Source organism: Vidua chalybeata (assembly GCF_026979565.1).
Source record: "Vidua chalybeata isolate OUT-0048 chromosome W unlocalized genomic scaffold, bVidCha1 merged haplotype SUPER_W_unloc_1, whole genome shotgun sequence".
In the NCBI taxonomy this organism is placed as follows: Eukaryota; Metazoa; Chordata; class Aves; order Passeriformes; family Viduidae; genus Vidua; species Vidua chalybeata.
In genome coordinates, this window is record NW_026530320.1 from 607835 (window position 1) to 752013 (window position 144179).

Genomic DNA, 144179 nt, shown 5'->3' on the forward strand with positions numbered 1-144179 from the left:
CTTAAGGAGTGTCGAAAACGATTTGCCTGGAAATTAGCTAACAGAAAGTGACAAGGAAATAGAGGGCAAGACCAGATTGGCCTCCGCGTTCGCCACCAAGAAGATCAAATACACCTGCTGTGGGTTGCAACCCCATAGGCATGGGAGGTGGGAGTATAAGCCATACTGGACCTCTTTCATTCCTGTTTCTGTCATTCATTTTTTGTCTTTTCCCTTTTGGGATATCAATAAAGCCATGCTACAGGTGTTACCGAAAGCTGTATATGGAAAGACACCGAGGTTCCTTTTTTATTTCTCACACTCATGTCACCAGTCACTGTTATAACACATCCAAATTAGGCAAGTGCATGCACAATGGGCAAAGGTACTGGATTGCGGAGAATTTAGGAATAAGTGGTAACAGGATGGGAAGTGAATGCCCAAAAGGGGAGAGATGGATTTGTTTCACATACATTATTGGGAATAAAGCACCAGATTTGGTAAAAGAGCAATTGATAAACAAAAAGGCTAAGCCAGCACCACCACCTAAACCTGTGCCAATCTCACTTGATGATCTATATAAAAAACTTGAACAGCAATTAGAGAAAGAAATAGATATTTCAAGAATGGGTAAAAATCAGTTTGTGGAGTTGGGGGAAAGAATAATTAGGGAACTTAACATAGCCAATTGTTGGGTTTGTGGAGGGGCTTTGATGTCAGAAGAATGGCCATGAAAAGGCAGCAGCTTAGGCCCAATTGAGCTCCTGAAGTAGAACTAGACAAGTATAAGTGGAGAAAACCGACCAGAGGGGTGGATTTTGAGTTCAGTAGTCATAGGGGAAGAATGCATCTGGCACAATGGGAGGAAGTTCCTTCACGAAGAAGGAAAAACTCCATGTAAAAGATATAAGGTGAGTAATGGAACTTCTGTATGGTGGATTCCAGAAGAACCTACCATGTACTGGACCCAGGAAAAAGTAAAGAAAGGAAATTGTAAGTATAATAATAAAATCAGACTTTTTCAATGTAATGATACAGGGAAGAATCCTTACGTTGGCATCCCAGAAATTTCCAAGTTTTGGGAGAATATAGATCAGCAAAAACCTGACTACTGGAAAGCTCCAGATGGCTTATTCTGGATATGTGGAAAAAGAGCATACCCAAAACTTCCCTCTCAGTGGAAAGGGAGTTGTACTCTGGGAATCATACAGCCAGGAGTTTTTATTTTACCAGGACCTGAGGGGGATCACTTAGGAATACCAGTTTATGAGGATCTAAAGAGAAACAAAAGATATTTGATTGGAGGATTTCAAAAATGGGGAGATGAGGAATGGCCCCCTGAACGTATACTGGAAACGTATGGGCCAGCCACATGGGCACAAGATGGGAGTTGGGGATATCAAACCCCAATTTATATGCTAAATCAAATTATAAGACTCCAAGCCGCTGTAGAGATAATAACGAACAAAACTGGTCGGGCAATGGAATTAATATCAAGGCAACAGACCCAAACAAGAGCATCTGTGTATCAGAATAGGTTAGCTTTGGACTATCTATTAGCTGAAGAAGGGGGTGTTTGTGGAAAATTCAATACATCAGATTGCTGTTTAAAAATAGATGACAGTGGGGATGCTGTCTTGGATATAGTCAATGATATTAGAAAAATAGCCCATGTACCAGTTCAAAAGTGGGAATCAATGTTAAATACTAGTTGGTGGGATAACTTGTTGGGAATAGAATGGTGGAAAAAGTTAGGCTTCTTCCTTTTATGTGCTACTGCCGGTCTAATATTTCTTCCTTGTTTGATCCCCTGTTTCATTCGACTCATCACCAGTGTAGTCCAAGTCATGTAATTAGTGACCATGGATCAAAAGTTAGATACAACAAAAAGGGTGCAAAGGATTATGGTATTAAAGAAACAAAATAATATAGAAGACCCCTTTCAAGAAACAAGATAGATTTGTGAAGAAAACAAGCGAAGAATAAAGGCTAGAAAACAATGAAAATTGCTGGAGCCAAATTAATTATAAAAAGAAAGAGGGAGAATTGTGAAACATGCATATTATATGGCTCTACGCAGATAGTTAATATATGTATTATGTTATATTGATTACTTGTGCTGTATTAACATTTTAATAGTATGGTAAATGTAGTTTTGTAGTTAAAATTAAGCTCTAGTAGTTGAAATAGAAACCATGTATGTGGGGTTTTTTTAAGGAATGAGATACTTGCTTCGAGGTAGCCATCACAGAATACATAAATCTTTCAGAGAAGAGGAATTTATGGTGTTCTTATCAGAAGAAGCTAATTTCTTCAGGCCTTGCTCAGACTCAAAGACTCTGTGGGGGTTAAAGGAAACAGTTGACATACAACAGACAGAGTTTCTTGTTTTAAATAGAATGTATGCATAACCATGAAGTATATATGAATATGCAACAGTGTATTGTTTTAAGAGTGATTCCGTTGTTCACAAGGCATGCTTATTGGGCTTAAGGGCCCGAGAGCATCCGGACGTCCGTATGTCTTTGTTTTTTATTGTCTTGTAATTGTCCTAACTCTAAATTTTTATTACTCTAATTGTATTACTATTTTTATAACCATTTTATTATTATTAAAATTTTAAAATTTTAAAAACCAAGTGATTGGCGTTTTTCACATATGGATGCATTGAGATTTTTTTAGAGTAGCAAGGCAAGTGACTGAAAGATGTATAACTTACCAAAAAGATAAATAAAAAAGTAATGAGAAAAACAACATTAGGAGGTTGCGAGTGTGAAAAAATTAATACCAACATTACACATATAATATTCATTGTAACATTTGCGAAAAGCCAATCATAAAATATGCATTTTTCATAGCGAGTTAGCTCTTTAACTATTTCAAAGTATCCAAGTAGAAGTTTAGATTTGTTAGGCTCTAAAATTTATTTATAAATTCAAAAGAACCGTTCAATCCAGAAGAAAGAATATACCGTATGCTAGACAAGAGATTTTGGGAGAATAAAAATCTTTAAAGTATCAGAAACTGAAATGAACAGGGCTAATGCCTTTATTAATGTTCAGCTCTTTATTAAAAAGATCAGCTGGGCAGGGGGCTCGACGCAGAGCTCGCCCCCGCGGTTGTAGCTTTCCCAGGCAGCCGGAAGGAAGGAGGCGCGCAGAGCCGGTCACTGGAGTCCCGAGCAGCAGCTGTCCTTTCTCCTTCCTTGTGGCACACCGGTGGCCCGAGGATGAGGAGGCGTGGCGTGCAGAGTCTGTTGCTGAAGTCCAGAACAACAGCTGTCCCCGCTCCTTCCGTGGTGGCAGCACCAGGGCTCTCTGTCTGTCTATCGCCCTGCTTCTCAGAGCCTAATATAGTATGTTCCTTCTTAGGTGATGGCGACGGTTAAAAGCCAGTCAGGGGATGTGTTTCCCTCTTCCTCAGCTAGGGCATTTATCTAGACTCCTCTATTGTGTTCAGTTTTTGATTTATATTCATTTTTATCTCCTAAAAATACTCCCATGATCCTAAGGGGTTTTTATTTGCATGTTAGTCCCAGAATGGCAGCGTGGAGGGGTGGGAGGCCAGGTAGTTTAGAGAAAACAAACAGAGCAATTGGCTAATTAGCATTTCAATATCGGTACTTGGCTAGAGTTAGTAGTTTTCTTTTAGTGTTGCCATGGGAACTAGGAAAGCCCTGCCCGCGTCTCTGGGGAACACCTGGAAACTGTTCATAACAAATCCCTCCTCTACTTCTTTGATCGGGCTTAAGCCCGCATCAACTTACAGTCTTTTGAGGGCTAACTTCTTTTGGCATTTGTATGCTTTTACTCAGGCCTGAGGGTAATTCTAGTGTTCTTTAGAAACCAAGTTGTAACTCCTTTGGCTAAAGGACACTTAGTCTTATTAAACAATTACCAAGTACTTAAACCTTTTCTATGGTACTTTAACTCAGAAACAGTTATTAACACCTTACTGTATATCAGTCTCTAGCAAGTCTTCCTTAAAGTTAATTTTAGGTCCTCTGGTTTCTTAATTACTGTCCATGCACAAGAGGAGGCGGGTGACGCTGTTGGGTCTGGTCCGGCATCCGAGGGTGGCACTGGTCCTTTGACTCTGGTGACGTGGGTCCAGCCTTTTTCTTGGGTCCGTACCGCAGTGTGTGTGGTGAGTAGTACCTGGAAAGGTCCTTCGAATTTGGGGGTTAATAGAGTGGTAGTGTACCAGGACTTTATCAACACCCAATCCCCAGGACTGATGTGCGCATTGGTGTCTAGAGGGGAAGTTTGGGAGAGATACCCCTTCTTTCGGAGGCCTTCTAGGGATTTTCCTATGACCTCTAAATATTTCTGAGTTGCTGCCTCCCCTTCTAGATAATCTGCTGTACTGAAAGGGGTGATTAAAAACAAAAAAAAAGGGAGTCCAAACATTATTTCATAGGGAGAGACCCCTGTGTCAGACCAAGGTCTGGTTCTGATGCACAAGAGAGCGAGAGGTAAAACACCTGAGCCAATTCATCTTTGTTTCTTCAATTAATTTAGTTAACACATTTTTAAGAGTTCTATTCATCCTTTCCACCCTTCTAGAGCTTTGAGGATGCCATGGGGTGTGCAACCTCCACCTTATCCCCAGGGCTTTTGTTACTTGATGTAAAGTTTGAGCAACAAAATGTGGACCTTAGTCCAAGTCAATGTTATTGACTAGCCCATATCGTGGTATGATGTTTTCTAAGATTATTCTTGCAACTTCCTGCAGTTTCCTTTTTGGTTGGGAAAGCCTCCACCCAGTGAGTGATGTGATCTATGATCACTAGTATATGTTTGTACTTTAATTTTCCCTTGCAGGATCAATTTTTGGGCTTCTTTTATCAGGATAGCTGCTGCTGCTGCGATTACTTTCCCACTTAAATACATTCTTAGGGCTTCTTTGAGCAACTCATTGATGTTCTTTGCTTGCCAGTCCTCTATCTTTTCTGGGTTTTGTCTAATATCGGGTCAGGATTTGGTGGCAAACTAGACCTTTAAGAGGACTTGACCCTCTGGGCTATCTGGGTCTATATGTGAATATAACTGGAAATTTCGTTTTAGTTGGTTAAGCAAAATTGCCGGGGTCTCATCCTTCTCCTGAGTACCATCAAAGGCCAATTTCGTGTTGCTTCCCCTATGGATACTCTTTGGTCCCTCTTATCATGAGGGACCTATAGTCTCTCATGTTTTGCCTACCTTCTTGTTGGCTGGGACTCCAGTTGGGGTCCACCAAGGGCATCCCCTGGTTCCCTGGGGGCCCCAATCCACCCTCTCTTTCCCATATCTTCACCCCTGCCGCTCAGATCATCTGGACCTTTCTCAGAAAGAACAGAATGCTTAGAATAGCTCAGGTCTCCCCAGGTACAAATACTCAGCCCTAGAAATTGGTCCAACTGGCTAGATATTCCAACGGGGTCTTCAGTGGAGACAGACACTGGAGGCCAGGGGGCATGCCAGGTGATGAACCAACCCTGGGCAAAGGTGGCCTCAGCTCCCAGGTGGGAGGAGGCAAGGAAACTCCAGCTGGAGAAGGGGAAGAGGGAGTTGGGGAGATGGTTGAGGAAACTAAGGGAAGGGGCGATGAAACAGAGGTGGGAAAACGGGGGAAAGGAATCAGGGACTCAATAGGAGGGGCTGAAGGACCAACTGGGGAAACTGTTGGGGAAGTAACAGGAGCAGAAGGGGACAGGCAATCGAGGGGGTCCATTCCTTTATTTTTCTAGTCTCCCCCTCTCTATTCCCTTTGTTTTCCTCTCTATTTCTTTGTAACTTGCATATTCTCACAGTCTCATTATTTATAAAATTCTTCAGCCAGCAAGCTGCATGAGGTAGTTGTTCTATATCAAGGGGCTGTTAGGGGGAATTCTCTTTGCTTTGGAAGGATTTGCTCCTTTGCTATAACCTCTTCCCAATTTCAGGCCTCAGAAATAAAAAAAAATAGGGTGCTTCTATCTAAAATGGAATATAGTGACAGGCAGCTAAAGCTCATCTGACCCTTCCCAACTTCGTATTTTGAATCACTTGACTAAACTTAATCTCTTTTAACTAAATTCCCCTCTTGGCACTTTACATTATCTCTTGGCCAGGACAATCACGAGTCACACTCTCATCTATTGTCTTCTGTACTTTTTCTCTTTGGATTAAGTTTTGAACTCCTTGATGGACTTTCTAGCCTTGTACCCCTGCTAAGTCCTGCCCAAACTCCTACTTGGCCATTTGCCTAACCTACTTACTAGGCTTGGGAAGCTTGGTCTCCCTGCCGAGGTAAGGTCGAACGTCCTGCCGAGCCTTACACTCGAACTCCAGCCAAGCCCCCTTGCCTGACTCTCCTACTAGGCTTGGGAAGCTTGGTCTCCCTGCCGAGGTAAGGTCGAACGTCCTGCCGAGCCTTACACTCAAACTCCGGCCAAGCCCCCTTGCCTGACTATCCTACTAGGCTTGGGAAGCTTGGTCTCCCTGCCGAGGTAAGGTCGAACGTCCTGCCGAGCCTTACACTCGAACTCCGGCCAAGCCCCCTTGCCTGACTATCCTACTAGGCTTGGGAAGCTTGGTCTCGCTGCCGAGGTAAGGTCGAACGTCCTGCCGAGCCTTACACTCGAACTCCGGCCAAGCCCCCTTGCCTGACTATCCTACTAGGCTTGGGAAGCTTGGTCTCCCTGCCGAGGTAAGGTCGAACGTCCTGCCGAGCCTTACACTCGAACTCCGGCCAAGCCCCCTTGCCTGACTATCCTACTAGGCTTGGGAAGCTTGGTCTCCCTGCCGAGGTAAGGTCGAACGTCCTGCCGAGCCTTACACTCGAACTCCGGCCAAGTCCCCTTGCCTGACTCTCCTACTAGGCTTGGGAAGCTTGGTCTCCCTGCCGAGGTAAGGTCGAACGTCCTGCCGAGCCTTACACTCGAACTCCGGCCAAGCCCCCTTGCCTGACTCTCCTACTAGGCTTGGGAAGCTTGGTCTCCCTGCCGAGGTAAGGTCGAACGTCCTGCCGAGCCTTACACTCGAACTCCGGCCAAGCCCCCTTGCCTGACTATCCTACTAGGCTTGGGAAGCTTGGTCTCCCTGCCGAGGTAAGGTCGAACGTCCTGCCGAGCCTTACACTCGAACTCCGGCCAAGCCCCCTTGCCTGACTATCCTACTAGGCTTGGGAAGCTTGGTCTCCCTGCTGAGGTAAGGTCGAACGTCCTGCCGAGCCTTACACTCGAACTCCGGCCAAGCCCCCTTGCCTGACTATCCTACTAGGCTTGGGAAGCTTGGTCTCCCTGCCGAGGTAAGGTCGAACGTCCTGCCGAGCCTTAAACTCGAACTCCGGCCAAGGCCCTTGCCTGATCCTACTAGGCTTGGGAAGCTTGGTCTCCCTGCCGAGGTCAGATCGAGTGTCCGGCCGAGCCTTACACTCGAACTCAGGCCAAGCCCCCTTGCCTGACTATCCTACTAGGCTTGGGAAGCTTGGTCTCCCTGCCGAGGTAAGGTCGAACGTCCTGCCGAGCCTTACACTCGAACTCCGGCCAAGCCCCCTTGCCTGACTCTCCTACTAGGCTTGGGAAGCTTGGTCTCCCTGCCGAGGTAAGGTCGAACGTCCTGCCGAGCCTTACACTCGAACTCCGGCCAAGCCCCCTTGCCTGACTCTCCTACTAGGCTTGGGAAGCTTGGTCTCCCTGCCGAGGTAAGGTCGAACGTCCTGCCGAGCCTTACACTCGAACTCCGGCCAAGCCCCCTTGCCTGACTCTCCTACTAGGCTTGGGAAGCTTGGTCTCCCTGCCGAGGTAAGGTCGAACGTCCTGCCGAGCCTTACACTCGAACTCCGGCCAAGCCCCCTTGCCTGACTCTCCTACTAGCCTTGGGAAGCTTGGTCTCCCTGCCGAGGTAAGGTCGAACGTCCTGCCGAGCCTTACACTCGAACTCCGGCCAAGCCCCCTTGCCTGACAATCCTACTAGCCTCTTGAAGCTTGGTCTCCCTGCCGAGGTAAGGTCGAACGTCCTGCCGAGCCTTACACTCGAACTCCGGCCAAGCCCCCTTGCCTGACTCGCCTACTAGGCTTGGGAAGCTTGGTCTCCCTGCCGAGGTAAGGTCGAACGTCCTGCCGAGCCTTACACTCGAACTCCGGCCAAGCCCCCTTGCCTGACTCTCCTACTAGGCTTGGGAAGCTTGGTCTCCCTGCCGAGGTAAGGTCGAACGTCCTGCCGAGCCTTACACTCGAACTCCGGCCAAGCCCCCTTGCCTGACTCTCCTACTAGGCTTGGGAAGCTTGGTCTCCCTGCCGAGGTAAGGTCGAACGTCCTGCCGAGCCTTACACTCGAACTCCGGCCAAGCCCCCTTGCCTGACTCTCCTACTAGGCTTGCTTGCCTTCTTGCCTTTCTGCTTACTCGGGTTAATGCCTGCTCTGACGGGGACATCCTGCCCTGCCTTCCAGGGACATTCCCCTATCTGTTCTGATGGGGACCTCCATCTATGCCTGCCATGGACATCCTACCTGCCCTGTTATCCTGTCCTGCCTGCTGTGGACATGCCCTCTGCCTGGCGGGACTTGCTGCTCCTGCTTGCTAGGACATCCCGCCCTACATGCCTGTTATTCTGTCCTGCCTGGCGGGGACATGCCCTCTGCCCGGGGGACATGACGCTCCTGCCTGCTTGGACATTCCACCTGCCCTGTTGTCCTGTCCTGCCTGGCAGGGACATGCCTTTTGCCTGTCAGGGACATGCTCTCTGTCTGCCAGGTACATGCCCTCTGCCTGCCAGGTACATGTCACTCCTGCCTGCTAGGACAGCCCGCCCTACCGGCCAGTGATATCCCACCTGCTGTCCTATCCCATCCTGCCAGTGCCAGGGACATGTCCTCCAGGACCTCCACATCCCACCTGCCCTGCTGGGGATATTCCCCTTGCCCTGATTGCCAGGGACTTACTTTGCCCATAGGGCACCTCCGCACGCTCGGAGGAGGGCCTGCTTTACTTCTAAGGAGACGCCTCAGTCGCTCCTCTGTTCCACTCGCTTCCCCCCGTTCCCGGCCGGCCCCTTCGCAGGAGTCCGGAAACGCGGTACTAGCGGGCCCCTCTCACTTCGGGGGTCCGAGCTGCCGGCCCCCGTCTCACTCACTCACTCATTCGCTCGTCTCCCGGTTTTTCTTACCCATCCGATGCTCCTCTGCGTTGCTCGTCTCACGCTGATCCTAGGGTCCGAAGGTAGCCAGCAACTCCCGAGGGTCCCTCGAAGCAGGTGGTCGAGCTGTCCAGCTGTCCGGGGGTCCTCTTTGGGCGTGGCGATCCCGGACGAGCCCCCAAATTGAAATGAACAGGGCTAATGCCTTTATTAATGTTCAGCTCTTTATTAAAAAGATCAGCTGGGCAGGGGGCTCGACGCAGAGCTCGCCCCCGCGGTTGTAGCTTTCCCAGGCAGCCGGAAGGAAGGAGGCGCGCAGAGCCGGTCACTGGAGTCCCGAGCAGCAGCTGTCCTTTCTCCTTCCTTGTGGCACACCGGTGGCCCGAGGATGAGGAGGCGTGGCGTGCAGAGTCTGTTGCTGAAGTCCAGAACAACAGCTGTCCCCGCTCCTTCCGTGGTGGCAGCACCAGGGCTCTCTGTCTGTCTATCGCCCTGCTTCTCAGAGCCTAATATAGTATGTTCCTTCTTAGGTGATGGCGACGGTTAAAAGCCAGTCAGGGGATGTGTTTCCCTCTTCCTCAGCTAGGGCATTTATCTAGACTCCTCTATTGTGTTCAGTTTTTGATTTATATTCATTTTTATCTCCTAAAAATACTCCCATGATCCTAAGGGGTTTTTATTTGCATGTTAGTCCCAGAATGGCAGCGTGGAGGGGTGGGAGGCCAGGTAGTTTAGAGAAAACAAACAGAGCAATTGGCTAATTAGCATTTCAATATCGGTACTTGGCTAGAGTTAGTAGTTTTCTTTTAGTGTTGCCATGGGAACTAGGAAAGCCCTGCCCGCGTCTCTGGGGAACACCTGGAAACTGTTCATAACAGAAACCACCGAGACAACGCAAAAAAATAAAAAAGGGGAGGAAGAAAAGGGCTGAGAACAAGGAGAAGAGAGGAAAGAAAAATATTAGGATCCCTTACAAGTGTTGCCTCCTCCGTCCCGTCTGTCCCATCCCCGGCTGCCCTGCCCGAGCCGGCTGCGCTGCCCGTGCCGGCTGCGCTGGGCGCCGCCACTGCTGCCGGGGCCGCCCCGCCTGCTTTGTCTCGGCCGGGAGCTGTCAAATCAGCCGCCATCAGCCATGGGCGGCTCAGTCTCCACCAAAAGATCCCCCTTTGGCGGATCCGGCAGCAAACCCCGCCTGCGCCTTGGAAGACTAAGCCTCGGCGCGAATCCCTCCCCTAAACCCCCCTCCTGCTCTGCGTTCCGTTCCCTCAGTAACCACAACTCCGGCTGTTCAAGGAAACTCTCTCTAGAAGAAGCACCTCCTGAGTGAAGGTCAAAATGCTGAGGAGGGGAGGAAGCATAAGAATTATTATCGTAATTTGATAATCAAGAGAATAAAAGAGACGGCATCCCAAAAGCAAAATGCAAAATGCAAAAAAAAAAAAAAAGTTTTTTGTGAAAAATGCATATTTTATGATTGGCTCTACGCAATAGTTACAATGAATATTATATGTGTAATGTTGGAAAGTTATGCTGTATTAATACTCTCAAGTAGTGTGTTGAATGTATTTTTAGGTTATAACATAATGTTAAAATAGAAACTATACTGCGTAAGATACTTTTTAACTAGCTCAAGAAAGAGATGAGATGAGATAATCAAGGAATTCTTCACACAAAGATAACAATTACAGAAACCCCTAAATTTTCCAGAGGAGAGGAATTTATGGCTTTCCTTCTCAACAGAAACGAACTTCTTCAAGCCTGACTTAGACTCGAAGGCGCCTGGGAATTAACAGAAACTTTTTGACAAGTACCAGAAGAATTTCTTGGTTTAAATAAAATATATGCATAATCATGAAGTGTTTTGTATATGCAACAGGCTATTGCTTTTAAGGTTATTCCTTTGTTCACAAGGCATGCTTGTCATGGCTTAAGTGCCCGAGAGCATCCGGACGTCCGTATGTCTTTGCTTTTTATTGTCTTGTAATTGTCCTAACTCTAAATTTTTATTAGTCTAATTGTATTACTATTTTTATAACCATTTTATTATTATTGAACTTTTAAATTTTTAAAAACCAAGTGATTGGCATTTTCACACTTTTTAAAGACAGCTTTTAAGAGAGAAAGAAGAATCTCCAACTGAATAGTTAAACAGACTTAAGACATTACAAGAGAAATTGTACTAATCAAGTAAAAGATCCAAAAATCTTCTGAGAGAGAGATACAAAAAAAGAATAGAGAAGTCATAAGCTCTATATTTTAGGAGATGAATACCACCTAGAGCCAGTGATAACTTTAAAAGTAGGTCCCCAAGAAGAAGAATTAAAATTCGTAGTAGACATAGTGTGATAAGTTAGAGAAGACTCTTTGTTCATCAAGACAGAAAGGAGAAGCCTTGTGTAGATAACAGAAAACCGCCAGACAGAAACTAGTTAGTATGTTGATTACTTAAGCTGGGTGTGTAATTAGAACTTAGGTGCATATGGAAAAGACCATTACAGGGCCGTGGACTTTCTCCAAGGAAGAAGAGAGGAGCCTTCGTCAAACGACCACCAGAGAGTGGAAGACGACCCCCTAGCAACAGAGGGCACAAGCGCAGAGTACACCCAGAGACACCGCGGCCCCGGAGAAAGAGAGTATAAAAAGACTGCGGGAAGGAGGAAACGGGGTGAGCCGTAGGCGGAGCGGGGACTCCCCGGCTGCACCCAGCACTGTTTGCTTGCCATCGCTTGCTGTAATCAATAAATTTCTGATTGACTCTTGAAAGGCTGAACAAATTATTCGCCTCAATTTATAACAATCTGGTGCCGTGACTCGGATAAGGGTTATCCGTTGGACGCTCCTCACGGGGAGGCGCCCTCGCTGCCTTGGCAGTGAGCCCCGCTCAGGAATCTTCCCTCTGAGACCCTTACCGACGAACCCAAATTCGGTGGCAAGCAAAGAATAGCCGGCAACCCCTTAATCTTTGTGCACGAAGTCCCGGGCGAAGACACAGGACTGTGTAAGTACCTTTCAGTAGTCCTTCGGGGCTACTGAGGTTGCTCCGTTCAAAGGGGACGGGGCCCGCTCGGTCGGGGTTGGGATCCCGGAGTGTGGTGAGTGAGACGTCTCTGTGACACTGTTATGAACAGTTTCCAGGTGTTCCCCAGAGACGCGGGCAGGGCTTTCCTAGCTCCCATGGCAACACTAAAAGAAAACTACTAACTCTAGCTAAGTACCGATATTGAAATGCTAATTAGCTAAGTGCTCTGTTTGTTTTCTCTAAACTACCTGGCCTCCCACCCCTCCATGCTGCCATTCTGGGACTAACATGCAAATAAAAACCCCTTAGGATCATGGGAGTATTTTTAGGAGATAAAAATGAATATAAATCAAAAACTGAACACAATAGAGGAGTCTAGACAAATGCCCTAGCTGAGGAAGAGGGAAACACATCCCCTGACTGGCTTTTAACCGTCGCCATCACCTAAGAAAGAACAGACTATATTAGGCTCCGAGAAGCCGGGAGATAGAGACAGAGAGCCCTGGTGCTGCCACCATGGAAGGAGCGGGGACAGCTGTTGTTCTGGACTTCAGCAACAGACTCTGCACACCACGCCTCCTCATCCTCGGGCCACCGGTGTGCCACAAGGAAAGGAGAAAGGACAGCTGCTGCTCGGGACTCCAGTGACCGACTCTGCCTTCCTTTCGGCTGCCTGGGAAAGCTACGACCGCAGGGGTGAGCTCTGCGTCGAGCCCCCTGCCCAGCTGATCTTTTTAATAAAGAGCTGAACATTAATAAAGGCATTAGCCCTGTTCATTTCAATTTGGGGGCTCGTCTGGGATAGCCACGCCCGAAGAGGACCCCCGGACAGCTGGACATCTCGACCACCTGCTTCGAGGGACCCTCGGGAGTTGCTGGCTACCTTCGGACCCTAGGATCCGCGTGAGACGAGCAACGCATCGGATGGGTAAGAAAAACCGGGAGACGAGCGAATGAGTGAGTGAGTGAGACGGGGGCCGGCAGCTCGGACCCCCGAAGTGAGAGGGACCCGCTAGTACCGCGTTTCCGGACTCCTGCGAAGGGGCCGGCCAGGAACGGGGGAAGCGAGTGGAATAGAGGAGCGACTGAGGAGTCTCCTTAGAAGTAAAGCAGGCCCTCCTCCGAGCGTGTGGAGGTGCCCTATGGGCAAAGTAAGTCCCTGGCAATCAGGGCAAGGGGAATATCCCCAGCAGGGCAGGTGGGATGTGGAGGTCCTAGAGGACATGTCCCCGGCGCTGGCAGGATGGGATAGGATGGCAGGTGGGATATCCCTGGCAAGTAGGGCGGGGTGTCCTAGCAGGCAGGAGTGACATGTACCTGGCAGGCAGAGGGCATGTACCTGGCAGACAGAGAGCATGTCCCCGACAGGCAAAAGGCATGTCCCTGCCAGGCAGGACAGGACAACAGGGCAGGTGGGATGTCCAAGCAGGCAGGAGCGTCATGTCCCCACCGGGCAGAGGGCATGTCCCCGCCAGGCAGGACAGGATAACAGGGCAGGTAGGATGTCCATGGCAGGCATGGATGGAGGTCCCCGTCAGAGCAGATAGGGGAATGTCCATGGAAGGCAGGGCAGGATGTCCCTGTCAGAGCAGGCATTAACCCGAGTAAGCAGAAAGGCAGGAAGGCAAGCAAGCTAAACCTAGTAGGAGAGTCAGGCAAGGGGGCTTGGCCGGAGTTCGAGTGTAAGGCTCGGCAGGACGTTCGACCTTACCTCGGCAGGGAGACCAAGCTTCCCAAGCCTAGTAGGGTCAGGCAAGGGGGCTTGGCCAGAGTTCGAGTGTAAGGCTCGGCAGGACGTTCGACCTTACCTCGGCAGGGAGACCAAGCTTCCCAAGCCTAGTAGGGTCAGGCAAGGGGGCTTGGCCGGAGTTCGAGTGTAAGGCTTGGCAGGACGTTCGACGTTACCTCAGCAGGGAGACCAAGCTTCCCAAGCCTAGTAGGGTCAGGCAAGGGGACTTGGCCGGAGTTCGAGTGTAAGGCTCGGCAGGACATTCGACCTTACCTCGGCAGGGAGACCAAGCTTCCCAAGCCTAGTAGGAGAGTCAGGCAAGGGGACTTGGCCGGAGTTCGAGTGTAAGGCTCGGCAGGACGTTCGACCTTACCTCGGCAGGGAGACCAAGCTTCCCAAGCCTAGTAGGAGAGTCAGGAAAAAGGCCAAGTAAGAGTTTGGGCAGAACTTAGCAGGGGTACAAGCCTAGAAAGTCCATCAAGAAATTCAAAACTTAGAACAGAAGGCAATAGATGAGAGTGTGACTAGTGATTGTCCTGGCCAAGAGACAATGTAAAGTGCCAAGAGGGTAGGACCAAGAGTGGGAATTTAGTTAAAAGAGATTAAGTTTAGTCAAGTGATTCAAAATACGAAGTTGGGAGGGGCCAGATGCGCTTTAGCTGCCTGTCAGTATATTCCATTTTAGATAGAAGCACCATTTAAGGTATATATTTTTTTGTTTTTGAGGCCTGAAAATGGGAAGAGGTTATAGTAAAGGAGCAAATCCTTCCAAAGCAAAGAGAATTCCCCCTAACAGCCCCTTGGGGCAACTATTAGACTAATGGGATTCTCGGGAGACTATGAAGGGTCTAGACAAGAGTAAGATGATACATTACGGTATAGGAAGTATGGCCAAAGTTAGAATTACAGGGAGAGTGGCCGTGGTATGGAACCCAAGATCAGTGGATGTGTAATCAGTTAAACCAACACCAAAAAAAAAAAAAAAAAAAAAAAACAAACAAACCACAAAACCACAACTGAGAGGGCCTTGATATAGAACAACTATCTCATGCAGCTTGCTGGCTGGAGAATTCTATAAATAATGAGACTGTGAGAATATGCAAGTTAGAAAGAAATAGAGAGGAAGACAAAGGGAATAGAGAGGGGGAGACTAGAAAAATAAAGGAATGAGACCCCCTCGATTGCCTGTCCCCTTCTGCTCCTGTTACTTCCCCAACAGTTTCCCCAGTTGGTCCTTCAGCCCCTCCTATTGAGTCCCTGATTCCTTTCCCCTGTTTTCCCACCTCTGTTTCATCGTCCCTTCCCTTAGTTTCCTCAACCATCTCCCCAACTCCCTCTTCCCCTTCTCCAGCTGGAGTTTCCTTGCCTCCTCCCACTTGGGAGCTGAGGCCACCTTTGCCCAGGGTTGGTTCATCACCTGGCATGCCCCCTGGCCTCCAGTGTCTGTCTCCACTACTATTTCCCTGCCTGGTGTCTTAGAAAAAGGGCCCTATTGTGGCACCCAATCCAAAGCACCAAGGGTGGAGGGGCTCTTTCCCGTTAGAGGGGTTCCTGTGGGTAGAGCAGCTGGGGGAGTTAGGTTTGTGGATGCACCTTTGGCAGTTTCCAAAGTCCGGGGATTTGGGAAAGAGCTAAGAAATTTAGTGGAAGACCCCATTGGAATATCTAGCCAGTTGGACCAATTTCTAGGGCTGAGTATTTGTACCTGGGGAGACCTGAGCTATTCTAAGCATTCTGTTCTTTCTGAGAAAGGTCCAGATGATCTGAGCGGCAGGGGTGAAGATATGGGAAAGAGAGGGTGGATTGGGGCCCCCAGGGAACCAGGGGATGTCCTTGGTGGACTCCAACTGGAGTCCCAGCCAACAAGAAGGTAGGCAAAACATGAGAGACTATAGGTCCCTCATGATAAGAGGGATCAAAGAGTATCCCTAGGGGAAGCAACACGAAATTGGCCTTTGATGGTACTCAGGAGAAGGATGAGACCCCGGCAATTTGGCTTAACCAACTAAAACGAAAATTCCAGTTATATTCAAATATAGACCCAGATAGCCCAGAGGGTCAAGTCCTCTTAAAGGTCTAGTTTGTCACCAAATCCTGACCCGATATTAGACAAAAACTAGAAAAGATAGAGGACTGGCAAGAAAAGAACATGAATGAGTTGCTCAAAGAAGCCCTAAGAATGTATTTAAGTGGGAAAGATAAAAAAAGCCAATAGCCTACCTCTCAAAACTACTAGACCCAGTATCCAGAGGATGGCCAACTTGCCTGCAAGTAATCGCAGCAGCAGCAGCTATCCTGATAAAGGAAGCCCAAAAGTTGATCCTGCATGGGAAAATTAAAGTACAAACATTTACTAGTGATCGTGGATCACCTCACTCACTGGGTGGAGGCTTTCCCAACCAAAAGGGAAAGTGCACAGGAAGTTGCATGAATAATCTTAGAAAACATCATACCACGATATGGGCTAGTCAATAACATTGACTTAGCCCAAGGTCCACATTTTGTCACTCAAACTTTACATCAAGTAACAAAAGTCCTGGGGATAAGGTGGAGATTGCACACCCCATGGCATCCTCAAAGCTCTAGAAGAGTGAAAAGGATGAATAGAACTCTTAAAAATGTGTTAACTAAATTAATTGAAGAAACAAAGATGAATTGGCTCAGGTGTTCACTTCTCGCTCTCTTGTGCAGCAGAACCAGACCTCGGTCTGACATAGGGGTCTCTCCCTATGAAATAATGTTTGGACTCCCTTTTTTTTTTTTTTTTTTTAAATCACCCCTTTCAGTACAGCAGATTATCTGGAAGGGGAGGCAGCAACTCAGAAATATTTAGAGGTCATAGGAAAATCCCTAGAAGGCCTCCGAAAGAAGGGGTATCTCTCCCAAACTTCCCCTCTAGACACCAATGCGCACATCAGTCCTGGGGATTGGGTGTTGATAAAGTCCTGGTACACTACCACTCCATTAACCCCCAAATTCGAAGGACCTTTCCAGGTACTACTCACCACACACACTGTGGAGCGGACCCAAGAAAAAGGCTGGACCCACGTCACCAGAGTTAAAGGACCAGTGCCACCCCCAGACACCAGACCAGACCCAACAGTGTCACCCGCCTCCTCTTGTGCATGGACAGTAATTAAGAAACCAGAGGACTTAAAATTAACTTTAAAGAAGACTTGCTAGAGGCTGATATACAGTAAGGTGTTAATAACTGTTTCTGAGTTAAAGTACCATAGAAAAGGTTTAAGTACTTGGTAATTGTTTAATAAGACTAAGTGTCCTTTAGCCAAAGGAGTTACCTAAAAACTTGGTTTCTAAAGAACACTAGAATTACCCTCAGGCCTGAGTAAAAGCCTACAAATGCCAAAAGAAGGTAGCCCTCAAAAGCCAAGGACTGTAAGTTGATGTGGGCTTAAGCCCGATCAAAGAAATAGAGGAGGGATTTGTTATGAACAGTTTCCAGGTGTTCCCCAGAGACGCGGGCAGGGCTTTCCTAGCTCCCATGGCAACACTAAAAGAAAACTACTAACTCTAGCTAAGTACCGATATTGAAATGCTAATTAGCTAAGTGCTCTGTTTGTTTTCTCTAAACTATCTGGCCTCCCACCCCTCCATGCTGCCATTCTGGGACTAACATGCAAATAAAAACCCCTTAGGATCATGGGAGTATTTTTAGGAGATAAAAATGAATATAAATCAAAAACTGAACACAATAGAGGAGTCTAGACAAATGCCCTAGCTGAGGAAGAGGGAAACACATCCCCTGACTGGCTTTTAACCGTCGCCATCACCTAAGAAAGAACAGACTATATTAGGCTCCGAGAAGCCGGGAGATAGAGACAGAGAGCCCTGGTGCTGCCACCATGGAAGGAGCGGGGACAGCTGTTGTTCTGGACTTCAGCAACAGACTCTGCACACCACGCCTCCTCATCCTCGGGCCACCGGTGTGCCACAAGGAAAGGAGAAAGGACAGCTGCTGCTCGGGACTCCAGTGACCGACTCTGCACGCCGCCTTCCTTTCGGCTGCCTGGGAAAGCTACAACCGCGGGGGCGAGCTCCGCGTCGAGCCCCCTGCCCAGCTGATCTTTTTAATAAAGAGCTGAACATTAATAAAGGCATTAGCCCTGTTCATTTCAAGACGACGTGAGTGTGGACCTCATAGTAGTGCGTTTCCCATACCCGGCGACGGGCTGGGCCACGAATTGAGGGAAGCGTAGAGGTGTGTGTGTAAGAAGGCACTCCGGAAGATGGGACAGAGGAAAAGCAAGCCCTCTGGTCCCATGGGTAGGGGAAACCCTGTAAAGCTTCCCCAAATTCCTCCAGATAGTCCATAAGGACTAATGATTAAAAATTAAGATGCCTTCCCCTCCAGGAAAGGACGAGGTAGGATACAGACCTACCCAATTCCACCCCTCCACCCTACATACCTCCTCCCCCTCCACCCCTACCTCCACATTCACCACAACATCCCTCTGCCCCGGTTCGGAGGGGGCTGAGGTGAGAATGAGGTGAATGTTGAGCTCCAGGGCAATAACCAGCGGGTAACTAGAAGCCAGACTAGGAAAAGGCGGGAGGACCTCCCCAGCTGATAGCGCGGCTCGGGGAGGGAGAAATCGCGATTTCAGTGTGTTGTGTGTTGTGTCTCAATTGCAGTGTGGTGTGCCCCAGTTTCGATGTGGTGTGTCTGTTACATCCAGACGTGTGTGCTTGTTTGTGTGTTTGTGTTTGTGTGTGTGTGTGTGTGTGTGTGAAGCGCGGTGCGGCTTTACTAAGATACAGAGACGCGGCGCGGCGGTGCCAGAGAGTGCATGCGCAGGGCAATCAGCGACACTACCTGATGGAGCGGGTGGTGCGCATGCGTAGTACAGGCTGTCCCTGGCGAGCGGGGGCAGCGCGGCGCGGGGCTTAAGTCGGGGCTTGCAAAGGTCCTTTAGGCGCAGCCTAGCTGATAGCGCAGCGGGCGCGCGGGCACAAACCGCGGTTTGAGGAGCTGCTTTGAATGCCACTAGCTGATAGTGCAGCTAGTGGGAGCGTATTACAAGTTGGGAGTTACAAGCACCGCTTAAAAGCATCGCTGGTTAGTAAAGGGCTTGCAAAAGTAGCCAGTGAACCCGGCTGGGCTAAGAGTTAAGTGTTTGTTTTGCAATAGCACTGCCCTTTAGTGTTAAAAGCTGTCACTGGGAGATCCTTTGCATTACAGGGCGAATAAAAGGGGGATGAATGTGTGTGAATGAGAGGCGGGCTGGTTACCCCAGACCTGCTAAGCGAGAGCGGTAATCTCCCATGCTGCGTTTCCGTCTTTTTCGCGAGAAAAGCGGCCAGTAAAGAGACGAAGCGAGTTATAAAAAGAGTGAGAGAACCCCCCCGGGTCTGGGTCTCAGAGAAAGAGTGGGACCCCTTGGTGAGGGGGGGGGGGAATAAAAGGTAATTAATTAGAAAAAAAAATAATTAAACAGTAAAAAAGAGGGTTTTCTTGGCATAATATATTGGGGAAAAATAAAAGGAAATATGTGTAGGAGGGGCCCCTAAAAATTCTGCTGGATTGAGGGATAAGAATGCCCAAGAACATCCAGGGTTGATTAAACCTGCTGGATTGAGGGATTAATATTCCAAGAGCATCCAGGGTTGATTCAAACCTGCTGGGTTGAGGAATCAATGTTCCAAGAGCATCCAGAATTAAGTTTTGCTGGGTTGAGATATTAATATTCGAGAGCACCCAGAACTGAATAAAAATTTTGCCGGTTTGAAGATAAATCTGAGAAGATCTGGAGTTGGGAACAACACAGCTGGATTGAGGGGTATCCAAGAACACTGGGGCTGGCCAGGGAAACCTAAAAGTGTAATAAGTGTGTTGAAAAATAAAAGGTACCTTGTTGTTGTAATTGTTTTGTTGTGCGTGAGAGTAAGTGAAAAATAAAGTTAAGTGAATGTGGACGAATGAAAGTATATGTATGCATCCTGCCCTGTTAGGCAGCCTCACTGTACTCCCCTAGTGTGACCCACAGACGCAGGTTATGATCCAATAGACAAAAGGACTACAGCTGACCATTAGAGAGTAACAAGCCAACCCAGAAACCTGAAGGTCACCTTGAAGAAAAACTGTCGGACTCAGTGTGGGTAATCCAGATAGACCAAGAAGGGGAACAGAAAAGATACACTTACCCCTTGGCTGATGACTTATAGAGTAGTGTGTAAAGAAATACATTGTGATTGTTATCCTTTTGTGTGCTTTGTTTGTAAAACTTGCCAAGAACGGTGGTGGGTCCATTGCCGCAAAGGAAAGCCACCTACTGGGATTTGCTCCAGCTGCTACAAGCTAGAGCGAGGATTAACAAGAAACATATTAGAGTTATGGGAATTAGAGAATAAGTGGGTAAGGTTCAAATCAGAAGAGTAGTGGGAGGTTTACAGAAAAGGGGTTAACCCTGAGAATTTTTGTTTCCACCTGAATGAACCTGCCCCCCTTGTTGCCCATATTGTAAACCGGTGTTGTCGGAAAGAGCTGAAAGAAATCCCGTGTGACTCATCCCCAGTCAAGGATAAGAACTGGGAGCAGTATAAGGCTAGAAGGGGAAAAGGGAATGGATGCGCTGGAGAGTACCGCTGCTGCCGAGAAGATGGTAATCCCCGCGGCTCGAAGCACCCGAGTCGGTGGGCGAGGCAGAGGGGAAAGAACCAGGCTCTTCCCAATCCCAAGTGGAATAATGCAGAGATACTCCAAATATTACCGACTGGGTATTGATAATCTCCCCAAAGGTACCGACTCAACCACTCCGGGTAGACAAAAAGGGCAACAAGCTAAAAGGGAAATGGTAGGAAATTATGAGTTAAGTACAAAACCAGGACTCCATCCTCCTTGGCAAGTTATCGTTATTGTAATTCTGATTATGTTATTACCAGGAAGATATTCTCAATTTTCACATCAACCCTTTAAATAGATATTAACCCGAGTAGATAGGAAGGAAATTCAAACTCAGATATTGTCCAGATCTCCTAGTTTTACATCGTCATTATGCACATTGGCCCCCATCGATGTGTCCAGCATCAAATCCAGGAAAGGGATATTGCAATTACCCCGGGGAATACTTCTGTGGATATTGGGGCTGTGAAACAATAGCATCAGATTGGTCAGTAGAAGGAGATCAATGGCTTACTGTTTCTTGGGGACCCCACGGCTGTAAAGCTCCACAGAAGGACTGGTCGGGTGGCATAGTCAATCAGGGGAATAATCAATTTGTGTATCTGAATGTAACTAAACCATCAGATCCAAGATAGACAGTAAGACGAACATGGGGTTTTCAGTACATAGAACCCAGTAAGAAGGAGCCTATCCCACCAGATACCCGGCCAGTAGGCCCTAACCTGGTAATAGCCAAAGATAGAGAGCCAGGTTATGTTGAAATAATCAGTAATCAAAGTAACTCAGGAATAGAAAATTCAACTAGTGATAACCAGACAATAATACCCACTAGCAAAGATTCTCGATTTAACACCCTTTAGAAACTAGTAGAGAGAGCGTACCTAACCCCCAGATTACAGAACATTGTTAGCTTTGTTTTCATGTTAAACCCCCATTTTATAACACTGTTAAAATAACTAAAAAAAAGTTTGATGAACAAAATAAAGAAAAAGAAAAGGGGGGATTGTGATGAGTTAGAGAAGACTCTTTGTTCATCAAGACAGAAAGGAGAAGCCTTGTGTAGATAACAGAAAATCAAAGGAGAAGCCTTGTGTAAGATAACAGAGAGCCAAAGGAGAAGCCTTGTGTAGATAACAGAAAACCGCCAGACAGAAACTAGTTAGTATGTTGATTACTTAAGCTGGGTGTGTAATTAGAACTTAGGTGCATATGGAAAAGACCATTACAGGGCCGTGGACTTTCACCAAGGAAGAAGAGAGAAGCCTTCGTCAAACGACCACCAGAGAGTGGAAGATGACCCCCTAGCAACAGAGGGCGCAAGCGCAGAGTACACCCAGAGATACCGCGGCCCCGGAGAAAGAGAGTATAAAAAGACTGCGGGAAGGGGGAAATGGGGTGAGCCGTAGGTGGAGCGGGGACTCCCCGGCTGCACCCAGCGCTGTTTGCTTGCCATCGCTTGCTGTAGTCAATAAATTTCTGATTGACTCTTGAAAGGCTGAACAAATTATTCGCCTCAATTTATAACAATCGGGGCAGAAAGAACCTGCCTGTTAAATATTTCAAAAGGTTATAGTGTGAGCAAAAATACTGTAAAAGCAATAAAAGCAAAAGGAGAGAGTTTCACAGTTCCTGTCATTAAAGATGAAGTAATTAAAGGAGAAAACTAAAATTTAGACAGAAGATGTCTTATTGGTTCCTGGGGCACCTAGCAACTTATTAAGAAGAAACTTACAAGTAAAACTAGGAATAGGGGTTATACCAGAAAAAGAGAAAATGACAGCTAAAGTTTTAAAACTTAGCCAAGAAGATGAAAAAAAAAACAAAAAAAAACCCAACAAAAAAACAAAAAAATCTGGGCTGGGGAAAGAAATAGGGGAGGATTAGATATAGACCCTATAAGGGTCACAGTTGAGAGAGAAGATTATCCCATATGTGTCCTATATCCTTTAAAAGGATGGGAAGGTTTGAAGCCAATAATAGAAAAACTAATAAAAGATGAGACATTAGAACCTTGTATGTCTCCTCATAATACCCCTACTCTCCCAGTAAAGAAGCCCAAGGGGAACTATCTATTATCCAAGGAAGCTGAAGTTAAGGTTAGAGATACTATTATAAAACTTTTAAATTTTCTGCAGGAAAAAAGATTAAAGGTATCAAAAGGAAAACCGCAACTTTTAGAACCAGAGGTAAAATATCTTAGACGCTTAATAAGTAAAGATAACTGGAAACTCAACTATTAGAGAATTTCAAGAATTTTATCTCTTCAAAGAGGGAAATCAGAAGACTACTCCGATTATTAAGATTATACAGATTATAGATTAATAAGTACACACAAGCAATAATATTTTTATATAGAAAATTAACAAAAGAAAATAATACTAAAACTAGCCTAAGTACCAGCTTTAAGCTTACCCTCATTAGAAAAACCCTTTGCATTTGCACATAAATGTAGAAAATAGAGTAACTCAGAATTTTAATTTGAGTAAAGAAGAGTAAAGAAACCAGTAACTTGTTTTTCAAAGGTGTTAGACCCAATAAGCCACAGCTAGCTAGTATGTATTCAAGTTATAGCAATGTGAAAAACACCAATCACTTGTTTTTTAAAATTTTACAAGTTTAATAACAATAAAATGGTTATAAAAATAGTAATACAATTAGAGTAATAAAAATTTAGAGTTAGGACAATTACAAGACAATAAAAAGCAAATAATTACAGACGTCCAGATGTTTTTGGGCACTAAGCTGCCAAAAACATGCCTTGTGAACAAAGGAATAACCCTTAAAAGCAATAGCCTGTTGCATATTCATATATCTCATACATGTTGCATAAATTCCTTGCAAATTAAGAATTTTTCTGGTTTTTGTCAACTTCTTCCCCTTAATCCTGGTGGTTCCATAAAGATGGAGAGAAGGTGGAAGAATGTCTTTTCCGATAAGGAGGCAGTAACTCTTCATGTGCCCTTTTGCTGTTATCTCTGTGCGAAGAATTTCTTGATTATCTCATCTCTTTCTTGAGCTAGTTAAAAAGTATCTTACATCACAGAGTTTCTATTTTAACATTATGTTATAACCTAAAACTATATTTAACACACCACTCAAGAGAATTAATACAGCATAACTTTCTAACATTACACATATAATATTGATTTTAATATTTGCAAAAAGCCAATCATAAAATATGCATTTTTCACAAGCAGCTACTGTGATCCTAGTAAAAAAAGGTCGCAAGCTTACTTTTAGAAGTAAACTAGTTGTGTGTACACCTCATGCGGTCCGAAGTGTGTTGAATCAGAAAAGGGAAAGAAGAAGGAAGTTAAAAAAGGGGGGAGGGGTGATTGGCAAACTCCAAAATGTTAGAATGTGGAGTAATGATGTCTTAACACTAGAAGAGGACAAGGGTTTAAATGCAGTCTCTTCATAAAGGGCAAAGAAGTGTCTTAACACATGGTTGTTAGAAAGTTGTTCACTGCCGAACTGGGGTCTGGAAAAAGTTTAGCAGAATGGGCCCTCCTTAAAGGGAAAAGAGGCTATGTAGACTAAAGAAAGAGAATGTCAAGAGCACCTGGGGATGACCAAGTTAAAGATTGTCAAAGTTAAGAAGTGTTTAGCTGCTCTTGTGTGAGCAGCAAGGTCTCAGGGGCTGCGGCAAAGACCAATTCATGGGGGCGACCCAGAGAAGCCACTGCCAGTGTTTTCCCACACAGTAGAAGCAGAACAAGGCATAAGTTGCATGAGGTGCCGCTGGGGGTTGGGAGCTGGCTTCGTTGTGCCAGGGTCCCGGAAAGTGCGGTGTGGCGTGGGTTTTCACTCTCCCCGGCTGCACGCGGCTCTTGGGAGCCCGGCTGTGGCGTAGCTTCCACGTGCTGCCGGGGTTTGCTGCCACGGGTTCCTGGACACGGCTCCGTGTCTCGGGCGCATGGGCTGGCCAGCCTCTGTTACCGTGCGCTAGGGATCCGGCAAAGAGGTAAGGAATTTGTCCATTTACTCCGTGCTTGGCAGGAACGGTTTATTGGTCACACATGGCGCGGTTCGATGGAAAGATGCGACCGCTCCCGGCACTCGCATGGGAGAAAATGGCGCTTGGGTGCCGGCGGGATAGGGTTTTATGGAGGGGCGGGGCGAGAGGATCCACGGCCTGCCGGCCAATAGGGGTGGTTGCCGTGGCGGTGATGCCAGCAACAGCGACCAACCAGAGAACCCCGCAGGGGCGGGCACCGAGCCGCGGGCTGAGCGGGATCATGTGGCTTGGGGTGGCCAGCACGGGGTTTCCCGGGGCCGGACGGCAGGGTGGTTACAGGAGCGGCAGAGGGGTAAGAATCCGGCAGCGGGCAGCATGGGGCCAGAAACCGCGGCGGGGACAACACGGGGGAAACGCGGGATTACAGAACTTGACTTATTTTAACATAAATTAAAACCCTAATCTAAACCCAAACTCCGGGATGCAATAGTGCGGCGTTGCCAAATGCACTAGCCACCCCGGCGGCAGTGCTCGGTGCAGATCGTGTAAGTTTGCCGCTAAGGAGGGGGCTGACTCCGTAGCAGAACTACCAGGGGTGGTTCCCAGCCTACCAAGGTCCCAAGTCCAGGGGGGTAGCCCCAGCAAGTGAGTAAAAAAAGAGGGAGAGAGAGAGAAGGTGAAAAAGAGGCAAAGTATACCCCCGGGCCCCCATGACCGTCTGTAAGTTCTGTCCCCGCCTTCCCGGCCCCGCTCCTGCTAAGCAAAGTGGCAGCAGCGAGGTAAGGGCAAAAGACAGAGTTAAACGCAAAGCTGTAAAAAAGAGGGAGAGAGGGACGACCGCTAGACATAAGATCAAGGCAGAGATAGCTGACTCTCACAAAATAGTTTATTTTTTTAAGCAAAATTTCTTTTTTCTTTCTGTTTTTATGTTGTTAGGAAGAAAAAGCTTTTGTTCTGAAGAATGGGTCTGTCAAGCTAAAACAGTTAAATGTTGTCCAAAAAGTAAAAAGCAAGAGATGTAATACATCTCATGTTAAAATTAGCCCAGTCTTTCTTATTTAACTAATTATAGCTCACAAGAAAAAGAATTTGCCCCTGCAGTATTGTAAAATGCAGGCAAACCCAGTGGGAAGAAATGATGATGTTTGACTCCGGTTCAGAAGGCTGAATGATTTCTTTATTATAACTATGCTATAATACATTAATATATTATATAAAGGAAGATACTAAAACTACAAACCTACTTTCTCTAACTACCATATCTAACTACTAACAACTTGTGACCTTCTCTTGATAGTCCAGACACAGGTGGATTTGATTTGCCATCAGGCTCAAACAATTCTCACCAGAATCCAATCAAGCAATCACACCAGGTAAACAATTCTCCAAACACATTCCACATAGGAAAAACAAGGAGCAGAAATAGAAATTGTTTTCTCTTTCTTTCTCTCTGTGCACCTCTATGAAAAATCCTGAGAGAGAAATGTGCTTGCCACATCTGCAGCTATTAACACAGCTAGATCCAAGAAGAAGAAGAAGCTGGCGAACGGGGAGTCTACAACAACAAGTTTCTTCATGTTGTCTTTCAGTTGCATTAGCTGTTTATAAATTGATTGAGAGTGGTCAGATAAATTCATGCAACACATGCCTTCAAATTCTTCACACCCATGTCCTTGCACTAAAAGAAGGAAGTCAATGGTGGCTCTGTTTTGCAGAACCGCATGATGAATGCTATCTACATCTGTGGCAAGCTCACTTAACATTTTAGATGTAATATTAATTTGTTTTCCTGTCCAGCAGGCTAGGGTTTTCAATTGTGTGAGAGCTTGCGCTGAAGCAACTCCTGGGGAGAAGATGGAGGCTAGTATTACAGATGTGCACCCCCATAATGATACTTGGTCTTGACAATTGGGGTCCAGTTGGAGAACACTCCGTTTGGCTCATTGAGGCTTCTGAGGCAATCCTAGAACTTGATGAATGGTGGGAGCAAACAGGGTTAATCTACTAATGTAACATGGGCCTCCCATAGCTTTTTGAGGCACTGCAGACCAGGCTCGATCCCCACAAATGAGGAAAATTCCTGGTGGCAGTTTTCTTGTGACACTTTTTGATGGTATCACGGATTGTGTCCAATTGTTACAATATTCTGAGTAGTTATAATACAATGAAGATCTGGGAGACAACCAAGTGTTGTCATCGGTTGGCTGTTTTTCTTTTTGTGTTGGTTTAGTAGCATGAGGTCCAAATATCAAACAGCAATTTCCTGGGACAGAACCCAAAAGATCGAATTCTTGAGGTTTAACACTAATAACTTTAAGATTTTGCACAACAGCAACAGCTTGCGCGCCTAGAATACTTTTTGGATTTATTTTGGCCTGAGTCCAGGCTTTAAACTCTGCCATGGAACTCAGTGGAACTCCAATTAAACAAGTACGAAAAGGATTGGACAGTGTGGTTAAAGACAGGCAGAACGAATCTTGCTTAGTTTGTTTGGCCCAAGTGATCCAAATATTTTGTCTCCTGTCAATGTCAAGAATTCCAAATACTTTAGTTACTAAAACACTACTTAATAAAACCACTTTGACCCACCACATCTTCCTCATGTTCTTGATTGCCCCAAAAAACAAACTTAATTCTAAATACAAACTATAACTTATGATAAGGTTATGCTTATGATTATTTAACTTATTTTCTTACACTCTACTAAATTCATTTTCATCAGAATTAGATTTGTCACGGGATGTTCCAGGTAAATTGTTGTCGTCAACGTTGTTATCACTGTTGGCGGGTATCTCTGCCTGTGGACACGCACAAGTAAATCTGTTCGGCACCCAAACTGGACCAGTACCTGTTGAAACACACATATAACCTCTACCAGTAAACAAAACAGGACTTGGCCCTTGCCATTCACCGGTTCGCATGTCCTTGTGATAAACATAGAGTCCTGGAATTGCTTGTGGTCTTCCTTCTTTCACTGCTTGGTGATGTATTACCACTGCAGGTTCTTCTCTACCTTCTGCCAAACACAAATAATTCAGGGTAAACAGTACTTTTGACAATCGATTAAAAACATCAGTCTCATCATTTTGCTTTTGTTTTGCTAGATATTCTTTCAAGGTACGATTGGCTCTTTCTACAATAGCTTGACCTGTAGATGAGTGAGGCATCCCTGTGGTATGTTTCACCCCCCACTTCTGCATAAATGTAGCAATTTGTTGACCAACATAAGAAGGAGCATTGTCAGTCTTCATTTCTACAGGTACACCCATTACTGCAAAGCAGGCAAATAAATGCCTTTTTACATGCAGAGCCCTTTCTCCTGTCTGTGCTGTTGCCCAAATGAACTTTGAGTAGGTATCTACAGTGACATGGACATATTTCAGCCTACCAAACTCTGGAACATGAGTTACATCCATCTGCCACAACTCTAAAGCCTTCAGTCCCCTTGGATTTGTGCCAAGTTGTTGCTGGACAAAGCAGCTGCAATGATGTGTCCTTGTTGTTGCATTGCGTCTTGGATGGCTGATGTGAATGCTGCAATTTGATTGCTTTGTTCTGCTCCTGTGGCTCTGACAAGCATCTTGTCGACTGGACAGCCTTGAGGAAGGGTGGCTAGAATAGTTCTTGTATGTGAGTTAGCATTTTCAAAGGCAAGTGAGTGAAACAAGTGGTCTTGCACATCTGCTGGCACATCAGGAGCATCTTTCAAAGTGGCTGACAACCTGTGAATAAATTGTCCATATTGTTCTGTGGTTCCTTGTTTTATGGTTGTATAAGGCGCTGGTTTCTTCTTATCTGGTACTGAAATCAAAGCTTGATGAGCTAACTGTTGCAACAATTGATGTATTTTGATTGGGTGAGTTGTACCCTGGTTGTTGCATAAGGTCCATGCCCAGTCAGCATATCTGGCTGGACTCCATAAAAAGGATCTCCTACCACTGCATGTTTGTTGGCTGCTTCAACTGCAAGACGTCTCCACTCCCTATCAAATATGAGGAACTGTGAAGGTGTCAGCAACAAGGATGCAGTGCTAGATGAATCAGACGGACAAAGCACATCTGCTGTAAATATATACTGAATGATGTTCCTGGCTGCCTCTGATCTGATCCCATAATCTGTGACTGTCCGTTTGGCTGATTGGAGAATTTTCCATTCATGAGGTTCCCAGGCTGCATTATTATTTCTTACGATGACAGGGCAGGCAAAAGATTTGGCAGTTTTCCAGTCCCCATCTAAAATAGCATTCTTCACCACTGAAGCCCACCGGGACTGAATTGGATTTTTTAAAACAACTGGCATTGTCAATTGCTGCTCAGAGGAAGGTTCCTCTAATTGAACCTGTTGATTTGAAAGGTTGGCGAGCTGGGCTATCTGTTGCTGTAAGGTATTTTTTCTTGGTATCTTATTCTGTGATCGCTTCTTTTTGCGATAATTAAAATTGGGAAGATCTGATTCTGATTCATCCGAATCAGAGTTTGATGGAAGGGGACATTGCAGCACTGCAGCGGTGTGACATGAATTGACTGCTGCAGGCTGTATCGCTATTGTCTGTGTTGTCGCTTCTGCCATTCCGCCACCGCGGCCGTGTTCGACTCAGCCCCCCCATGCATGGGCTTCTGCTGTTGTCTCCGAGCAACGCAGGGTGGCCCCCCCTCGCTCACGCGCAGCCGCCCCTCCACCCCCGGGGAGAGCGGGAGCGGCGGCTGCGCCTCGCTCCCGTCTCCACCTTGGTCCCTGCCCCTGTGTTCAGTCCCCTGAGCCAGCCCTGTTTCATCATCATCCCCGCCTGTCTCCTCGGGTTTCACCCCACCCCAAGAGTCGGGCGGCTGGCCCACTTCCTGATGCCCTTCATTCTGCTTGGCAACCGGCCGAGTCACTTCCGCTGCCTGCACGCGACTTTCAGTGCGGGCTACTACCTCTTGCACTGACGAGCTAACTGAAGTTTTTTGTCCCCGCATCGGATGCGTATTACTAACACCAAAAAACTTTTCAAACCGAGATGGCTCCTGCCCTTCTGTTTTCTCCACCACGGACTTTTCAAACGCCTGAATCGCAGCTTCTGCTGCCTTTTTCTCCGCGGACATACCTTGCAAGGTACGTATAATTTTCTTCCAAACGGCTCCGAATTCTAATATTGTTTTCTTATCTTTCCCGCCTTCAACAGCTGAATCCCAAAGTAACTGCCCTAGTTCTTGCCACTCGGTCTCGCTAAAAATGAGTGAGGGCTTCTGTAATTTGCCCTTATTTTTGGCCCATAGGACCAATTGCTCTAAATCAGATTCTTTTACTTTTTCTCCTCTCTTAGAGAGAATATGCAAAAGGAGCCGCACTGCTGCCTGTAGATCGCTATCCGTTTTTCTTTCACTCGCTTTGCATGCGGCTTACCTTCCAACCACTGCGAGGCGCCCCGTATCCTCCCACGACACAGCGGCGACACTCGCTCCAGCTCCCTGCTCTGTCTCGTTCACCTCCGCCGCGCTCCCGCCCATGCAGGCAATCCGTGAACCACGGAGTCTTCCTTGTTTCCCATCTAAGGAGGCTTTAACAGTGCTCTGGCATCCCAATCCCCGTCGCCATAAAGCGCCGTGGGATACCAATTCCTGTCGCTATAAAAGCACGGTGGAATCGAGATCCCTGCCGCGATAAGAATGATTCGGGATCTGAGCCTCTCTTCGCGCCCTCCTTCACGCGCACCAGAGGCCGTCTTCCGCCATCACAGAGGCGGTCTAGAGACTCATCGGAGACTTCTTTGTCTCTTTTCACGGGCGCCACATGAACTAGGGATTCATAAATTCCGGGAAGGCTGGACAGGACAAACGCAGATCCAAACCAATGTGGTTAATCATATGTTCTCCGTTTATTGTTTATAAGATGGCAGTTTATATACACTTCAATATAGTTTACAATTGTGAGCACACTCTCATTGGCAAGCAAACATTGTTTGTCTTTGTCTTAAGGTGGTTCACACTGGAAACCTATACTAATTCACACCCAAGAAAGCCCATTACACTGTGGTTATCTTAACATAATTTCTAACTGCGCCACAGACTAATTTCTCACTGTGTCATAGGCTTCAAGGCCTCACCAAGGCCTGTAGCTGAGGCCTAGGCTGGCGTTGCTCAACCTTCTAAACATGAATCGTGCCCTCTTTCTCTCAGAAATTCTGCTACAAGAAGCAGCTGTAGAAAAAGATTTTTCTTAAACTCAGAAAGTTTTATAGAAAAGTAATGGTAAAAGTTAATGCAGTATTGTCTTAACACTGTGTTATTAAGAAGTCCTTTCCAAGTACTACTAAAGCAGCAATGCGAACCACGGAAAGAGGGTGAATTCATGCCAGCAAAATCAAAGGACTTGTAAAGAAACTTAAAGAATAGACTATCATATTAAAACCGGGTGATACCAAATTAACTTTCAACTGTGACTGGGTGGTAAGGGTTTAGGAAAACCCAAATGATCCAAGGAATGTACAAAGAATAACACCTAACTGAGAAATAAGGCAAAGCTTACATCACTAGTTTTAAGCACTGCCTGAATAAGCCCTGAAATGCCTCTGACACCTCCTTGGGAGAGGAATACTGCCACTTCAAACAAAAAAATCAGGACTGTTTTAGTCAAAGAGTTCTTTTATTCTGGCCTTAGCCTGGGACTTGTACAGGGAAGAAGGGAAATTGCGATTAGTACTATACTGTATACTTTACTTGATTCATCCCAATACTAGACACGCTAGCTAGGTTATAAGTAAATGTTTAAATTACGGGAATAATTACTATTGTAGTTCACAAAATCTATGTTTTCGATGCAAAAAAATATCAAGTACTGAATCTATCCTCTATACAAATAGAACTCAAAACAACTAAAGTAAAAACTGTTTTGTGGATGGGAAATATTAGTGCCTGTTGACTGAGAAATACCTGAGGAACGGTGGGAAACCACAGTCAAGGAGTGCCAAAACCAATTTGCCTAGAAAAACAGAAAGTGACAAGGAAATAGAGGGCAAGACCAGACTGGCCTCTGTATTCGCCACCGAGAAGATCAAATACACCTACTGTGAGTCACAACCCCATAGGCATGGGAAGTGAGAGTATAAGCCATACTAGACCTCTGTCATTCCTTCTTCTATCACTCATTTTTTTGTCTGTTCCCTATTGGGATCTCAACAAAGCCATACAACAAGTGTTACCATGTGGTAGATGTCGGCAAACCCAATGGGAAGAATGATGATGTCTAACTCCATTTTAGAAGGCTGAATGATTTCTTTATTATAATTATGTTATAATACATTAATATGCTATATAAAAGAGGATACTAAATACTACATGCTACTTTCTCTATCATATCTCCCAACTCACAACTCGTGACCCTGTACGCCAGAGTCCAGACACAGGTGGATCCGATTGGCCATCAGGCCCAAACAATCCACCATGATCCAACCAAGCTCTCACTCTGGGTAAACAATTCTCCAAACACATTCCACAAGAGAAAAACAAGGAGCAGAAATAGAAATTGTTTTCTCTTTCATTTCTCTCTGTGCACCTCAATAAAAAATCCTGAGAGAGAGAGAAATGTGCTTGCCACATATCATCATTTTAGTATAAATTAAAAAAAAATAAAACAAAAAAACTGCATCTGCAATTCTTCTGCAGGGTCCTGCAAAAGAGAGCAAACACATCTCAAGAGGTCCCCTTATCAATTTGCTAGTTATCAGTCAAAAGCCAAATGAAATGCTGATGTGGAATGTTCAACGAGATCCTTTACCTGCAAACCATCTATCAAATCTCTAAAACAAAACTTACAACATAAAAACCCAAACAACAATTAAAAGAATGCTCAAATTTCAAGTCCAAACAACTCATTCTCGGGAGAAGGTGTCCATTGATTGGAAACGTTGATCTTGACATCCTCAAAAGTCCTTCTCAATGCTGAAACAGAGAACTGCTGAATCCTGAACAAAACAACTGAAGAAAGTCCAAACAGCAATTAAAAACCCATAAACAAAAACCAAATGTGACATCATATAATTATTTAATACCAAAACACTGAATGTCATCCCAGAGACTGCAACAACTGATAAAACCAACTCTGGGCTGATTGTCAACCATGCAAACATACCTTTCTTGTGCAAAAAACCATCACCAAATTAAAAAAAACTGAAAAAAATCTCTGAAATGCCATGGCCAAAACAATTAAATCAACCACTTTTTTTCTTGTTTTTTGTCTTTTCAATCACCTCTATTTAATTAATCTTAAATCTAATTTATTGGGGTTTTTTTTGTTGTTGTTTTGTTTTTTTTTAATCTCGGAATCAGAATGCCCAGCAAGTAGCAGGCTTTAAGACCCTGCGCAGCTGGCGGCCCCGGTCCATGCGGGCGGAGCCAAGATCCCAAACCCGGCCGTGGAGGGCACACACGGAGCCCTCCGGCCGGGGGCTGGACCAATCGGTCCCAGCCCGACCGGCGGGGCGGGATCTTCATCTTCACAGCCCGCCCCCACCACGCGGCCAGTGTCACGGCAAGTCTTCTAGCATTGTGTTCATTCCGCACCGCGCCTGGCCGTGGCTGCAGCCACAGCCTCTCAGGACGCGGTTGGCCCCGCCCCTCAAACGAGGGCATGACACAAGAACTGCCCCAGGGCTCAGCAGAGAAGGTGTTTTTCCCAGAGAAATGTTGATTCTCAGGACCTGCGGCACGGTTGGGCCGGCACGCAGCTCTCTGAACCCTGGCGGCAGCACCCCCACGCTCTCCGGGCACAAGACCAGCGGCAGCATTCCCAGAACTCATCCCCCCCGCCCCCCAAACGTGAGCGGGAGGGGCGAGGGGCCTCGAGCTCCGGCGAGAATCCCCCACCCAAGCAAGAATTGGACCAAGAAAAACACTGTTCCCCAGAAAGGCACTAAACTTCATAACTTTCACTTTCGCGGCAGCTGCAAGGAGCTGCCGAGGAGCGCCAGCAGCAGAGAACAGGCTGGGAGGGGACCCCGGGCTGATTGGAGACGGCGGGGTCCGCTCCAACGCGGCCCCAGGCTGCTGCTGCTCGCTGCTGTTGCTGTTGGCAGCGCCTGGCGACCCGGCGAAAGCCGCGGGAGGCGGCGGGGCAGCCGGGACCGGCGGGGCCGGCGCGGGGGCCGGTGCGGGCGGCGAGGCGCGCATCACAGCCGATGTCGGCGGCGGAGACGGCGCGGGGAGGTCCTCGGCCGGCGCCGCAGGCTGGGGGTCTGCTATATCATCACAGCTCGCATCGGGAACAGGCTCCGAGCCGGCGGGCGGGACCACCGGCGCGGCGGAACCGACTGCTGTGGAGGGATCGGCCGCTGGTGCAGGGGGCGCAGCCGCCGCCGCGGGAGCGATGACGGGCGGTGCCGGAGGCGTGGCTGACAATTCCGAGGCAGGGGCCGGCGCGGGAGCCGGCGCAGGCGGCGTCTCCGCCCCTGCCGAGGTGGCTTCAGGCTGGCTCTCAGCGGCGGGTGTGTCTCCCAGCTCCGAATGGGCAGGAGGAGGAGGAGGCACGGCTGCAGGCGGGGAAACCGGCGGGCGGAGCGGCGTCTCCGCCTCCGCCGGGAGCGGCCCCGCACCCTCCGAAGGGACGTGGAGGCGGGGCTCACACGCTGCAGGAGAAGGAGGAGGTGGTGGTGGAGGATGCTCTCTCTGCGCAGAAGCAGAAGAAAACTTCTGAGCCACGGACAAAGGCTCTGCCCCCCCGCCTTTTCGCGGGGGGGCACCTGCAGCAAAGACTGGATTATCGGAAAAGGGGTCCATTTCTGGACTATCGGAAGAAGCTCTAAATAAACTTGCATATATCGAAATGCCCAGAGATCTCGCACGATGCTTTGCCTGATGAGGAAATACAGGGATCTCCAAGCCTCTGTATTCAGGGAAAAAGCCAGATCCCCGAAGAAAACACGACTGTCTGCATATTCAAGAAACTCCAAAAAATCATCATCAGGGATAGAAATTCCATTGACCCGAGCCAAATCTCTCCAGAGGGCAAGTATAGGGCCATGTACACAAGAAAAACCAATGTCGAAATCTGCAGACATCTCTTCCCAAGGTTAAAGTCCACCCCAGATCAGGGTAGTACTATTATCAGAAAATCAGTACCTTTCAAAGGAAGGCAGAGGCGTCCAGTTACGGCAAACTGCTCGGGGCTGCACCTGGTCCTATAGAGAGGGTTCCCACGGCATCTTACCTCCCCTATCCCTCGGAGGGACGTCGGACATGCCTTTTCAAGAGGGTTCACCTCCTTTCCCGTGTTAAATCACGGCTGTGGACCGATCCAGGTCCTGGTTCTTCATCCAACGTTCGGGGTCACCACTTGTTGTAGATGTCAGCGAACCCAATGGGAAGAATGATGATGTCTAACTCCATTTTAGAAGGCTGAATGATTTCTTTATTATAATTATGTTATAATACATTAATATGCTATATAAAAGAGGATACTAAATACTACATGCTACTTTCTCTAACTCTAATATCTAACTAATTCACAACTCGTGACCCTGTTCTCCAGAGTCCAGACAGAGATGGATCCGATTGGCCATCAGGCCCAAACAATCCACCATGATCCAACCAAGCTCTCACTCTGGGTAAACAATTCTCCAAACACATTCCACAAGAGAAAAACAAGGAGCAGAAATAGAAATTGTTTTCTCTTTCATTTCTCTCTGTGCACCTCAATAAAAAATCCTGAAAGAGAAAGTTCCTTTTTTTGTTACACACACCCATGTCAACAGCCACTGTTGTGACCCATCCAAATTAAGTACCTGCAGGCAAAATAGAGAAAAATATTAGATTACAAAGAACTTAAGAAAAAGAAGCAATAAATAAAGCATTGAATGTCCAAAAGGAGAGACATGGATTTTACATTTAATCTTAGAAATATAGTCCAAAATTCAGTAAAAAGGCAATTAGTAAACAAAAAGGTAAAGCCAGCACAACAATCTAACTCTGTATTGACCCCAAATTATATACTGTATCATATTATAAGACTCCAAGCAGTTTTAGAGAAAATAACAAAAAAAACCTCCTCAGGCATTAAAATTAATGTTGTATCAGCAAAGCCAAACAAAAACTGTAGTGTATGAAAATAAGTTAGCTTTAAACTATTTATTAGCTAAAGAAGGGGGTGTTTGTAAAAACTTTAATATATCAGATTGTTAAAAATAAATAACAAAAAAGAAGTCATCCTAGAAAAAACAAAATATATATTAAAAAAAACCCCAGGTACCAGTCAAAAAAAAATTAAAAAACAATGTTAAAAACTAACTAGCAATGTATTGAAGCTAAGATAATGTTTAATTTAATTACCAACAGAGTCCAAAGAATGCAAGTGGATTAAAAAATATTGCTCAAGACAAATGATTTATAAAGAATAAGAGGGGGGATTGTGAAAAATGCATATTTTATGATTGGCTCTTCGCAAATATTAAATTGAATACTATATGTATTATGGAGGGTTATTTTGTAATACTGTATTAATTCTTTTGAAGTAGTGTGTTAAATATTGTTTTAGGTTATAACATAATGTTAAAATAGAAACTCTGCGATGTAAGCTATGTTTTTACTAGCTCAAGAAAAGGGATAAGATAAACAAGAAACTCTTTGCACAGAGATAACAGCGACGAAACCTGAAGAGTTACAGCCTCCTTATCAGAAAAGACATTCTTCCACCTTCTCTCCATCTTTATGGAACCACCAGGATTAAGGGGAAGAAGTAGACAAAAACAGAAAAATTCTTAATTTGCAAGGAATTTATGCATCATGTATGAGATATATAAATATGCAACAGGCTATTGCTTTTAAGGGTTATTCCTTTGTTCACAAGGCATGTTTTTGGCAGCTTAGTGCCCAAAAACATCCGGACGTCTGTAATTCTTTGCTTTTTATTGTCTCGTAGTGTCCTAATCCTTATTGTCCAAATTTTTATTACTCTAATTTTATTACTATTTTTATAACTATTTTATTACTAATAAACTTTTAAGATTTTAAAAAACAAGTAATTAGTGTTTTTCACATTCCAGTTTTAAAATAATAAGCCTTTTGCTTTGCTAAAGGACACGGAAAGCAGTTAACAAGGTAGTCAGGCCTTGTTCGTGCAAGAATTAGTCACGCGCTCGCAGCTGCGCCTTCCCCACGCATGATGGAACTATTTAACCATTCTGCGTGCAGCGTCTGGGCCGTCGTGCTTGCTTCCTCCGTTATGCGATCTCCCCATCGCAGGATCTATGATCCAGTCCCCTGGCAGCCTGGGGCGGGTAGTGCGTGTGAAGGAAGGCCGGGGGAGGAGGTGGACGCGGTCCCGTCCTGGTAGTGGCGGCCTGTGTAGCTCCTTGGGAAACCGGAGGGAAGAGAGGTTTTTTTTCCCCTCCCTTCTTTTGCAGGGGAACTCGGAGTCCCGTCGGCGCGGAGCGAGGGCGCCCGCTCCACCGCGAGCCGCAGCTAGCACGGGAAGAAAGGCTGCCCGCCCAGAAACACCTCCAGGGAGCAGTCGAGTCCGCCGCTAGAGCGCCCGCACGCTAGGACGCTCTGGCAGGCGCCAAGCGCTTCTCTCTGTCGTCCGGCCCGCCTCTCCGACTGTGTGGCACTGTCGCAAGCGGAGCAGTCGTGCAGGCTCCGCCATGATGAGCAGTGGAGGGATCGGAGTGCCGCTAGGCTTCCCCTTGGCCCCCACGTCTGTCATCCAGATCACGAACCTCTCCTCGGCTGTGACCAGTGAGCAGATGTGGACTCTCTTCAGCTTCCTGGGAGATATCGAGGAGCTGCGCCTCTATCCCCCGGAGTAAGCAGGGTCTGCGTCGGCCCTCAGAGCAACAGAGATTTAGGATGAGGAAGAGGCTTAGAGGGGTCTAGGGGATGGAGGGAAAGGAAGAGGCAGAAGGTCCTATGTGCTATCTTGAGTGTGGGCATCAGTCTCCCGCACGTGGGTGTGTGTCTGTCACGTGGTCCCACCCCTTTGTATGGGGCAGGAACGTTAGGAGAAAGGGGCTATGCCTGGACCTAAGATGGTTGCCTCGGTCCGGAGGAGGGGAGCAGTCGCGGTATCTCTGGAGCGGCCTGTAGAAACACGGCGAGTTTTGTGTTCTCGTGGTGGCGGTCAGAGCCGCGGTCACCCGGTGGCGGCTGTCGGCACTGAGTCACGGCCTGACAAGACGCGTGCTCCAAGGTTGCCACGAAGCGCTTCCTAGGTGCAGGTCTCGTTTCCCCTGTTTTCCTGAAAGCCTGTTTTCTGTGCCCCACCTTTCTCTTCGCTCGGATTCATCCCAGGGGGAGGGGGCGAGGGCGGGCGGGAGCGCCCCAGGCCTGACCTCCGCCCGGCTATCTGGTCTCGCCGGCCGCGCCACTCGGGCGATGAGTGCCGGCGAGACCAGCTCTTTTTGTTCGAACGGCTGTTTTATCCCGCGAGAAAGGGTCACTCGAACAGAAGTCAGCGTAGCTGTTAACAGAGGAACGGTGCCTGGCCTGTGCTTAGAAATGTTTCCAATAGGACGTTTGCAGTACGTGAAAGTTAATAACGGACATTACACGTTTCTCTAAATTGTAGCTGTCTTCATTATGTCAACTGCATGCAAGGGATCTGCTCTAATGAGAGATAATATTATTTTGCAAACCTCAATGTTTCTTCCAAGCAGATGGAACAGAAGAGGAAAATAAATATTTTTTCTTAACACATCTGTTGTATTAGGAAGTGAATGGCAGACTGGCCCTTTCAAACCAATTTTATATACATATATATATAAATGAAATAGGAATATCAGGGGCAGGGGGAGTCATTCACATTCAGACTTCAATTTTAATACAAAGAAGACAGGAATAAAATTTCATTATAAAAAAACTAGCAAAAGAAGATGGTATTGGTCCATTTTAATGTGTTACTAGATTATACATAGCTAGGTTTGGATGAGGAATGTTCAGAAAAATGTGAAAAACGCCAATCACTTGGTTTTTAAAATTTTTAAAGTTTAATAATAATAAAATGGTTATAAAAATAGTAATACAATTAGAGTAATAAAAATTTAGAGTTAGGACAATTACAAGACAATAAAAAGCAAAGAGTTACGGACGTCCGGATGCTCTCGGGCACTTAAGCCACGACAAGCATGCCTTGTGAACAAAGGAATAACCTTAAAAGTAATAGCCTGTTGCATATACAAAACACTTCATGATTATGCATATATTTTATTTAAAACAAGAAATTCGTCTGGTACTTGTCAAAAAGTTTCTGTTAATTCCCAGGCGCCTTTGAGTCTAAGTCAGGCTTGAAGAAGTTCGTTTCTGTTGATAAGGAAAGCCGTAATTCCTCTCCTCTGGAAAATTTAGGGGTTTCTGTAATTGTTATTCTTGTGCGAAGAATTCCTTGATTATCTCATCTCTTTCTTGAGCTAGTTAAAAAGTATCTTACATAGTATAGTTTCTATTTTAACATTGTGTTATAACCTAAAAATACATTCAACACACTACTTGAGAGAATTAATACAGCATAACTTTCCAACATTACACATATAATATTCATTGTAACTATTGTGTAGAGCCAATCATAAAATATGCATTTTTCACAATCCCTCCTCTTATTCTTTATAAATCATTTGGCTTGAGCAATATTTCTTACCCACTTGCATTTTTTTTGGACTCTGTTGGTAATTAAATAAAACATGGGATTAAACAAGTAAGAAACATCAACACAGTTGTAACATATAAAAGGAAGAATCTTAATCTACCATCTCATTTTCAATACATTACCCCACTAGTTGGTTTTTGACTTTGTTTTCCCATTTTTGGACTGATACCTGGGTTATAATTTTTTTTATGATATCCTTTGTTTTTCTCAGAATGACCTCCCTATTGTCATTTATTTTCAATGATCTGATATATTAAACTTTCTACAAACACCCTCTTCGACAGCTAATAAATAGTCTAAAGCTAACTTATTCTGATACACTACAGTTTTTGTTTGGCTTTGCTGACTCGATATTAATTCTAATGCCTGAGCGGCTTTGTTTGTTATCATCTTTATAACTACAGTTATATAATACGATTCAGTATATAATTTGGGGTCAATATATAGCTAGATTGCTGTGCTGGTATCACCTTTTTGTTTACTAATTGCCTTTTTACTGAATCTTGGATTATATCTCTGAGATCAAATGTAAAACAAATCCATCTCTCTCCTTTTGGACATTCAATGCTCCATCTATTACCGCTTTTTCCTAAGTTCCTTGTAATCTTGTATTTTTCCCCATTTTGCTTGCAGGTACTTAATTTGGATGGGTTATAACAGTGGCTGTTGACATGGGTGTGTGTAACAAAAAGGAACTTTGGTTTTTTCTATGTAAAAGACAACACATGAGAGACAGAAACAGGAATAACAGAGGTCTGGTATGGCTTATACCCCCACCTCCCCTGCCTATGGAGTTGCTTCCCATAGCAGGTATGTGTGATCTTCTCAGTGGCGAGTACAGTGGTCAATCCAGGCTTGCCCTCTGTTTCCCTTGTCACTCCTTTTTACTAGTATATATATTATTTTTTTTTTTGGCAAGTCCTTTTTGACACTCCTTAACTGTGGTTTCCCACCGTTCCTCAGGTTTCTCTCAGTCAACAGACACAGATAATTCCCATCCACAAAACAAAGTTTTTTACTTCAGTTGTTTTGAGTTCTATCTGTATAGGGGACAGATTCAGTACTCAATACCTCTTGCAACGAGAACATAGATTTTGTGAGCTCTAATACCAATTATTCCCATAATTTGAACATTTACTTATAACCCAGTTAATGTGTCCAGTATTGGGATGAATCAAATAAAGTATACAATATAGTACTAATCGCAATTTCCCTTCTTCCTTGTACAAGTCCCAGGCTAAGGCCAGAATATAAGAACTCTTTGACTAAAACAGTCCTGATTTTTTTGTTTGAAGTGGCAGTATTCCTCTCCCAAGGAGGTGTCGGAGACGTCTCAGGGCTTATTCAGGCAGTGCTTAAAACTGGTGATGTAAGCTTTGCCTTATTTCTCAGTTAGGTGTTATTCTTTGTACCTTCCTTGGATCATTTGGGTTTTCCTAAACCGTTACCACCCAGTCCCAGTTGAAAGTCAATTTGGTATCACCCGGTTTATATGTGATAGTCCATTCTTCAAGTTTCTTCACAAGTTCTTTGATTTTGCTGGCATGAATTCACCCTCTTTCTGTGATTTGGATTCCTGCTTTAGTAGTACCTGGAAAGGACTTCTTAATAACATAGTGTTAAAAGAAAGACAGTACTGCATTAACTTTTACCATTAGTTTTCTTCAAAACTTCTTGGGTTTAACTCAAACTGTTTTTCTACAGCTGCTTCTTGTATCCAGCTGTGTTAATAGCTGCAGAGGCCAATTAAACACTAGGCCAATTCTAACACGAGATGTATCACATCTCTTGCTTTTTGCTTTTTGGGTGACATTTAACTGTTTTAGCCTTACAGACCCATTCTTTAGAACAAAAGCCTCCTCTTCTTAACAACAACAAAAAAACCAGAAAAAAATCTTGTCAAAAAAAAACCCCTACTTTGTGAGGTTTTGGAGTGCCAACTATTTTTGCTTTAATCCTTATCTCTTCTTTTTCACAGCTTTGCGTTTAACTCTGTTCTTGGCCTCTCCCCCTACCTTGTTGTCACTCTATCTAGCGGGGGAGAACTTAAAGACAGCCACGGGCATGGTGACTTTGGGGGCTTATTTCACTATCTCTTTGGCTCTCTCTCTCTCTTTCTCTCCCTTTCTCTCTCTTTCTTGACTTACGTGCCGGGGCAGAGGCTGCTATCCTGGACTCGAGACCCTGGCAGGCTGGGAGCTGCCCCTGGCAGCTCCGCCACTGAGCCGGCCCACTCCTGGGCGGCAAACCCGCACAACCCACGCCCAGCCCCACTACTGGGCCGGCGAGCGCCTCTGGCAGCTCCTCGCTCTCTGGGATCCTGGCACAACCCAGCCAGCCCCAAACCCCAGTGGCACCTCGTGCTGTGCCACTTCTACCGGGTGGGCCAAACACTGGGAATTGCTGCGCTGGGTAACCCCCATGAATCAGCTCCGGCCGCAGCCCCTGAGAGCAGCCAAACACTTCTTCTTCTAGCACTAAGACATCATCACTCCACATTCCAACATCCACATTCTAACATCACTCCACATTCTAACATCCCGGAGAGGTGAGTCTGCCAATCACCCCTCCCCCCCCCTTTTTCAACTTCTTTACAAATTAAATTACCTTTGTTATGTGTGTTCTGCAAGCATGCAATTCACAGCACCCTCCACCAAGGCTACCAGCCACTCACAGCTGACACAGTGCTAAAACTAACGACTTGCTTTGCTATCACAATTTTTTCATTCACAAGCTTGAAAGGGTAGCAGGAACAAAGTAAACTACAACTTAGTTTCAAAATGACCCTGCCTGCACAAAAAATTTGAGGCAATGCTAGTTAGTGCAATGCAATTTGCAACCAGAGTTTTTCCATTCACACATTTCCAGCCATAGCTCTCAAGAAATACTTCACTACCTCCGTTTTACTGAAACAGAGGAATTCAAGGAACTCTATCACTGAAAGGCAAAAGAAATGGTCAAACATCAGAACAAGCATTTCTTCTATCACCAATTGCTCAGGACACTATGAACTCACCCCTGGGCAGAAACACTAGTTCTGATGACACCCTTGTATCAACATCCTACGTCCTCTGAGGTAAAAACGTACTGTGGCACCAGATTCAATGGACTGAGAACATCCCTCCATAAGGCACAGAGTGGAGTAATAAAGCTAAGGTTTGATTTGGGAAGGGCATCTGAGGACACAGAGCATGAGTTTTACAAATCTATATTTTGAAGAGGGAATGGACAAAATATGAGTACAGTGGGGGGACATCAAGTAAGGAATTTGTCTCTGCAGTACCCTCCCTTTGACTGCTAGGAAACACTGTCCAAAGAGGCTCCTGTGGTACAAACAATAACTGGATGGGAAGAGGCACTCTTGACTTTAAACCTTAATGTCATAATAGGAAATAGCACCTGAGTACTGCAGTGGTGAAACACCTTGCCTGCAAACTCACCAGAGGCAAGCGACTGCTGCCACGCTGCAGGGCTACCTGCAGCACAGAGGGAATCATGACCAAGCCCTCCGTGCAGGCCTGGATAAACCACACAAGGAACCCACAACTTCCTCACAGCTCTCCAACTCACTCAAGAAATAAAACTACAGCAAGCAGAGATCTCCCCCCACTATTTTTTTTTTTATGTGTGTGTCACACACCCACAGTAATGCTGAAAGTAACAAATTAACAGCTTACATGAGAAGATACTGAAACCTTTTCTTCATCTAGCTTTGTAGGTTCCCTTTTATATATGTAGTCACCTCCAGTTTTGGGTAAAAAAATGAGCCTTATTTTTCAGAAGGGCTATGCATGCACAACTCTAGCCGCTGTTCCAGGTGCACTGCAAGTAATCAGTACTTCCAGAAAAACTAACAAACAAACAAACAAACCAAAAACTAAAAAAGAAAAAAACACTTCTGGGTACCTGAAAAAGGATGGCTGGAAGGAAAAATGTTTTTCATTGACCTACTAATCAGCTGGTGTTACTTTTAGTTTAACTTTACACACTGAGAACTATTTGATTGAATAACCTGGCCTCAAAATAAATTAAGACTAGGTTTTGCTATGTCATAGCTGTAAACTAGTTTTTCAGTCTTAGAGTACAGCAAGTTACGTATTTGAAGATGAAAAATCACGATGCAAATTGGAATAAATAGTTTAAACTACTTGTACACAGCAAAGGGAAAAGAATTAGCTGAATCAACAGCTCAATGAAGACATCTGCTCCGTATGAAGCATCCTCCCCTATTTCCTTCCCCAGCCCAAACTTCCTTGTTAATTTTTCTTTATCTTCTTGGCTTAATTTTAAAACTCTGGCTGTCATCTTCCTATCTTTTGGGATAACCCCTATTCTTAATTTCACTTGTAAATCTCATCCTAATAAGTTGCTATCTTCCCCTAGGACTAATAAGACATCCCTTAATTCTTAAGAAAGCTTTTCCCACATCAGTTTCAGGATCTATTCTGGAATATTGTTTTATATTTCTCCTAAGTCTGTCTAACCATTCGGTTGGGGTCTCTTCTTTCCCCTGCTGTGCCTCAAAAGCCTTTTTCTTCGAGGTGCTGCCCCTTTGGGCCGGTCGGGCAGCCACGAGCAGCGAGGCGGGGGCCGGCACCGAAGCGGCGGGCGGTGAAAGAGAGCGGGGGGGGCTGCTGCGGGCAGCGGGGCGGGAACCTGCAGAGCCGCCGCCGCGGGCAGCGAACTCACGCCTGGGACAGAAACTGGGGCATTAACACGCGGCAAGCCAGGACCTGGGGTAGGCGCTGGGACCGGGACAGGCACCGACACCGGGGCCGGCGGAGCTGAAGGGAGCAGCTCGCTGGGACTTGAAACCGGCGCTGGGGACGCAGGTGGTGCAGGCGCGAATGGGAAGGGCGGGGGTAGAACTTGTAAAGGATCCCATCCTCTTTTTTCCTCTTGCTCCCCTCCCTTCTCCTTCCCTTTTTTCTTTTCTTGTTTTGTTTCGGGGATTTCTGCTACTTTAAAGATTTTTGTTTTCCTAAAATCCCCTGTCCAACATACGGCATATTCTCTTTCTTCTGGATTAAACGGTTCTTTTGAGTTTACAAATACATTTAGAGCTTGACAAATCCATCTTTCAAAAGACCCATATCTAGGCCAATAAACGTGGTCCGATCTTACTTCCTTTGTTGGCCATTCAAGCGTACAAAATTGTATCATCTTTACTTTGTCCTTTTTTCTTGTACAAGGGTTGTTTTCCCAGTTGGCTAACATAACTCCTAGGGGACTATCCTGGGGTATCTCTGTTGATAATTTCTTACTCCTGGATTTCTTTCCTGTATTCTCTTTACTGGATTTCTGTCCCATTTTTCAAGATTTTATCTATTCACCCCCTGCCTCTGTTTTTCACTTTTCTCTCACTACCTAAATACCACTTTTCTTTCGACTATATTCTCAAAAAAACCCTCCTTTTTCTCACACTACTTTTCAATACAATACACTTTCCTCCGAGGAACTATAATAAAGCTTAAAATAAACAATCTACATTACATATACTTTCATTCGTCCACATTTGCTCAACATTATTTTTTTTCGCTTACTCTCATACACAACAAAACAACCACAACAACAAGGTCACTGGCCAGTCCCGGTGTTCTTGGATACCCCTCAATCCAGCTGTGTTGTAAAACAACCACAACAACAAGGTACCTTTACACCTTTCTCTGGCCATTCCCGGTGTTCTTGGATACCCCTCAATCTATCTGTGTTGTTCCCAACCCCAGATCCTCTCAGGCTTATACTCAATCCTGGGTGCTTTTGAATATTAATATCTCGACCCAGCAAACTTAATTCTGGGTGCTCTCGAATATTAATATCTCAACCCAGTAAGCTTGAGTCTGGGTGCTAACAAAACAACCATGACAACAAGGTACCTTTACACCTTTAGGTGTCCCTGGCCAGTCCTGGTGTTCTTGGATAGCCCTCAATCCAGCTGTGTTGTTCCCAACCCCAGATCCTCTCAGGCTTATCCTCAAACCGGCAAAATTTTTGTCTTCCACTCATTTCCATTTACTCACCTTTATTTTCTACTTACTCTCGCACACACATTAACACCCTCAGACCTGTTCATTCACACTTCTACATTTCCCTTTATTTTATTGCACAGAGGAAGGAAACGTTAGCAAACCTCTTAGACTTACACGAAGGGATTTCTGTTACCAGAGAATCGTGGATCGTGTAAGCCCCACCCCGACCCCTTCCACCTCCCTGAGGTTTGGCTATCCCTCTTCCCTAGAGATAGCCTCAGAGTCAGGGGTTCGGACCTCCGCACCTTGCCCGATCTGGACTCCCCACCCCCCCTCCCCGGGGGAATGGGTTAAACGACTACTTTACGCAGCCGCGGTGCTAAAAGATCCTACGATACTAAGCCATCCTTGCTTTGGGGGCAGCCTCTCTGAGCTTCAGTACCGCCAGGCCTCTGGGAAGTGCCCTGAATTTAGTTGCCTCTGGTGCCAATTCACCTTTGAGGCTGGCTGCATGCGACTCACACCTGGTGCGAGTCACAGCTTCCCCCTCACGCCCGGGAGAACAAGGCTAGGTTTGCGGTGTTTTGCCTAAGCTCCCACCCGCGGGGACTTGTTGGTGCGGGACCCACCCTCGCGTACACAACAAGACAACAAGGTACCTTTCTCTGGCCAATCCCAGAGCTCTTGGATATCCCTCAATCCAGCTGTTTTCCAACGCCAGATCCTCTTGGGCTTATCCTCAAACCGGCAAAATTTTTATTCCATCCTGAGTACTCTCGAATTTTCCCCAATACCTTTTATTTTTCCCCAATAGATTATGCCAAGAAAACCCTCTTTTTACCTTTTATTAATTTAAATTTTTTTCCAGTTAATTACCTTTTTATTTTCCTCCCCCACTAAGGGGTCCCACTCTTTCCCTGAGACCCAGTCCCAATTTCCCGTGGGAGTTTCTCTCACTCTTTACCACTCGCTTCGTCTCTTTACTGGCCGCTTTTCTCGCGAAAAACACGGAAACGCAGCATGGGAGACTACCGCTCTCACTTAGCAGGTCTGGGGTAACCAGCCTGCCTCTCATTCACACACATTCATCCCCCCTTTATCCACCCCCGTCCCAACAAATACTTACCTATCCTTTGTCCCTGGTCTTTGTTCTTCGTGTACACTTTAGTCTTAGGGGCTAATTACCGCGGTTTTTAGGGAATCTCTTCCCTTTTCTTTGTTTTATTGCTCCCTTTTGTCCATCGGATCAGAACCTGCATCTGTCGGTCACACCAGGGGAGCACAGTGAGGCTGCCTAACAGGGCAGGACGCGTCTCCCTCACTCTGACTCTCCTAAGGCACCGGCAGAGAGGTGTTAAGAACCATCCTCTGCTGCCACAATTGTGAAAAACGCCAATCACTTGGTTTTTAAAATTTTTAAAGTTTAATAATAATAAAATGGTTATAAAAATAGTAATACAATTAGAGTAATAAAAATTTAGAGTTAGGACAATTACAAGACAATAAAAAGCAAAGAGTTACGGACGTCCGGATGCTCTCAGGCACTTAAGCCACGACAAGCATGCCTTGTGAACAAAGGAATAACCTTAAAAGCAATAGCCTGTTGCATATACAAAACACTTCATGATTATGCATATATTTTATTTAAAACAAGAAATTCTTCTGGTACTTGTCAAAAAGTTTCTGTTAATTCCCAGGCGCCTTTGAGTCTAAGTCAGGCTTGAAGAAGTTCGTTTCTGTTGATAAGGAAAGCCGTAATTCCTCTCCTCTGGAAAATTTAGGGGTTTCTGTAATTGTTATCCTTGTGCGAAGAATTCCTTGATTATCTCATCTCTTTCTTGAGCTAGTTAAAAAGTATCTTACATAGTATAGTTTCTATTTTAACATTGTGTTATAACCTAAAAATACATTCAACACACTACTTGAGAGAATTAATACAGCATAACTTTCCAACATTACACATATAATATTCATTGTAACTATTGCATAAAGCCAATCATAAAATATGCATTTTTCACAAAAATTAAATGTGATTTAACATATATAAAGTATGTATAGTAGGCATCCATTCATGTCAAGATAAAACAGCTTTACCTAAGTTTTAAACACTCTAATAGATTTATTGTGATTTTTGCACAGTTTTCTAGGTTATTATTTTTTTATTGTTCCACCATTCACTTAATACACTTATCAGAGAATAGAATCATAGAATGGCTTGGGTTGGAAGGAACCTTAAAGATCATGCAGTTCCAACCCCCCTGCCATGGGCAGGGACACCTTCTGCTAGACCAGGTTGCTCAGGGCCACATCCGGTTTGCCTTGAACACTTCCAGGGATGGGGCATCTACAACTTCTCTGGGCAACCTGTTTCAGTGCCTCACCATCCTCACAGTAAAGAATGTCTTCCTAATATCTAATCTAAACCTATACTTTTTCAGTTTGAACCTATTCCCCCTTGTCCTGTCACTATATGCTCTTATAAAAAGTCCAGCCTTCTTGTAGACCCCCTTTAGGTACTGAAAGGTTGCTATAAGGTCTCCACAATGTCTTCTTTTCTCCAGGCTGAACAGCCCCAGCTCTCTCAGCCTGTCTTCATAAGAGAGGTGTTCCAGCCCTCTGATCACCTTCATGGTCCTCCTCTGGACTCTCTCCAACAGGCCTATGTCCTTCCTGTGCTGGGGACCCCAGAGCTGGATGCAGTGCTCCAAGTGGGGTCTCACAAGAGCAGAGTAGAGGGGGAGAATCACCTCCCTCACCCTGCTGGCCACACTCCTTTTGATGCAGCCCAGGATATAGTTGGCTTTCTGGGCTGTGAGCACTCATTGCCAGGTAAAACAATGTGATGAAACAAAGTTGTATGTTGCATTGTGTAGAATTGTAGCCTGTTTTATCTCTTATTCTGTATTGCAAATATTCAGCATACACACAAAATATTTTTACTTAGTCAAGCATGAGTTTGCAGAGTACAATGAAGTTGTGCTCTCTTCTATATGCATAATTTTGTTTATTAAAAAAAAGGGCATTCAAGTTTAAAGATTTACTGCAATATTTGTAATCCCATTGCCTTTGCTGGGCATGTTTCTTTCTGATAGATATGAACTTGTAGCTCTGTTGATGTTCAATATTAAACAGAATATATAGACATTATATGTATATGTGTATATACACTTGATAAATCATATAAACTCTCCTTTTTCTAATTCAGCATTATGATCTTTCAAAAAAAAAAAAAAAATTCCTTCACCTCTTCAAAATCAGTCATGTTTGTCAGCCTTCTACTTTTTCCCTTAATCTGCTGAAGTCTAATACATAAAATCTTATATTAAATACTCAGTAGTGTTGTTATTAATATTTTTTTTTTTTGCTTGAAAGGAAATAGATCTCATTCTGGTATTTGTGAATTAACTTGGTCAAGGACATGGACCATTTTGAAGTATTGATCTTGGTAATTTAATTTATTTTTGGAATATTTTTCCCCATTCTTGAAAGATGCAGCATTACATGTTTAACTTTGGATTATCTTTTTCTTCCTAATTCTCTGATATTTTACTCTGTCAGAGCAATCCAAGAGATTTATAGAAGTGGTGAATTTGATCAGGTGATCATTCCAACTTTATAGGAAATTCCTTTCATAATACTGTTCCACTATAGTTAATTGTGCAGCACCCTACTGCTGACTTGAATGGAAAAAAAAGAGAGAAGATTTATGACTTACTGGGGAGTGAGGATGATGTATCTTGTACCTATAGGCTCTTCAGTGATTCTAGAACAAAGTATAGGGCTGTGCTGTGAACTAGCATCATGAGAGAGAAGTTGCTTTTCAGCAATTTTCTACATTTTCCCAGTCTCCTTTTATTGTCTCTAAAAGTGGGATTCGTCATTTGGTGTGCATTAAGACAATCTCACATACAGAGACAAGGTATTTGGTTAGTTCATATTTGCACAAAGGTGGGTGCTGGGTGGTAAATCCACAAAGCTAGCACACAGAGCAGAGAACTTGATAATTATTTATACAATGTTAATCTAATATATTCCACCTATCTACTACATATTCAATGTTTGCTACTCTACTATTGGTTACTCATAAAAGGGCTGATTGCATAAGGTATTTTGTAATTCATTATTCGCTACTGCACATTCTCAGGGCTCTTTCATTTGAATTGAGGGTCGTTTTGTGGTCGTGATCTCCCCCTGAAGAAATTACCTTTTACCCAGTTGGACCTGCTTTCAGTACAGTTGATTAGTTGTCTTTGTTAGTTTCTTCTTATCTTGGGCAAATGTCCTTTTGGTCTGTAAATTCTGCATTCTTTTTGTCCATTATCAGTAACCTCTCCCTAGGTCTGTGGCCCCCAAACCATGTCAAGCCCCAAACCCCAACAAGGCAATTCTATTGACAAGCAACCCATCAAAGACATCACTGACATTAACATATCCCTTGATTTTATAGGGTGCAACGGAGAATTTATTTTAAAAACTATCAGCTAGTCTAAATTGTTGAATATAATTACTTTAAAGAGAAAATATGAATGTTGGATTAGTTCACTTAAAGTTCTTGTAAGGATGCACAGTGTGGAGAAGAGAGAGAAACCACCTCAGTTTTTTAATGCATTAAATAAAAGGCAGGTTCTTTAAGATGACTCTTCAGTATTTCTAGTGAGCTTCCTGCACCCAGTGACTTTTCCTGGCAATTAATATCTTAAGACTGGGGTTTTAAAGTAGCAGTTTCTGAAAAAGTCCTATATTTTGTATACTGAAATGATTGGGATGACTTTTATGAATGTTGAGCTAAATCACACTATGCTCTTTGGTAGTTTGTCACTTCATGTTTTATCTTCATTCATCAAAGCCCTTCAGTTTCTTCAGTCACTGTTAATCAGACATCCCATTAAGAAGGATGGATTTCATATCTGTCATTTTCCTGAAAGCCTAGTTCTTTGTGAGGAAGTGTCTCTCTCGTGTATGAGAGGTTTTTGCACTTTAAGCAGTTGCCAGTAAATGCTATTTTATTATTATTGTTATTTTCTGAAGAGGTCTGTGTGAACTGTGAATAAGCTGCTTTCAGATTCAGCATTGAGGGCATAGGAAACTCTTGGTACTGAAGAAGTTTCCATATGGTCATCATTCTGATTTTAGCTACTTGTCAGTGAGACTTCATTGACACTGAAAACAATATTTCTTTTTATTGAAAAGCTATGAATATGTATCATATTTCAGTAGGTCATAATGCTTGGTACTGGTGGCTGTTTGTATTTACCTGTTTTCTTACAAGAAAAATTTAAATTTGACTTGACTACAACTATATACTGTTCTGCTCTCTGGAAGGCTTTCCATTGAAATTTTAATCTAAAAATTGAAAGCACCTATTTGAGGAACATCAGTAAACAAGTTATGTGGAGGTGGGAAGAGGGTTGTTTTTTTTTTTTTTGAAATCTACTCATTTTACTCTTAAGTAATTTGTATTTGATTATCAAATCTCAAAGAGACCAGCTGAGTTTATATTTTATCTTGTTGCAATTGTCTGCTGTATTGCTTTAAAATTGGTGTCATAAACTTGCCCAAGAAACTTTGACTTCATGAGATTTTTAACCATTTCCTCATAAGACCTGTCTCTTATAGACTGCTGTAAGTAGCTTTCAGTGCTCAAAGACCTCTTTTATTCAATTTCATTACTATTGCAAATCATTTTGGTCACCTCTTCTTCCCTGTCCCACAAACAGAGCTTTAGCCTCGAGAAGTATGTTCAGAGAATTTCTGTTTTTTTTTTTTTCTTTTCCTAACTGCTCAGAAATGAAAGTAAGGGATGCTTGTAAAATCCTTTCAGAAAATAGGATTTCTATGTTGTTGGCTTTTTTATTTACTTGTACACATTTTTCCCTTTTTCTTGCATCTTGAGGAAAATAGGACTTGTATTGCAGGTTTCTAATTTTACCAAATGAGATCTGGTTTTTTTTTCTGAAGATAAAGATTTAAATATCATAAAGAAAAGTTAAAGATGTACATGAAAATCACTTGGAAAATTGTTGTTAGATAGGGTGAAGCAGTTAACAAGAACATAAGATAATATTACAGTCACAGCCTTGGTAAGAGAATTTATGTCCTACGAGTTGTTACTACATCAGGGCCTTGGTGTGGATTTGCCACTTGTGTGTAGAAGAGGGTGGCTTTAGTGGGGCTTCTGTCATCTTCAGTGATGTTTTATCATCAAAGTCTGAGGAAAAACTCCTGACATTTTGAATATCTGTGTATGGTCCTGATTTAGGTAGAGATCTAAATTCTCATGTTGAGAATGGAGAATTGCTGTCACTGTTTAACAAGTGCTCCTCAGTTTGCCATTTGCAAAACCATGCTTTTGCATTAGGTTTGTCACCCAGTTGAAATCCATGTTTCAGAGAAGCCTTTAAAATTACATTTGTAGTGATAAACCTTCAAATGTGGCTGCAAGAGGATTTTTGATTAGTTAAGTATTGAAAAGCTTTATGGAAATTGAACTTTTGCAGAATGAATTGTTCGAAAGCAGGGAGGCACAAAATGTCTGCATTAGGTATTGAAAGCCTTGCTATAATACTATTTGCTTATGGGTGTTCTGGAGTTGTCTTGGAAGCTAATAGACATGAGTGTTTCTTAGATATTGTTATATCCTGCAGTGGCTGCAGTATAGGTAAGGCCTTTGAGATAAAATACACAGAGCTTTATTTAAATGTGATCTGCACAATTATTCCAGAACATCTTATTTTGACAAGTTATTAATTTCTGTTGTCTTCTCCACCATCAGCACCCTGAGAAAATTTGGACCCATAGAGAGATATTTTGTAGCCTTTTATTTGATTTTTTACTATAGGTTTCGGAATAGGTCATTCTTAAGTTTTTGGTTGGTTTTTGTTCTGTTGGGGGATGGATGTTTTACTGTCTCCCTACAAAGGAAAAGAAAAATGGTAGAAACATCTGAATACTATTTATATCTTTATTTCCTTTTCGAGTTTTCTTGCATTTCTAAAGAAACTGGATTATAGTAACCTTAAATCAGAGATGTAGGACTTGCTTTTTTGCAACGATGCTTTGTAACTGTAGGAAGAAGGCTATGAGACTACCTCAATTCAGCCTTGAAAAGGTTTGGCAAAAAAAAAAAATCAAAAAAAGGGATTAAGACAGAATAGGATTTTTCTGCTTTAAGAAAGACTTCTTATGATGCCGCGTCTCGTCCCCACTTTGCAAGAGCAGATCTCTTGCCAGCCCCGGCTAGCTCTCCACGGGGCGATAGGGCAGTGAGAGGCACTCTTTGCTGAACCCGGCAGGGCTTCAGAGAGTGCCTCTGTGGGTCCAAGGACACTGCTGATCCCACCGGCAAGGAAGGAGGCGACACTCTTCTGGGGATAGGTCCAAGATTTATTGTGACTCTGAGGAGAGCCCCAGAGCCCAACAGCACTCGAAGAGGTCCCAGAAGAGAGTGAGCTCTGAGCCTCAAACAGGCCCTGATATAGGGAGGGCGGGGAAACCCGATCAGCCAATGGGAGAAGACATGGGAGTGGCCCTCCGAGGGAAGGACAACCGGGGTATCCACTTAGGAGGGAGGAGGGGAGGGACCCCAGGCCATTGTCCAGTCACCCAGAGACCCCGGCAGAAGCCTCCAGAGAAAGGGGAAGGATGGACAAGTCACCTGGGAGGGGTCAGGGGCATGAGTCAGGGTTTTTGGGATTGATGGACACACAGGTGCTGATGGGAAAACCTGGGATGAACCAAAAGGGCACAAGGGGGGGTACAGAGGGATAAAACATTTTGAACATACATATAGTGGAACCTAAAAACACAACTCCACATTACGAAGACTACCGGGGAAGTTTAGGAGGTCCGCTTTGCAAAAAAAGAGGACTCAATCACTGTGAAACTTTTTAGAATTTCAGAACTTTTGGATCTTAATCGTCTCCCTCAATGTAGATGCAGCATTGATGTGTTTTCAGCAGAGGTGGTCTCCTTATTAGAGAATTTTTCCTTTTCATCACTTCTCCAGTGAATCTCATGATTAGCTTAACTTTCAGAAAACACTTTGTAGCAAGGCTTTCTTTTAGAGCCTTGTTGCAGTAGTATTCTTATGTTAATATTTTTAACCTACTTCTCAGATAGCTTTTGTGATTGAAATCCAGGAAATACAGAGAGGGAAATATAGAAATGACACTTGTCATAACTGGCTCTGTAGTTGTTGGAATTTATAAGGTTTATTTATGGAGCCTGTAACTGCCTGGAACAGAATTATGTTTTTGAGTTACCAGTGAAAACAATAAAGAAAAAAAGCTAAGAGATGTTAGAAGTTTGAACCAGAGAATCTTCAATGGAGGCTTCAACCATTTGGGTTGTAACACTGGCATATGTATTTAATAACAAACAAACCCCAAACAACAAGAAAAAAACCAAAAAGACCCTCCCCCTCAAACTTACCCACACAGGCCTCTGTCCCCCCAACCCAAAACAAACAAAAAATCCTGTGGCCATTAAAAAAAAAAAATCTTTGCGATGAGCAAAGTCTGTCTTTTCAGAATATGTAATATTCTAAGTTGCATGCAAACATTTCTGCTGAGTACTGAGATAGTCATAGCTCTTTGTCAGCTCTGATGTAAAGTGTCCTGAATCAAGACTTTACAGATGGCTCAAAAGCCATTTTTATACATTTATTTCCTTCCTGAATATGAAAGCTTGAAACTGGGAAAGCATTGTCCACTACAGACAGACTAATGGACAGAAGAAATGTAGTAATCTTGCAATGTTTTTATAAATTGCATAAGGTTGACTTTCATATTTATGTTTCTCCCCTTCTCTGCTTATTTTTCTCCCTCAATGTTTCTGTTTATACAGAATTTTCCATCATAAATGTTTCTGATTGCCATTCTGAAGTTGACCAGCTCTCTAGATATTTTATCTAGATGTTACCTTTCTGGTAATCAGAAACATATCAATCTGCCTGCCTCAGACTAAGTTCTGGGTTCATTTATGCAATTAATATGATGAAATAATGTGCCTAAAACTTGTGAGATTTTATTTAAATACTAAAGCTTAATTAATTCCATCCAACAACTTTGGGAGTACCTGATTGGAATTTGAGGGACTACAAGATGGATTGGACTAAACTTGAACTCCTGGTACTTCTGAAAGCTGACAGGTGTTATAGTTGAGAGGGTCAAGATTAAACAGTTCAGGCAGTGTATTTTCTATGATTTACTACTTTTCTATAAGGTAGATTTTTTTTTTAATGGAACGTGCTGATGATTCAGCAATATCCTTTTGTATTCTGTCTTTGAAGGTTTTACCTGTACTTACTTCATATGAAGAAATAAACTAATTGTGTAGAGTATAAATCTTGACTAGGGAATACATATTTTAAAGCAAACTTTGTTTTTGATCAAGATTACAAAGTTTGCATATTGTGCTTTCTGATCAATCTGTTGGTGTACTTTCTAATGGAAAAGCAAGTTACCCAACATACGTATTTTTCATTTCCTTTCTTTATTCTAGTCTAATAGTAAATTCTTCCTACCTCCTCCAGTGTTATCCTGTACCACACTAGGCCAAACTAAGATAAGATGATAAAAAGGATTTTTGTTACATTAGTGAACTAAGATGTAACAATTGTAAGAATTCTCAAGAATGTGTTTTTATCTTAATATGATTTAACAACATTTCTTTTGTCAAGGCCTAAGAAAGAATATCAGTTAATATGGGATAATATCCAAACGATACACTAAAAATGACTGGGCTTATTATCTTAGAATTATAGAATACCCTGAGTTGGAAGGGACCCACAAGGTTCATCAAAGTCCAACTCCCAGCTCTGCACAGCACCATCCCAAGAATCACACCATGTACCTGGGAGTATTGTTCAAATGCTTCTTGAACTCAGTCAGGCTTGGGGCTGTGACCAATTCCCTGGGGACCCTGTTCCAGTGCCCAACCACCCTTTGGGTGAAGAACCTTCTCTTAATATACAACTGTCCTGGTTTTGGACAAATTAGGGGAAAACACCTCCAAAGGAGCCCCCTATAGGAAACCAAACCCTCCGCAACCTCCCCCCCACCACCGGGTTCGGGAGGAATTCCTTCAGAGGGGAAAGTGGAAAAAACTTGTTTATTAAGGCACAACAAAAAAACACTCCCCAGCACAAGAGAAATAGCCCAAGATGACCACAGATGTTTTCACCAGTCCAAGAGGGTTGAGCTGTATCTCTCTTCGCCGCAGAGGGTACGCAGCTTCTTTCGCAGACCCCGGGGGAGCTCCTGCCCGGAGTAGGTCCGATGTCTTCGGCGGTGGGGGGGAAAGGGAACAACGGAAACCGGGAAAAGGGAAAAAAAAAAAAATGGCCAAAAAGCAAGCCAGCGAAAAGCAGAGAAAAAAGAGAGGAAAGCAGAGCCAGCAAAGCATGCAGCCAGCAGCAAGCAAAGCAGCAAGCAAGCTAAGCGGCAAGCCAGCAGCCAGCCGGGGGGGGGGGGGGGGGGAAGGAAGACAAAACAAACTGAGGACAGGGAACAAAAACCACGATTGGGATAATGAGCATGAAAATGTCCTGTCCCCACGACAACAACCTAAACCTCCCTTGGCACAACTTTAAGCCATTCCCTCAGGTCCTGTCACTGGTCACCACAGAGGAGAGAGCAGTGTCTGCTCCTCCTCCTCACAAGGAAGTTGTAGACTGTGATGAGATCCCCCTCAGTCTTCTTTAGGCTGAACAGACCAAGTGACTTCAGCTGTTCCTTATACGGCTTCCCTTCAAGGCCCTTCACCATCCTCTTGGCTCTCCGTTGGACACTTTGATGTTTTTAAACAAGGTTTATTTGGAGGATAAAAGATAAACTATACATTATTTACTCGACAAAAGTGTCCTGTAAATATGCTATTTACAATAGCAGTGTAATTTTGTTTAGCAAGATTTGTAAAGAAAATCAGCCTTGTTAATTTGGGCTTTTGGCTTCTGTAAGTTTCCATTAAAAAGAAGGAGGGGCTATACTATGAGTTTTTAAGTGACAAGGCAAATTAGTAAATTTGTAAATGCTGTAAAAATTAGTAAATTTTTAAGTAGGCAAATTAGTAAATTTCTATACTTGTCTTTTGGGTAACTTTTCCAGGAAATCTAACTTTTGTTTTTTAAATTAAGAAATAATAGTTGAAAATATATGCATACATTTATTTAATATTTCTAATTGTTGTTTTTTTTCCTTTTATCTTGCAGCAACACACCTCTTACTTTTTCCTCCAAAGTATGTTATATTAAGTTTCGTGAAGCATCAAGTGTTGGTGTGGCCCAGCATCTAACTAACACGGTTTTTATTGACAGAGCTTTGATAGTTGTGCCCTGTGCAGAAGGTTGGTATTTTAGACATTCTTCTGTAATGTTGGTCTTTGTCCTGTCTGCTAATTGTTTTAAGCTTTCTATCTAAAGAGGCGGTGCTCTGTTATTTTATTTTATTTCTGTAAAAAAAAGCCTTGAAACAAAATTGAAAATCAAATGAAGAAACCAAATTATCATTATCTAGATTAAATTGAAATCCAGCATTAGAAAAAAAATAGTTGATTTAAATTAGAATAGTTCAATTTTCCACAGTTATTACATATTTTGTGTGAAAATAATGTAAACTAATACTCTTCATTATGGTTTGTATTGGCAAGCTTATTCCCACACAAAGTTCCCTCTGAAGTCAATGGAGCACTGCAAAGATAAAACAATTTCCTGGCACTGTGATAACACTGCAGTTTGGATCTTAATGTGTTGCCCTTGGTGTGGTGTTTTGGTTTGGGTTTTTTTTTTTAAGATAGTAATTATTTTTCAATTTTTTAGACCAAATTCCAATTTTGTCTTGTAGATGTTATATATGCATTTAACTATTTTAGATTAATCTAACCTTATGTATTTTGCATTTGTGATGATAATTGCTATTTGAATATAAATATTTACTTTCCAATTTAATAAAAAATGTTTCAATTTTTCTTTCTTGTTCCTGTGGAAAATATTACTTTGTGTGCAATAAAAAGGCTTTCTTATGCATACTGGTACTCTTCTTTGATTTTAGATATCTTTAAAAATGCAATCAACTGTACAGAATGCTTCTAGTGTAAAATATTTTTATAACTCTTAGTGCTTGGTGAATGCTAAATTTACAAGTGTTTCTTTAACTAGCTTCGAGATCCTGCTTTTACATGTGTTGAATACAAGGTAGTTCTTATTGTTAGTATACTATCCCAGATTTAAATGCAGTTCTATGAAGCATGACTCTACCTACTGTAGGCAGATCACTGGAGTTAGGCAGAGCCCCATTGACTTCATTGTGATAATTGTGGGAATTGAGCATTTGCCCATTTGAATCTGGATTGCCTCTTTGGAGTGGAGTATTCCAGTTGATGGAGTAAAGATAACTTCACATGATAGCTGTTTTTCCATGAACAAAAATATTTAGAAAGATTGATCCATAAACTGCAGCAAGTTCAGAAATATCTGATATTAACAGGACTTTTCTAACTTCAGTAGTCAGGTTTTGGTTCAAAAAATACTGTTGACTTTTTGGAGTTTGTTAACAGTGGTCCCAGAGTGCCATTTTTTGGCATGTTTGCCAAAGGAGAATAAAATCAAAGTTCTGAGAAATCTTGTTCCAACCCTGTTTGTAGCTGACTTATTAGGCATTTTTCAGAAAATGTGTTACAGAAAAACTGTCACTGTTCCAGACCATTCTGGACCCCACAGAGATTTATATATAATTAGGTGAACAAGTGATTGGGTTGTAAGGTCAATTTCTATTTTCAAGTCAGAATACTGTTTCCATGTAACTTTCTAGCAGAATAACTAATTTTAATTTGCAAAGATGTGAATTCATATAGGTTTAACTTTCTGAGACCATAGTGCAACATTTTTTATTCACTATGCATTATTGTTAATGGAATCAGTGGAGTGTACAATGGGCTTTAAAAATAACAATGGCTATATTCTACTAAAAGGTTAAATTATATCGGTAGCCAACAGTGCCAGCAATAAAATGTTTCATGTGCTGAATCAAACATATAGAAGGGGTAAAATGAAACTCTGAAAACTTGGTTTTAGAAAACAGAATAAAATCTGAAATTTGTAGTGTATTTAAACAGTGGTAAATGAAGAGTATGAGGAAGGAATCACTACACAATGAAAACTGTTCATTTTGTGACATTTAATAAGCAATTTAACAAAAATATAATTTTAAATTAATTAACATTATCAAGTTGTCAAAATATAACTTTCTTTTGTGTGTATCATTAGGTCTTTCTTTAAACATTATAGTTTGAGAACACAAAAGTTGAAAGATAAACAAAGATACCACCCTAATAATTCTAAATTTTATGTCCACATTGTCTAGTAGATGGATTTTGACTATTAATTTGGTTTTGTATGTTTTCTCTGTGTGATATTTGTGCATTATTAGATGACTAGACTGGCCAAGGCAGACCTGTTACACTTGCCTGAGTTAGGCATTGTTTGCCATGCCACTAAACCTGCCGCCAAGTGAAATCTTCATGGGGGAAATGAGATTGAAGTCTGGCCTGCTGAAGATGGACGCCCTGTCTCTGTTTTCATTTTATTTTGCTTTCCTTCCTTTGTTTCTTTTATTTTCACTTTTTAATTTTTTTCCTTTTTGTTTTGTTCTGTTAAATCCCTTACCCTTGTACTTGTGAACTGGTAATTCAGCTCTGAAAAAAATTATGCTTTGTAAAGGATTCATATTGTTTTATTTTGAAGTTGACCTGAAGCTACTTGTGGATGGTATACAGAGAATTTAGGATATGTTTATGCTATGAATTATGGATAAATTTTGTTTGGAATACATTTAAGCATCTAAATTCAACAGATGAACACATTGTGTCAGACTGGAATGGTGAAAACGATAAATTTTAGGATGCATTCTTTCATATGTTATGCTTTGTGAGCTTATCTTGAAAGAAAAGTTAAAACTTTCTGGAGAAATTAACTTTACAAAGTAAAATCATTATTTTTCTCTGCTATTTTTCCTTTTCTGAGCAGAGTACTTTTAGGCTGCATGATCTGTTTAAAAGAAGGCTTTCTATTTATATCTAATAAGAAGACTTTAAAATAATTATTTCTGATATTGAACTTTCATGAGTATTGAATGTCATGAAATATTTGTTTGCTTCTGATGAAACCTTGCTCCGGTGAGGTCAGTAGCAGTAAGATTTCATCCTTTTGTTTTTGTAATTTTTAGAAAAAACTGTTTACCACTCATAAGTACAAATGCAGCCTGAGATTTTTGTTGGAATGTGTTGTGAGGCACATTGTCTTTCAACACTGGTATTCATGGGAAGATTGAAAAATTTTGTGTGCATGTATGTGTGTATGTGTGTATTGCACTTTTACATGCTGCAGTGGTCATTATTTCAAGAAGAGGTTAAAAACAAAGTATCATCTCACAATCTCAGAAGCCCTGGCAGTTCATGCTGGAGTGATTGAGAAAGTTCTTATCCCTAAATGATGTTTGTTCTTGTGAAACAGAAGCCCTAAAACAGAAGTGCTGGACCAGGTAATGTGTCTAGTCCTCAAGCATTACTCTTCCCAGCCAGCTGCATTGGGACCAATTGGCTTGATTCTCATAATGCACCAAGCTGAGAACTGTAGCTGGGAAGAGCTTTGTGATCTCTGTTGGATTTAGCTGTGCCAGTTGAGGTAATTACAAGTAGTTGTGATCTCTTTAATCTCTGCTGCTAAATCCAATAAGAATCATGAACTGAATCACACAGAAATTATTTTATTTGTAAGTGTGCATTTCCCATTGATTTAAAATAGAAAAATAACAATTCCTTTAAAAGTCTTTCAAGTAAATGTAAAAAGAAAGTATTTAAAAAAGAAATGTACTTAGTTATTTTTGAAGCTGTTTTGGGGTGATGGGAGGATTAACCATGTAGTTTCAGTATAAAGAGTAAGAAATTAATTTCTGAGCACATGGACAGTGATAAAAATACTGTGATTAGTACCTGCTTAACACAGATTTTTCTGTTCAGCATTTAACAAAATGGATTCTGGTACAGACTAGGTTGACTAGGGCTCTTAAGCGACTAGGGCTCTTAAGCACTTAGGAAAACTGTACATTTCTGAAGAAGCATAAGGTATCTCTAGTTAATACAGAGCTAATCTACATTTGCTTCCAGATTCCTTTGAAAAGTGAAGAATAAATAAATAAATGATCATAGAATCTAATTTACTAAACACTCATGCATTCAAATAAATATTTCTAAGGATGCGGTATAGATGTGGCAAATTTATTTTGCTTGTTTCCCTTATTAGAAAATAAATATATTTGCCTAATTTCCATTCAGCTTTTAAATACCATGAGTTTAAAAACCAAAACAGTTATTCTTAAAGTGTCCTAATTTGTTATGTCATTACTGATATATTTTGTTGTATTTTTGTGAGCTTGTATCCCTTTTTAAAATAAATTAATGGAGGCTGTAACTTCTGAGGTTATTTGGCCTTACATATTAATTTGTTTTTCAAAACTGTCTAAAAACCAGGGAAATAAATTTGCAATATATTTCAGGCTTTTGGTTTTTTTTTTTTACCCTCAACAGTGTATTTTCTATAGGATTGTTTAAAAGTTTAACCTGATTTTAAAAACTTAAAACCTAGAAAGGGATGTATTTTCAAAAGACAGTATCTGAAAATACAAACAAATTTTCAGGGTTCTGTCTGTAGAGGTAGACCTTTCTTCATTCTTGAATAAAATAAATGAACAGATCTTTGTGGCATGGACCTGATCAACTAAATTTTGTATTTAACATTAAACGTTATGTTGTTGAGGGACCAAAGTATTCTGGAAATAATGCTGCTAACTTTATATATGTATGTAATTCATTTTTTTGAACTGTAATAGTTTATTTAACTGAAATTGTTCAATTGATTCCTTAAGCAATGTTTGAGCAAATGAATAATTACAATTATTTCAGTAAGGTGAACCATATGCTTAAAGTTTAGAATTGTATTTAAGTACATTTCTGAACTTGACTCCCTGCCAGTTTAGTTATATGCATATGCATAACTCATTCCCTATCTAAAAGGGCTAAATGTCTTAAGCATCTCTTAAGTTTATCTGGTTAAGTGTGTATTGAATTGGCTGTATGTAAGTGCATACTTAAATTAGGCATATGCTTATGTATATTATTGACCAAGGATCTAAATTGCAATGCAGATGTACCACTTTAGGAGCCATTAAATTTACTTGAGCCATGTCTGTTGATCCTGTAGAAACCTCTATGAGTATCCAGTTAATTGCAAGATGCTGGCTCAGCAATCATTTGAAAACGCTTAAGTATTTTGTTTTTCAGAAGAACTGGTATATAATTGTACGCCTAATTTGCACACACAGTTGTTGGAACTGTATATTTGGAAGCCTGTTAGCTACATAGTAGGCAGGATGTGAGGCAAGGTACCTGATTCTCATGAGCAGTCTGGCAAATCAAGTACACCTCTCATTGCATGCCTGACTTCAAAATGAGACCTGTTAAGAGTGCTCAGCATTGTGATGATGACTCAGATTTATGCATGTTTTTCTAAAAGCCCTGGAAGACATAATAGCACAGTTAATTCTTAATTGTTAATAATTTTCCTATTTTTCTTCTTTAGATAGCAAAATAAAGTGGTTTGTTACATGTTAAGGAGCAAGGTGCCTCAAAACTTAAATAAAATAACTCTAAATAGAAGCTGTGAGAAAAAAGAAGAGTACTGTTATTTTATCTTTTCCAATCCACTCATGCTATATATAAATTAATTTTCATTTATATTTGTTTTGTCCTTTGTATCTCTAACTCTAACCAAGTCCTTGCTGCAGATCTGTAGAACAGGTTTGCAACTTTTGTCTTTTTATTTTTTTTAAGTAGTATGATTCCTGTGCAGTTTATTTTCACAAATATAGCTAAAATTGCACAGTGTTTTGAAAATAATATAATAATTTGGGTTTTGAAAACAATATTTATAATAATTTTAAAATTCTGAAGTTAATGGCTTTATAGTTAAAACACATAAAGTTTGAACCAAAGCAGTAAAAGCCACTGGCACAGTATTTGTATATACCTTAACTTTTAAAACAATGTTTAAATAAAAGCATTTACATTATTAAAGTGCATGGGATAATGTCAAAGGGCTCAGATGGGTAGCATATATACAGTTACTCCAGTAATTTTGAATAAATCATAGATAACTAATGTAATTAGCATTTCTTTTCTTTATTTTTTCAGTTCAGTGTTTAATATTTGTACCAGTTTAAATGCCTTTGCATTTCAAATTTAAAACATATGTTTAATTACATTTGAAATTAACTATTGCATCTTTTGTTTTTTGAAGATTTTTATGATTTATTTAGCAGTCTAATTTTAACTAACTTTGAATGAAACCTATGTTTAGTTCAGATTAGATATTGCTTAAACTTTTTTCATGACAGGGAAAATATAATATGGTTGAAATAGTAGGAAATACAGGAAAATATAGCTTGCTTAGCTGATCAGTTATGATTCTCTTCTATTTCAGTAAATTTAAAGCTAATTTATCAAAATTTTAGATAAACTGAGGTGACCTAGAATATAAGACAGTACAAATATGAATTTTTCAGCCCTCCCTCCACTCCCAACTTCATTTGTAGTATGTCTTGTGTGGAGTCACAGTAGGTTTTTTTTTTATTTTATTTATTTTTACATCAAAAATAGATAACACCAGAGGGTGAAAAAGCTCATGAATTTCAGTTAACACATACTTTGTTTCTTTCTTTTTTTTAACTGATTTGGTTACTTGCCATTTCTGGGGATTAAACTTTAAAAAAATGTTCTTCTTTTCTGTATCTGATGTTCTGTGTGCTATTAGTGATGCAGCCAACACGAACGGTTGTCATGTGTAAAACAGCTTTCGATCACCGTGAAAACACCGCCCCGGGAAAGCGTCCATGCTTGATATCGTTTGGTTCATGAACATTAAGTTTCCAGTACAGGTGACCCATAGCTCCAAGTGTTAAATAATTGTGTACATTATTCAGTTTATAAATAATAATCCATTAATGACATTGCTAGTCTTTGAAGTTCTGCTCACTTTTGTTTTTCCTAGTAGACACAGGGTAAAAGGAAATACTTAAGTTCATATCTCTTTCTTTGTAAGGATCTGGTAAATAGATTCATTCTTATTTATTACTTTTTTAAATGCAAGGGTAATTGTAAAATCATAGAAAGTGTAACATCTGTGTAGTGTTCTAACTCTGTGTAACGCTTTCCTTTGCTTCTTCAGGTAAAATCCCAGATGAAGCCAAAGCCCTTTCTCTACTGGCACCTGCTCCTACTATGACAAGTCTGATGCCCGGTACAGGGTTACTTCCTATACCTACACCAACCCCTTTAACTACAGTAAGTAAAATTCAATCTCTATTTGATTTCTGGTATTCCTTTATACTCAGTAGCCTTTCTCTGTTCAGAGAACAAGAACTATCTGATCTGTGGATGTTGTCTTCTTATATGCTAAATCAGTGAGGATTTAGCTGTGGTGCCAAGAGGGTAGATCACAAGATGTCCATGCACTACCTTTCCTGGGTGTTTCTTTCAGATTCTCGGTTTGCAAAATAGTGAGTAAATACTGGGTTTGGTTGTGTTCATTTTAGTTGTTGTCCCTTCACTATACCCATTAATTTGATCCACTAGCAATGCCATCCACGTCCTAATAAATTATTAAAAGATCATAGTTAAATTGAAAGAGTTCTTCATAATATTAAAATGCTGCAATAGGATGTTTTTGCAATAGGATACTTTGACCCTGGTGGAAGCTGAGGTGAGCCTGACTGGAAATGAGTGGAAGAAACATTCCATTGTGACTGGCCCAGAGGCCCCGTGCATTTTGGGCATAGACTTAATCCAAAGTGGGTATTTCAAAGACCCAGAGGGACTCAGGTGGGCATTTGAGATAGCTGCTGTGGAGACAGAGGGCATTAAGCCATTGAACACCTTGCCTGGACTATCAAAGAACCCATCTACAGTAAGCCTTCTGAAGGGGGAAGAGCGACGAGTACCAATTGCCACCATGACAGTGCACCACCAGCAGTACCGGACAACTCAAGATGCTGTGATTCCCATCCACAAGATGATCCGTGAGCTGGAGAGCCAAGGGGTAGTCAGCAAGGCCCACTCACCCTTCAACAGCCCCATTTGGCCTGTACACAAATCTGAAGGAGAATGGAAATTGACTGTGGACTATCGTGCCTTGAATGAAGTGACTCCACCATTGAGCGCTGCTGTGCCAGACGTGTTAGAGCTCCAGTACAAGCTGGAGTCCAAGGCAGTGAAGTGGTATGCCACTATTGACACTGACAATGTGCTTTTCTCCATTCCTCTGGCAGCAGAGTGCAGGCCTCAGTTTGCCTTCACCTGGAGGGCCATGCAATACACCTGGAACCAACTGTCCTAGGAGTGGAAGCACAGTCCAACCATCTGCCATGGACTGATCCAGACTGCACTAGAAAAGGGTGAGGCTCCAGAACATCTGCAGTACATTGATGACATCATTGTGTGGGGGAACATGGCAGCAGAAGTGTTTGAGAAAGGAGAGAAAATCATCCAGATTCTCCTGAAAGCCAGTTCTGCCATCAAGAAGAGTAAAGTTAAGGGACCAGTTCGTGAGATCCAGTTCCTGGGAGTGAAGTGGCAAGATGGATGGCATCAGATTCCCACCAATGTCATCAATAAGATCACAGCAATGTTTCCACTGCCCAACAAGAAGGAAACACAAGCTTTTTAGGTGCCATAGGCTTTTGGAGAATGCATATTCCTGAGTACAGCCAGACTGTGAGCCCTCTCTACCTAGTCACCTGCAAAAAGAACAATTTCCACTGGGGCCCTGAATGGCAACAAGCATTCGCCCAGATCAAGCAGGAAATCGCTCATGCAGTAGCCCTTGGCCCAGTCAGGACAGGACCAGAGGTGAAGAATGTGCTCTACTCCACAGTCGGGAGCCATGGTTTGTCCTGGAGCCTTTGGCAGAAGGTGCCTGGGGAGACTTGGAGTTGACCACTGGGATTCTGGAGCCGAAGTTACAGAGGGTCTGAAGCCAACTACATTCCCACAGAGAAGGAAATCTTGGCCACCTATGAAGGCGTCCAAGCTGCCTCAGAGGTAATAGGCACTGAAGTACAACTCCTCCTAGCACCCCAACTACTGGTGCTGGGGTGGATGTTCAAAGCAAAGGTTCCCTCTACTCACCACGCCACCAATGCCACATGGAGCAAGTGGATTGCTCTCATCACACAGTGCACCCGTATCGGAAAACTGAAGCGCCCTGGGATCTTGAAAATAATTACAAATTGGCCTGAAGGTGAAAACTTTGGTCTCACTGATGAAGAGGAGCAAGAACAAGTGACACGTGCTGTGGAAGCTTCACCATACAACCAACTGCCAGCACAAGAAACATGCTACGCTCTTTTCACTGACATTCCTGTCACGTTGTAGGGATGAAACAAAGGTGGAAAGCAGCCGTATGGAGCCCCACACAACAGGTTGAAGAAGTTACTGAAGGAGAAGGTGGATTGAGCCAACTTGCTGGACTCAAAGACGTTCAGCTGGCCCTCAGGTGGGCTTTTGGGATTGCTGTAGAGACAGAATACATTAGACAATTGAACACCTTGCCTGGTCTCTCAGAGGACCCTTCTGTGGTAAGACTCCTGAGCATTGGGGCAACGCAGCAGAGGAATTTTTTGAGAAAGGGGAGAAAATAATCCAAATCCTCCTGAAGTCCAGTGTTGCCATAAAGCACAGTAAGGTCAAGGGACCTGCCCAGGAAATTAAGTTCCTGGGGGTAAAATGGGAAGACAGGTGCAGACAGATTCCAGCTGAGGTGATCAATAAGATAGCTGCTATGTCTCCACCGACCAGAAAGAAGCAAACATAGGCTTTCCTAGGCATCGTGGGTTCTTGGAGGATGCATGTCCCAGAGTTCAACAAGATTTTAAGCCCTCTCTATCTTGTGACATGAAAGAAAAATTATTTCAGGTGGGACCCTGAACAACAGTAAGCCTTTGAACAAATTGAATAGTAGATTCCTCATGCAGTGGTCTTTGGGCCAATCAGGACAGGACAGGATGTGAAAAATGAGCTCTACACCACAGTCAGGGAGAATGGTCCTTCCTGAAGCCTCTGGCAGAATGTACCTGGAGAGACTTGAGGACGATCTCTCAGGTTCTGGAGTCAGGGATTCAAAGGATCTGAGCCCAGCTACACCCCAATTGAAAAAGAGGTTCTTGTAGCCTATGAAGGGGTTCGAGCTGCCTCAGAAGTGATTGGCACCAAAGCACAGCTTCTGGCACCCCAGCTACCAGTGCTAGGCTGTTTAAAGTGAAATTCCCTGCAAAACATCATGCCACTTATATGACGTGGAGTAAGTGGATTGCTCTCATCCCACAGCAAGCTTGTATAGGAAATCTGAATCGCCCTGGGATCTTGGAAGACATCATGAACTGTCCTACATGTGAGAATTTTGGGTTATCATCTGAAGAGGAAGAAGAGCAGATGACATATGCAGAGGAGGCACCACCATATAACCAACTACTGGAGAGTGAGAGATGATACTCTCTCTTCACTGATGGATCTTGCCATATCATAGGGACCAGTAGGAAATGGAAAGCAGCTGTATGGAGCCCTACGCAGTGAGTCACGGAAGCTACTGAGGTGGATGGCGTCACATTGCAGAGCTGAAAGCTGTCCAGTTGGCTTTGGACATTGCTAAATTAGAGAAGTGTCCAACATTCTACCTCTGTACTGACTTGTGGATGGTAGCAAATACTTTATGGGGGTGGCTGGAAAGATGGAAAAAGGCCAACTGGCAGCACAGAGGGAAAGCCCTTTGTCTGCCAGAGTGTCGCAAGACATTGCTACCCAGGTGACCATGAAAGTCTGTCATGTGGATGCACATGCACCTAAGAGTCAGGCTCATGAGGAGCACCACAACGATGAACAGGTGGATCAGGCTGCCAAAATCAAGGTGTCACAGGTAGATCTGGACTGGCAACATATGGGTGAGTTATTTCTAGCTCAGTGGGTCCATGATGCCTCATGTCATCAGAGAAGAGATGCAACGTACAGGTGGGCTCATGACTGAGGGGTGGATTTAAACACAGACACTATATTCCAGGTTATCCATGATTGTGAAACATGTGCTGTGATCAAGCAGGCCAAGCCGGTAAAGCCCCTGTGGTATTTAGGGCAGTGGTCTAAATAGAAGTATAGGGAGGCCTGGCAGATCAATTACATCACACTGCTGCAAACCCGCCAAGGCAAGAGTTACATGCTTACAGTGGTAGAAGCAACCACTGGATGGCTGGAGACAACCCCATGTCTCACGCCACTGCCCAGAACATTTTTTTGGGCTTTGAAAAGCAAGTCCTGTGGTGACATGGCACCCCTGAAAGAATTGAGGAAGACAGTGTGACTCATTTCACAAATAGCCATATAAACATCTGGGCTAGACAGCACAATATTGAGTGGGTGCATTATATACCCTGTCATGCACCAGCCACTGGGAATGTCAAATGGTATAATGGACTGATAAAAACAACATTGAAGGCACTGGGTTGTTGAACTTTCAAGCAGTGAGATCTGCACTTAGCAAAGGCTACGTGGCTAGTCAACACCAGATGTTCCACTAACTGAGCTGGCCCTGCACAATCAGGATCCCTGCATACAGCAGATGGAGATAAAGTCCCCGTGGTGCATATGAGAGGCATGTGAGGAAAGACAGTTTGGATTAATCCTGCCTTGAGGAAAGGCAAACCCATCCATGGGATTAATTTTGCTCAAGGACCTGGTTACACTTGGTGGGCAATGCAGAGGGACGGGGAAACACATTGTATACCTCAGGGGGATTTGACTTTGGGTGGGAACAGCCTGTAATGTTGAATTGCATATGTAACACTGGTTGCTGAATGTCATTGTCACTGCATGTCGTAACTACCATGGACAATGAGAATGGACTGCTCCAGTTATATCAGTCATGGATCAAATGAATTCAATCCATATCCTGGAGGATAGTCAGTGGCTACTGAAATAATAATTGTATTTGTAAATATTTATATGTATACATGTGTACAGGTGAGAGGTATTCATTTGGGCAGGAGTAGATGATATGGAATAAGAACTGGATGATGTCCTGGGTAACCAAAAATGTTATTATATTACACATCCATCTGTGCCCAAAATTGTTACTGTCTCTTTAAGACCTGGCAGCTGAAAAATTGAATGGTAGGGCAGGGGCTGGGGGGTGCCCCAGGATTTTTAGAAGTCAGCGGTCTCTCTTGTCTCTTGCCTCTCTTGCCTCTTGGCTTTTGCCATAGAGCTGAGGCAGCATGGGTGGAGGCTCCCCTTTGGGTTTCTTTTGGTCTTTTTTCTTTGAGGGGGTGCTACGGGTGTTTTTTTTTTTTTTTCAAAAGGCTTTGTTTTGCAGTCCTGGACTGCCTCAAGGTAAATTCTGCGAGTGCCTGACTACAGCTGCAGCATCACACCGAGAAGAACATAACAGCCCTGCTCCATATGGTTGCCCCAGCACACCAGCAGCGCCCGGTCAAAATGGGAAGGCATGGAGTCTGAGTTACCCCAGCCAACTGCTTGCCATCTTCTGCCAAGAAGGCAGCAAAGTCCCTTCACAAGTTTTAGACATTGACCAAACTCCAGCCACTGGAGTGTGCCAGCTGCTTTTTACCAATAGAGCTGCCACTACTGGTAGAGACATAAGAGGGGATGGGCTACTGCCATCTTTGTCTCTCCACATGTGGTCATCTGCAGAGGGCATCATCTTGGGAGGGGGGTGGGGGTGGTGTTACGCCTCCATTTTGAGTTTCTCTTTGTTCCTGGGCAGTCTGTGAGATTTCAGCAAGTTTGTAAGTAGTGACTATTACTGTTATTTTCTGCCTGTTGCTATTTTGGGTTTTTTTAATAAACTGTTATTTTTTCACTTGTATCTACTCATAATCTTTTCTTATTGGTGGAAAGGGATTGGCTAAAACACTTAAGAGGAGGTAACTCATTTTGAAGTGTCCACCTCTTAAATTGTCTTAAATCAAGACATCATACTTAAATGATTCCTCATCTGTCTCCATGACCAGAAACATTATTCCCACTCTCATATTCTTAGCTGATACTGATCATCATCCTAAAAGAAATTCCTTCCTTCCTTCCTTCCTTCCTTCCTGCCTTCCTGCCTTCCTGCCTTCCTGCCTTCCGAACTGCCTCCCTTCCTTCCTCCCTTCCTTCCTCCCTCCCTCCCACAGAGATCACTATCCATTGTAAAGGTTGTGGTCCAAGAGCTGTTTTAAAGTGTGCAACTTTTATAATGAAACAGTGTATCCAATGTTGCCAGTCAGAGGTTTAGGCTACTTCTGTTTATGGTTCATAACTGTCATTGTATGAGAGACATTGGATGACTTTGAAAATAATTTTTAGTTCACAAGAATGTTGGCATTTTTTTGTCTTAAAATATGTGAAGTAATAGTTTAGGTATTTCATTAAAAAACTGTGCTTACTCAAGCTTCCACTGCATAATTGTTGGTAATGAACCCTAAATAATAATGGAATAATTTAGGTTAGAAAAGACCTCTAAGATCATCAAGTTCAACTGTAATACTAACACTGCCGAGTCTACCACTAAACCATGTTCCCAAGTGCCATGTTTACACATCTTTTAAATAGCTCCACAGATGGTGACTCAACTGCTTCCCTGGGCAGCCTGTTCCATTGTTTGACAAGCATTTGCTGAAGAAATGTTTTGTAATATCCAATCTAAACCTCCCCTGGTACAACTTGAGGCCATTTCCTCTCATCACTTGTTACTTGAGAGAAATGACTGACACCCACTTCACTACAACCTCCCTTCAGGTAGTTGTAGAGAGTGATAAGGGCTCCCCTGAGCCTCCTTTTCTCCTGGCTAAATAAACCCAGTTCCCTCAGCTGCTCCTCATAAAGACTTGTGCTCCAGCCCCTTCACCAGCTCTGTTGCTCTTCTTTGGATGTACTCCAGCATCTTGTCATGAGGGTCATGAACCTGAACACAGTATTAGAGGTGTGGCCTCACCAGTGCCGAGTACAGGGGAAGAATCACTTCCTAGTCCTGCTGGTCACACTATTGCTGATACAAGCCAAGATGCCATTGGCTTTCTTGACCACCTGGGCATAGGCTGGCTCATGTTCAGCCAGCTGTTGACCAACATCCCCAGGTCCTTTTTTGCCAGGCAGCTTTCCAGCCACCCTTCCTCAAGGCAGTAGTGTTTCATGTGGTTGTTGTGACCCAAGTGCAGTACTCAGCACTTCACCTTGATGAATCTCATACAGTTGGCCTTGGCCCATCAATCCAGCCTATCCATATCCCTCTGTAGTACATTCCTACCCTCCAGCAGATCAACACTCCCACCCATCTTGGTGTTGTCAAATTTGCTAAGGATGCACTTGATCCCCTCATCCAGAGCATTGATGAAGATTGATATATTAAACAGGACTGGTGTAATTGTGGTGTTTAGAGACATTTGTTTCTAAACTAACCATCTGTAGTGGTTTTGGAAAACCATGACACTATCTAAGGTAAATTCACTTTGTTTTTAATATGCATATTTAATGAATTATCTGTGAATTTTAGAATATCAAAGAGGAAGTCAAGCTGTATAACTTTAATGGGTTGACCTTGGCCGGGCACCAGGTGCCCACCAAGCTACTCTACCACTCCCCTTCCCAGCTGGACAGGGGAGAGAAAATACAAACTTGTAGGTTTAGATAAGGCAGTTTACTAAAGCAAAAGTGAAAGTTTGCATGTAAACAAGCAAAGAGAAAAAAAAGTTTATTCTCTACTTCCCATCAGTGAGCGATGTTCAGCTGCTTCCCAGAAAGCAGGGCTCCAGCATGTGTAGTGGTTGCTCTGGAAGGCAAACATTGTAAATAATGAATACACCCCCTTCCTCCTCCTTTTCTTAGCTTTATATCTGAGCTGACATCATATGGTATGGAATATCCCTTTGGTTAATTTGGGTCAGCTAGCCTGGTTGTGTCCTCTCACAAGATCTTGCCCACTCCCAGCCCCTTAATGGGGGGAATGTTGAGAGACAGCGTTGATGCTGTGCCAGTGCTGCTCAGCAGTAGCCAAAACACTGGTGTGTTATCAACACATTTCTAGCTACCAATGCGAAGCACAACACTCTGAGAGCTGCTATGGGAACATGAACTCCAGCTCAGCCACACCCAGTTTAATAATAAAAGGATGATTTCAAATAAAGAGAGCAATTTTGTTACATAACAAACTACTGGTGGCTAGAAACTTCATTTGCTGGAAAGGAAGTTGATTTTTGGATGGAGAAAAAGTTCAAACCAGGAACTCAGCAGACCAATTTAGTAATCATTTTGAAGTGATTTTTTTTTATAACATTCCCCAGGAGAAATTTCAGTTCCCAATTCTGGGACCTTACAGTTTAAAGTCTTACCTATATTAATTAGGTTTATTTTTACAGAAATGCACAAAGAAGGCAAGTATTAAAAGGTGAAGTGTCTCCTGTGCTTGGTTGCGAAGCATATACTATTTTTCTATTTTCCAGCTTGGTGTTTCACTTGGCACTTTGGGGGCTATACCAGCATCAGCATTGGACCCTAACATTACAACACTGGGAGAAATACCACAGCCACCAATTATGGGGAATGTGGACCCATCCAAGATTGATGAAATTAGAAGAACAGTCTATGTTGGAAACTTGAATTCACAGGTAGCTTTTTTTGTTTTTGTCGGTAATAATAATGGAAGATACAGAATTGTTAATTTGTGAATTACAATCTTACATTTTAAGAGTTTTCATTAGGTGATGCCAATAGAAGTTTACTAGAGATATTTCAAATTCTTGAATGCTCTTTTGCCAATCAGATTAGACCAGACTGTTGGAATTCATTCTAGCAGGAAAACAGAGAAATCACACTAACTGCATTCAAGAAACATTTATGATTGTGGGTGTTGATCAGATGTCCAGCTGGATTATATTAGCTGAACAATGCCTCAGAATTTGTGAGAGCATGGTAGCTGTCCCCCACAACACTGTGCAGTTGCATAAGTACAGTAAGAAGAAATTATTGGTCCCAGTAGAAGTTGAAAAATTAGCATAAATATATTTGAGTTGCTCTGACAGGAAAGTTGGGTCTGTCAGAAATTTCTTTTTCAGCAATTGATTGAATTGATTGAATTGATTGAAAAACAATTTGATTTTGACTGATGGAAATATAAGTATTTGATTTTTGTGTTTTTTGACTGCCAAAGTAGCTACTAGAGTATAAAACTATTATTGATCACAATAAAATAAAACAAGCTTGAAACTAGTAGAAAAACAGATAAAAGTGAAGTCTTGTAATACTGCTTGGATTTTTTTTTAGTTGATCAGAACTCACAATCAGTATCTTGGACATAGATGTATCATCAGCTATTTCAAATAAGTTGTCTGAAAACTACAAAATCCTGTACAAGTGCTTTTTTTAACCTAGATGTAGGACTTCAGGGCTCGTGGTTGCACTATTTTAACTTGTAATATATTTTTTAGATTAATGGAAGAAAAAAATACCTTTCTCTCTTAAAGTGTAACATCACCAAATTCATGTCACCTGTGTAATGATGATGAGATGTCTTTCTAAAATCTGTAGCTGTTAGATTATCTGATATGTTGAATAAGTGGTTTTCATTATATATTTTACTTCAGCTGATCTCTTTGACTCTTTCTAGACTACAACAGCAGATCAGCTGCTTGAATTTTTTAAGCAAGTTGGGGAAGTCAAATTTGTACGAATGGCAGGTGATGAGACGCAACCAACACGATTTGCTTTTGTGGAATTTGCAGACCAAAATTCTGTACCTCGAGCTATTGCCTTTAATGGAGTTATGTTTGGAGACAGGCCACTGAAGTAAGAAATTAATTATCCATATGAATATTGAATGAGAGATGTCTTAGTATCCTTATACATTTATGACTCATGTGCAGGAAACTGCTGTGATTAATATTTTATATTTTTATTATATTATTTAAAATATTAATATAGTATCAGTGTAAAGACCTATTGTTAGTAAACTGGAATGCTTTTATGAACTCAAATTTCAAGGTTGGACATAACTTTTTTTCCAAGAAGAATATGGTTGGCATTGAATAAGATATTTCTACATCCAATCTTGAATTGGTGAAAGCCATAACAGTGAGAGAATCTGCAAAGTCCTTTGTACTAATTAAACTTTATGTATGATGTGTATGTAATTAGTAGGTACTAATGTAGAAATTTGATCTGAAATAGATTTATAGACTTGTACTAGAAAAAAATTTAACACAGAAATATTGTGCCACAATTATTTAAAAGCCATAAGATTTGAAAGCAATAAAAACCAGACATTTCATATACTTAGAAAAGATGAGTGTTAGAGGAAAAATTTGTAGTTTTGCTGAACTTTGACCTTTTTAGTCATACATGGAAGTTTAGGTGCTTTCATTTTTTTTTTCATTTTTCCTTTTCAAGAGTTTGGAAGTTAAAGTTTTTATTTTTGTCTTAATTTAGAATAAATCACTCCAATAATGCAATAGTGAAGCCTCCTGAAATGACACCACAAGCTGCTGCCAAGGAACTGGAAGAAGTGATGAAGAGAGTAAGGGAAGCCCAATCTTTCATATCTGCTGCTATTGAGCCAGGTAGGTATATTATGTTCATTACCTAACAGACGTGTTCTGTGTGTACATTGACGCATGCTTTTAAGAACACTTTCAAACACAGGAAAAGGGTATTCAGAGGTGAGCAACATGTATGTGGAAAAACAAAAGAAAAGAATCAAAATTGTTTTCATGCAACAAAGCAGTGGAATGAAGTGGACTTTATTTCATCATGCCTGATTTTCATATAGATGCTCACTGAATGTTTTCAAAAATGCTAAGTCAGTACTAAATATTTAATGTTGGTGCTTTTAAAGTTCAAAGTACTTACAAACTTAAAAAATGCTTTATATTTTGTTTTCTCTTCTAGCACCCATTAATACCATAGTTTCATGATCAGAGTGAGCTAGTGTGCTGCTGAAAGCAGCAATATTATGCTTTTCTTTGGCAGGTTAATTTTATCACTGTGCTGTGCTCTTTTTCATACTGCCTCAAGACTATATGCATCCTCATAGCAAATGGAATCAGAGAATGAATCTGGGATAAAACTTAACATATTGTAACAGACTTTCATTCAAATTGGTTCCCTGATCCCTGTTAACACTGAAATGCCAGGTCAAGGAGGAAGGTGTCAGTGGCTCAAGTGGTTAAGCAGACACTTCAGTGCTGATTTATGCTGACTTAAAGTGATTACAACACCTCAATGTAAAGCTTGTTACACTTGCACTTGAAATCCTCCCTCTTTTTTTATCAGCAAGATTTTGTCTTTCTTCTTACAAAAAGACACAGACATTAGCTTATGTGGGTTAGATAGCTGTTCTTGTTTGAAAGCAAAACCAGTGAGAGACTCCAAGTCAAACATACAATATTTTAGGAAAAGAAAAAAAAAAAAAAAACAACAAAATACATGCAATAGCACAAAAGAAAAACCACTGACAGAGTCAGAATACAACCTGACCCCCTTTTGGTCAGGGTGGTGGTAGCAGTCCAAATTGGAATGGCTGCAGTCCTCCTGGAGTGGCAGATGTGGTTCTGTCAGAGCAGTGATCCTGTAGAAGGGTGTAGTCTTCCTCTGAAGGTCCATTCGAAAGACCTAGCTGTTCCTCTGGGAATCCAGTGGAAAGGCTGAGTCTGGTGCCCCAGAAACTCAGATTATATCCAGTTAGGAATGCTTGGGTCCTCCCTCTGGGCGGAGCATCTCACAATGGGATGCTGTAACTTTTATCAGTCATGCAGTGACATTCAATAGGCCATTAACAGCAGATGTCTCCCCGGGGGGGAGGATTGGTTTGTGGAAGAGATAAAGAAAACTGTCCAATTAAGAGAAGATAACTGCCACACCTCTAACAGATGGCAAGTAGAATACATCTTGCCTTGCAATCTAGGACAATAGTGGAGGGTCTTGAGGATTTTTTTGGGGGGGGGGTTGTGGAGTACTTTCTTTTTTGAGAGTTGTGAGAAAAATAGTTCTAACATTTCCTCAGTGTTAAGCAGCAGAATGATAATCTTTTAGAGTCTGAACCAAAGTCTGCAGAGGTCACTGATAAGTTTTCTGTTGACTTCCTGGCTTTCGGAACAAACTTTTTACTCCCTTCTCTCCATCCCTTCCTCCCTCAAAACAGTGTTTGAGGAATAGAACTTCAGTATTTGTACAGTGGTTGGAATATTTAAAAGTATAAAAAGTACTAATTATTATTTTCATTTTATGCTTGTTTTCAAAACTCTGCCCTCTAAATTTATTCTTCTGAGGTTATTTTAAAAACTTTATTAAATTAAATTATATACCAGAGGAGAACCTGTTGTAATCTTGTGCATTGTGGCAGCAACATAAATCCCATTCCTAACAGAGCTGGCTGTTTATAATTGTTTGGTTTATGTGTACTGTTGCAGGGTGACTGCACTCAATGAGTATATACAATGACTTTATTGGATGTTTCTCAAGGATATTAACAAAGAAGGAAGATGTGCAAAGCATGGGCCCCTTGCAGTATATGTGTGATACATTACACTTGTTCCAGATTAACTGGGATCTTTCAATATCCTGAGCTTACATTGCAGTGTTTTCTTCCTCTCAGAGTCTGGAAAGAGCAGTGAAAGAAAAGGTGGTCGATCTCGTTCCCATTCTCGTTCAGAATCCAGGTCTAGCTCAAAATCCCAATCTAGAAGGAAAAGGTCTCACTCAAAACACAGGTAAATATATTTATTATTTTGGACTAAGAATTCATACTGGGGGTTTTTTGAGTGGTGGTGGTTGCTGAAATTTCTTACTGAGTTGTGAGACAAGTTTCCCTGTAGAGAAAATTAGTAACTTAAACTGACCTAGATAGAGTAACTAGGAAGTTTGTCTCTGAACAAATACTCTTTCCCTCTAAATGCTGCCTGTTTTCTTTATTATTTCCAGGTAAAACACACTAGAAGGTACTTTTTGTGCCATGTAGCATAACCATTTTTATGGTTTCATGGTACATTTTGTGCCATGTAGCATAATTTCATTTTGTAACCTTTGTCTTTTAAAAAGAAATAGTTATCTCTGTTTTGTGGATGGAACATTTAGTTTACTGTTAATGCCTTAAACAGACAGGCTGGATGGTTTTGCTAGTAGAAAGTTGCTGTTGTCCTGAACTTCTAAACATCTAGTTAAAAAATGCTGTATTTTTATTAACTGTACTGTAAATGTAAAGTTGTATTTTTTAAGAGCCAGAAGAAAAAAGGCTTTAAGGGTAGTTTTTCATTCTTCAGATTTTTTTTGCTTTGCTAATTTCTTAAGTTGTAAAACAGGCTTTGAAATATAGGACAAATAAAATTACTAGATTGTCCATAAAGTTTACCCATTAAGATTTTTTTTCCATGAATGAGACAGTCTTTCTATGTAAGACTTATGAACACTTCCTGAAATGGTACAATGTCAGGAATGTCTTTTGATCATTGACATAATCAATCTAAAGATATTTGACTCCATTAAGTATAAAAAACCCCAATAAAACCTCAGTGTATTTGATAGCTTGCACTTTAAAAAGGTGAATGTTTTCAGTGTTGCAGCGACATTCTTTCATCCACTGTTTTTTCAACAGGGCAGCTAGAGTTCTTTCACATACAGAAAAGCTGGCCAGAGGGAATATACCACATCAGTTATACTACCAAACAAGCTATAAGTGTGCAGACTTCAGATTTCATAAAATCATAGAATAGTTTGGGTTGGAAGGGACCTTAGAGATCATCCAGTTCTGACTCTCCTGCCATTGGCTGGGACACCTTACATTAGACCAGGTTCCTCAAAGACCCATCCAACCTGGCCTTGAACACTTCCAGGGATGGGGCATCCACAACTTCTCTGGGCATCCTGTTTCACCCTCACCACCCACACAGTAAAGAATTTCTTCCTAATATCTAATCTAAACCTACCTTCTTTCATTTTAAAGCCATTCCTCCTTGTTCTATCACCACATGCCCTTGTAAAAAATTCCTCCCCAGCTTTCTTGTAGGCCCCCTTTAGGTACCAGAAGGCTGCTATAAGGTCACCCTGTGTATCTGCGCGCTGCGGTCACAGGGAAGATGTTCTCCAGCCAGCTCACTCCCCGAGACCGATGGGCAGTCACGAGAGAGGCCGCCCCCGGATCTCTACTGAGTTCCCCCGGGTGGCGGCGCTTACAGGGGCTCACAGCTCCCTGCAGCAGGCGGCTGTGGCGGGGGTAACACAGCAGCAACCCAGTACGAGAAACCAAGGCAAAGGAATAGAGAGGGATCACTTGTTTGAGTTCCAAGGAAGTTTTATTCCCCAGAGGATTCAGGGACAAATGACAATAACTGAGGGCAAAAAACCTGCTTTTAAGGAGAGGCGGGAATAAGGGGAGGACACAACCTTTTACCAATAGGAAGGCATTAGGGGAGGAGTGCAGGGTAAGGGCTATCCAATAGAAGCCAGCAAGGGGAAGGAGCAAACCCTGAACACCAATCTTGCTTTGAGGAGGGGATGAAGGACAGGGAACATTCCAGAAGGGAACAAAGGAGGTACAAGGAGACTGACAGGGGGATTGACATACACTTGGTGGGAAAATCCTGGGGTAAACAACTCAGGACTGAACCATTAGGGAAGCCAAATGGGGTACATGGAATGAACCATTACAAACTTATAACAAGGAATATTTAAAACCTACTACAGAAGAGCAAACTGTAAAATAACAGACTACCACAACCCTGGAGACTTCTCTTTTCCAGGCTGAACAGCCCAGCCTCAACTCTTTCAGTCTGTCTTCATAGGAGAGGTGTTCCAGCCCTCTAATCACCTTCATGGTCCTCCTCTGGACTCTCTCCAACAGGCCTATATCCTTCCTGTGCTGGGGACCCCAGAGCTGGATGCAGTGCTCTAGGTGGGGTCTCACAAGAGCAGAGTAGAGGGGAAGAATTACCTCCCTCGACCTGTTGGCTATGCTCCTTTTGATGCAGCCTTTGATGCAGATTATTTTTGATATGGTTTGCTGTCTGTGCTGCAAGCACACATTGCTGAGACATTGTCGTGGTTTGACGCTGGCCCAATGCCAGGCATCCATGTGAGTTGCTCACTCACTCTCCCCTGCCACAGCTGGGTAGAGGGAAAAAAAATTATCTAACACTTCATGAGGGAGATAGGGACTGGGAGAAATATTTCAAGGGCAAAACAGGATCAACTTAAGGTTGCAAAGTGAATTTTATTACTAACAGAATCAGAGGAAGATAATGAGAAGTAAAATAAGCCTTTAAAACACCTCTTTGCCCCCCTGCTCCTCCCTCCTTCACACCAACAGCGCAGGGAGACAGGGCATGGGAGTTTTGGTTAGTTCATCACTGAGATTTTCTTCTTCTGCTCTAGGAGAGGAGTCCTTCCCCTGTGAGACCATGGGGTCCCTCCCACGGGAGACAGTTCTTCGTGAACTTCTCCGGCGTGGGTCCACTCTCACAAGCAGCAGCCATACCACACCTGCTGCAATGTGAACTCCCCCCACGGGAACACAGTCCTCCTAAAACTGCTGTGACATGGCTCTCTTTCCATGGGGTGCAGTCCTCAAAGGACAGGCTGCTCCAGCCTGGAAGCAGGGGCCCCCTCTCTCCACCGGGTCTCCCACTGGATCACAGCCTCCAGGCATCTACCTGCTCTGGCACGGGCACCTCCCCCACGGGCTGCGGGTGGATCTCTCTGCATCCCCTGTGGACCCATGGACTGCAGGGGGACAACCTGCTTCACCATGGTCTTCACCACAGCCTGCAGAGGAATCTCAGCTCCAGCGCCTGGAGCACCTCCTCCCCCTCCTTCTCCACTGACCTTGGTGTCGCCATGTTGTTTTCCCTCACATTTTCTCACCTCCTCCTCTTCTCTAACTGCAAGCAAAAACTTGTGACTTTTGTTTTGATTTTCTTCCTAAATATGTAATCACAGAGGCTTTACCAACCTCTCTCATTGGCCCAGTTTTGGCCAGCAGCATGTCCATCTTCAGAGTCATCAGCCATTGCCTCTGTTGGACGTGGTGGGAAGCTTCTAGCAGCTTCTCACAGGAGCCATCTTTGTGGCCCCCCTGCTGCTAAAAACCACGCCATGCTAAACCAATACATACATATCAAGCTTCTTGTCCACCAATACCCCCAAGTCCTTCTCCCCATAGCTGCTCACAATCCGTTCTTCACTCAGCCTTTACTTGTGCTTGGGATTGCCCCGACCCAGGTGCAGGACCTTGCACTTGGCCTTGTTGAACTTCATGAAGTTTTTACAGGCCCACCTCTCAAGCCTGTCAGGGCCCCTTTGGTTGGCATCCCTTCCATCCAATGTGTTGACTGCACCATATAGTTTGATGTTGTCAGCAAACTTGCTAAGAGTGCACTCAATCTCACTGTCCATGTCACCAACAAAGATGTTAAACAGTGCCAGTCCCAATACTGACTCCTGAGGATCACCACTGGTCACTGCTCTCCACTTGGACATTGAGCTGTTGACTGCAACTCTTTGAGTGTGATCATCCAGCCAATTCCTTATCCATCAAATGGTCCATTGTCACATCATAGAATCAGAGAATCAAAGAACCACAGAATCACAGAATCACAGAATATGCTGAGTTGGAAATGACCCACAAGGATCACTGAGTCCAACTCCAGGCCCTGCTCAGCACCATCCCCAAGAACCACACCATGTGCCTGAGAGTATTGTCCAAAAGCTTCTTCTCCAAACTCTGTCAGGCTTGGGGCTGTGACCACTTCCCTGGGGAGCCTGTTCCAGGGTCCAACCACCCTCTAGGTAAAGAACCTTTCTCTAATATCCAACCTAAACCTGCCCTGACAAAACTTCAGGCTATTTCCTCGGGTCCTGTCACTGGTCACCACAGAGAAGTGATCAGTGTCTGTCCCTCCTCTTCCCCTCACAAGGAAGTTGTAGACTGTGATGAGATCTCCCCTCAGTCTCCTCCAGGCTGAACAGACCAAGTGACCTCAGCCACTCCTCACAGAGCTTCCCCTCAAGGCCCTTCACCATTTTTTTTGCCCTCCTTTGGATGCTCTCTAATAGCTTCATATCTTTCTTGTATTGTGGTGCCCAAAGCTGCATACAATATTCAAGATGAGGTCACACCAGTACTAAGCAGAGCGGGACAATCACCTCCCTTGACTGGCTGGTGATGCTTTGCCTGATGCACCCCAGGACACGATTGGCTCTCCTGGCTGGCAGGGCACACTGCTGACTCATATTCAACTTTCTGTTGACCAGAACCCCCAGGTCCCTATCCTTTGCACTGCTTTCCAGCATCTCATTCCCCAGTCTGTACATAAATCCAGGGTTGCCCCATCCCAGGTGCAGAATCTGTCACTTTCCCTTGTTAAACTTCATGCATTTGGTGATTGCCCAGTCCTCTAATTTGTCAAGGTCTCTCTGCAGGGCCTCCCCACCTTTGAGGGAGTCAACGGCTCCTCCCAGTTTTGTATTATCTGCAAACTTGCTTAGTATCCTTTTGAGTCCTGCTTTCAAGTAATTTATGGAGATATTGAAGAGCATAGGGCTAAGATGGAGCCCTGAGGAATCCCACTAGTGACAGGTTGCCAGTCTGATGTCACCCTATTCATTATAACTCTCTGTATTCGACCTGTGAGCCAGTTGCTCACCCATCACACAACGTGTTTATCCAGCTGTGTGCTGGACATTTTGTCCAGAAGGATTCTGTGAGAGACAGTATTAAAAGCTCTACTGAAATCCAAAAAGATGACATCAACTGTCTTCTCTTGATCAATGAGGTGGGTTACCTTGTCAAAAAAGGAAATCAAGTTTGATAAGCAGGACTTTCCTGTCATGAAGCCATGCTGGCTGTGACCGATGACTGCATTGTCTTTTGGGTGTTTTTCAATACCTCCCAGAATAATCTTCATAACTTTACCAGGCACTGAAGTGAGACTAACAGGCCTGTAGTTTTTGTGGTCCTTCTTCCTGCCCTTGAAAATCAGGACAATGTTCGGCAGCTTTCAGTCAGCTGAGACCTTTCCAGATTCCCAAGACCACTCAAAAATCATCGAGAGAGTTTTTGTGATGACATCAGCCAGTTCCTTGAGGATTCTTGGATGAATCCCATCAGGCCCCATAGATTTGTAGGGATCTAGCTGGAGCAGCAGATCCCACACAATTTCAGGGTTGACTAGGAGTAGATCATTCTCACAGTCATGGTCCTCCAGCTCAGGACATGGAGACCCCCTTGGTCCATCATCTGTGTTGATGACATAGGCAGAGAATGTGTTAAACACCTCTGCCTTGTCCATGTCCCTGTTTGTGAGGTGACCATCCTCATCCTGTAACAGGCCGATGTTATTTTTACACTGCCTATTGCTATTATTATATTTGAGAAAACTCCTTTTATCATCCCCCACAGTTCTGGCAGCTTCAACTCCAGTTGAGCTTTACCATACAGATTTTCTCCTTACAGTGTCGAGCAGCATCTCTGTATTCTTCCCATGTCACCTGACCTTGCTTCCACCCAGCATACACCTTCCTGTTTTGCCTTATTTTTAAGAGAAGATTCCTGTTCACCCAAGTTGGCCTTCTGCCTGGCCTGATTGACTTCTTACATTTAGGAATTGCCTGCTCCTGGTGACCTTAGGAGGTGATGCTTAAAAAGTGACCAGCACTGATGGACCCCAGCACCTACAAAAACATTTTTTCCAAGGGACCTTTGTACAAGTCCAGGTAGATGACATCAGTCACTCTTCCTTCATCCACCACTGCTGTATCCCCATTGTAGAAGGCCACTAAATTTGTCAGGCACAATCTGCTCTGGCTGTCAGCAATCATCTCCTTATTTTCCAGTGCCTGTGTTTTGTAATAATGTTACACAGTAAGTGTTATATAATGGCATCAAAACACTGGGTACCTTTTTAATGCAAGAACAATAATTTGTTCAATTATTTATTGCTTATCTTCTCTAACTCAGGAGATAACAAAAACAGTCTTTGTTTTGTGTAACTGCAGTAATCAGTGCCATTTTGTACTGACGCAAATCTAACTGATTTTTAGGAGATAAATTTGGATTTATTTGTCTTGCAGAAAATCTGTGGTTTAAACAATTGCTGATAGCTATATATATATATATATTTAAGTGATTTTACCACTGTTACTGTCAGTTTTGAGAATGTGCTGTGTTGTGGTTTAACCCCAGGCAGGAACTAAGTACCATGCAACCACTTATTCACTTCCACCCCTCCTTCCCTGGTGGGATGGGGAGGAGAATCAGAAAAATATAAAATCCATGGCTGAGATAAAAAAAGTAAAATGCAAAAATAATGCTAACAAAACCAACAATAATTTTAAAATGTAATTACAATAAGAGGGAGACAGAGGAATAAAACCCAAGTGAAACAAGTGATGCACAATACAATTGCTCACCATCTGCTGACCCATGCCCAGCCTGTCCCCAAGCACTGACTGGTGGCTTATGGCCAACTCCCCCCAGTTTGTATACTGAACATGATGTTCCATGGTATGGAAAATCCCTTTGGCCAGTTCAGGTCAGCTGTCCTGGCTATGCTCCCTCATGGTTTATTGTGCACCTCTTCACTGGCAGAGCATGAGACACTGAAGAAGCCCTTGTCTTAGAGTAAGCATTACTTAGCAACAACTAAACATCAGTGTGTTATCAACATTATTCTCATACTGAATACAAACCACAGCACTGTACCAGCTACTGAGAAGAAAATGAACTCTGTCTCACCTGAAACCAGAACTGTATACACCCCTTATTCCACACTATGTCATGCCAGGTCCCTGTTACAAATGGAGATGAGAGTTTAGACAAGTCCTGTCTTTGACTCAGATTTCTGGTAGTAGCTCTTTTTGAGGTGGCCTGCACCCCAAATGGTTCTCGCTCCCAAGTTCTTAAGAATGGCCAATTAAGTATATTTTTAAATGAATTATTTATTGAAAAGACACAATATTAACAGACATAAGTCTTTAAACAGACTACTTACTACACAGGATAAAACAAAAAGAACTACTAGTAGATAAAATACAGTGCATGATAAAAGGTACCTATATTAAAGCTAGTGAAGAAATAGTATAGGTTAGGAGTCAATGTAGCTTACCACCAAATTGATGATGGAGTACACATAGAATGCTTTCACTCAATTCCTGGGAAAGTAACCACAAAGTTTGCATCCAAACTTCGAAGAGAAGTCCTACATGTTTCCAGGGTGTGTGTAGGAGACTTATGACTTCATGAAAGTTTGTGTAGCTTTTATAGTTTGTAAAGTGAATTTTCTGTCAGTCAGAAATTCCAGCTTATCTCCCTACATCCTGCTCTCAAGGCAAGATGTTTATTGTATCCCATCTGGTGTCAGAGGTAACTCCTTACTGGACAAGCCTTTGTGATCTCACCAATTCATGTGAGGGGGAGAATGCCTGGAGCTATTGCACCAGCTGATGGATAGAACAGATAAGCTCTTCTGTGGTAGGGGGGAAGACTTATGTACATTCAGGTTCCTCAGGTGGTCATGGACCTGATCTTCTCTTACAGTGGGAAGGACTTTGCTCCCCCAGTCCCCATTCTGCTGTCCATCCACTCAAGAGGTGTGGGAAGAGAGGTTGCCATTGAAGACTGAGGCAAAGGAGTTGTCAAGCACCTCAGCCTTCTCTTCATCCATTGTTACTAGTTTACCAGTGTTGTTTATTGGGGGGTTACACATTCTTTGACCTTCCCTTTCTGGTTGACATAACTGTAGAAGCCCTCTCTGTTGTTCTTTGTGTCCTTTGCCAGGTTCAGTTCCAGCTTCACCTTGGTCTTCCTCACCCTATCCCTACACAACTGTACTTTGTCTCTATATTCTTCCCAGGTCACCTGTCCTAACTTCAACTGTCTATGCATTTGCTTATTTCCCTTTAGTTTGACCAACCATGCTGGTCTCTTGCCTTCCTTGCCTGATTTCTTTTTCCCGGGGATCACTAGCTCTTGCACTCTATGGATGGTTTCTTTAAATGTCTGCCAGGTCTGTTCCACTCCCTTGTGCCTGAGGACAGTCTCCCAGGAGATCCCACTGACTCTCTCCCTGAAGAGCTGTAAGTTTGCTTTCCTAAAGTTCAGGGGCCTAACTGCTCCTTACCTGACCCATATCCCTCAGGACTATGAACTCCACCAGAGCATGATCACTGCAGCCCTGGCTACCTCTAATGTTGATGTCCCCAATTAGCTCAGTTACGCTAGTGACCAACAGATCCAGTATTGCATCCCCTCTGGTAGGGCTATTACCTGGCTCAAAAAGTTATCCTCCATGCATTCCAGGAGTCTCTTGGATTGCCTACAGCTTGCTGTGCTACTTTCCCATCAGATATTAGTGTCACAGGTGGAGTGGGAGCTTCAGACAAAGTTTATTAGAGAAGTCTTCCCACTGAGTCACAAGGTGCAGAAACGACTGCCTTGCTTTCTAAACTCCTTCTCAGAGAGGAGCCTGAGTGTGGCTGGATCCAATCTTAGCCCCAGACTTTGTCAACGGTTTAAGTCTAAAAAGTTATAAAGATGTAATTGAACCTATGTGCAACTTTGTCCTGTGGGATTAAGGATGGCAAACCAGATATATAGATATAGATATATATAAATGAATGATTTATTATGATAAATTATTAGACAAAAAGATCTAAACCAGAATTATTTACTACAGAGTATAGAAGCTAAAACTACTAGTATAATATAGTGTACTATATTGAAGCAATTATATTAAAGCTACCAAACCCACCCAATTTTTAAGTAGAGACTGATGTTACTGACCCATACCAACAACTCTGGGCTCTTTCTTTCAGCCTCAAGGAGTAACCTTGAGGGGCGCCCTCACCCAAGGGAGGAATCTTCATACACTCTCCAAGAAAGGGTGTGTTAGAAGAACCTGCCATTTGAAAGTGGGACTGAACTTTTATAGTATAAAGTGATTGACTGTCAGTTATATGTCTCCAGGTCAACTGTGCCAGCTTAGCATTTTTAGCTAAGGATACTTTACCATATCTGCTACATCTTCACCTCCATATCAGGATGCTTAACTTTGGGATTGATGAGTCAGACTGACTGTAGCATAATTCAACACCAAAAGCAGCATGATATCCCCCTCTTAGTTCACCACCGATAGCTTTGAAAAATAGGGCATTGTTCGAGATGTTTTACCTGCTCATGGCTGTTCTTCAGAGACAGCTCTTCACACTCAATCTGCTTCTTGATGTAGAAGGCAACCCATCTGCCTCTCCTTCCTCCCCCGTTTCTTATGAACAGCTTTTAGCCATAGATAGCCACACTCCAGTCATGGGATTCATCCTACCAAGTTTCAGTAATGGCAACAAGGTCGTAGCTTTCTAGCAGCATGGTGGCTTCTAATGCCTCCTGTTTGTTGCCCATGCTGTGTACATTGGTGTAGAGGCACCTCAGCTGGGGTTTTAGGTGTGTTGCCTTCCTAGAAGAAGACCCCTTAATTCAAGATAATTTTCTGGTGTTTCCCTGTTGGCTTTTATTAGCTTAGGAGTCCATGGCTTGTCCCTGTAAGACTGCAAGTGTGTTCCAGTGTGGCCAGCACACTTCAGAGCCAGCGAGATCTAGATGCACTACAGCTGGGCTATTGATTTCACCCCCAGCACTGTCATGCTGCCCCTTAACTCATCTCTGCTGAGCCTGGTCTTTTCCCCTCTCTCCTTCAAACCTAGTTTAAAGCCCTCTCAATCAGCCCTGCCAACTCACAGACTAGATTCCTTTTGCCCTTGCTAGACAGGTGAACCCCATCTGTTTCCAGCAGGCCTGGTGTTGTATAAACCACCTCATGATCAAAAAAGACGAAATTCCACTGATGGCACTGATCTTTGAGACATGTGTTGACTAGGTGGGTTCTCCTGTTCTTTTTGGCATTCTTCCCTGCTACTGAAGGAATTGAGGAAAACACCACCTCTGCTCCTGTCCCTTCAACCAGTTGCCCCAATGCTTTGAAGTCCGTTTTGATTGCCCTAGGACTTTTCTCAGCAACCTCGTCATTGCCAACCTGGGCACCCAGCAATGGGGAATAATCAGAGGGCTGAATCAGTCCAAGGAGTCTTCTGGTAATATTCGTTACCCAGGCCCCAGGGAGGCAGCAGACTTCCCTGTGGGATGGGTCCAGTTGGCATACCAGGTCCTCGGTTCCCACTACAATTACCCTTCTTTCTTTCTTAACACCCGTAGTTGGGATCTGTCTGGTTGACTGACTTGTTCTGGTCAGCCCCCTAGATAGATCTTCATCTCCACTATTATCTGCCTGATCCTCGAGTTCTAGAGCTTCATACATATTCTGTAAGGGCACCTGGGAATGCAAGGGAGGCTGGAAGGGGATTCTCCTACCTCCCAAGCAGGGACCTGTTTCCATTCCCCTCCCCCCCATTTTTTAGGTCTCCTTCTGTCTGATGGTGAGAGGGTCAGGGCTTCTCCAACTCTTGCTGAGCTTCCATCCACTGCATTTTTTTCAGGGATGGAAGGGTGTGACTCCACCAATCTATTTCTCTCTCACACTCCCTGATACTCTTCAGCCTCTCCACTTCCTCTTTAAGCTCTGCCACCAGGCAGAGCAGATCATCCACCTGGTCACACAGCACGTAGGTGTTGTCTCTGCTGTCATCCGATGTTACCAGGAGTACATGAGTATTACTTAAATGGTGCATTGTTTCAAAGGAGAGCATATGCACCTGGTGAAGCTTAAAGTATCCATTTTTACAAAAATGTTGATAGGCAGTATATTACTGAGGTGTAACTATATAATTTTATGTAGTGAGGCAAGATTTATGTGCATTTTTTTTTTTCCTTCTTGGTTGACCTAATTTTTATGAAGTTTCAATATTAAAGTATTTTTATTCTGGTATTATTCATATAGAAGTAGGTCTGGCAACAGATCACTCTCAAGACAAAAGGACAGACGAAGATCCAGAAGTCCCCTGAAAAAACGGTCTAGATCTAGGGAAAGGTGGAGATCAAGAAGTCGCTCTCATTCTCGGTGAGTTCCATTCCTTAGAAATTATACTGTTCATCTTAGCACATAGTACAAAGTTTTTGAAAACAATCTAACAAACCTTTTAGGTGATGGCAAATGAAGGAATCGCTAAATGCTTTAGCCTGTCCTAAGGCTTTGTTTGTGGAACAAAAGAATAGAAAGAAAGGGTTTTTTGTGCTCAGTGTACAGGTTTTGTCTGTGATATAGTTAATTTTTTTCATAGTAGTTCATGTGGTGCCTTCAGGGGTTAAACCACAACCCTGAGGTACCTAAACTTTGATACCAGTCTAGTCTGCATTTATACCAACATCAAGCTGATTGAAAGTAGGTAATTTAATTGTCAGACTTTAACCAATGAATTAGGTATGTTCTGTGTAGCCTGTGATACAAAAATGTGGATGATGCTTCTTCAGCCTTGTCAGCAGTTATACTTTGGATTCAAGCTGAACTTGATCCTGCATTCTGAGAACATGTATAAAGCTTTTGTGCACGAGATTGTCATGCTGGCACATGTGACCCCGGGACCGGGTCAGCCGGGAGCGTGGCAATAAATAAAAGGACGGGTGCAATGGATTTGCCTGGAAAATAAGAACCTTTAATAATGCACGTAAATAACAAACATGGAGAAGCCATGCACAGTACAAGAGGCAGGATCCAAAGACCTAACAATGGGGTGCACAGAACCTTATATAACTTTATCTGAGGGGCAGGGCTGAGGGGACAGGATCCAACCAGGGTAGACAACAAAACATGACTAAATAAGGAAACTGTAGTAAACCAATCAGAGGGTAGGGTTCAAGACATGGCCTTATATGGAATGGCTTACTTTGCATAAGTATTCCCATCATTCCATGCTCATTCCATGCTACTCACCCTAACTTAACAAGATGTTTTCCATGGCCTAAGGTTAATGCTTTCTGAGTAAGCCAGTGGGGCCATTCTGCTGTTCATCCCAACCAGACCCACTCCAACACGAGATTATTTTTTTGGTCTTTGGCTATTTCATATTGGCCATACACTACTGTAAGCACAAATGTATATGTCTATTATGTAACATATTTACATTTCAGCATCTAATACACCTATATTTTGCCTAGTCCATTAATTTTTAAGTCTGATTATCTAATTATTGAACTGTGAAATTCCAACAAAATAATTCCTTTATCTCCTTGGATGATAATGTAACTTTCTGAGGGGTAAAATAGTGAATATTCACAAAAGTGACTGTAAAAGTAGCTTAATGAATAGAACCCTTGGTACTTTTCTTTCTGTTTCATCTCTTTAATCCCCCTGACTCATTTAAAGGGAGCTTCATACTTAGGTTGTCCAGTTGTTTTCTGAGGAAAAAAGTTTTGTGGGAAATAGAACTGCAGATCTGTGGACCTCAGTGGGAACAGTTAGGAGGTAGGCTACATAGCTAGGCTTCATTGATGGATCCTTTTGACTCTGTTGCTGTCTGGAGCTTCTTGAGATATCTGCTCACTGGAAGGGCCAAATCCAATCTCTGTGATAAATTACTAGAAGGTGCTTCTTGGGTCATTGTGAGACCCCTTGCTATTGCTGGGACTGTGTGCTGTTTCATCTTAATGATCTTACAATTCGTATGTGAGACATCCAAAGAGGTATTTGCCAAAACATGATGGGAACCAAAGTCTTCAGGTCACAGACTGTGAAACAAGCCTACTATTTATTAGTAGCCAAACACTTGTTCCAATGAAAAAAGGTGGGGGTTGTGTTTATAAATATCCTAGAGGCAGGTCTAGGAGTCATGTGTCTCCTTTGTTAGAAAGATGGTTTGGAGTCTCATGCTTCCAAATAATCCTTTACCAAAATGTAATCTTTCAGTGTCTTGGTTTGAAAGACAGGTGTCTGCCAAGGAGGGTGGGAAGCTCCCTTGGAATGGAAAAGTTGACCCCCTTCCCTCCAAATTATTATAACTTTGAAATTAAGGGGCTTTCAGGCAAAGATATGGGAAAAGGAATAACAGTTCTTTACTAGTATGTATATGTATAACAAGGCAAACAAACAACAATAACTATGGCAGCAACAACAAACAAAACCAGAAACCCAGTAACAGCCTTCTCTCAGCTGTCAAGCACTTTCCCCTTTGGTGTAGTTATGGTCACAGCCAGCAGGGATGCTGTTGGCTCCCGGCTGGGCAGGGCAGGTGCGAGGATTCCCTCACAGTTGCAGGGGGGCGCTGTGGCATGAGTTCAGCTGCATCTCTCATGTGGTGATGGCAGGCATGCAGATGGTGAAATGGACTGTAGTAGGAACCTCAGAGCAGTGGCTGGGACGGCAGGGCCTGCCTCACTTGGGGGTAGCAAGCAAAATGTAGCAGAGACTCCGGGGCCGTGCCCAAAACTGTGGGGTGTTCAGGTGTCGGGTTACAGTGTAGCAAGAAGTCCTGAAGCAGCAGCAGAGAGCAGCAGGGCTGGGCGAGGGATTGCTCCCTGTGGTAGCTCACTGGCCATGGCTGGTCCCTGGGTCAGGCTGCGTGGGGCAGGGGGCAGCCCCCGGAGGGGAATGGGGTGGTCCCGGGTCCCAGCATGGCACACACTGGCTCTGGGCTCCCAAACAGCAGAGAAGCAGAGAAGCAAGCCAGTAAGCTCCAGTCACAGTGCCAAAGGGAAAGGGAAAAAAAAAAAAAAAGGTCAAAAGCCAAACGGCAACTGTATCTCTCAGAGAGATCCCACCACGTGGCAGTGGAGACCAAATTGCCCCACCAGAAGAGGAAGCAACCACTCCTCACCCCCCAACTCTCACAGGAAATCTTGGGCTGGCTCCCACCCATCGTGATACTCCCAGAGCTGAGGGGAGGGGGTGGGGGAGTCAGTGACCACCCCGGGATGCAAAACAAAAAAAACAAAACCAAAAGAACCATCCCCGAGACATCCAGCCAAAGCTGTGATCTAACTGTGTGCACTTTTGGGGTCCATAATGTAAAAAAGATATAAACCTATTGGAGAAAATCCAAAGGAGGGCTATGAAGATGATGAAGGCTCTAGAGGGGAAGCCATACAAGGAGCAGCTGAGGTCACTTGGCTTGTTCAGCCAGGAGAAGAGGAGACTGAGGGAAGACTTCATCATCATCTACGGTTTGCTCACAAAGCAGAGGGGCAGGCACGGATCTTTTCTGTCTGGTGGCCAGTGACAGGACCCAAGGGAACATCATGAAGCGGTGTCAGGGGAGGTTTAGGTTAGATATTAGAAAAAGGTTCTTCACCCAGAGGGTGGTTGGGCACTGGAACAGGGTTCCCAGGGAAGTGGTCACAGCACTAAGCCTGTCAGAGTTCAAGCATTTGGACAATGCTCTCAGGCACATGGTGTGATTCTTGGGGATGGTGCTGTGCAGGGCCAGGAGCTGGATTTTGATAATCCTTGAGGATCTCTTCCAACTCAGCATATTCTATAATTTTATGATTAATTAATTTTTATTTGACTTGTCTACTAGAACATCCAGTGGATTTTTTTTCTCACTGTTTTTATGAACATGTATCATTCTCCCTATCACAAAGAAGCTGACTTGTTCTGTTACCTTGCTTCTGTTTTTATGGTCTTACTGATTTTTCAATAATTTTCTAATTCATAATGGCATTACAGATAGTTGAATTGTCTTGGTTGAGTTTTTGCCTTACATTTACCTTTTGAGGGAATGTGGTGAAATTTTATCCCAGTTTTTTTGTTTCTGTGTATTAAATGATGTTGGATTTCCAAGCAGTTAAAAGATATTTATGTGAGACAACACCGTAGATAAAGACTTCAGTCCAGTCAGCGGTCATTATTCACATGGAGGTGGTTAATCTGCAGTCCATTTTACATGTACACCTATTTAGTAAAGAATGGATTTACAAATTGTAGAGTTTGTCTCACTCCTGATAAAATGTAGAAAATTTATGTATGTATGGTAACGTAGCTGTGAGGTGAAAAGACATTCTTTCAAAGTGTAATGATGTCACTTTGACAATCACAGTTTAATTTGATTTTTGCCCCCTCTTCCCCAATTTGGTTTCCAATTTTTTCCTATCTATATAGCTTCTCCCACATGGTGAACAGGGGTGACAAATGAAAATTTTGAATAATTCCTATTTTTCAACAGAAACATATATTTTATCTTGAACAATTAATGTATGCTAAAGAGTTAGTTGTAATTTTTATTGGAAAGATCAAATATTAATTAATGGATTTGTGTTTGGCTTTTCACAGGGACAAAAAAAGAGACAAAGAAAAGGTCAAGGAAAAAGAAAAGGCCAAAGAAAAGGAGAGAGACCAAGACAAAGAGAAGGAGAGAAACTGGGACAAAGAAAAGGAAAGAGAGCAAGATAAAGAGAGACACAGGGATAAGGACAAGGAGAAGGACCAGGAGAAAGAACAGCATAAAGATCGAGAAAGAGTTAGAGACAAGGATAGGGATAGAGACAGGGACAAGGACAGGGAAAAGAACAAGGAGAAGGAAAAAGACAGAGAAGAGGTAGACCAGAACAAGGAAAAATATGATGTTACGAAAGAGGGGGAAAAGGATAGAGAGAAGATTAAGGACAAGGAGGGAGATAAGGACAGAAGGGAAAAAGGAGACAAAGAAAAGGAGAAAGATGAGAAGAAAGAGAAGGAGCAAGAAAGAGAAAAAGAGAGACATGATAAAAAAAAGAAAGAGAAGAGATCCAGAACACCCCCAAGAATCTATAGCTCTTCAAGATCTCATAGCTCCAGCAGGTTTGTTTAGAATTTTTTTATGCTTTTTTGAACTTGTCAGTACAGTGATGCACCATGTAAAATGCACATCCTAATTTTTATGTATTGGTATCACCATTCCACTTACTAATTCAATTTGTATTCTTGTGTTTTTTAGATTTCCCCATTAAATAAAATCCATTCCAAAGAGCTCTATATGATGCTTGATAGAAAAGAGTTTATTGTTGGGCAACTGATACTTGCCTTTCACATTACTGCATAGTATAGTCCTTGAGGACAGTAAGTAGATGGTTCCTATGCCATTTCACTGTGTTGGAGCCATCCAAAACTTATGGTAGAGGGACATTAAACACCATCTTTGTCCTAATGAAAGTTTGAGTCACTGGTACATAGTTTCTTCATTACTTACATACTGTACAATGTTGGTCTGTAACAGAATTTGTTGGGCTTATGAACAGTTGGGTGGTAGTATTTGCCACTTGGCAACCTTAAGGATGGCGAGCAATACATTTTCTTGGCTGGATGGCTGAAGAGCAGGAAGCAAGCATGTTATTTGGCTGACTAACCATTCAGAAAGGGAATGTATGTATCTCAGTTGAAAAATAAGGATGTGTTCTGGTTTGAAAGCAAAACCAGTGAGTGACTCCAAGTAAGAAATACAATTTATTAGGAAAAGGGAAAAAAAAAACAACAACAAAATGCATGCAATAATACAAAAGAAAAACCACTGACAGAGTCAGAATACAACCTGGCACCCTGCTAGTTAGGGTGGTGGTAGCAGTCCAGATGAAATGGTCTTGTTGAAGTGGTGGTCCTGTGGAAACAATCTGGTAGCTCTTGTCCTCTGGAAACCAGTGGGTAAGGGTCGCCATTCCTACGGGAATCCAGTGGAAAGAACTGACTGCTCTGTCCCAAAACCCAGATTATATCTAGGTGGGGATGCTTAGCTCCTTCCCCCTGGGTGGAGCATCTCACAATGGACTGATGTCATTCTGAGTCATGCGCTGGGTCCTTGATTACCCGTGAAACAGAAATGGCTCCCGGAGAGAGTTATCACTGAGTCATGTGGCAAGACATTGATGGGCCCATTAACAGGAGATAAAGGAAAAAAACAATGCCCCTCCTGGTTTCAACAGCTCTTAAGGATGGGAATAGAATGCATTTTTATATTGTAACCTAGGACAGGATGCCTTGATTAGTTGATTAAATGTCCAAATACAAGTAAAAATTAACACTTCTTAACCATGTTGATAGTAAACAGGAAAGCAAGCAAGGTTAATTAGCTGTTGTTTTTGCCTGTGAGGGAGGGTAAACTGGGTGGAAGTCTGGGTAAATTCAATCTAGCAAAAGGAGACTGTGAGATTGATTTTAAGCTCTGTAACTGGACTAACTCAAGCATATTCAAAAGCATAGCAGCTAACTTAAGTTCAGAAGCTTTCAAAATACTTCAGCAATTATGGAGTTCAATAACATCATGTGACAAATTTAGATAGAAAATTTTATGTTACCTTGAGAGAATGAAATGCTGCATGAATTGGAAGAAGTTCTACATATAATAATCACTTCCCTGGACAAAAGCAAAATTTTCGTAGCCCTCAAAATTCAGGAGTTTATGGTTCATATAATGCAGAAAAAGCTGTAATGGCTTCTGAACATTCTGTTTGGGTTATATGAAATGTCCATGCCTTTCTGGAGGTTTATGGGCAAAATATTGTGGTTTCTTTAAACATATACAGCTTCCTATTTTAATGCATTTTTAACATTATTTCATGGGTTGACTACTTGCACAGAGTAGAGGTAGTTCTGTTAGCTTCAAAAACAACGATTTCTGCATGTATGTATCAGGAGTCTTGAATTAGATAATTAATTGTGCTGGACTGACCTAGGTTGAATGCCAGGTGCTCACTAAGCAACTCTATTGCTCCTTCTCCTCAACCGGATCAGGAATGGCATGGCCAGCAGGAGCAGGGAGGTCATTCTCCCCCTGTACTCGGCACTGGTGAAGCCGCACCTTGAGTACTGTGTCCAGTTCTGGGCCCCTCAGTTTAGGAAGGATGTTGAGATGCTTGAGCGTGTCCAGAGGAGGGCAACAAGGTTGGTGAGGGGCTTGGAACACAAGCCCTATGAGGAACGGCTGAGAGAGCTGGGGTTGTTTAGCCTGGAGAAAAGGAGACTCAGAAGCGACCTTATCACTCTCTACAACCTCCTGAAGGGTGGTTGTAGTCAGGTGGGGATTGGTCTCTTTCACCAGGCAGCAACTGACAGAACAAGAGGTCACAGTCTCAAGCTGCGCCAATGAAAATATAGGTTAGATATTAGGAAAAAGTTTTTCACGTAAAGGGTGATAAAGTACTGGAATGGTCTGCCCAGGGAGGTGGTGGAGTCACCATCCCTGGATGTGTTTAAAAAAAGACTGGATGTGGCATTCGGTGCCATGGTTTAGTTGAGGTGTCAGGAAATGGGTTGGACTTGATGATCTTGAAGGTCTCTTCCAACCTTGTGATTCTGTGATTCTGTGATTCTGGATGGGGGAGAAAAATACCATGAGTTGAGATAAGAAAGGGGAGAGATCACTCACCAATTACCATTATGGGTGTGGTGGGCTGACCTTGGCTGGATGCCATGTGCCCACCAAGGTACTCTGTCACTCCTCTTTCTCAGCTGGATAGGGAGAGAGAATAAGATGGAAAACAGCTGATAGGTTGAGACAAGGCAGTTTACTAAAGCAAAAGTGAAAGTTGGTGTGTGCACAAGCAAAGAGAAAAAAAAAATCTCTATTTCCCATCCAGCCACTTCCTGGGAAGCAGGGTGTCCTGGTTTAGGGCAAATTTGGGAGAAAACCTCCAGAAGGAGCACCCCCCAGAAAGCAAACCCCCCCACAGCCCCTCCCCCCACCTGGTTCGGGAAGAATTTCCTTGGAGAGAAGTGGAAAAAAAACCTGTTTATTTAACAGGCAAAGCACTCCCCAGCACAAAAAAAAATGGACAACACCAGATGACAAAACTCTTTCACTGCTCTGAAGAGATGACAAATTCAGAAAGTCTCTCCTGGGAGTGATCGCTCTGTTATCGGTCTTTCCGGTGCTGGGAATGTCTGCTGCAGGCCACAAAGTGCAAACTCTTGGTGTTTTCCCAGGTCCCAGTCCGGAGCAGGTTCGAATGGTTCCAAGAAAAGGGAAAGAAAAACAGTCCAGGGAAAATTCGGACTGCTAACTAACAAGCAAAAGCAAGAGCAAAAGCAGTAGCAAGAGCACAAGCAAAAGCAAAAGCAAAAGCAAAAGCAGCACTATGTACTGCACCGTCTGTGTCCAGCAGACCGTGGGGGAGTGAGCAGGCTGATAACAAAACAAAACTTCACTTTTCAGAGCCAGTCTTGAAGGCACAGAACATAATATCCAACATAAACAGAACAGACGACTGGGGATACAGGCATCATAATGTCACCCTAGGACATTCCACCCTTTATCCCCATATCATCAACATACTACCAAACATCATGCATTTTATTCATGTAAAAACTTCCATCCGCTCTCCCCAAAAAATAACAATCAGTGCCCATTATGCCCCTGTCGCATCCACACACCAAACCACTGAATCCAGGCCCCAGACTCCAGAGCTGCAGGATTCCCCACTTTCATTTTACTCATTCAAAAATCCATCTTTCACTTACTCAAACTTTCTACACACATTTTTTTCTATCTCATGTCTGTGTGGTTTAATGTACAGACAATGGCAGTAACATCCAGCAAACAGTGATATCTACATATGAATCTCACCCCACAATCAGATCTCCCTGAGGTACACATCGTGTTGTTCCATCTCTTTGCATTACCCACCATGTGCAACCTGGTCCTTCAGCAAAGACAACCCCACGAATGGGTTTGTCTGTACTCGAGGCAGAATTGATCCACACTATCTTCCCTAACAAACCTCTGACATGTACCATTGGGACTTTGTCTACTATATTCAGGGGCTCAGATTGGGCAGGACCTGCTCGATTGGTGGAACCTCAGGTGTTAACTAACCAGGTGGCCTTTGCTAAGTACTGCTCCCAATTTTTGAAAGATCCCCCACCCAATGCTTTCAAGGTGGTTTTTAATAGTCCATTGTACCTCTCCACTTTGCCTGCAGCTGGTGCATGGTAGGGGATATGGTACACCCACTCAATGCCATGTTCCCTAGTCCAGGTGTTGATAAGGCTGTTCTTGAAATGAGTCCCATTGTCTGACTCAATCCTGTCAGGCATGCCATGTCTCCACAGGACTTGCTTTGTCAGGCCCAAGATGGTGTTCCAGGCAGTAGCATGAGGCACAGGGTAGGTCTCCAACCATCCAGTGGTGGCTTCTACCATGGTCAGCACATAGTGCTTGCCTTGGCATGTCTGGGGCAGTGTGATGTAGTCAATCTGCCAGGCCTCCCCATTCTTATATTTGGACCACTGCCCACCAGACCATAGGGGCTTCACTCGCTTGGCCTGTTTGATGGCAGCACACATCTCACAGTCATGGATAACCTGAGAAATACTGTCCATGGTTAAATCCACCCCTCGGTCTCATGCCCGCTTATAGGTGGCATCTCTGCACTGATGGCCTGAGGCATCATGGGCCCATCAAGCTAAGAAAAACTCCCCCTTGTGTTCCAAATCTAGGTCTATCTTTGACACCCCTATCTATGCAGCCTGGTCTACCTGCTTATTGTTTTGGTGCTCCTCATTAGTTCGACTCTTGGGGACATAGGCATCTACGTGGTGGATTTTCACAAGTAGCCTCCCTACCCTGGTAGCGATGTCTTTTCACTCTTCAGCAGCCCAAATTGGTTTTCCACTACACTGCCAGTTAGCCTCTTTCCACCTCTCCAGCCATCCCCACAGAGCATTGGCTACCATCCATGAATCAGTGTAGAGGTAGAGCTTTGGCCACTTCTCTCTTTCTGCAATGTCCAGGGCCAGTTGAACAGCTTTGAGTTCCGCAAGTTGGCTTGATCCACCTTCTCCTTCAGTGGCCTCTGACCTGTCATGTGGGGCTCCATACGGCTGCTTTCCACTTCCGATTCATCCCTACGATGCGACAGGAGCCATCAGTGAAAAGAGAGTAGTGTGTTTCCTCTGCTGGCAGCTGGTTGTATGGTGGAGCTTCTTCAGCCTGTGTCACTGGTTCTTGTTCTTCATCTGTGACATCAAAACTTTCACCTTCAGGCCAATTTGTAATTACTTCCAAAATCCCAGGGCAATTCAGTTTACCAATACAGGCGTGCTGCGTGACGAGAGCAATCCACTTGCTCCATGTAGCATTGGTGGCATGGTGGGTGGTGGGAACCTTGCCTTCGAACATGCACCCCAGCACTGGTAGTTGGGGTGCTAGGAGGAGTTGTGCTTCTGTACCAATCTGAGGTGGCTTGGACTCCTTCATAGGCAGCTAAGATTTCCTTCTCTGTTGGGGTGTAGTTGGCTTCAGACCCTTTGTAGCTTCGACTCCAAAATCCTAATGGTCAACCCTGAGTCTCCCCAGGCACCTTCTGCCAAAGGATCCAGGACAAACCATGTCTCCCAGCTGCAGAGTAGAGCATGTTCACATCTGGTCCTGCCTTGACTGGGCCAAGGGCAACTGCATGAGTGATTTCCTGCTTAATCTGGGCGAATGCTTGTTGCTGCTCAGGGCCCCAATGGAAATAGTTCTTCTTGCAGGTGACCAGGTAGAGGGCTCACAATCGGGCTGTACTCAGGAATATGCATTTTCCAAAAGCCTATGGCACCTAAGAAAGCTTGTCTTTCCTTCTTATTGCTTGGTGGAGACATAGCTGTGATCTTGTCGATGACATCCGTAGGAATCTGACACCGTCCATCTTGCCACTTCACTCCCAGGAACTGGATCTCACAAACTGGTCCCTTAACTTTACTCTTCTTGATGGCAAAACCAGCTTCCAGGAGGATTCGGATGATTTTCTCTCCTTTCTCAAACACTTCTGCTGCTGTATTGCACCACACAATGATGTCATCAATATACTGTAGATGTTCTGGAGCCTCACCCTTTTTCTAGCGCAGTCTGGATCAGTCCATGGCAGATGGTGGGACTGTGCTTCCACCCCTGGGGCAGTCAGTTCCAGGTATAATGCACTCCCCTCCACGTAAAGGCAAACTGAGGCCTGCATTCTGCTGCCAGAGGAATGGAGAAAAATGCATTGGCAATATTGATAGTGGCATACCACTTTGCTGCATTGGACTCAAGTTAGTACTGGAGTTCTAACATGTCTGGCACAGCAGCGCTCAATGGTGGAGTCACTTCGTTCAATGCACGGTAGTCCACTATCAATTTCCATTCTCCTTCAGATTTACGCACAGGCCAAATGGGGCTGTTGAAGGGTGAGTGGGTTTTGCTGACCACCCCTTGGCTTTCCAGCTCTCGCATCATCTTATGGATGGGAACCAGAGCATGTCGAGTTGTTCTATACTGTCGGCGATGCACTGTTGAATTGGCAATTGGTACCTGTTGCTCTTCTCCCTTCAGGACTCCTACTGTAGTTGGATTGTCAGAGAGTCCAGGCAAGGTGTTCAATTGCTGGATGCCCTCTGTCACTACAGCTGCTATCCCAAATGCCTACCTGAGTCCGTTTGGGTCTTTGAAATACCCACTTTGGAGGTAATCTATGCCCAAAATGCATGGGGCCTCTGGGCCAGTCGCAATAGAGTGTTTCTTCCACTCATTTCCAGTCAGACTTACATCAGCTTCAACTAAGGTAAAGTCCTGTGATCCCCCTGTCACACCAGCAATAGAAACAGATTCTGTCCCCACATGTCTTAATGGGATTAATGTGCACTGCTCACCAGTATCGACTAAAGCTTTATATTCTTGTGGTTCTGATGTGCCAGGCCAACGAATCCACACAGCCCAGAAAACACGGTTTTCCCTAGCCTCTACCTGGCTAGAGGCAGGGCCCCTCTAAGCCTGGTTATCCTTCTTTCCTTGGGCATATGTCTTGGAGGTTCCTTCAAGGGGATCGGACATGTCATCATCATCATCATACCCGGCAGTTCGGCTGTGGGCAACTGGAACTGCTTTCCTTTTGGTGGAACTTCCTCTCTGAGTCTTGCCTTCCTTCAAGTCACGCACCCGTTGTGCCAGAGCAGCAGTAGATTTTCCATCCCATCTCGTCATGTTTTCTCCACAATCGCACAGGAAGAACCACAGCTCATGGGGTGTACCTTCTCTCCCCATCTGGGGAACATCTGCGTTGGATATCAGAACTTCTGATCTGTACTGCTGAGATTTGGAGAAGGTCCTCTTTAATCTCCTCCCTGATTTTTTTATGATTCTCCTCTATCTTGTCTTCTAATGTCTGCAGATGTGTTTCCACCGTTGCGATTTTGGCATGTGTTGGGCCATGTACAGCATCTGCATATGATTGGAGCTTCTTTGCCATTTCAAGCACGGCCTCATCCCTGTCATCCCGCTTCATTATTGCTAAAGCTGAAGCGTATTCCTGTGGCCCAAGTCATACAAGTTTTCGCCACATCACAGATGTACATGGTACCATGTCTGGATTCCTAGTTGTTATGTCATCTGAGAAGATAATCTCTGCCACTGCCATTTCTCTCTGGCATTGAATGCCTTGTTCTGTAGTCTTCCACTGAGTTTGCTGCATATAGAGATTATCTGCACACAGGTATCTTTGTGCTACACTTTCCAGGACCCGTGCCCAGAGGCTGTGAGGGTTAGCCCCCCCTCATCATTCCTTGGTCGATGACGGGATCATGTGACAGGGATCCCAAGTGCCTCGCTTCAGTGCCATCCAGAATTGTAGCCTCGCCTGCAGCATCCCAAAGACGGACAAACCAACTAATTATAGATTCATCAGATCATTGAGTGTAATCCTTCCTTCGGCCACGAAGGTCCTTCAGGGAAAATGACTCAATATTAGCTTCTGATCTTTTGCCTGTTGCTTTGACTCCTGATTTTATGCCAGGAGGTGTTGAGGGTCCTTCTCCTGCATCATAATCATCATCGTCATCCCCTGATCGATCAGTCTTGTCTGTGTACTTTCCACTTCTCGTGCTAGAAGCAACAGCCATTGGTTGAGGCTTACTGTCTGGTTTTGAGCCTGGGGTGTTGGCTGCAGCCTGAGTGACTGGGATAGCTGTTGATTTATCTCCCTGCCCCTCTTCCTCTGTCTGCTGCCCTACAGTATCTAGCAGTGTGCAATAAGCATATGCCAGGGCCCAGATCACTGCAATGATCTTTTTCTCCTTAGGGTCATCATGGCACTTCTCTTTCAGGTATTTCCCCACCTCAGCTGGGTTCTGAATTTGTTCACGTGGAAAGTCCCAGACTATAGGGTCAGAAAATTCCTTTAAGATTTGACCCATACCCTCCCATTTCCCACACCACTCAGGATTTTCCACACCTGGATCTACTCCTGGGTCAGGGGTCTCATCAGCCCCTCTAGAAATCTCAGCCCTCATTCTAGAGAAACTGCAGACTGTATAGAGGAAGCTTACCACATTAAATACCAGAAAGATGGTCTCTTTAACATTCAGGGGGAACTGAACATTCTCCAATAGGGATGTAACAGATTCAGAGGAGAAGAAGGAAAGCAAAGGCTGAAAAGCCTCATCCCCTTCTTCTCCTCTAACAAATAGGGTGCATAACCATACCCATGAACCATACATTCCTGGAACAGACTCCAGTACCTTTATAAACTTCCTACAAGCCATTACAACCAAGCCCTTCCTGATGGATATTCTGGTCAGTGCCCCTCTACTGCAAAAACTACATATTAGGGACAATACCAGAGCCATTCCTGGATAAGAAAATAAACCTAGGGACCATAGAGGTATTAAGACCTCAAAAAACCCTAGGGACCAGAAAAACATGCAAGCCTCCATCCCAAGAGACATTATGAATTCAAACAACATGGCTACTAACTGCTCTATACCAACACAGAGTAATTGCAACCAAAATACGATTAGAACAGGGTTTTTTCCACTCTCTCGAGCCACACGTTGAGTGCCAAAATACTTGCCCTCATTTAGGGCAGATTTGGGAGAAAACCTCCAGAAAGAGCACCCCCCAGAAAGCAAACCCCGCCACGGCCTCTCCCACCACCTGGTTCGGGAAGAATTTCCTTGTTTTTTTCCTTTGCTTTAGTAAACTGCCTTATCTTAACCTACTAGTTGTTTTCCATCTTATTCTCTGCCCTGTCACACTGGGGAGTGATAGAACAGCTTACTGGACACCTGGCACCCAGCCAAGGTCAAACCACTACAGTCCTTTTGGCGCCCAAATGTGGGATAAGATAAAGGCAGTTATACATATATATATTGCATGCTATAGTAAATGGTAAATAGTAGTTATCAAGTAGTAAGCTCCTATGCGGGACACAGTGTTTGTCAGCTGCGCTGCTTATCACTCTGTTTTGATGAGTTTGGGAACATGTTAAGACAATGATGAATGAATACAGCTCCTTCTCCCTGCCCAGGGTGGATGTGAATGATTTTGTACTGCAGACTTCCATGGTCTTTGCTCATACTTATGTAAGCTGTTTAATACTGTTAATAATATTAGCTAATACTGTTGGTACGCTATGGAATTCATGCAATCTGTCATCATCCTGGTGTAAGAGAAAACAACCTTTATGTTAAGAGCTATTGAAAATCTGCCCTGTGGAAGAATTTGGTCAGGTTCCTAGGGTAGTTATCACCTCCCATTGTCTGGGACTTTACACCCAAACAGGTAAACAACCCTAATAAACTGACCTGTCAACTGATAGAAGGGTGCCTTATTTACCCCCATGAAAATCAGCAGCTTCTTGCCCTGTACTAGAGCCTGGCCTGTGCCTACCGAGCCATTGTTCAATACTCTCACAAGACTATAGTTGAGGCAGGAATCCAAACTGCATTTGAGGACACTATGGCTGAGACAGGGACTCAAACTACAGCAACTACAGTAATTGCCCCTGTAGTGAAAACAAAAAAATGGACAAGGCAAGTTGCAAGCCCATACTGCCAATTAGTAAGGGAGGAAGAAGAGGAGGAAGTAACAGTAGGAAAGGAGGGATTAGATCAAGAAGCAGTACCTTCAACAAAGAAATTGAAAGAAGTGAGGCAAATCAAATGGGAAACTGAAGTTACTTGGTCCCTGACCTCATGAGAACTTTGAGACTTGCAAAAAGATTACAGCCACCAGCAAGGTGATCAGATTTCTGCCTGGCTGCTTTGGTGCTGGGATAATGGGGCCAACAGTCAGTAGTTAAAAGGTCATGAAGCCCAACAGCTGGGATCCGTTCCTAAGGATCAGGAAATTGAAAGAGGAATTGGAAAGGAAGGAGCAATTTGCAGACTCTGGAAATGGCTTCTCTCAAGCGTGAGGGCAAGACATCCATTTAAGGGAGATCTTGTGAGCTCACCAGCGAAGTGGACCACTACAGACAAAGGTATCCAGTACTTAAGAGAAGTAGCAGTGCTGGAAATCGTCTATAGTGATCTAAAAAGTGACAGAGTCCCTAAAGATCCAGAGGATGTCCTTTGCACAATGGCCATGTGGAGGAAGGTAGTTCAAAGCGCCCCTGCATTATATTCCAGCAGCTTGGTATCATTGGTATCATTATCCACAAATGGATACACCAACTGTAGAGATGGCATCCTTCTGGATCTGAAATGTAGAAGAAACACTGGGTACTTCCTCATCCCTACAAGCCAGCACCCCAGCTTTTAGGGGCAGCCCAAGAGATCGGTCCTCTCCTGCTCTGGTCAGAGGAAAGTCCCAAGCTCAGGTGATGTGGCGAACTCTGGTTCTTTCTGTGTGACCAGAGGGAGGGCATGAGGAAGTGGGATGGTTAACCCACCTTTAAGCTGGAAGGCCATGTCTGTGAACTGAGAGGGAAGAGAGCTGTTAAGAAAGGGTCATCCAAAATGACTCCATGTCGTTTCTGCAGAGAGACAAGAAGGCAATCAGTGATCTCCCAGACATAAAAGAACTGAAATCACTTCCGTTAACCCTGGTGAGGACACTTCTGATCTGGCATCCCAAAGGTCAGACAGTGAATACTCTGACCAGGAACAGAGGGTCCCTGCCTTCAGCCAGGAGGAGGAAAGGGATGACCGGGTATACTGGACTGTGTGTATTCAATGGCCTGGCACATCAGATCCACAGAAGTATAAAGCTTTAGTAGATACCAGTGCACAGTGCACACTGATGCCATCAAGGCACGGAAGTGCGGAATCCATCTGCATCTCTGGAGTGACAGGGGGAGGCCAGGAGTTGTCTGTATTAGAGGTTGAGGTGAGTTTAACAGGGGACAAATGGGAAAAGCATGCCATTGTGACTGGCCCTGAGGCGCCTTGTATCTTTGGCATCGACTACCTCAGGAGAGGGTACTTCAAGGATCCAAAAGGTATCGATGGGCTTTTGGTGTAGCTGTGAATAGAGAAAAATCAAACAGTTATCCACCCTGCCTGGCCTCTCCGAAGATCCCTTCATCATGAGATTGCTGCAGGTTGAAGACCAGCAAATACCAATTGCTACCAGGACAGCACATCGGCGACAATATTGCACCAACTGAGACTCTTAAACTCCCATCCATGAACTAATTTGTTGACTGGAGAGCCAAGGAGTGATCAGCAGGACCCACTCACCCGTTAACAGCCCCATATGGCCAGTGTGAAAATCTAATGGGGAATGGAGGCTGATAGTAGAGTATCGTGGCCTGAATGAAGTCACACCACCTCTGAGTGCTGCCGTTCCAGACATGTTGGAACTTCAATATTAGCTGGAATCAAAAGCAGCCAAATGGTACCACAACTGATATCACTAATGCATTTTTCTCAATCCCTTTGGCGGCAGAGTGCAGGCCACAGTTTGCTTTCACTTGGAGGGGAATCCAATATACCTGGAACCAACTGCCCCAGGGGTGGAAACACAGCCCCACAATCTGCTGTGAATTGATCTAGACTGCGCTGGAACACAGTGTCACCTAGAGCAGGTTACACAGAAATGTGTCCAGGTGAGTTTTGAATGTCTCCTGAGAGGGAGAATCCACAACCTCCCTGGGCAACCTGTTCCAGTGCTCTGCCACCCACAACATAAATAAGTTTTTCCTCATGTTGAGATGGAACTACTTGTGTTTTAGTTTATGGCCATTGCTCCTGGTTCTGTCACTGGGCACCACTGAAAAGAGTCTGGCACCATTCGCTTGGCACCCACCTTTGAGATATTTATATGTAGTGATGATATCCTCTCTGAGTCTTCTCTTCTCTAGACTAAAGAGGCCCATCTCCCATGGTGTTTCCTCATAAGAGAGATGCTCCAGACCCCCCCATCATCTTAGTGTCCCTCCATTGAACCCTCTCCAGTAACTCTTTGTCTTTCTTGTACTGAGGAGCCCAGAACTGGACACAACTCCAGATGTGGCCTCAGTAGGGCCAAATAGAGGGGGAGGATCACCTCCCTTGACCTGCTGACCACACTCTTCCCAATGCACCCCAGCATACTATTGGCCCTCCTGGCCACAAGGGCACACTGCTGGCTCATGGTCAACTTGTCATCCACCAAGACTTCCAGTTCCTTCTCCACAGAGCTGCTCTCTAGTAGGTCAGCCCCAGCCTATACTGGTCCTTGGGTTTATTCCTCCCCATGTGCAGGACCCTACACTTACCCTTGTTGAACCTCATTAGGTTTCTGTCTGCCCAACTCTCCAGCCTATCAAGGTCCTGATGAATGGCAATACAGCCTTCAGGTGTATCAGCCACTCCCCCCAGTTTAATATTATCAGCAAACTTACTGAGGGTACATTCTATCCCTTTGTCCAGGTTGTTGATAAGCAAGTTTATTGTGTTTTTTACACGCCCCACTCTCATACAATTTTGTTACCGGCTCAACCCCAGGTTTCCCATAGCAGTCTCAGACATCTGATTCCTTAAAACAATTTATTCATGGCGCAGTAACACAGAAAGAGCATAAGCTGGTGCCTTCAAGGAGGAACCCTGAACAACCGAATCCTGGGCTTTTATATCCTTCCAGTCTATCTGCACAATAGTCTGGGGTCTTCCTGCTGAGTCTTCAGCTCCTGCTGTGTCTCTGAGTGTCTGATCACCTGGCTGGTGCTACAGGTCCCTGTGCCCTTTGTTGTGCAAAAGGTCAGTGCCAGTTCACAGCCTCTTCCTGGGGCTCCCGCTACTTCCCACCACCCAGAGTTTAATCTGCAGCTCACACTGCAGCTGCACACTGAGCTACCTGCGCAGAATGTATTACTCAACACTCACAAGAGTGGAGTAAAGGGGGACTTATTCCACACTACCACCATTCTTCCAAGTACTACTAGTTGGAGACAGGTGTTGTGAAATGTCTCTGCCTCAAAGCTTCTGTCTGTCTCAGAATTCAAAAAATTCTAGCACCACTAGGCCTGATGTTGGTCTAAGGCAAATCTTGGAGTGATTTCTAGTGAACTTTATTTAAATCAACAAGAAGTTGGCTCCTGTCATTACCCTGTGGAATTTTTCCTTTGAGACAAGAGTGTTAATTCTGTGTATGATTTAGAGTCACAAAATCAGTATCAAATTTTTCAAACTATTTTTCCTTAAATTTTGCTGTATTAGTGTTCCTTAAGACTGTGAATAAAAACAGGCACACAAAAAACTTTTTATAGACAAATGTAACATAGAGGTAGGAATGGTGTCAGACACAGCTGTAGTTCTTCAACTTGAAATATGAAAAGCAGAAACTGAAAATTAGATTTAATGCATAAACAGTTTCTAGTTGGAACATAATTACTAGGGCACTTACTTGGTTGCTCACAGATATGTATGCAGGAAAACAAAATAAAGGGGATGTACTCAATGTAGACCAAGTGGGAACACTGTTACAACAATATATTAATTTCCAATGTCCCCATTTGAAAAAAGGTGATGATAAGTGTAAGGATGTTCAAAATGAGGTACGTGTTAACCAATGAACAGCTGATCAATGATTGTGGAGGTTCATTTTGCACTGCTTGCTACTAAACCGATATGAATGCTAGCTTATGTATTCAGGAATTAAATTTCAGTCATGCTGAACTGGAATTCCAGTGATCTTAAGCTTGCAATGTTAATTTTTGAAGTTTGTATTGCTCAAGTTTATGACTTTTGTCTTAATGTGTCTTTTCTTTCAATTGTATTATTTTCCTGACTGAAGAAACTTAGTACAGGATTAGTGAATTCAGTGTGTTTCCATTGTTATCACATACAAGTACAAGCATGTGAGGATAAGCATAAAACTAAAATCTGAAAGGAAGGGCACAACTTTTTTTCCTACTTCTCACTTCCATTCTGTCCTTTCCCATCAAACTGAAACATATGGATTTTTTGTTTTGTTTTGTTTATATGGTTCATCTATTATTGGTCATAGATAATATTATCTTCAGGAATATTTATTTAGTTCTGTCAGATCATTTTAAGAGCTTTCTGGTTTTATCCAGTTGCTGAGTTTATTTTTCTTCTTTGGTGATCTTGAATTTCTTGGTCCTCCAGAGAAAGATGTAAAAGGAAGAGTAGAAGTCTCTCCAAGTCTCCTAAAACGGCCAAAAAAAAGTCTTCACAAACTCCTTCTCCGAGAAGGTCAGTTTGCTGTAAATATAAAAGTTAATGAGCGGTAAAGGAGGAAAAAGTTGTAGTATTTTTTTTTAACTGAAATGTTATATTGAGATCACTGTTATGAAATAAGCTAACTCAATTTGTGTTTCTTCTGGTTTTTGGTTTTTTAGTTTGGAAAAAGCTCTTTAGTAATTTTCATTTCTAAGGAAAAGGTCTATTTTTCAATAAGCAGAACACTCGAAAGTGGATGGAGATATATATATATTTAAAACAATTTGGGAAATATTTTCATTGATTTACTGCCTTTTCATTAGTTATCTCACATAATTTCAATTGGTCAGTATGATTCAGTTCTAAGTTAAAGCAGACCAAAAAGCCCTTTATGGATTTGATCTTTGGTATGCTTTCAACTGGAGAGTTTTTAATCTGTTAGCTCTTTGCAAATAGCATGTATACTGAACACATGCATTCTTAAGCTCTCTTCCCTTGTCTTTGTGAAGGGATTTTTGTTATGTATGAAAGTGACTGAACCTTTCTGAAAGAAAGCAAACCAGGATATCAACATTCATAGTTATTGTACAATTTACTGTACAGTACAGTCAGAGTATGCATTGGTAGTAGATTTGTTGCTGTGGGATCAAATTCTGATTTGAGTAAAAATTTTCTTAAACAGAAACAAGAAAGAGAAAAAAAGAGAAAGAGATAAAAATAATGAAAGAAGAGAAAGGGAATACTTCAAGAAAAAAATTAGTAAAGTAAAAGAGGGAAAGGAGAAATCTGACAAAAGCACCACTACTTTGAAGGTAAGCTGTGTGACCAGGTGATAAACGGTGGAGTGCTACAAGTGGAACAATTATTGGAATTTCCTCCCTTCTTCATCTTTCTTTCCCTCACCTTTCTTTTCCCCACCTTTCTTTTCCCCTGTTTTCTTTATCAAAATATTGCCACTTGATGGAGCTTGTGTAAATAGGTTACTGAAACACTTTGTTTTGGTTTCTCTCTCTTTTCTGTTCTGTGCCATATGTTAGGAGTTGACTGGCTGCCTATCTGTATGGGGAGGCATAAAGGAGATTGTATAACTAAGCAGCAGGGTTCAGGGTTAGTTTGCCTGTTGTGGTTTAACCCTGACCAACAACTAAGCACCACACAGCTGCTCCCTCACCCACTCCTCCCTGATGGGATGAGGGAGAAAATCAGAAGACTAAAAGGGAGACAACTCGTGGGTTGAGATGAAGGCAGTTTAATAGGGAAAGCAAATGCTGCACACACAAGCAAAGCAAAACAAGGAATTCATTCACCCCTTCCCATGGGCAGGCAGATATTCAGCCATCTCCAGGAGAGCAGGGCTCCATCATGTGTAGCAGTTACTTGGGAAGACAAACACCATTGCTCAGAATGCCCCCCCCCCTGCTCCTCCTTCCCCCATTTTTTAATTCCTATGAAGAAAATTAGCTCTATCCCAGCCAAAACCAGTACATGCTTTTGATCTGAAAAGATTTTTAATAAACTTTCATTCTGCAGTTCAGCCTCTCCCTGGTTGCTTTGGTCCTGGACTGCATATTTGACTCTGCAGGAATAAAGCTGAAGATTTGAGGAAAGAGTAGTATGGGATTTTTCCCTTGCAAAATAGAAAGTGGTGTGATTAAGAAAAGAAACATCTTCAAATATTTAATCTTATAATTTAAACCCCAGCATGCTTCTAAAGAGTAGTTTGTGGTACTCAGAATTATTCAACTGTTATAAAGCAGCTGATTTAGGTGACTCTGTCCACATGCTTAAGTAATTGTCTTACCCAAGAACTCTCTTAAAATGTATTAGTTACCTGACAAAAAATAGAAAAGAAAAATTACAATTCTGTTTTACTTTTAAAATATGTTGAAATCCTGATTTCTGGAGCTTTTTCTCATAGGTGCCACAATACTGTTTGTTCTGTATTACCCGAATATTGATCATAAAGACAGATCACTTTATGGCAATGATTTCTTGGGTGACAGGTTATTATGAGTACCTAACTTCAGCCAATTAAAAAAAAAAAAGACTTTAAAAAATTTTAATTTAAAAATTTTTAAAACCCCCAATACCTCTATTCTGAAAATTGCTGAAACAAGGCGTGTAAAAATTGAGGCAATCAAAATATCAGTAATTGGTTGGATGTCATATCTTGTAATGCTAAGAGAATTTTTTTTTTTAATAATTTTATCTTTGGTAGGACAAAGATCACACTGAAGAGGATCAGAATTCAGAAACTGACAAGGAAGTAGGCAATAGAGATACAGAAAGGATTGGTGAAGTCAAACTACAACAGAATGGGAACTGTCAACCAAATGACGAAAACCATTCAATTAAAATGGAAGAGGTTTAAAGCAAAAAATGGACCTCTGACTCAACTAAGGGATGAAATCTGAAACTTGTTTTTTCCCAGAACAAGGAAGAAAATATCAAGGTAATCAACATGAACATGGTGATTGTACTAGTAGCTCTTCCAATTCTAGTAACAGCTTTGTCAATTTCTTGCTGTAAAGCAAGAGAGTACAGACCAGTAGTTATACCCTGAAAAGGCAGATGACATCAAAACTATTCATGTCTGAAAATCCATGGATCTTCATAATGGCTGTACTTACTTGTAAAATTATTTAAGTTTTGCCATTTTCTGTTATGAATAAGTAGAAACTGAAAGATGTAAACCTGTACAATCAAAACATGCTGAATATAAGCATCGAAGATTGTTTAAAGTTCTGCTTGTTCATGAATTTTGTATTGGTTTACTTTTCAGGTTAAAAATCCACAAAACCTTCAATGTGTACTGTTTGATGTGCTTCAAAATGGTGCATAAATGTACACATTTTCTTCTGTTATAAATGAAAATTATTTGTAAACATAAACACACTTTTATGGTTCTTATGTTAAATGCCCACTGACTAGTTTGTTTTTCATTTTCTTACTTCTTGAGATTCTTGGATTTTATTTAAAACAATTTCTTACTGTTATGCTTAAAATAATTATTTCTTTTAAAGTACTTGAACAATGCATGATACTTTTCTGTTCCAAAAAGGAACATGGCTATGTTATAGATAATAGGTTAGCTTACTGGGTTATTTTGGGGTTGTTTTGGGTTTTTTGTTTATTTTTGTCCTTCCAGAAGTAAGCACATTTATATGATATTATGATAACTTACAGCTTTGTTTTGAGTTGTACTGCAGTGTGTCTGTTAAGCCTCAAATAGTACAGGTGCCATTATGAAATTTTTTTTCTTACTTGTTTAAAAAACTATGGGAGCACGAGCAGAAGCTTTAGTGCCTTCTTAAAATAATGTGATATTTCCCAGAAATGTTTGTGCGATTACTTATTTTCATCTAAATCTTACATTATTTCTATTGCTATTTGCCACCAAAATACTGTAGACAAGAAAGCAAGTTATTTCTCAGAAGGATTTTTTTATTCACTTGTTAAAATACTACAACTCCATTTTTACTTTTTTTTATTACTAGAAGAAATTTATAGCTGAAAGCAAAGATGCATTACAAGTACCACCACTGTACAAATGCAGTAGCTGAATACAAAGCATTTTCTGATCACCTGCATCAAATACAGCCCTTTAGACATTTAATCTACATTTGGATGGCCTTAATTGTTACCTCTCCATAGTAATCTCTGATACCTGTTGGGTGATATGCAAGGAATCATATGTAAAGCTGAGGGGATAAATAATTTTGGAAAATGTTCTAATTTACACAGGAGTTATATAGTAGAGATTCTTTCTTTCATTCTTTAAAGAAAAAGCATGTAAGAAGAGAATGACAAACCAAATATTTTTTGTCAAGCTAAAACACTGAGTACTTGAGTACCTCAAGTACTGTGTCCAGTTCTGGGCCCCTCAGTTTAGGAAGGATGCTGAGACACTTGAACGCGTCCAGAGGAGGGCAACGAGGCTGGTGGAGGGCTTGGAACACAAGCCCTATGAAGAACGGCTAAGGGAGCTGGGGTTGTTTAGCCTGGAAAAAAAGGAAGCTCAGGGGAGACCTTATCACTCTCTACAACTACTTGAAAGGTGGTTGTAGTCAGGTGGGGGTCAGTCTCTTCTCCCAGGCAACCACTGACAGAAAAAGAGGACACAGTCTTAAGCTGTGCCAAGGGAAGTTTAAGTTAGACATTAGAAAAAAAATTCTTCACGGAAAGAGTGCTTGTGCACTGGAGTCGTCTGCCCGGGGAGGTGGTGGAGTCACTGTCCCTGGATGTGTTTAAAAAAAGCCAGGATGGGGCACTCAGTGTCATGGTTTAGTTGATGAGGAGGTGTTAGGTTAGGTTATAGGTTGGACTTGATGATCTCAAAGGTCTTTTCCAACCTAGTGCATTCTGTGATTCTGTGATTCTGTAACATGGCTTGTACCCTCTGAACTAATTTAATCAGTTTCATCATTGTGAGATTTCTTAAGAGTCATACCTTTAAAATTTATACATAAAATCAAGTAGATTATTTTTAAAACAACTTAATACAATCAAATTACTTGCCTTACTTCATGGGAAGTTGTTTCTTTCAATTAAAACAAAATAATACCATATTGACTATTTGCTTTCAATTTGTTTTCATTTTCCTTTGCATAAGTTATTCTTACCACAAAAGCGAAAAAGAAAAGCATATTACAGGGAATGTAAAATAAACCAGTTTGATTGTAAGATGCTTAATCACTTTTTAAATAGGATTTTATGTTCTTGAGACTGTGTACATTTAAGACTATAGAAAATGCTTTACCATGTAAAGTATAGACACTCATTTTTGTGATGTTTAAGCCACATGCTGTTGATTGGTAAGCAGCTTATTTTGAACAAAGAATGACAAATCTGTATGCTTATAGAAAGACTGTGAAGGACTGTGTCTTACAACAACTGTCTTATTTATGCTGTGTAAGTAGCATAGAGCAAAGAAATTCTTTGCATACTTGTCCTTGCTACCATTTCACTAATAAAATTAAATATTTTAGAGGGAAGTTTTTGCTTTTACATGCTTTCAGTTGATCTGATACTGGCTGGATGCCAGGCACCCACCTCTCTATGCCTCCCCTCCACAGCTGGACAGGGGAGAGAAAATATAACGAAGGGTTCATGGGTTGAGATGAGGACCAGGAGAGATCACTCATCAAATGCCATCATGGGCAAAACAGGCTCAAATTAGAGATATTAATTGAATTTATTGCTAACAAAATCAGAGAAGGATAATGAGAAGTAAAATGAAACCTTAAAAACGCCTTCTCCCCACCTCTCCCTCATTCCAGCTCTACCTCCTACCACAGTGGTGCAGAGAGACAGGGAATGGGGGTTATGGTCAGTCCATCACACATTGTTTCTCCCACTGCTCAGGGAGAAGAGTCCTTCCCCTGCTCCAGCATGGGGTCCTTCCAATGGGAGACAGTTCTCCATTAATTTCTCCAACATAAGTCCATCTCACAAGCAATAGATTTCTGTGAAACACTGCAAAGTGAGTCCGTTCCATGGGCAATGGTCCTCCCCAAACTGCTGCAATGTCAGTCACTTTTCCACTAGGTGCAGTCCTTCAAGAACAGGCTTCTCAGGTGTGGGGTCCTCTCTCCACAGGCATCCTGCAGGGTCACAGCCTCCTCCCAGGCATCCACCTGCTCCAGTGTGGGTCTCCTCCACAGGCTGCAGGTAGATCTAGGCATCTCCATGGATCTCCATGGGCTGCAGGGGAACAGCCTGCTTCACCATGGTCTTCACCACAGGCTGCAGAGTCTCAGCTCTGGTGCCTGGAGCACTTCCTCCCTGTCCTTCTCCACTGACCTTGGTGTCTGCAGAGTTGTTCCTTTCACATATTCTCACCCTACTCTTCTCTAGCCACAATTACAACCGCACCACAATGTTTTGGTTTTTTTCTTCTTTTTAAATATGTTATCACGGAGGCGTTACCACCATTTCTAATTGGCCCAGCCTTGGCCAGCGTCATGTCTGTCTTCGGAGTTACCAAGGATTGGCTCTGTTTGACATGGAGGAAGCTTCTGGCAGCTTCTCACAGAAACCACCTGTCACCCTCACGCTACCAAATCTTGGCCATGCAAATCCACTACATTCAGGCAGCTTCTCTGATTTGAAATGGGGATACAAATGAAAATAATACCTTTGAAAAGCTAAGTTTCTCCTTTGGGAGAAATTAGAATTCTTGCAGTGCATCACATTTCAGCTGAGATTAGTTGGATTTCCTGAGTTTTGTTATCCTGAAATTGCATATCTCTATTATATAGCAGTTACAAAATATGCAAAGGATTGTGTAGAGTTAGCAAAGAAACATGCCTTTAAAAATTAATAGTTGAGGATAGAAGCCTTACTAGCTAATGCATCACATGTGTAAGTCAATATGTAGCACATCGTTATATCATATGTGAATTAATGGTTCCCCTACAAAAAGTTTTGGGTTTTTTTTTTAATAAAAAAGGCAAACAAACAAAAACAAATCCACCAAGCACATAAATTCCCTCACCACCCCAGGTCATATTTTACAAATTCTATATTTTTTATTTTGCTTTGTAAATACAAATACTGTGAAGTAATTAAGTTATATCTATTCCTATTAGGTGATTTTTGGTTCCCCTCTTCCTAAAAAGCCACCACTAGAGGGCTATGCTGTAAAATGCCTGTCTCTGCAGAAGGTAGTTAATTTTTAAACCAGTAGATAACACAGTAATGAAGTTCCTGCTTGCTCCACCAGGATTGTGTGCTGTCACAGTGCAGCTAGTCTGAAGCTTCCCCCCTAAACTCAACCAACCTAGAAACAAAACTAGGTCCCCAGATAAGGCGGGGATAGGTTGGATTCAAACTCAGAGACATCAGCCAACCCTGTTCAAGACTAGATGCAGACACACCACTGGTCAGAGATCTGGGAAGTGAGAAATCCCAACCAATTGGCTATCTGAACCCGAGAAATTCAAGCCCCCTATTGTTATGGTTTGACACTGGTGTAATGCCAGCGCCCCCATGAAAATACACCTTTTCAAATAATTGCTGTGAGATGTTATTAGGAACAGAGCAGAGCAGGCTTAAGCTTAATAACAAAGGAAAAAAAACTTTACTAAACTACTACTATTATAAAAGACACACACACTAAATTCAGGATGAAGACCCTCTAAAACACTCCTCCTCCCACCTAATTTCTAAAACAACTACTATGAAACATTAGTCGGGATTCCTGATCAAGTTGCTACCCTTCAGAAAATTAATACTTAGTCTATTAAGGGAGAGAGGAGTCTCTCTTGCACTATAGACCCCCCAGGAAACACAGTTGCCACTTCTTGTGTTTCCTTGTCACACATGGTAATTGCTTGGAGAAATTTGCCAGTGTGACACTCTCTTTTTTATGTCACAGTGCTCTCACTACTGTGCATGGACAGACTGCCCAGAGGGCTCTTTTAAGGATGCTTTTCTATAGACTTAAAGAGATAACAGTTCAGCTTCTCATCTTGGGACTACAGCTCCCCCCCCCCCCATTTTCCCCTGGGGCTGAGGGTTTAAGAGCAGAGATTATCTTCTTCTTGAAGACAGAGGGCATCACCATTCCCTCCTCAGTTTTTTTCTCTTTTTGCTATTTTAGTGCTGGTAGTTGCTGAAGCAGGTTTCTGTGGTTCACCATTGCATCCCCTTAAAAATGGAGTCTCTATTACAGGAGAATTTGGTTTAGTTTATGGCTAACAAGAAAAGTCCAGCCAAAAGCTACTTCATCATCTCTTTTCACTTAAACATTTCTTCTTTTAACATTTCAGGTCTTGGATTTTCTCTCTTTTACTTGAAATTGAGGAGGAGTAATATTTTACAAAGCCTTTATTTCTCAGAAAAGGGTTAAAAGTCTCGGACTCCCTGGACAGCTGAATTTTCTGCTCAGAACTCTTAACTCTCACACTGGGCATCTTCCCCCCCTTTGTCCTTTCTTCTGCTGGCAAATTTCCAAGTGCTGTCAAACTTTATGTCTCTTTCCCTCGGGGGGGGGGGGGGGGGGGGGGGCAGGGGAAACAAAGGCATCTCTGTTTCTCTCTACCTTTCAGTCTGCAGGAGCTAGCTCGGTTCTAGACTTTCAGCCCCCTTGGCCTACCTTGACCAGGCTGCATGGCTTCCCCTCCCCCACCCAGCCCGTGGCTGGGCGGGGGAGAGTCTGCACTCTCTGACGACCTGGAACTAAAGAGACAGTTCCCCAGGGAGTTCTTGCTTTTAACCCCTTGTGTTCTCAGAGGCGTGTCTATGCCTTCAGTGGTCACTCCAGGTGCCAATATTCAAACCTGACCACTGATTGGTTTGACTCAACTTCCTGAAAAAATTCACTTCCATGTCAAACCACAACACTTATAAAAGAGGCAGCCATAATAAACTCAGGGCTGTTTGTTGAGGACCCTCAGTGAGTTCGTGTCGTCTCTGTATCCAACCAACAACCCCCAGTGTAATATCTGATGATTCCTGACATGAAGACAGCAGCCATCTTGTGAGTAGAACAGGGGGAGAAAGACAAAGCGTGTGTAATGAGCCACAAACCAGCAAAAAGCTGAAAAAAATCAAAGCAAGCGTGGAGAGCCTCCAAACCAGCATCAAAAAGCTGCAACAATACAGCATGGAGAGCTGTTTGCAGTGGAAAGCTGCCCAAATCCGGGTTCCTTTGTAAATACCCCATGTAAATAGAAGAAAAACCCTGCCGGAAACATGGCAAGATGGATTTCAGCAGAGAAAAACCCAGTCATTAAGGTATGAACTGTGAAAAATGCCAATCACTTGTGTTAAAATTTTAGAAGTTTAATAGTAATAAAATAATAATAAAAATTAGGACAATAAGAATTTGGACAATCAAAGTTAGGGCAATAAAAGACAATAAAAAGCAAAGAATTAGGGATGTCCAGATGCTTTTGTCATCTGCCACAAAATCATACCTTGCTAAGAAAGGATTACCCCTTAAAAGCAATAGCCGATTGCATATTCATATATCACATACATGATTCAAACATTCCTATTCAAACTAAGGGTATTTCTGCTAAATTTCAACTCCCTCCCTCATCTTGTAAATCAGTCGTGTTGGTCCCTCAAAGTCTGTGTCTTCCCGATAAAGAGGCAATAATTCTTCTCTTGAGATCTTAGTGTCTTGATGCTGTTATCTCTATGCGAAGAAATTTTTAATTATCTTATCCATTCCTTGAGCTAGTTACAAAAAGTATCTTACATCACATAGTTTCTATTTTAATATTATGCTATAGCCTAAAAACTATATTTACCACACTACTTAAAAGAGATTAATACAGCATAACTTTCCAACATAACAAATATAGTATTCATTTTAATATTTGTGAAGAGCCAATCATATAATATGCATTTTTCACATGAACCTTTTTACTTCAATGGGAGATAAAGTATAAGTAACAGACTCTTGAAGCCACTATGGACATTATAAAACCCTGGAGGCTTGTAAAACAGGCTTTAGACGCCGCCATGGACGCTGTGAACGTTATAGAGCCCTGGAATCTAGTCTCAAACTGCGGTGGTTGAAAGCCAAGCAGGACACAGGGACAACAGTAAAGATGCCATGAGCACCGCCCACTGGAACACCCAGCAAGCACAGAAAGCAGGGAAGAGCCACCGGGGGAGCAGATGCCATTTCAGGCCCACAGGTGAAGAAGACAGGTGAGAAACCAAGGGGGGGGGGGCGGGCAGCCGTTACGTTATGTGAAAAATGGCAATACAATATTGGCTTTGGCATTCATGTACTAGCTTTTGCATGTTGTTTATTAATCACAAGTATTTTTGATATGGTACAATTTATACTTACATTTTAACTGCTTTTGGGTATAGTATAATCTGTTAGTTTATGTATGCACCATATAGTTTATATAAATAGTAGCGTGACAAAAATACTATATTCTAAACTTTAGCAAAGTGTTAAAATAGAGACTATGTAATGTTAAAAATTCTTTTATATAATGAACTCAAAGAATGGTGTACAACAATTATGCTGTTTCTCACATCCGCAGAATGACCTCTCCAAGAGATAAGATAATGGTGAGAGAAACTAGAGCGCTAGAGAGGATTTATTATCTACTTGTTATCAGGGAGTGTGAAACAACAGGATGGAACTTCAGGAAGAAATAAAATATATGGACCTAATCTACAGAATGTTATGCAGACAAGTCAGAGGTTGAAAACAAACAAAAGAGTTCTTAGAACATCAAAAACTCAAAGGAATGTTTGAATAATGTATATACTAATGAATATGTATGTAACCCCAGCAATGTAACTGTATATAGAGAACATGATTTTAAGCTACCAGTGTGCTCTTTGGCCATTCGCCAAAAGCACCCCAGCGCTGGATAATTTTCCCTTCTTTTATCCTTTATTAAACTTCTAAAAATTCTAAAGAGTGAACTCAGTTTTTCACAAATTTGGAGGTCCCACCGAGATCAGGACCTCTAGTCTCTGTGGTTCCAGGGGGTCCCGGGTGGGAGGCGCCCCACTTAATTACAGCAGCTTGCCTGGGCTTTCTCTGCTGCTACGAGAGACCGCAGGTTTAACCCTCGATCAGTAGGATAAAAAGGGACAAAAAGAGAAAGGGAAGTAAAACTCCTAAATCTGTGCACGAAAAACCTAGACAAGTGAGTATATAGCGAAAAATCCAGGAGTGCATGTGTGAGACATGGACGGGACAGTCCCTGATCTGCGAGGTGATTGTGGGGTCCTAATAAGCCGCGTTTTCATCTCCCCGCGAGGGGAATGGCCAGTGAAGGGACAAAGCAAATGCTGGAAACTGAGTAAGAGCCTGGAATGGGGGAGGATTAGCTACTTTAGGGTTAAAACGCAGAATTAAGAAAACAAAGAGGAGAGGAATTGCCTGTAATTCCTACTACAGAAATCTTGATTCCGAGGTAGTTTGACCCATATATCTGACTGCCTATAAGAATCTTGGCTATATTGAGGGTTGGGACAGTTAAAAGTTGGTGCAGAGTCTGCAAAAGGTGAGATGTGGAGAATCTGAAACCCCATATATACCCTTGAGGCATGAATGGTTAGGCTGATGGAGGTTTTAAGCTGCTGAGCTGAAAACACCTCCTGAGAGATCTGAGGAAACTGATTAGGTCTGCTTGATAACAGGGCAAAAAGTAAAAGCCTTGAAGTAGGGCCTTTGAAGTTCATTTATGTGTTGTTATATGGCTGGGGTTTTATAAGTATGGGAAATCTCAGAGGGGTTTAGTGTCGTAGTTGAGACGCTCACAATACAAAGCAACACACTCCATTTTCAGAAGGCTTCAAACCCTGTTTTTATTATAACATGCATGCTTTTTATACATTCTTACAAAACTCATAAGTTTGCACTTTACTCATTGGTCATGAGAGACAAGCTTATTGGAATAGGCAGTTGCAGGTTTCTCTTATTTATCCTTCTTTCTTTCTTGGTTTCTATGTCAATGACCTTGGTAGAAAATTCTTTCAGGGGTAAACATGTATCCTCTTATCAAACTTCTCTCTGGCTCACAGAAGTTGCTGTAAAACCTCTTCCACAGTTTAGGACTATTTTGGGGAGGTAGGTCACTGTGTAACTAATAAGCATCTGTAAAGGAATATTAATACCTAACTCAACAAAAAGGGTACCTTATTATTGTGTAAATGTGTGTGAGATGTATGGGTACGTCTCTCGGTCTCTCGTCTCATCTTGTCTCGTGTGACTGACAACTGTAACTGAAATAGAGATTTTTTGACTTCACTTGAGTTAACAAAATGAATTTAGCATTTAAATTTTAGCTTGTAAAATTATGTGTTGAATTTTAACCTTTTATGTTAAAAAACCTCTGCCATGGTACAAAGGGCATAGGCAAATGCAAATTTCTGAAGCTTCTTGCATTAAGAACAATACCAAGGGATGCAAAGAACCCAGATAAAGAAGCTCCTCTGTCTCCAGGCCTATCAAGACTAACAGACATACTCAGATAAGCACCAAAAGACCAAAAGCACATGTGCAAAGGAGAAAAGTTCAAAAGTTCAGTCATGCGGAAGACCACAATCTTCAGCCTCAGACACCCCCGAGAGACCCCCGTATGACCACCACAGCAAACCACGACCACCACAGCAAACCACAAATGCCCAGAAGGGCGTGGACCTATTTAGCATGAGAGGCGAGGACAGGCGGGGCCAGGGGTTGAATATGCATGGAAAAGTTGTGTAATGTATTGCATATGGAACATCTTTGAGAATAAAGATGTGGGTCAGACTGAGGCTCGGGGCAACGACCGCCCTTAGATATAACCATCCATAAGATCAAACCTGGGGATAAGGTATTAATTAAAACCTGGAAAGAGGCATCTTTAACACCTCGTTGGCAAGGACCCTACGTCGTTTTTCTCACTACAGAAACAGCCATAAGAACTGCTAAAAAGGGATGGACACACGCTAGTCAAGTGAAGGGGCCTATCACAACAGAAGTCGAGAAACTCTGGAAGGTGACCAGCCCGCCTGGAGACTTAAGGGTTACCCTTAAGAAAACTTGATGGACTCAGTGCAAGTGATCCAAGAAACCTGACACAGTGGTATAGCAGGACAAGGTTATCCAATTACCAGCGACTACAGGGTTTATTGTGGGAATAAGGGGTGCGATTGTTACCTTTTTGTCTGTTTTATTTGTAAGGTCTGCCAGGAACGGTGGTGGGTCCATTGCCATAGGGGAAAACCTCTAAGAGGGATCTGCAGAGAGTGTTACCAAATAGAGAGGGAATTGACTGAAACGGTCTTAAGCATAGGGGAGGAAACCAGAGAATTTCCAAGGCACTCTCCAAAGTGGTGGGAAATATTTGCAAAAGGGGTCAGGCCAGAAAACTGCCGCTTTCATTCTAACAAACCAATCCCACTGATAGCTCAACTTGTGAAAGGGTGCTGCCGAAGGACTCTAAGTGGAATCCTGTAGCAGAATTTCTGAGAGAAAAAGGGCATGATTTATATTTAGAAGGTTGACCTACCCCAACCTAGGCCTCAGCTACAGGCCTTGGTGAGGCCTTGAAGCCTCTGACACAGTTAGAAATTCAGTCCGTGGCGGCGCAGTTAGAAATTCAGTCTGTGGCGCAGTTAGAAATTATGTTAAGGTAATCACAGTATAATTGAGCTTTCTGGGTGTGAAGTAGTATAGGTCTGCAGTGTGAAACTTTAACCACTTTAAGACAAAGACAAACAATGTTTGCTTGGCAATGAGATTGTACTCACAATTGTAAACTATATTGAAGTGTATATAAACTGCCATCTTACAAACAATAAAGGGAGAACGCACGTTTCACCACATTGGTGCGGATCTGCGTTTGTCCTGTCCAGCCTACCCGAATTTATGAGTCCCTGATTCATGTGGCGCCTGTGAACAGGGACTGGAAGACTCCGATGAGCCGCCAAAATGCCTCTGTGACAGTGTCGGACGGTGGCCCCCGGTCCGCGTGAAGGAGGGCGCGAAGAGGGGCTTGTGATCCCGAATCGTTCTTATCGCGGCAGGGATTTCCATTCTTTGGGACCCCACGGTGATTTAGGACGATGGGGATTGGGATGCCGGAGCACTGAAGCCTCCTCAGTTTCTGAATCGAGTGTTTCGACGGGAAACGGGAAAGTCTCCGTGGTTCACAGATTGAGCGCAAGCGGAAGCATGGCGGAGGTGAACGAGACGGAGCAGGGAGCTGGAGCGAGTGTCGCCACTGTGTCGTGGGAAGATACGGGGCGCCTCGCAGTGGTTGGAAGGTAAGCTGCAGGCAAAGAGAGTGAACGAAAAATGGATGGTGATTTACAGACAGCTACGCGGCTCCTTTTGTATATTCTCTCTAAGAGAGGGGAAAAAGTAAAAGAATCTGATTTAGAACAATTAGTCCTGTGGGCCAGAAATAAAGGCAAGTTACAAAAGCCCTCACTCATCTTCAGCGAGACTGAGTGGCAAGATCTGGGGCAGTTGCTTTGGAAATCAGCTGTGGAATGCGGAAAAGATAAGAAAAGGATATTAGAATTTGGAGCGATTTGGAAGAAAGTTATGAGTACATTGCAAAGTATGTCTGCAGAGAGGAAAGCAGCAGAGGCTGGGATTCAAGCGTTTGAACAGTCGGGGGTGGAAAAGACAGAAGGGCAGGAGCCATCTCGGTTTGAAAGGCTTTTTGGTGTTGGTAATATGCCTCCGGTGTGGGGACAAAAAGCTTCAGTCAGCTCGTCAGTGCAGGAGGTTGTAGCCTGCATTGAAAGTCATGCGCACGCGGCGGAAGTGCCTCCTTCAGTTCCCTGGCCGAATGAGAGGCAACAGAAAGGGAGTCAGCCGCCCCACTCTGGGGGCAGGGTGAAACCCGAGGATACAGGCGGAGATGATGACGAAAGGGGGCTGGCTCAGGGGACGGAAGACGGGGGCGGAGATCTAGGCGGAGATCAAGGCAGGGACGAGAGCGAGGCGGTGCCACCCCCCCCAACCCCCACAGCGAGTGGCGACAGCAGCTGTGGGTGCGCGAAGGGCCACCCTGCGTTGCCTGGAGACAACAGCAGAGACCCATGCGGGGGGGGACACGGCAGAGGCCACAACACAGACTATGGCTCTGCAGTCCGCAGCAGTCCATCCACGTCACACTGCTGCACATCAATGTCCCCTTCCCTCAAACTCTGATTCGGATGAATCAGAATCCGATCTTTCGGATTCCAATGATCGCAAAAAGAAGCGATCACGGAACAAGATAATGAAGACAAATACGTTACAGCACAGAATAGCCAAACTCGCTGACCTTTCCAATCCACAGGCTCAATTAGAAGAATCTGAGCAGCAACTGACAATGCCAGTGGTTTTAAGAACTTCAATTCAGTCCCGGTGGGCTTCAGTGGTGAAGGATGCTATTTTAGATGGGGACTGGGAAGCTGCCAGATCTTTTGCCTGCCCTGTCATCATAAGAAATAATAATGCAGTATGGGAACCTCATGAATGGAAAATTCTCCAATCAGCCAAACGGACAGTCACAGATTATGGGATCAGATCAGAGGCAGCCAGGAACATCATTCAGTATATATTTACAGCTGATGTGCGTTGTCCCTCTGATTCATCTAGCATTGCATCCTTGTTGCTGACACCTTCACAGTATCTTATGTTTGAAAGGGAATGGAGGCGTCTCGCAGTTGGAGAAGCCAACAAACATGCAGTGGTGGGGGATCCTTTTTATGGTGTCCAGACAGATATGCTGACTGGGCATGGACCTTATGCAACAACCAGAGTGCAACTCACCTACCCAATTGAGATACATCAATTGTCTCAGCAGTTGGCTCATCAGGCTTTGATTTCAGTACCAGATAAGAAGAAAACAGCACCTTATACAACCATAAAACAGGGATCTACAGAACCTTATGGATAGTTCATTGACAGGTTGTCAGCTGCTCTGGAAGATGCTCCGGATGTGCCAGCAGATGTGCAGGAACACTTGCTTTGTTCTCTTGCTTTTGAAAATGCTAATTCACAGAAAAGAACTATCCTGGCCACTCTTCCTCAAGGCTGTCCAGTTGACGAGATGCTTGTCCGAGCCACACGAGCAGAGCAGAGCAGAGCAGAGCAATCAAACTGCAGCATTCACAGCAGCCATCCAGGACGCAATGCAACAACAGGGACACATCATTGCAGCTGCTTTGTCAGGCAACAGCGTCAATAACCCTGTCCGATGCCAACAACCCTCGAGTTTGGACCCTTGAGCAACAAAGAGTTCTGATTCGCGTTTTGGAAAAAAAAAGAAAAAAAGAGAGAGAAACATATAACAACAGGGTTGGAGTGTTCGTCGCATGGAACATGTGCCATTGTCACTGTTCCTTTCCAACGCTGATGCCTGTCCACTCGCCATTGCCTTTCAATGGCAAAAGAAAAAGGGGGAGTCCCAACCTGGTTCAGCAGTGATTCTGCTTGAATGAGCATTTTTATTTTAATTTTTACCTGTAGAAATTAAGACTGACAATGCTCCTTCTTATGTTGGTCAACAAAATGCTACATTTATGCAGAAGTGGGGGGTGAAACATACCACAGGGATTCCTCACTCATCTACAGGCCAAGCCATTGTAGAGCCAATCGTACCTTGAAAGAATATCTAGCCAAACAAAAGCAAAATGATGAGACTGATGTTTTTAATCGATTGTCAAAAGTACTGTTTGCCCTAGTGTCGTGGTTTGACATGGAAGTGAATTTTTTTCCAGGAAGTTGGGTCAAACCAATCAGTGGTCAGGTTTGGATATTGGCACCTGGAGTGACCACTGAAAGTATGGACACGCCTCTGAGAACACAGGGGGTTAAAAGCAAGGACTCCCAGGAGAACTGTCTCTTTGGTTCCGGTCGTCAGAGAGTGCAGACTCTCCCCTGCCCAGCCATGGGCTGGGTGGGGGAGGGAAGCCACGCGGCCTTGTCCAGGTAGGCCGGGGGGCTGAAGGTCTGGAATCGAGCCAGCTCCTGCGGACGGAAGGGTGGAGAGAAGCAGAGATGCCTTTGTTCCCCCGCCCCCCAGAGGGAAAGAGACAGGGAGCCTGACGGCACCTGGAAATTTGCCGGCAGAGGAGAAGGAGAAAGGGGGGGGATGATGCCCAGCGTGGGAGACGGGATGCTGGACAGAGATTTCAGCCATACAGGGAGTCTGAACTTTTAACCCTTTCCAGGAAATGAAGGCTTTGTAAAATATTACTCCTCCTCGATTTGTAGTGGAAGAGAGACAGTCCGGGACCTGACATGTTAGAAGAAGAAATATTTAGGTGGGAGGAGATGATGAAGTAGCTTTTGGCTGGACTTTTCTTGTTAGCCATAAACTAAACCAAAATCTCCTGCAATAGAGACTGCATTTTAGGGGGATGCAGTGGTGACCCAAGGAGACCTGCTTCAGCAACCACCAGCGAAGGAATGTCAAGAACAGAGGAAAGCTGAGGAGGGAATGGTGATGCCCTCTGTCTTCAGAAAGAAGATGATCTCTGTTCTTGGACCCTTGGCCCCAGGGGAAAATGGGGGGGACTGTAGTCCCAGGATGAGAAGCTGAACTGTTGTATCTTTGGGTCTGTGGCAAAGCATCCATAAAGGAGCCCTATGAGCAGTCTGTCCATGCACGGTGGTGAGAGCACTGTGACATGGAAAGGAGAGTGTCACACTGGCAGATTTTCTCCGGGCGGTTGCCATGTGTGGCAGGGAAACACAGGATGTGGCAACTGTGTTTCCTGGGGGGTCTGTGGTGCAAGAGAGACTTCTCTCTCCCTTGATAGTTTGAGTATTGATTATCTGAAGGGTGGTAATTTGATCAGGAATCCCGGGTGATGTTTCATGGTGGGTGTTTTGGAAACTGGGAGGAGGAGAGGTGTGTGTTTTAGAAGGTCTTCATCCTGGATTTAGCCCATGTGTTTTGTGTAGTAGTAGTTTAATAAAGTTTTTTTTCCCTTTGTTATTAAGCTTGGGCCTGCTCTGCTCTGTTCCTGATAACATCTCACAGCATTTCTTTGGGGAAGGTGTATTTTCCTGGTGGCGCTGGCATTGCGCCAGTGTCAAACCATGACACCTGAATTATTTGTGTTTAGCAGAAGGTAGAGAAGAACCTGCAGTTGTGATTCATCACCAAGAGGTGAAAGAGGGAAGACCACAAGCGATTCCAGGACTCTATGTTTATCACAAGGACATGCGAACCCGTGAATGGCAAGGGCCAAGTCCTGTTTTGTTTACTGGTAGAGGTTATATGTGTGTTTCAGCAGGTACTGGCCCAGTTTGGGTGCCAACCAGATTTACGCGTGCGTGTCCACAGGCAGAGATACCCGCCAACCATGACAACAGCACTGATGACAACAATTTACCTGGAACCTCCTGTGACAAATCTAATTCTGATGAAAATTAATTTAGTAGAATAGCAGAAAATAAGTTAAATAATCATAAGCATAACCTTAAGTTTACCATAAGTTATAGTTTGTATTTAGAATTAAGTTTGTTTTTTAGGGCAATCAAGAACGTGGGAAAGATGTGGGGGGTCAAAGTGTTTTTATTAAGTAGTGTTCTAGTAACCAAAGTATCTGGAATCCTTGACATTGATAAAAGACAAAATATGTGGGTGACTTGGGCCCAACAAACTAAGCAGGATTCATTCTGCTTGTCATTGACCACACTGTCTAATCCTTTTTGTACTTGTTTAATTGGAGTTCCACTGAGTTCCATGGCCAAGTTCAAGGCCTGGAATCTGGTCAAAATAAATCCAAAAAGTGGTCTGGGAGCACAAGCTGTTGCTGTTGTGCAAAATCTCATATTTATTAATGTTAAACCTCAAGAATTCAATCTTTTGGGTTCTGTTCCAGGAAATTACTGTTTGATATTTGGACCTCATGCTACTAAACCAACACAAAAAGGAAAACAGCCAACAGATGACAACACTTGTTTGTCTCCCAGATCTCTATTGTATTATAATTATTCAGAATATTGTAACAATTGGACCCAATCCGTGATACCACCGAAAAGTGCTGCAAGAAAACTGCCGCCAGGAATTTACCTCATTTGTGGGGATCGAGCCTGGTCTGCAGTGCCTCAAAAAGCTATGGGAGGCCCATCTTATGTCGGTAAATTAACCCTGTTTGCTCCCACCATTCATCAGGTTCTAGGGTTGACTCAGAAGCCTTGACGAGCCAGACGGAGTGCTCTCCAATTAGACCCCAATTGCCCAGACGAAGCATCATTATGGGGGCGCACATCTGTAATACTAGCCTCTATCTTCTCCCCAGGAGTCGCTTCAGTGCAAGCTCTCACACAATTGAAAACCCTGGCCTGCTGGACAGCAAAACAAATTAATATAACATCTAAAATGTTAAGTGAGCTTGCCACAGACGTAGATAGCATTTGTCATGCAGTTCTGCAGAACAGGGCCGCCATTGACTTCCGTCTTTTAGCACAAGGACATGGGTGTGAAGAATTTGAAGGCATGTGTTGCATGAATTTATCAGACCATTCTCAATCAATTTATAAACAGTTAATGCAATTGAAAGGCAACATGAAGAAACTTGTTGTGGTAGACTCTCCGTTTGCCAACTGGCTCAATTCTCTAGGTTTTACTGGTTGGATCAAAGATTTAGTTCATTTTGGTATTGTAGTTTTTCTTATTATTATACTTATCCTAATTTTTATACCTTGTTTGCTACGGTGCATGCAGAAAATTACTAACCACGCCTTCAAATCAATCTGGGTAGCTCAAAAAGAAAAAGGGGGAATTGTAGCAGAATTTCTGAGAGAAAGAGGGCAGGATTTATATTTAGAAGGTTGACCTACCCCAGCCTAGGCCTCACCTACAGGCCTTGGTGAGGCCTTGAAGCCTCTGACGCAGTCAGAAATTCAGTCCATGGCGCAGTTAGAAATTCAGTCTGTGGCGCAGTTAGAAATTATGTTAAGGTAATCACAGTATAATTGAGCTTTCTGGATGTGAAGTAGTATAGGTCTGCAGTGTGAAACTTTAACCACTTTAAGACAAAGACAAACAATGTTTGCTTGGCAATGAGATTGTACTCACAATTGTAAACTATATTGAAGTGTATATAAACTGCCATCTTACAAACAATAAAGGGAGAACGCATGTTTCACCACATTGGTGCGGATCTGCGTTTGTCCTGTCCAGCCTCCCGAAATTTATGAGTCCCTGATTCAGAATCCAGTGTAATTCACCACTGGTGAAAGATAAGAACTGGGAGTCATTTAAGAGAAGGGAAAAGGGAGAGTGATGGCAGGCCTCCTGAAGAATACCCCTGCTGCCGAGAAGATGGAACACCTTGCGGCTTGAAGCAACCGAGTCGGTGAGCGAGGCAGAGAGGTAAGAAACTGTGGAGGAGAGAGCCAAGCAACTGGGACAATGCAAAAATGTCCCAAGAAATGCCTTATGGATACTGACTCCCTTAAGAAGGCTGAATTAGACCAAACAAGAGTCCTAAAAGGCAGATACCAGGCAAATGGGGAACAACTTAGAACTAGAGGTATAGTAAACAGGCTGGGACTCCATCCTTACTGGCAGACTATCTTTATCTTGGGTATGTTCTGTAAACTATCACAAGGAGAAAATATTCACCAGCCATTTAATTGGACCCTGACCAGAATAGACAAAGGGAAGGTTGTTAAGTATAATGCTACAACTGGAGCTCCCACCTTTTTTGTTATTAATGAGAAGTTGGTAAACTCTTTGGAGGGATGGAGTAAACCTGACCACCTCGCCACCTACTGGTGTCCTAGTTCCAATCCTGGGAGGGGATATTGTAATTATCCTGGGGAGTATTTTTGTGGGTATTGGGGCTGTGAAACCATAGCAACTGCCTGGACTGTCACCCATCCAGATAAATCTTTAAGGGTCTCATGGAACCCCGAAGGGTGCAAAAGTCCGCGGTATGGCACTCAAGGAGAAATCTTGTATAAGGGGGCTGTAAGTCCCTGAGAATACAAGTGCTTAACCCCCTGGACCCAGGATGGCTGACAGGAAAAACTTGGGGAGTAATATGTTGGGAACCAGGTAGGGATCGGGGGGGGGGGATCTTCAAATAAGAAAGGAACCCCTACCCCACGACCCTCAGGCAATCGGACCCAATCCTGCAGTTGCTGAAATGGAATTATTGAAGGAAGGAGAAGCTCCCCTCGAGACTATTGATACCTTAGCCCCTGGAAACGGGACTTTCACTTTCCCAGCCGTTGGCCCTCAATCAAGTACCCTTTGGAAACTAATGCAGGTGGCTTATCAAGTCCTCAATGTAACGAACCCTAAATTTACAGAAAATTGTTGTCTCTGTTTTGATATCAGGCCCCCTTTTTATGAGGCCATTGGACTAGCTGAGAAATTTAGACGAGTTAATGGGAGCAACCCCCCTCAATGCAGTTGGAAGGATACCCAAACTCAGGGAATAACCCTGGCAGCAATAACAGGAAAAGGCTGGTGTGTTGGAAACGTCCCGAAGCATAAGGAACATCTGTGCGGGACAATAGTTAAGGCTAAACGAGAGGACAATCCAGCGAAATGGTTAATCCCTGCCAAAAATACTAAGTGGATATGTTCTAGGGGGGGACTCACTCCATGCATTGCCCTTGATTTGTTCAATGAAACCTCTGATTTTTGCATACAGGTACTGATAGTCCCTAAAATTGTTTACCACTCTGAGGAATACGTATACAGCACTCAGACTACTTTGACAGATCACCTACTAAAAAGAGAGCCCTTCACAACCTTAATAGTAGCTGCCTTAATGATTCTAGGAGGAATGGGGGTGGGCACAGGAGTGGCGTCCCTAGTGAAACAGAATCAGGAATTTAACACCTTAAGGGTGGCTGTAGATGAAGACTTAGCTTGTATTGAGCAATCCATATCAGCTCTTGAGAAATCTCAGAGGTCTTTATCAGAAGTAGTCTTGCAGAACCAGAGATGATTAGACTTAATATTTTTACAGCAAGGAGGACTATGTGCTACCCTTAAGGAAGAATGTTGTGTATATGCCGACCACACAGGAATAGTAAGGGATACAATGACCAAATTAAGAGAGGGACTAGAGCAAAGAAAAAGGGAAAGAGAAGCACAGCAAAGCTGGTATGAAACCTGGTTTAATAGCTCCCCCTGGCTTACCACACTCCTGTCTACCATCGCAGGCCCTGTAATCTTGTTAGTATTAGGATTGACCTTTGGACCATGTATTTTTAATAAAGTTATAGACATAGTAAAAGGAAGATTAGAAGCAGCCCACCTGATGCTTATTAGAGCTAAGTATGATGCATTACCTGATGACCCGGAAGTAGGCGAAACTCTTGCTTTGAGCCATCGGGAATTACAACGTTTTGATGAACAAAATGGAAAAAAGAGAAAAGGAGGGTTTGTGGTATATTAAATTGTTCATCTACTGGAAAAACAAAAAAAGGAAAAAAAAGGGGAGGAAAAGAGTACAAAGGGTACAGAAGATTCCCAGGCAGACAGGAAACCGGAGGCATCCGGCCTAACAAGGCCAGTTGCAGAACTACGCCGATATCGCTTGCTTACGCAGATTTGTGTGACCATATATGTAGAGTTACTTCTCAGGGCACCCGCAGAATCCGAGGAAGAGGAGGTACCTTTGTCCCAGCGACCACCGGAGAGCAGAATGACGACCCCCTATAGCAACAGACTGTGCAGACGCAGAGCAACTCAGAGCCGACACGTCCACTGGAAACAGAGAAGCAATAAAAACCTAAGGATTGTAAAGAAGAAATGCGGACCATTGGCGAGTAATAACTCCCTGGCCGTCCAGTGCTGTTTTGCCCACTGTCGCTTGCTTTTAATAAATTAATCTGATCCAATTGTCACTGTGATCCATTATTGTCGCTCCAAACTTATAACATTGAGGAACGAGAGATGATAAGGCAAGCTGGCATACAGGAATGAGAGCACCAAAATCCACAAGATCTACCCAGAAATCAAGTAGCCAAACCAAAGACCTGGGTAGAATGCTCAAACAGAAGAGAGTCGGGGAAATGTAGTCAGTTTAAAGAACCTTATAATATAAGGAATTCGAGAAGCAGTGCCCCAAGGGCAAAACATTAGCAAAGTTTTTAGAAAGGGCTATAGGAGATAGGAATCTCCGACAGAGTAGTCAGATTAAGAAAGGGTTTGCAAATGTATTCAGGAGTTGATCCAAATTCATCTGTAGGAGAAGTATTACTAAAAACACAATTTGCAGTGAAATCTTGGGGAGATATACGGAAGAATCTTGAGAAACTAGAAAACTGGCAGGAGAGGGGATTGCAGGAATTATTGAGAGAAGCACAAAAGGTTTATATGAGGAGAGATGAAGAAAAACAGAAAGTAGATGCACGGGTGTTAGTAGCAGCAGTAAGACAAGTGCAGAAGCAGGAGCAGCATCCCCAAGGCCACGTGAGGCCAGCACAAAAAGGGCAGCCTGTCCCACGAAAAGGCACATGTGAGAACACAAAGAACAAATGCCCCAAGTGTTACTGCTGCAAGCAGGAATTATTGCATTACCTCCTCCACAATCAAAAAAAAAAAAAGGAGGTTAGGCAGCTATTGTGACTTTTCGAGTAATACAGACAGTGGATTGAAGGGTATAGTGAGAAGGTGAAATTTCTATATTAAAGTGTAATCACAATTGTGCAGAAATGGTGGAATTACAGACAAAGATAAGACAGGACTTGGAAGAAGAAGAGTTAAAGGATGGGGAAAAATGGTTTGTAGATGGATCAGCAAGGGTTATAGAAGGAAAAAGGAAGTCAGGATATGCAATAGTGAATGGGAAGTCAGGAAAAGTAGTAGAGTCAGGACCTCTAGGTGCCAGTTATTCGGCACAGGCTTGCAAACTGTATGCAGTCTTACAAGCACTCAAAAGGTTAAAAAGGAAGAGAGGGGCGGAAATAGAGATTTTTGGAGTTCACTTGAGTTAAAAAAATGAATTTAGTATTTAAATTCTAGCTTGTAGAATTATGTGTTGAATTTTAACCTTTTACTTAAAAATCCTCTGCCATGGTAAAAAGGGCATAGGCAAATGCAAATTTCTGAAGCTTCTCGCATTAAGAACAATACCAAGGGATGCAAAGAACCCAGATAAAGAAGGTCCTCTGTCTCCAAGCCTATCAAGACATACTCAGATAAGCACCAAAAGACCAAAAGCGCATGCGCAAAGGAGAAAAGCTCAAAGGTTCAGTCATGAGGAAGACCACAATCTTCAACCTCAGAGACCACCGAGAGATTCCCATGCAACCACCACAGCAAACCACGAATTCCCAGAAGGGCGTGGGCCTATTTAGCATGAGACTTGAGGACAGGCAGGGCCAGGGGTTGAATATGCATGGAAAAGTTGTGTAATGTATTGCATATGGAACACCTTTGTGAATAAAGATGTGGGTCAGACTGAAGCTCGGGGCAGAAGTTTTTGGAGAGATATCTCACTTGTGCCAGGCACTGACATACATACCCACTTCATAACTACACCAGGTTGTAGAGTCTATTTATTTATTCCGCATATCGCTTCAGGATGATTTTTACTAATTCCAAATACGCCTTTGGGGTAGTCCACACCTTTAAAAAAAAAATTTTGAGAAGAAAGAGGTTTGATCAGCACTCGTAGAAAAGAGTTGGTTCATGAAGAATTAATAAGACAAATCCTAGAGGCTATTAGAGGACCAGAAGCAATTTCTGTAGTACGTGTTAAGGGACACCAGCTGGGGATGCAATTTCAGACTCGGGAAAACAATCTGGCAAACAGGGAAGCTACAAATCAGCATTATTAATAATGAATATTGCAGAACTTAGAAGGGATAAAACCCAAGACTGTTCCTCCTGTCCCTCCTCAAAGGAAATGGAATGGTATGAGAAAATAGGAGGCAAGTGAAAAGAAAGTAAATGGAAACTGCCTAATAAAAGAGAATTATTATCCAAAGAGTATGCAAGGAAAATTCTAAATAGGCTTCACCAGCAGACCCACTGGGGGGGCACAAGCACTTGCAGAACAATTTTTTAAATTCTTTGGGTGCAGAGAGATTTATAAATTAGCTAAACAAGAGGTACAATCATGCATGACCTGTCAAAAGATAAATAAGGCCAGATGCGGGGACTGCTGGGCTCCAGGACGGTTTGGATGGGTGGTGATGAAGGATCTCTGAAGTCAGGTCTTTAGAAAATGTAGTTTATTATAAAGGGTGAAGGGCCCTGCTTGGAGTTGCTTAGCCGCAACTCGTGGCAGGCCCAAGGAGAGGGGGGGGAGAGAGAGGGTTCCAGGTGAGCGTCCCAAGAGGAAGGTCCAAGAGGGCGTCCGGTCCCTCGACCACACCTTATCAGGGGGCTTCAAGGTGGGCTGGAACAGGACTTGGGCCAATGGGGTTACAGATACCTGATACTTTAGGGGAGGGTTACAGGTGTGGGATGAACCATACATTGGGGGTGAGACAGAACATTCCATGTGACCTTTGGGTTTATCTGTAGGTAAAGGGCATTGTTTAATCAGAAGGGGGTATTGCTTTCAACTTGGCTGTATTATTGTTTTCGAGTTGCTCAGTAATTAAGGTTTGATATTTCAAATCTTGTTCTCATCTCAATATCTGTATTTTCTAACTCTTTTGCCAGGCCATCATATTTATAGGGCTTTCCTATTTCATCTTCCCCAACAGCCAGGTCACAGCAAATTCGATTCGGAGGCCAGCCATTGGCATATCACCCATTTAAAAAGATTCAGGTAGATTTCACTGAACTACCAAAAGTGGGAAGGTAAAAATACCTGTTGGTAATGGTAGATCAACTAACACACTGGGTAGAGGCCTTTCCAAGTACCAAGGCTACAGCTCAGACAGTGTCTAGGAGATTGTTAGAAGATATTACACCTCAATATAGTATAGTAGATTATATAGATTCAGATTAGAGAATGCATTTTACATCAAAAATTATCAAGCAGTTAGCAGAAGCTCTAGGAATCCGCTGGGAATATCATACTCCATGGCACCCTCAGAGTTCAGGGTGAGTAGAAAGGATAAATCAGATGCTAAAAACCCAGTTGTCAAAATTGATGTTGGAAACTAAAATATCATGGATCAAGTGCCTTCCTTTAGCCCTACTAAATATAAGAACTATGCCTTACTCAAAAAGTGGACTATCACCCTTTGAAATACTTTATGGAATGCCATAGGAACATGGGATGCCAGTTGGACACCCCAAGCTGGAGGACAGCCAAATTCAGCCATATTTAATAGCAATAAATAAGAATCTGCAAGAGCTAAGAAAAAAGGGATTAATAATGCAAAGCACCCCTTTGGCGTTTGCCGTACAACCAGGAGATGAGGTATTGATTAAAGCTTGGAAAGAAATCTCCCTAACTCCTCATTGGGAGGGTCCTTTCATTGTGCTTCTAACCACAGACACAGCAATACGAAAAGCTGAGAAGGGTTGGACGCACGCTTCCCGAGTAAAAAGGATCGAACTTCAGGAGAGGACACCGGAATAGAAAGTGACTTCTCCTTCAAGAGATTTGAAGATAAAATTGCACCTGCATACTAATGACTGAAGGGGATACGATTTTTTTGTTACATGGGTGTGAATGTTATCCATTCATTTATTTTAAATGTTATTATTGTCAAGAAATTTGAGTTGCACATTGTAGGACAGGATATAATCTTTACAGACTTTGTCCACCGTGCTGGGAGGAGGAACACACTATAACCACCCTTGCCTTAGTGGTTGCCAGTAATGCAGGCATATTGGACTCTATAGAGTAGTACAAGTTGTTCCAGGAGGGAGTGAGAGGTAAATTGAACTCCAGAGCACAAGCCATTACAATTGAGTGTCGCAGGTTAAACAAAGTACCTTGTAGTGCCCATGCAGTCAAACTGTCAAGGTGGAACACCTTTAAGAGGAGGTGAGCTGCTCGTTCCATTTATGAGTCCCTTGAAGAATACCCCTGCTGCCATGAAGATGGATTACCTCGCCACTGGTGGCAACGCAGTGGGCGTAGGCAGAGGGGTACACCTGTGGGGAACTCTGATGGTTCTGAGCCTAATGATGGGCAGGACAGTCAGCCTGATCATTGAGAAACACCTCAATGTTGAGAGGCAAAGTCCAGCCCAAGACTGTGAGCAATGCCTTAAGACCACCCTAAAAGGACAGGTAGTTACAAAAATCATGGCATACCGGACTAACTTTGACTGCAAGAATAGCAACGAAAGGGGAAGCTGCATGTGTAAGGGCACTCAATATAATGTATGTCAATCAGAAGGAGTAATAATTTGTCATGACCCCAAAGCGACACGTAAGGATTGGTGGTTAGCAGCACGACCTATGAAAGAGAATATGAAAATATTAACACATGTATTACATAAGAGGGCTGCTGGGTTAAAACCTAATAAACCCATCTGTGATCAGTGTAACCATACAGTATGGATTGGGGAAAGGATGGAATCTACCTTTATGGCACATGCTCAGGCTAGTCCAACGTGCGGATCCCAGCAAAATTGACATGTGTAATAGAGAGGGAAAAACATACTGGGTAGGAGAAAATACAAAATACGGGAAAATAACTTCTCTTAATAAGGATCCTGTGTTACTTAATTTTCTAAAAGAGAATGATGATCGAATTTGTTTATGGTACGATAAGATTTTTGTTTCGCTTAAGATGGAAAAGGTGCAGATCCTGACAGTAGAATGAAACAAATAACTCAAGAGTTAAAGAAACAGGAGTCAGAAGTAAAAAAAAAAAGAAAAAAAAAAAGGAGGGGTTTGTGGAAAATTTAATAAGTCTAAATGCTGTGTAGAAATTAATGACTACGGAGAGACTATAAAAAATCTTGCGGCAGAGATTAAGAAAGTAGCACATGTACCAGTCCAATAGTGGAATTCCATCCTCCAAACATCGTGGTAAGATCAATTGTTAGGAACAGCAGCTTGGTAGAAGAAGATAGGGTTTTTTAATACTATGTTCAATAGCTGGATTACTGTTTTTACCCTAATACCATGTTTCATCCAGTTAATCCACTCTGTTGTCCAAAGTATGAAAATAGCAGCATGTGTAAAGCACATGTATCATGAAATAGCTACAAAGATGAAGTGTAGCAGACATAGAAAGCGTGCAGAGTTTTTTTACCAATATCTTGCATATTAAGAAGCCATTGAAAACCTTATGCTACCTTGTAACAAAATTAGGATTCTAAGATACACACAGTAGTAGATATTTAAAATTATGCAAATTAGAATAATCTGTTACATAAAATATTTGTTAATTTTAAGAAATGTAGTTGCTGGATTTTACAAATGTTAGAAATGAAACTGGAAATGTGTAATGAACGAACTAGGTGAAACTTGTCATAACAAGCACGAATTAATAAATTAATATAAAAGGGGAGGGATTGTAATATGTAATATACGTTATAAAATAATTCGTGCTAAATGAAATTAAAAACCACAGCATCTTGTGTACTAAAACCAGTGTCGGGCAACAGGCAAGCTAAGTGATAGAAATCCAAAAAGACATTGTCTCCAGAAATGTATATTCCAAGGGATTTCTCATCTGACAAGACCCCAGCTGGAGACATTTCTGGTAGGCATCATCAGAAGCTTATCCCGGAGATTTTCACCTGACAGGATTCCAGCAATTTTCCACCGGTTCTGGGAAAAGCACGATAATATGCTAAAGAAGACCCCCTTCCAAAGCCTGAGAGACTGTATAAAAATGGACCCCTTAGAAATGAGCTTTGGAGACCTACGGGGACTTTGGTGCGATAGATGTCAAGTCCTAAGTCTCCCCGACACTGATCGCCTGGCTCAGTGTCGAACCACTTGTGGCTTTCTTTTTTTTCCAAATTTATACTTTGATCATTTAATAAATTTCTTTAATTATTAAAAGAGAGCATTCATTTATAACAAGGGCTTCTTGCTACATTTTAACCCTACCCCTGGGCACCCTGCGGCTTCTGGCACAGCCCCGGAGTTTCTGCTAAATTTTGTTTTCCACCCCCAGGTATGCCCGCCTCTGCCATTCCAGCTTGCTGCTTCCAAGGTTCCTGCTACAGCCTATTTTGCCATTTGGAGGAGCACCAGGACTGGCTGCCCCTGTGGGTTTGTAAAGGAAGCCCCTTTTCTATCTCTTCCACTGGCTCACATGCCATTACCAGTGTGCAAAGAGGCGGTGTCAGCCTCTGGCTCGTCATGTGCCAGTGATGTTGTCCTGCTGCTTCTTTCTGTCACCCGCCAAACTCCACTGGTGCCACTGCTGCTGTTTCTGAGCCGTTGGTATGTTGGGGGGGAGAAAAAGTCTCCCCAGTTACCAAAAATGGCACCCCCTTGCTCCCACTGTCTCTGGCCCCCGTGCTGCCAACTGGTGTTGCAAAATGCACGCTGAAACTGTTTCTCAAGTTGCTACTGTTGAGAGCCCAGAAATCAACCTGAAACAAGCCCCTCTGGAGGCCAGAGAGAAAGAAAAAAACAAAACAAAACCATGAAGGGGAGCCTGTACTGCCTCAGCTCTACTGGAGAGAGACAGGGAGAAACAAAATTCAAGAGAGAAACAACAAAAAAAACCTCAGGAAGCAGTCTGCCTTGAGCAAATGCCACAAGGCAAGAGTGGGTCAGCCTGAGAGACTGTTATAAATACATATTATATTGTTGGCTTTTTGCAATTATTAAGATGAACGCTATATGTATAATGTTAAAATAACTTTGCTTTTATTTCTGCTATTAAAAACTTAGCCATAGTAGTAGTGGTAGCTGATACAGTTATGAGTGAACTGTCTGGTCAGGATAACATCCATTGAACATGTAATGAGGACCCTGCTATTGGTATGCCAACTATCAGCATCTGCTGTCTGAAGAAAGTATGGACCAAGGCCCAAACTGGAAGTGATAAAGAGAACGGACCAAAACCACAGCCAAGAAGCATGCAGGCTCTAAAAAGGCAGACCCAATGAGGGGCCATGCAAAATAGTTCCTGGAATATGTAAACTAGTTTATAGAAAAATATGAATATGCATAAGGGTCTATGAATATGCCACAGGCTGATGGAATGCAAAAAGTATTTAAGGGATATCTCCAAAGATAACAGTGTGCTCTTGGCTGAATGCCAAGCACCCGGCTGTTTTTAACCCTTTGCTTTATTTCTGTCTCTTACTGTCTTTTTACTAAACTTTTTAAATTTTACCAGGAAAGTGAACCTTGTTTTTCACAATTGGGGGCTTCATCTGGGATCAACACCTCGTCTCCGAGACCCCAGGGGATGCAGAGTGGGGGGCTAGCCCCTCCCAAGTTCTGCGGCCTCGCTCCAGTTCTTCTGGCGTGGATTGGAGGTTGCAGGTAGAACACCCCGTGGACAAGAAGGACACTAATAAAGCAAAGGAAAAGGGAAAAGGGTCCCTAAGAAACCACAGTGGTTAGCCCCAAAATTCTTGTGCATGAAGACCCAAAAAAGAAAAAAAGGATTACAAGTATTTTTCGGGGGGACGGGTACAGGGGGTTGTGAGATGTGTGTTTGAGACGCAGGCTGGCTACCCCCAGAGCTGCAAAGCGAGAGTGGGGAGTCTCCCAAGCTGCGTTTCTGTTCTTTCACGAGAAAACCAGCCAGTAAAGAGACAAAGCAAAAGATAAAAGGAGTGAGAGAGACCCCCAGGGGTAACTGGGATGGGGTCCCAGGGAGGGGTTTGGACCCCTTGGAGGAAGGGAGCCGAGGGTGTTCCTGGCACAATCCACTGGGAAAAGCAGGATAAAAAGTAGGGGGGAGGCCCTAAAATTTTGCCAGGTTGAGGGTCAAAACCACACAAGACGGGAAGTGTAGAACTTGAGAGCATCTGGGTTTAAAAGCTGCCAGGTTGAGAGTAGAAAACACTAGAGGCTTGGAAGCGTGGGATCCAAGAGCACCTGGGAGTGGCCAACAACATTTGAGATTTTACAATACCTATGAGTGGATATTAACAAATGACTTGAGAGTAAAGGTACCTTATTTTTGTGTTGACCTGTTGTGAGTGGGGGTCAGTGAGACAGACATAATAAAGAAATAAAAGTGAGTGAGTGTAAATGGATGAAAGTATATGTAATGCAGATTGTTGATTTTAACTTTATTTTCTGGAGGGAGGTGTCTTGTATTTTGTAGTTGAAAGAAAGGGGTTTCTGTGTTGTGGGGAGTGGGTGGTATTCAAGTTGTTGGGAAAGTGGAAAACACAGGCCAGGGATGAAGAGATAAAATCCTAAGAAATGGGACAAAAAACCAGTAAGTCGAGCTTAGGGAGAGAAGGGAGTAAAAGGGTGCCAGCATATATATCCCAAGATAGTCCCCTGGGAATGATGTTAGCTAACTGGGATATTGATCCTTGTGCAAGAGAAAAAGATAAAGTAAAAATGATTCAGTATTGTATGACAGAATGGACAAAAAAGGAAATAAGACCCGACTACGTCTATTGGCCTGGATATGGCTCTTTTGAACTTTGGATTTGTCAGGCCTTAAACATATTTGTAAATTCCAAAGAACCATTTAATCCAGAAGAATAAGAATATGCTGCGTGCTGGACAGGAGACACGGAACTCCTGGGGATAAAAGTTTTTAAAATATCAGAAACCCCAGAGACAGAGCAAGAAAGGAAAAAGAAAGAAAAGGGCTGGGACCCCTTGGAAATGTTGCCTCCCCCACTCCCGCTTGTTCCCCTGCCAGCTCTGGCTTTTCCACTCGCTCTAGCCCCGTCTGCACCAGGGCTCCTGCCTGCTCCAGCCCCTGGCTCTGCTTGTGGCAGCTTCGCCCACCCCAGCCCCCGCTGCCCCGGCAACCCAGGTTGCTCCGGTTCCTCCAGCCCCCCAGCCACTCCGCCTACGGCGGCCCCGGTTGTGCTGTTTCTTCCAGCGGCCCAGGCCACCCCAGTTTTTCCAGCCCGCCTGGCCGCGCTAGCATTCCCACCTGCACTGGCCCCAACTGCTTCGGCCGTCCCACACCTGGCCGCTTCTCTTGCAGCTGCCCTGGCCGTCCCAACCACGGCCACTCCATCCATGCCAACACCAGCCACATTGGGCATCGCTGCTCTGGCTGCCATGGACATCGTGCAAACTGTCCGCGCCCTGGTTTGGTTTCTGCCGGAAGGCTCCACCCCTTTGGCAGTTCCGGCAATGGTCTCCGCCTCCCCCGCACCACACCCCTCCTTTTGGAGGACTCGGCCTCAGTGCTGACTCCCGCCGCCACCCCCCTTTCTCTGTCATCCCCATCAACCCCTGCCCTGCCCACCGTTCCCTTGGCAACGACGGCTCCTGCTGTTCAAGGGAACTTTCTCCTTAAAAGAAGAACATCATACGAAAATACAAGAAGCTCAGTTAGAAAGCAGCTTAATAATGTCTCCCCTGACACTTCCCCGAAACAAGGGAAAAAGGTTATAAAGAACGAAGAACAGAAATGCTGAGATTAAGATGTTAGTTTATTCCCATTATGAGAAGTACCAATGGGCAGAGTCCAAAGAGGGACAGGGTTTGGAAACACCGTCCTGACTACTTCAGAAGTCAGAAATTTTAAAAGAGAGATTAAAAGATTATTGTGTTATAAATTGAGGCAAATAATTTGTTCAGCCTTTCGAGAGTCAATCAGAAATTTATTGATTACAGCAAGCAATGGCAAGCAAACAGCGCTGGGTGCAGCCGGGGAGTCAGTGCTCCGCCAACAGCTCACACTGTTTCCCCCTTCCCACAGTCTTTTTATACTGTCTTTCTTCCATGTCCGCGGTATCTCTGGGTGTACTCTGCGCTTGCGCCCTCTGTTGCTAGGGGGTCTTCTTCTACTCTCTGGTGGTCGTTTGAGGAAGGCTCCTCTCTTCTTCTTCGGTGAAAGTCCACAGCCCTGTAATGGTCTTTTCCATATAAGGTTATATGTTATATGCGCCTAAGTTCTAGTTACACAATCAGCTTAAGTAATCAACATACTAGCTAGTTTCTGTCTTGCGGTTTTCTGTTATCTACACAAGGCTTCTCCTTTGATTTTCTGTTATCTACACAAGGCTTCTCCTTTCTGTCTTGATGAACAAAGAGTCCTTTCTAACTTATCACAATTGGAAGATCCCATAAGTACAACTGAACAATTAGATCAATTCTTAGGTCCCAACATTTTTACATGGGAGGAAATGCAGTCAATAATGAAAGTAATATTTTCCCAAGAGGAGAGGCAGATGATTAGAGCTGCTGGAATGAGAATTTGGGAAAGAGAGAATCAACAAGGTCCACCAGGGGACCAGAAAATGCCAATAGCATGTCCTAACTGGAACCAAAATGAAGAGGCAGGGCGAGGACACATGAATGATTATTGTAATCTGATAATCAAAGGAATAAAAGATGCAGCACCCTGAGGGCAAAAGGTTAGAAAAGCCTTTGAGGGACAACAGGGAAAAGAAAAGACCCCAACTGAGTGGTTAGAGAGGCTCCGAAAGAATATGAAACAATACTCTGTAATCAATCCTGAGACCATAGCAGGGCTGACGCCTCAGGTTTTAGCTTTTATATTTTTCAGATTCTATTCTGCTTTAGTGTATAAGTCTAGGCTTCATATTAGGGAATAGTAAACTCTCTCCACAGAATAGGCAGACAAAACAATTCCTTCTCTAGCTGGGGACCCAAGGACAGCCGATCCAAATCTCAGGACCAAGAGCATAAACAACGGTGGACCGAAGAGAGAAAACAAGAAGGATGGGACTTCATGGGCTAAAGCTGTAATTGGACAATTAGCTCCAATATGCTAATGGACCAAAACTTATAAAAGTGTGAGACCCTGTGACCGGTCGTCCATTTTTTAAGCCATTTTGGGTTGTGCTGCTCAAGGTGGATCTATTTGACACCTCTTAATAAATACCTACTTTAGTCTTTAGCTCTGTCTAGTCTCTGTTCTAGGTCAGCCTTCACAAAGCATCAGGGCAAGTCCTATTGCAAGTTAATTTTATCACTCAGGCCTGGCCAAATATTAGAAAAAAGCTGGAAAAAAAATGGAGGACTAGCATGATAAACACTTAAATGACCTGTTAAAAGAAGCACAAAGGGTTTATGCATGGAGAGATAAAAAAAAAGCCAAAGTGGATGCAAAGATTATGATAGCCTCTATGAGACAGAGTAACTTCCAGAGGAATCTAAAGCCCCCAGGTACCTCTCCCAAGCATTTGGGTTTTAGAGAAAGGGAAAAGGGAAAAAATAGAATCCCAGCACAATCAAAATCCCAGGAGCAATCTAAAAATGCCTGTTTCTGTTGTGGGGAAGAAGGACACTATAAGAGGCAATGCCCTCACCTAAAAAAGAACCTGAAAGTATTCCAAGAGATGCACCCAGAAGAGCAATAGGGAGGTCATGGGATGTCGCTATTGTATTAGGGACAGCTGAATAAAGCGACACACACTCCAAGGTCTTCTCAGAAGGCAGTAGTGAAGTTTATTAGTCATCACATTTGTCGTGGTTTGACATGGAAGTGAATTTTTTCAGGAAGTTGAGTCAAACCAATCAGTGGTCAGGTTTGGATATTGGCACCTGGAGTGACCACCGAAGGCATGGACATGCCTCTGAGAACACAGGGGGTTAAAAGCAAGAACTCCCACAGGAACTGTCTCTTTTTGGTTCCGGTCATCAGAGAGTGCAGACTTTCCCCTATAGGCTACCCCGGACCGAGTCCCGCAGGGTAACCCTCAGTTAGCTGGTCAACGGGTGCCTGGATAGCGTAATTAAAATCCCCACCAGGAAGACGGAAGGACTCTTGAGCTGCTGGAATCCGAGCGGGTTTATTCAGGGTTGATCGAAGGAGTAGGGAGGCAGAAATAGGAGCAGGGGGACAACCACACTCAGGGGAGGCAGACTCCGAGAGAGCCCCGGGGGAGGAGGGGCCAGAGTATATAACTGGGGAGGGAAGGAGTAATGAGGGTACAAATGATCCAATGGGAAGAGGGTGTAAGGGATAGGGTAACACAAACTGGGCCAATGAGGGAAAAAGGAAGAAGTGGTTTACAGAGGGAACCATTAGAAACAACGAGAACGGGGAACTTTCCAGAATTGGGGAGATGATAACCATAAACTGACAGGTGATAGGCATGTGCTCATTTGCATTGGGGGGCAGAGGACTCTGGGGAAATGCCTTATGCTAAATGACTGTAGTTTCCCATGGCATTCCCACACTGTCCTCCCCATGGGCACATCCCACACTCCCCCGCCCAACCATGGGCTGGGTGGGGGAGGGGAAGCCATGGGGCCTGGTCAAGGTAGGCCGAGGGGGCTGAAGGACTGGAACTGAGCCAGCTCCTGCAGACGGAAGGGTGGAGAAAAACAGAGATGCCTTTGTTCCCCCCCCCCACAGAGGGAAAGAGACAGAGAGTGTGACGGTATCTGAACTTTGCCGGCAGAGGAGAAGGAGAAGGGGGGGAAATGCCCAGCGTGGGAGTTGGAGTTACTTCTGGGCAGAGATATCAGCCGTCCGGGGAGTCTGAACTTTTAACCCTATCCTGGAAAATGAAGGCTTTGTAAAATATTACTCCTCCTCGATTTGTAGTGGAAGAGAGACAGTCCGGGACCTGACATGTTAGAAGAAGAAATTTTTTAGTGAAAAGAGATGATGAAGTAGCTTTTTGCTGGACTTTTCTTGTTAGCCATAGACTGAACCAAATTCTCCTGCAATAGAGACTGCATTTTAGGGGGATGCAGTGGTGACCCAAGGAGACCTGCTTCAGCAACCACCAGCACTGGAATGGCAAGAGCAGAGGAAAGCTGAGGAGGGAATGGTGATGCCCTCTGTCTTCAGGAAGAAGATGATCTCTGTTCTTGGACCCTCGGCCCCAGGGAAAAATGGGGGGGACTGTAGTCCCAAGATGAGAAGCTGAACTGTTGTCTCTTTTGGTCTGTGGCAAAGCATCCTTAAAGGAGCCCTATAGGTAGTCTGTCCATGCATGGTGGTGAGAGCACTGTGACATGGAAAGGAGAGTGTCACACTGGCAGATTTTCTCCGGGCGGTTGCCATGTGTGACATGGAAACACAGGATGTGGCAACTGTGTTTCCTGGGGGGTCTATGGTGCAAGAGAGACTCCTCTCTCCCTTGATGGACTGAGTATTGATTATCTGAAGGGTGGCAACTTGATCAGGAATCCCGGGTGATGTCTCACTGTGGTTGTTTTGGAAATTGGGTGGGACGAGGAGTGTTTTGGAGGGTCTTCATCCTGGATTTAGTGTGTGTGTCTTTTACAGTAGTAGTAGTAGTTTAATAAAGTTTTTTTCTTTTGTTATTAAACTTGAGCCTGCTCTGCTCTGTTCCTGATAACATCTCACAGAATTTATGTTGGGAAGGTGTATTTTCATGGTGGCGCTGGCATTGTCCCAGTGTCAAACCATGACAGCATTCTTTTATAGACTTTTCTGAGGAAGCTGGACCTGATTGGTCCTCAATCAACACCCCTCACATCATTGGCTAATCAGGAACAACACCCTTCTTGTAAACATCTTACAAGTAAACAACAAGATCAAAACACCAGCTGCAAAGATTAAAGATTATTTTAATTCTTTCTCTGAGCTTTCTCAAAGCTCCCCCAGAGCAATGCCTGAGAACGTTTATCTGACTTTCTTTCTGACCAGACTGTCAGCATCCACAATGGTCTCTTTTTGTTTTAAAGCAGAAGGTGGTATTTGTAAACTCCTGCAGGGCCCTTCACAGGAAGGAGAACAAACACAGCTCAAGAGGTCCCTTTAGTAATTTTCAGGTTACTAAACAGAACCTCAGTCAGACTCTGTCTTAGAATGCTCAGGGAGATTCTCTAGCACATGCCATCAAATTCTTCACAATCACATCCATGCACCAACATCAAGTCTTGTTGTTCATTCTTGTAAGAAGTCAGTTACTAGTTCTAGTACAGTAAACAAAACATTGTTAATCTGCTCAAAGAACTGGCAGTCTAACTTATCAACACTCACTACTCCAGAACCAAAGGAAAAGATAGAATGCTCGTTCATTACTTATAGAAGGACCATCCAATTGATGATTGGCATCCTGATCATCACTCGAAGGTTGCCTGTTGGCCACATTCTGCTGTTGGTGTAGCAAGTCAGGGCGAACACACCTTGCAGGTATCCACCGTACCCCAGTATCTGTGGAAATGCATGCATACCCACGACCCCAAGTTACACACGGGCCCTCCCACTTATTAGTGGTTAGATCCCATACTCAGACTTTTGCTTGAGGCAGATGTGTCTCGCCTGAAGACTGCAATGAAAGAAAGTGATTTAAAATGACAGGATTGTTTGAATTTTGTGGCACTGTAAGGTAATTAATTGCATATAGAGCCTTTTCCAATCAACTGTGAGGGATTTCTCCAGGCATTCCCCCTTTTTGTTTTTCCAGAACACGCTTTAAAGTGCCATGAGCGCGTTCAACAATAGCTTGACCAGTTGGAGAATGCGGAATACCAAATTCATGCGACACTCCCCATAAATGTAAAAACTGCTGCATCTTCTGCAAGATGTAGGTGGGACCATTCTCAGTTTTCACAGAAGAAGATATACCTAAGATTGCAAAAGCCATCCTTCAGTGGGCAATAACATCGCGACCCTTTTCTCCAGTTTGAGCAGATGCCCACATAGCGGAGGAGAAGGTATCAATAGACACGTGCACATACTTAAGTCGGCCAAATTTGGCAATATGAGTGACGTCCGTTTGCCAAAGTTGCAAGGCCTTTAGGCCTCTGGGGTTTACCCCCACTGGTAAAGGTGCAGCAAGTCCATGACAGTCAGTGCAAGAACTGACAATGTCACAAGCCTTAGCTGGCGTTAACTGAAACTGTTTCTGCAGAGTATGTGCACTTTGATGGAAAAAATAATGCGACGCTTTGGCTTGTGCAATCTTGTCAGGCTGAGGCACTACCCAGGCAGGGTTAGCTAACCTGTCAGCCCTGGCATCACCTTCTGTTCTGAAACCTGGTAAACTGGTGTGACTCCGAATGTGCAGGATGCAATATGGATGAACTCAGGCCTGAATTGCACACCACAAAGTTTTCAATAACTGAAACAAAGCTGCATTATTGACTTCTTTCAGAAGTGAACAATCCAAACATTTGGTTATGTCTGGTACATAAGCAGAATCAGTGACCAGATTCAGAGGTACCTGAGAAAATAGTTGGAATGCTATGGCAACAGCCTTCAATTCTATCAACTGAGCTGAGCCTGACTCGTGGCCTTCTAGCACCTGCCATTCAGTTTCATCCTTCCAAGTAACAATGGCTTTCCCTGCTTTTCCTGAGTTGTCAGTGAAGATGGTGGGTCCTTACACCGGTACATGACTATTTTTTGGCTGCTAAGACAAATTGGTTGATTCTTCCAACTGCAATAACTTATGACTGGGCAGATGA

General features: G+C 43.3%; 1 protein-coding gene across 2 annotated transcripts; it reads left to right on the plus strand.

Annotated features, from left to right (window-relative positions):
- Positions 1-36929: 36929 nt before the first annotated feature.
- On the plus strand, positions 36930-109301 carry LOC128782842 (splicing regulatory glutamine/lysine-rich protein 1-like). 2 transcript variants are annotated; one of them, XM_053933336.1, is made up of 12 exons: positions 36930-37196; positions 56211-56344; positions 63276-63391; positions 71593-71757; positions 72756-72934; positions 73574-73704; positions 75738-75852; positions 87022-87141; positions 91345-91851; positions 106327-106413; positions 107063-107192; positions 108599-109301. In XM_053933336.1, the coding sequence occupies exons 1-12, from the start codon at positions 37036-37038 to the stop codon at positions 108749-108751; spliced, it is 1998 nt and encodes a 665-aa protein (XP_053789311.1). In that variant the 5' UTR covers positions 36930-37035; the 3' UTR covers positions 108752-109301. The 2 variants fall into 2 exon arrangements, with proteins under 2 accessions (XP_053789311.1, XP_053789312.1); XM_053933337.1 differs by lacking the exons at positions 36930-37196; positions 56211-56344 and adding exons at positions 58430-61849; positions 62862-62985.
- The last annotated feature ends 34878 nt before the right edge of the window (positions 109302-144179 follow it).

Excerpts from the sequence above, each read along its gene's own strand:
- LOC128782842 (XM_053933336.1), top strand. The coding sequence starts at position 37,036 with ATGATGAGCAGTGGAGGGATCGGAGTGCCGCTAGGCTTCCCCTTGGCC. Across the intron at positions 73,705-75,737 it reads ATCTGCTGCTATTGAGCCAG|AGTCTGGAAAGAGCAGTGAA; the intron begins GTAGGTATATTA and ends TCTTCCTCTCAG. Across the intron at positions 87,142-91,344 it reads AGAAGTCGCTCTCATTCTCG|GGACAAAAAAAGAGACAAAG; the intron begins GTGAGTTCCATT and ends GGCTTTTCACAG.